The 144,179-nt window shown below is 37.3% G+C and overlaps 1 long non-coding RNA gene across 1 annotated transcript; it reads right to left on the bottom strand.

Moving 5' to 3' along the window:
• Window positions 1-39,529: 39,529 nt before the first annotated feature.
• On the bottom strand, window positions 39,530-138,098 carry LOC139362154 (uncharacterized). The gene is made up of 3 exons (XR_011620496.1): window positions 138,047-138,098; window positions 43,398-43,462; window positions 39,530-39,578 (listed from the first exon to the last, which is right to left on the bottom strand). It is a non-coding gene; the product is annotated as an uncharacterized lncRNA (long non-coding RNA).
• Window positions 138,099-144,179: the final 6,081 nt, after the last annotated feature.

Below are 144,179 nucleotides of genomic sequence, written 5' to 3'. Positions count from 1 at the left end.
TTCAGTGTCCTACCACGAGATAGTTTCTAAGCCATAGCACAGAGAGGGAGATTCCAAAAGGAGTCTAGCAGCCTTGCTCAGCAACTGATAGAATATATCTTCAGAAAACCAGTAAGCATATAGAATACCTGAACAATACTATTAGCGACTTTGACTTAATTTACATATAAAGAACAATCCATAAAACAGCAAATTAGTTTTAGGTATACGTATAGAATAGTGAGGAAAAAGTGGCAGATAGGAGGCAGGACTAAATTGCAGCTCCCACTTGGACAAATAGAGCAGCATGTGGAGACTCACATCATGAACTTTTACTCCAAGAACTGCTGCAGGAACATAACAGAAAAGCTGAGAGAATCCACAGAACCTTTGAAGGAAGCAGATTGCTCCTGCAGTACCCGGGAGCCAGGCAAAAAATTGAGTGCCTGAACTGTGAAAGTGAGAAAAGGTGATCGTTTTCCCCTGAATACATACCCTCACTGGGGAAACTGAAGGTCCAGATCACAGGAGGATTTGACCTGACCTAGAGCTGAAATAATTTAGAGAGGTCAGTGAAATACAGGAGTAGATGAAGCTCTCTCGGTCCCCAGGGAAGCCATTTCTGATTTGTCTCACAGGGGTCCTTGGGGAGGGCTGCCAAAGGAACTGGAAAAAGACCTCGGGAGAAGGGAAACTCTAGCTAAACTTTGTAACAATTCCACTGAACATGAAGTTTTCTGGACAGAACTCAGGGGAGAGGATAAATCCGGAGTGCGGAAGTGGGCAGGCAGGGAGGGACAAAACCTGAAAGTCCTGCTTGCTTTCTAAGTTGGGAGGCTAGTAGCCTGGGGCAGGTTCTCAGTTGTGCTCACCCACTGCCTGGAAACAAACTCAGTGCCGTTGGAGGAAGCATGGTGGGAGTGAGACTGCCCTTTTTGGTTGCATGGGAGCTGGGTGAGGCCTGTATCTGCTGGCTTTCCCCACTTCCCTGGAGACCTGCATGACACAGCAAAGAAAGCCAAAGTCCTTCTGGGAACATAACTCCACTGACCTGGAAACCACACTCCATCCCTCACAGCAGTCACAGCAAGCCCCACCAAAGGAAATTCTGAGCTCAGACATGCCTAATCCTGCCTCCACCTGATGGTCTTAGGTACCAACTCTGGTAGCTGAAGATAAAGGTCACATTCCTTTGGGAGTTCTAAGGCACTGTTCACCACCTGACCCTTCGTATACTTCCATAGCTGATACTCTCTTGGAAGTGCCACCTCCTGGCAGGAGGCCAAAGAACAAAAAAACGAGTGCAATAAACAACAATAGTACAACTGGGAACCCTCATAGAGTCCATGTCACTCCCTTGCCATCTCCACAACAGGTGCTACTATCCATGACTGAGAGACCTGAAGATGGTTCACATCTCAGGACTCTGTGCAGACAACACCCAGTAGCAGCCTGGAACCCAGCAGCCCTAGGTTCCAGGCTAGGTCCAGAAGAGTTCAATAACAATTAGTACAGTTTGGTTCTTATAAAGCCACACCCCTAGGGAAAGAGAGAGAGTACTACATCAAGGGAGGACCCCATGAGACAAAACAAAAATCTGAACAGTAGCTTTTGAGTCCAAGATTTTCCCTCCGACATAGCCTACCTAATGAGAAGGAACCAGAAAAACAGTTCTGGCAATATGACAAAACAACGTTCTTTAACAACCTCAAAAAACCACGCTAGCTCACCAACAATAAACCAAGAAGAAACCCATGATTTGACAAGAAAAAAAAAAAATTAGAAGGTTGATTATTAAGCTAATCAAGGAGGCACCAGAGAAAGGTAAACTCCAAAGTAATGAAATCCAAAAAATGTTAGAAGATATGAGGGGAGAAATATTCAATGAAATAGCATAAATAAAACACAGTTACAACTTCTGAAAATCAAGGATACACATATAGAAATGCAAAATGCACTGGAAAGTCTCAGCAATACAATCAAACAAGCAGAAGAAAGAACTTCAGAGCTCAAAGACAAGGTTTTCAAAATAACCCAAACTAATAAAGACAAAGAAAAAAGGATTTAAAAAATGAACAAAGCCTCCAAGAAGTTTGGGATAATCTTAAATGACCAAACCTAAGAATATTTGGTGCTCTTGAGAAAGAAGAGAAATCTACAAGTTTGGAAAACATATTTGAGGGAATAATTGAGGAAAACTTCCCCAGCCTTGCTAGAGACATAGACATCCAACTACAAGAAACTCAAAGAACACCTGGGAAATTCATCGCAAAAAGATCATTGCCTAGGCACATAGTTATCTAAAGTAAAGACAAGGGAAAGAATACTAAGAGCCATGAAGCAAAAGCATGAGTTAACCTATAAAGGAAAATCTATCAGATTAACAGCAGATTTCTCACCAAAAGCCCTACGGGCTAGAAGGGATTGGGGCTCTATCTTCAACCTCCTTAAACAAAACAATTATCAGCTAAGAATTTTGTGTCCACTGAAACTAAGCTTCATAAATGAAGGAAAGATACAGTCTTTTTCAGACAAATGCTGTGAGAATTCACTACCAAGCCAGCACTACAAGAACTACTAATAGGAGTTCTAAATCTTGAAACAAATCCTGGAGACACAACAAAACTAAAACCTCTTTAAAGCATGAATCTCACAGTATCCATAAAACAAAAATAAAAAAATTTAAAAAAAAGCTACTCAACAACAAATGGCATGAGGAATGGAATGCTACTTCACATCTCAGTACTAACATTGAATGTAAACGGCCTAAATGCTCCACTTAAGAAATACAGAGTTGCAGAATGGATAAGAATTCACCAATCTTATATCTGCTGCCTTCAAGAGACTCACCTATCACGTAAGGACTCACATAAACCTAAGGTAAAAGAGTGGAAAAAGACATTCCATGCAAATGAACACCAACAGTGAGCAGGAGTAGCTATTCTTATATCAGGCAAAACAAACTTTAAAGCAACAGCAGTTAAAAAGGACAAAGAAGAACATTATATAATAATAAAAGTCTTGTCCAATAGGAAAGTATTATAATCCTAAATATATAAGCACCTAACACTGGAGCCCCCAGATTTATAAAACCATTACTACTAGACCTAAGAAATGAGATAGACAGCAACACAATAATAGTGGGGAACTTCAGTATTCCACTGACAGCACTAGACAGGTCATCAAGACAGAAAGTCAATAAAGAAACAATGGATTTAAACCATACTCTGGAACAAATGGAATTAACAGATAGTTACAGAATATCCTACCCAACAACTACAAAATATACATTATATTCATCAGGGCATGGAACATTCTCCAAGAAAGCACATATAATAGGCCACAAAACAAATCTCAATAAATTTAAGAAAACTGAAATTATGTCAAGTACTCTCTCTCACCACAGTGGAATAAAATTGAAAATCAACCTCAAAAACAACCCTGAAAACCATGCAAATACGTGAAAACTAAATAACCTGCTCATGAATGATCATTGAGTCAACAATTAAATCAAGAAGGAAATTTAAAAATTCTGTGAACTGAATGATAATAGTGACACAACCTGTCAAAACTTCTGAGATACAGCAAAGGCAGTGCTAAAAGGAAAGTTCATAGACTTAAATGCCCACATCAAAAAGTCTGAAAGAGCACAAATAGACAATCTAATGTCACATCTCAAAGAACTAGAAAAACAAGAACAAACCATACCCAAATCCAGCAGAAGAAAAGAAATAACCAAGATGAGAGCAGAACTAAATGAAATTGAAACAACAAAAAACAGTACAAAATATATTGAAACAAAAAGCTTGTCCTTTGAAAAGATGAATAAAATTGATAGGCAACTAGAGAGATTAATCAGGAAAAAAGAGGGACGATCCAAACACGCTCAATAAGAAATAAAATGTGAGATATTACAACTGACACCACAGAAGCACAAAAGATCATTCAAGGCCACTATGAACACCTTTATGCACCTAAACTAGAAAACCTAGAGGAGATGGTAAATCCCTAGAAATATACAACCATCCTAGCTTAAACCAGGAAGAATTAGAAACCTGAACAGACAAATAGCAAGCAGCAAGACTGAAATAGTAATTTTAAAAATGCCAACAAAAAAGTCCAAAACCAGATGATTATTAGCTGAATCCCATCAGACATTCAAAGAAGAATTGGTACTAATCCTGTTGGATTCCACAATATAGAGAAATAGGGAATTCTCCCTGAATCATTCTATGAAGCCAGTATCACCCTAATACCAAAACCAGAAAAGGACATAAAAAAAAAAAAAAAAAAGAAAAAAGAAAAAAAGAAAACTGGGGGGCGGAGCAAGATGGCCGAACAGGAACAGCTCCAGTCTCCAACTCCCAGCGCGAGCGACACAGAAGACCAGTGATTTCTGCATTTTCAACTGAGGTACTGGGTTCATCTCACTGGGGAGTGCCGGATGATCGGTGCTGGTCAGCTGCTGCAGCCTGACCAGCGAGAGCTGAAGCAGAGCGAGGCATCGCCTCACCTGGGAAGCGCAAGGGGGAAGGGAAGCCCTTTTCCTAGCCAGGGGAACTGAGACACACAACACCTGGAAAATCGGGTAACTCCCACCCCAATATTGCACTTTAAGCAAACAGGCACACCAGGAGATCATATCCCACACCTGGCCGGGAGGGTCCCACACCCACGGAGCCTCCCTCATTGCTAGCACAGCAGTCTGTGATCTAACCGCAAGGCAGCAGCGAGGCTGGGGGAGGGGCGCCCGCCATTACTGAGGCTTAAGTAGGTAAACAAAGCTGCTGGGAAGCTCGAACTGGGTGGAGCTCACAGCAGCTCAAGGAAACCTGCCTGTCTCTGTAGACTCCACCTCTGGGGACAGGGCACAGTAAACAACAACGAAAACAGCAGAATACTCTGCAGACGCAAACGACTCTGTCTGACAGCTTTGAAGAGAGCAGTGGATCTCCCAACACAGAAGTTGAGATCTGAGAAGGGACAGACTGCCTGCTCAAGTGGGTCCCTGACCCCTGAGTAGCCTAACTGGGAGACATCCCCCACTAGGGGCAGTCTGACACCCCACACCTCACAGGGTGGAGTACACCCCTGAGAGGAAGCTTCCAAAGCAAGAATCAGACAGGTACACTCGCTGTTCAGCAATATTCTATCTTCTGCAGCCTCTGCTGCTGACACCCAGGCAAACAGGGTCTGGAGTGGACCTCAAGCAATCTCCAACAGACCTACAGCTAAGGGCCCTGACTGTTAGAAGGAAAACTATCAAACAGGAAGGACACCTACACCAAAACCCCATCAGTACATCACCATCATCAAAGACCAGAGGCAGATAAAACCACAAAGATGGGGAAAAAGCAGGCAGAAAAGCTGGAAATTCAAAAAATAAGAGCGCATCTCCCCCGGCAAAGGAGCGCAGCTCATCGCCAGCAACGGATCAAAGCTGGACGGAGAATGACTTTGACGAGATGAGAGAAGAAGTCTTCAGTCCATCAAACTTCTCAGAGCTAAAGGAGGAATTACGTACCCAGCACAAAGAAACTAAAAATCTTGAAAAAAAAAGTGGAAGAATTGATGACTAGAGTAATTAATGCAGAGAAGATCATAAACGAAATGAAAGAGATGAAAACCATGACACGAGAAATACGTGACAAATGCACAAGCTTCAGTAACCGACTCGATCAACTGGAAGAAAGAGTATCAGCGATTGAGGATCAAATGAATGAAATGAAGCGAGAAGAGAAACCAAAAGAAAAAAGAAGAAAAAGAAATGAACAAAGCCTGCAAGAAGTATGGGATTATGTAAAAAGACCAAATCTACGTCTGATTGGGGTGCCTAAAAGTGAGGGGGAAAATGGAACCAAGTTGGAAAACACTCTTCAGGATATCATCCAGGAGAACTTCCCCAACCAAGTAGGGCAGGCCAACATTCAAATCCAGGAAATACAGAGAACGCCACAAAGATACTCCTCGAGAAGACCTACTCCAAGACACATAATTGCCAGATTCACCAAAGTTGAAATGAAGGAAAAAATCTTAAGGGCAGCCAGAGAGAAAGGTCGGGTTACCCACAAAGGGAAGCCCATCAGACTAACAGCAGATCTCTCGGCAGAAACTCTACAAGCCAGAAGAGAGTGGGGACCAATATTCAACATTCTTAAAGAAAAGAATTTTAAACCCAGAATTTCATATCCAGCCAAACTAAGTTTCATAAGTGAAGGAGAAATAAAATCCTTTACAGATAAGCAAATGCTTAGAGATTTTGTCACCACTAGGCCTGCCTTACAAGAGACCCTGAAGGAAGCACTCAACATGGAAAGGAACAACCAGTACCAGCCATTGCAAAAACATGCCAAAATGTAAAGACCATCGAGGCTAGGAAGAAACTGCATCAACTAACAAGCAAAATAACCAGTTAATATCATAATGGCAGGATCAAGTTCACACATAACAATCTTAACCTTAAATGTAAATGGACTAAATGCTCCAATTAAAAGACACAGACTGGCAAACTGGATAAAGAGTCAAGACCCATCAGTCTGCTGTATTCAGGAGACCCATCTCACACGCAGAGACATACATAGGCTCAAAATAAAGGGATGGAGGAAGATTTACCAAGCAAATGGAGAACAAAAAAAAGCAGGGGTTGCAATACTAGTCTCTGATAAAACAGACTTTAAACCATCAAAGATCAAAAGAGACAAAGAAGGCCATTACATAATGGTAAAGGGATCAATTCAACAGGAAGAGCTAACTATCCTAAATATATATGCACCCAATACAGGAGCACCCAGATTCATAAAGCAAGTCCTTAGAGACTTACAAAGAGACTTAGACTCCCATACAATAATAATGGGAGACTTCAACACTCCACTGTCAACATTAGACAGATCAACGAGACAGAAAGTTAACAAGGATATCCAGGAATTGAACTCATCTCCGCAGCAAGCAGACCTAATAGACATCTATAGAACTCTCCACCCCAAATCAACAGAATATACATTCTTCTCAGCACCACATCGTACTTACTCCAAAATTGACCACGTAATTGGAAGTAAAGCACTCCTCAGCAAATGTACAAGAACAGAAATTATAACAAACTGTCTCTCAGACCACAGTGCAATCAAACTAGAACTCAGGACTAAGAAACTCAATCAAAACCACTCAACTACATGGAAACTGAACAACCTGCTCCTGAATGACTACTGGGTACATAACGAAATGAAGGCAGAAATAAAGATGTTCTTTGAAACCAATGAGAACAAAGATACAACATACCAGAATCTCTGGGACACATTTAAAGCAGTGTGTAGAGGGAAATTTATAGCAGTAAATGCCCACAAGAGAAAGCAGGAAAGATCTAAAATTGACACTCTAACATCACAATTAAAAGAACTAGAGAAGCAAGAGCAAACACATTCGAAAGCTAGCAGAAGGCAAGAAATAACTAAGATCAGAGCAGAACTGAAGGAGATAGAGACACAAAAAACCCTCCAAAAAATCAATGAATCCAGGAGTTGGTTTTTTGAAAAGATCAACAAAATTGACAGACCACTAGCAAGACTAATAAAGAAGAAAAGAGAGAAGAATCAAATTGACGCAATTAAAAATGATAAAGGAGATATCACCACTGACCCCACAGAAATACAAACTACCATCAGAGAATACTATAAACACCTCTACGCAAATAAACTGGAAAATCTAGAAGAAATGGATAATTTCCTGGACACTTACACTCTTCCAAGACTAAACCAGGAAGAAGTTGAATCCCTGAATAGACCAATAGCAGGCTCTGAAATTGAGGCAATAATTAATAGCCTACCAACCAAAAAAAGTCCAGGACCAGATGGATTCACAGCTGAATTCTACCAGAGGTACAAGGAGGAGTTGGTACCATTCCTTCTGAAACTATTCCAATCAATAGAAAAAGAGGGAATCCTCCCTAACTCATTTTATGAGGCCAACATCATCCTGATACCAAAGCCTGGCAGAGACACAACAAAAAAAGAGAATTTTAGACCAATATCCCTGATGAACATCGATGCAAAAATCCTCAATAAAATACTGGCAAACCGGATTCAGCAACACATCAAAAAGCTTATCCACCATGATCAAGTGGGCTTCATCCCTGGGATGCAAGGCTGGTTCAACATTTGCAAATCAATAAACATAATCCAGCATATAAACAGAACCAAAGACAAGAACCACATGATTATCTCAATAGATGCAGAAAAGGCTTTTGACAAAATTCAACAGCCCTTCATGCTAAAAATGCTCAATAAATTCGGTATTGATGGAATGTACCTCAAAATAATAAGAGCTATTTATGACAAACCCACAGCCAATATCATACTGAATGGGCAAAAACTGGAAAAATTCCCTTTGAAAACTGGCACAAGACAGGGATGCCCTCTCTCACCACTCCTATTCAACATAGTGTTGGAAGTTCTGGCTAGGGCAATCAGGCAAGAGAAAGAAATCAAGGGTATTCAGTTAGGAAAAGAAGAAGTCAAATTGTCCCTCTTTGCAGATGACATGATTGTATATTTAGAAAACCCCATTGTGTCAGCCCAAAATCTCCTTAAGCTGATAAGCAACTTCAGCAAAGTCTCAGGATACAAAATTAATGTGCAAAAATCACAAGCATTCTTATACACCAGTAACAGACAAACAGAGAGCCAAATCAGGAATGAACTTCCATTCACAATTGCTTCAAAGAGAATCAAATACCTAGGAATCCAACTTACAAGGGATGTAAAGGACCTCTTCAAGGAGAACTACAAACCACTGCTCAGTGAAATAAAAGAGGACACAAACAAATGGAAGAACATACCATGCTCATGGATAGGAAGAATCAATATCGTGAAAATGGCCATACTGCCAAAGGTAATTTATAGATTCAATGCCATCCCCATCAAGCTACCAATGAGTTTCTTCACAGAATTGGAAAAAACTGCTTTAAAGTTCATATGGAACCAAAAAAGAGCCCGCATCTCCAAGACAATCCTAAGTCAAAAGAACAAAGCTGGAGGCATCACGCTACCTGACTTCAAACTATACTACAAGGCTACAGTAACCAAAACAGCATGGTACTGGTACCAAAACAGAGATATAGACCAATGGAACAGAACAGAGTCCTCAGAAATAATACCACATATCTACAGCCATCTGATCTTTGACAAACCTGAGAGAAACAAGAAATGGGGAAAGGATTCCCTATTTAATAAATGGTGCTGGGAAAATTGGCTAGCCATAAGTAGAAAGCTGAAACTGGACCCTTTCCTTACTCCTTATACGAAAATTAATTCAAGATGGATTAGAGAGTTAAATGTTAGACCTAATACCATAAAAATCCTAGAGGAAAACCTAGGTAGTACCATTCAGGACATAGGCATGGGCAAAGACTTCATGTCTAAAACACCAAAAGCAATGGCAGCAAAAGCCAAAATTGACAAATGGGATCTCATTAAACTAAAGAGCTTCTGCACAGCAAAAGAAACTACCATCAGAGTGAACAGGCAACCTACAGAATGGGAGAAAATTTTTGCAATCTACTCATCTGACAAAGGGCTAATATCCAGAACCTACAAAGAACTCAAACAAATTTACAAGAAAAAAACAAACAACCCCATCAAAAAGTGGGCAAAGGATATGAACAGACATTTCTCAAAAGAAGACATTCATACAGCCAACAGACACATGAAAAAATGCTCATCATCACTGGCCATCAGAGAAATGCAAATCAAAACCACAATGAGATACCATCTCACACCCGTTAGAATGGCGATCATTAAAAAGTCAGGAAACAACAGGTGCTGGAGAGGATGTGGAGAAATAGGAACACTTTTCCACTGTTGGTGGGATTGTAAACTAGTTCAACCATTATGGAAAACAGTATGGCGATTCCTCAAGGATCTAGAACTAGATGTACCATATGACCCAGCCATCCCATTACTGGGTATATACCCAAAGGATTATAAATTATGCTGCTATAAAGACACATGCACACGTATGTTTATTGCAGCACTATTCACAATAGCAAAGACTTGGAATCAACCCAAATGTCCATCAGTGACAGATTGGATTAAGAAAATGTGGCACATATACACCATGGAATACTATGCAGCCATAAAAAGGATGAGTTTGTGTCCTTTGTAGGGACATGGATGCAGCTGGAAACCATCATTCTTAGCAAACTATCACAAGAACAGAAAACCAAACACTGCATGTTCTCACTCATAGGTGGGAACTGAACAATGAGATCACTTGGACTCGGGAAGGGGAACATCACACACCGGGGCCTATCATGGGGAGGGGGGAGGGGGGAGGGATTGCGCTGGGAGTTATACCTGATGTAAATGACAAGTTGATGGGTGCAGCACACCAACATGGCACAAGTATACATATGTAACAAACCTGCACGTTATGCACATGTACCCTACAACTTAAAGTATAATAATAATAAATAAATTTTAAAAAAAAGAAAACTATAAACCAATATCCCTGATGAATATAGATGCGAAAATCCTTAACAAAATACTAGCTAACTGAATCCAACAGCATATCAAAGAGATAATCCACCATGACCAAGTGGGTCTCATGCTAGGGATGCAGGGATGGTTTAATATATGCAAGTCAATAAATGTGATACACCACATAAACAGAATTAAAAACAAAAATCACAGGATAATTTCAATAGATGCAGAAAAAGCATTTACCAAAATCTGGCATTCCTTTATGATTAAACACTCAGCAAAGTCAGCATACAAGAGACAGGCCTTAATGTAATAAAAGCCATCTATGACAATCCACAGCCACCATAATACTGAAAAGGCAGCAGTTGAAAGCATTCCCTCTGAGAACTGGAACAATACAAGGATGCCCACCCTCAACACCTCTATTCAACATAGTCCTGGAATTCCCAGCCAGAAAAACCAGACAAGAGAAATAAATGGAAGGCATCCAAATTGATAAAGAGGAAGTCAAACTGTTACTGTTTGATGATGATATGATCGTATACCTAGAAAACCCTAAAGACTCCAAAAAGCTACTAGAACTGATAAATGAATTCATCAAAGTTTCAGAATACAAAGTTAATGTATACAAATCAGTAGCTCTGCTATACACCAATAGCGACCAAGCTGCGAATCAGATCATGAACTCTATCCCTTTTATGACAGTCGCAAAATAAATAAATAAATAAAACATTTAGGAATATACCTAACCACAAGGTAGAAGATCTATACAGGGAAAACTACAAGACACTGCTTAAAGAAATCATAGAAGACACAAACAAATGAAAACACATTCCATGTTCATGGATGGATAGAATCAATATTGTGAAAATGACCAAACGGCCAAAAGCAATCTACAATTGCACTGCAGTTCCCATCAAAATACCATAGTCATTCTTCACAGAACTAGAAAAGACAATCCTAAAATTCATATGGAATCAAAAAAGAGCTTGCATAGCCAAAGCATGACTAAGCAAAAAGAACAAATCTAGAGGCATCACATTACCAGATTTCAAACAAATTAAAAAGAAAAAAAAAAAATCCTACCCAAAAATGGGATAAAGGCATGACTAGACAATTCTCAAAAGAGGATATACAAATAGCCAATAAACATATGAAAAAAAAAAAAGTTCAACATCACTAATGATCAGGGAAATGCAAATCCAAACCACAATGTGATACCGCCTTACTCCTGCAAGAATGGCCATAATCAAAAAATCAAAAAATAATAACTGTGATGGGATTGCAGTGAAAAGGGAACACTTTTACACTGTTGGTGGAAAAGTAAACTAGTGCAACTGTGGAATACAGTGTGGATATTCCTTAAAGAACTGAAAGTACAACTATCATTTGATCCAGCAGTCCCACCACTGCATATCTACCCGGAGGAAAAGAAGTCATTATACTAAGAAGATAGTTGCACACATATGTTTATAGCAGCACAATTTTCAATTGCAAAATTATGGAACCAGCCCATATGTCCATCAATCAGTGGGTGGATAAAGAAACTACATACCATGGAATACTACTCAGCCATGAAAAGGAACAAAATAATGGCATTTGCAGCAACCTGGATGGAATTGGAGACAGTATGTTTAGCTGACTTTAACTTCTCAACGTTATTTTTGATGCAGAAATAGATGTTGATGGATGTGGCTGCAGTTTGCTCATTCTCATTGCATTTTACTGTCTGGATGTACCACAATTTATCTATTCTATTTTTAATGGGATTTTGAATGCTTTCCTCCATTTTAGTCTCTTAGGAACCATCATTCTGCATGACTCTTGCTATATATATATAAATACTTTGCCAGGAAGAAATGAAACATTTGGATTTCACAAAATGAGTTGGAAAATGATAATCCTCTTTCACCTTTCATCTGTTATCTGAAGGGTGATTGGGTAATACTTGTATTGTTTCTCCTCAAATGTTTTATAGAAGTCATGGATAAAGCCATCTGGTCCTAGAAATTCTTTTCATAAGAAGCCTTTAAATTATGAATTTAGTTTATGTGATGCTTCTTGCATTATTTTTTACCAAGGTATAAAATACATAAATAAAAGAACAGATTTCCTGTGTATGCTAGGATGAAACCAGTAGGGACATGAAAGGAATTTGAATTTTATTCTAAATATGATAGGTAGGTAATATAGTCTTGAACAAGTCCAATAATCTCTCTGAGTTTTCATTTTTACCACTGAAGTATTTACCTGCCTTAGTAGGCTGTGGTGGGTTTATGAATGTAATGATCACAGTACCTACTAAATGGTAATTATTATTTATTTCCTCTGTCTTAGGTGTAGATGACAATTGGTGAATATCATGCTTGTTTGAAATACAAATAATTTCTTCTGAAGTTAAAATTAATATGATTACTTCATTTAGCATTCTATATTTTTAGCACCACTAATAGTGCTTGACATTTTGCATTACTTCTTTTCACCTTCCCCACAAACAAAGTAAACAAACACTTTCACAAAGATAGACTTTTATTTTGTGCTCTTGAAGAGGTAATTTCTTGAATGGAGTAAAAACAAGTTGAACAAAAACTGTGGAATGTCTAAGAAAAAACATTTCCATATTAAATACTCTCATAAATTTCTAAAAATTTCATGACCTATTGAAACAGAGAAATTCTTGGTGATTGGCAAAAATGAGTACAAGGAGGACTAGAAGAGGCATCTGTAGTAAGAGTGTGTATATATGGAATGAGGTAGTTATAGAGTTGAGACCTTAGATAAGTAAATTTGCAAAATACACACACACACACACACACACACACACACTTAGAAGAAGCCGGAGTAAACGGTATGATCACAGAAATCAACAGCAAGAGACATTTTTGCTGTGTGGGAACTTCATGATATGAAGCCCAAGATTAGCTTTAATATAAAATATAAAATTGGTTATTGCTGTGAGGTTTGAAAGGCAAGTAGCAGAAGTAGCAATTTGACACAGAAACAGTTTAGAAATAAAATCCTTGAGGTTTTTAATGAGTATGTATCCAATACACAAAATTTAGAAAGCACTGGATATATTTATCCTATGAGCATGCAGCATCACGTTGGAATCTTATAGTTTCTCCTACAGTTATTTAAACCTTATAATTATTTAATGATTACTTTATTCATTTGAGTTATTTTATCTCTACAATTCTGATTTCAAGATGTGAGAAATAAGAAGCCTTATCCAATGAAAGTAATAAGCTTCATTCTCAGGAAACTGCTTGTACACTCCAACAGATAAAAGAAATACTTCACACTTTATGAAATGATGAATTTCATTTATTTCTGAAATTGAAGGACAACTTTCATTCTCGTCTTTTAAAATATCAAATCAAATTAAATTGAAGAGGATTCTATTCCCTCTAGGTTAGATTTAATTCATTCAGTAGGCCAATAAATATCCAGGATTTCTATACTCTTCATAGAAACAGAAAATGAAACGACCCTACTCATCCAAAGAAAATGGAAGGGCATATATGCTGCATTATATATTTTAATTAGAATTAGTGGTAACCAGCCCCATCTTGGCTTATTTTTTAATAATTTTTTTACTTATAAAAATTGTTCTTGTCTCTTTACCCTGACAGCTTTCCATTTGTATGAAACGTTAAAATGCAACTTTTAGCATGGCATTTCTCCTGCCAGTCCCACCTTGGATTTCTGCCACACCTGTGCTGACCTTCCACATAAGCGTTTATTGGCTTCAAGTAAGTACAGCTTTACCGGTTTGGGCTTGGGTACTGTTTCAATAGCAGTTGTTTCCTGGATGCAGGCACTTGTTTGACTGTGGAAAACCTCTCTGCGCTCCGCGTATACAGTTGTGTCGGGGAGTTACCTCATGGAGAACCCTGAGCCAATGGACGACAGGAGATGATGAATAAAAATTTTCTCCTTTTTTCCTACAGGCAGTTGGTTCACAGAAATATTTCACACAGCTCCTTAGAAGGCCGTACAGGAGTAAGGGAGCACCCAAGATGGCCGAATAGGAACAGCTCCAGCCTCCAGCTCCCAGCGCGAGCGACACAGAAGATGGGTGATTTCTGCATTTTCAACTGAGGTACCGGGTTCATCTCACTGGGTCGTGTCAGACAATTGGTGCTGGACTGCGGGTACAGCCCAACCAGTGAGAGCTGAAGCAGGACAAGGCATCCCCTCACCTGGTAAGTACAAGGGGGAAGGGAATCCCTTTTCCTAGTCAAAGGAAATTGAGACACACAACACCTGGAAAATCGGGTAACTCCCACCCTAATACTGCGCTTTACCAAGGGTCTTAGCAAATGGCACACCAGGAGATTATATCCCACAACTGGCCCAGAGGGTCCCACGCCCATGGAACCTCCCTCATTGCTGGTACAGCAGTCTGAGATCTAACTGCCAAGTGGCAGTGAGGCTGGGGGAGGGGTCCCCGCTATTGCTGAGGCTTAAGTAGGTAAACAAAGCCACCAGAAGCTCGAAATGGGTGGAGCCCACCACAGCTCAAGGAGGCTGGCCTGCCTCTGTAGACTCCTTCTCTGGGGACAAGGCATAGCTAAACAAAAAGCAGCAGAAACCTCAGCAGTGGTAAATGCCCCTGTCTGACAGCTTTGAAGAGAGCAGTGGATCTCCCAGCATGGAGGTAGAGATCTGAGAATGGACAGAATATCTGCTCAAGTGGGTCCCTGACCCCTGATTAACCTAACTGGGAGACATCCATCACTAGGTGCAGACCAACACCTCACACCTCACACCTCACACAGCGGGGTACAACCCTGAGACGAAGCTTCCAGAACAAGAATCAGACAGCAACACTCACTGTTCAGCAATATTCTACCTTCTGCAGCCTCCGCTGCTGATACCCAGGCAAACAGGGTCTGGAGTGGACCTCAAGCAAACTCCAACAGACCTACAGCTGAGGGTCCTGATTGATAGAAGGAAAACTAACAAACAAAAAGGACACCCACACCAAAACCCCATCAGTACGTCACCATCATCAAACACCAAAGGCAGATAAAACCACAAAGATGGTGAAAAAGCAGTACAGGAAAGCTGGAAATTCAAAAAATAAGAGCACATCTCCTGCTCCAAAGGAACACAGCTCTTCACCAGCACCGGAACAAAGCTGGACAGAGAATGACTTTGATGAGTCGAGAGAAGAAGGCTTCAGTTGATCAAACTTCTCAGAACTAAAGGAGGAACTACGTAACCAGCACAAAGAAACTAAAAATCTTGAAAAGAGATTTGATGAATGGCTAACTAGAATAACCAATGTAGAGAAGTCCTTAAAAGAACTGATAGAGATGAAAACCATAACAAAAGAACTACATGACAAATGCACAAACTTCAGTAACTGACTCGATCATCTAGAAGAAAGAGTATCAGCGATTGAAGACCAAATGAATGAAATGAAGGGAGAAGAGAAGTGTAGAGAAAAAAAGGGTAAAAAGAAATGAACAAAACCTCCAAGAAATATGGGATTATGTGAAAAGACCAAATCTACGTCTGATGGGTGTGCCTGAAAATGACGGGAAAAATGGAACCAAGTTGGAAAACACTTTGCAGGATATTATCCAGGAAAACTCCCCCAACCTAGTAAGGCAGGCCAACATTCAAATTCAGGAAATACAGAGAACGCCACAAAGATACTCCTCGAGAAGACCTACTCCAAGACACATAATTGTCAGATTCACCAAAGTTGAAATGAAGGAAAAATGTTAAGGGCAGCCAGAGAGAAAGATCGGGTTACACACAAAGGGAAGCCCATCAGACTTAACAGCAGATTTCTCGGCAAAAACTTTACAAGCCAGAAGAGAGTGGGGGCCAACATTCAACATTCTTAAAGAAAAGAATTTTCAACCCAGAATTTCATATCCAGTCAAACTAAGTTTCATAAGTGAAGGAGAAACAAAATCCTTTACAGACAAGCAAATGCTTACAGATTTTGTCACCACCAGGTCTGCCCTACAAGAGATCCTGAAGGAAGCACTAAACATGGAAAGGATCAACAGGTACCTGCCATTGCAAAAACATGTCAAAATGTAAAGTCCATTGATGCTAGGAAGAAATTGCATCAGCTAGCGAGCAAAATAACCAGGTAATATCATAATGACAGGATCAAGTTCACACATACCAATATTAACCTTAAATGTAAATGGACTAAATGGTCCAATTAAATGACACAGACTGGCAAATTGGATAAAGAGTCAAGACCCATCAGTTTGCTGTTTTCAGGAGACCCATCTCACATGCAGAGACACACATAGGCTCAAAATAAAGGGATGGAGGAAGATCTACCACGCATGGAAAACAAAAAAAAAAAAAAGCAGGGGTTGCAATCCTAGTCTCTGATAAAACAAACTTTAAAACATCAAAGATCAAAAGAGACAAAGAAGGCCATTACACAATGGTAAGGGATCAATTCATCAGGAAGAGCTAACTATCCTAAATATATATGCACCCAATACAGGAGCAACCAGATTCATAAAGCATGTCCTTAGAGACTTACAAAGAGACTTAGACTCTCATACAATAATAATGGGAGACTTTAACACCCCACTGTCAACATTAGACAGATCAACGAGACAGAAAGTCAACAAGGATATCCAGGAATTGAACTCAACTCTGCAGCAAGCAGACCTAATAGACATCTACAGAACTCTCCACCCCAAAGCAACAGCATATACATTCTTCTCAGCACCACATCACACTTATTCCAAAATTGACCACATAGTTGGAAGTAAAGCACTCCTCAGCAAATGTACAAGAACAGAAATTATAACAAACTGTCTCTCAGACCACAGTGCAATCAAACTAGAACTCAGGACTAAGAAACTCAATCAAAACCACTCAACTACATGGAAACTGAACAACCTGCTCCTGAATGACTACTGGGTATATAATGAAATGAAGGCAGAATTAAAGGTGTTCTTTGAAACCAATGAGAACAAACATAAAACATACCAGAATCTCTGGGACACATTGAAAGCAGTGTGTAGAGGGAAATTTATAGCACTAAATGCCCACAAGAGAAAGCAGGAAAGATCTAAAATTGACACACTAGCATCACAATTAAAAGAACTAGAGAAGCAACAGCAAACACATTCAAAAGCCAGCAGAAGGCAAGAAATAACTAAGATCAGAGCAGAACTGAAGGAGATAGAGACGTAAAAAACCCTCCAAAAAAATCAGTGAATCCAGGAGTTGGTTTTTTTAAAAGATCAACAAAATTGATAGTCCGCTAGCAAGACTAATAAAGAAGAAAAGAGAGAAGAATCAAATAGATGCAATAAAAATGATAAAGGGGATATCACCAATGACCACACAGAAATACCAACTAACATCAGAGAATACTATAAACACCTCCACGCAAATAAACGAGAAAACCTAGAAAAAAATAGATAATTTCCTGGACGCTTACACTCTCCCAAGACTAAACCAGGAAGAAGTTGAATCCCTCAGTATACAAATAGCAGGCTTTGAAATTGAGGCAATAATTAATAGCCTACCAACCAAAAAAAGTCAAGGACCAGACTGATTCACAGCCAAATTCTACCAGGGGTACAAGGAGGAGCTGGTACCATTCCTTCTGAAACTATTCCAATCAATAGAAAAAGAGGAAATCCTCCCTAACTCATTTTATGAGGCCAACATCATCCTGATACCAAAGCCTGGCAGAGACACAACAAAAAAAGAAAATTTTAGATCAATATCCCTGATGAACATCAATGCAAAAATCCTCAATAAAATACTGGCAAGCCAAATCCAGCAGCACATCAAAAAGCTTATCCACCATGATCAAGTGGGCTTCATCCCTGGGATGCAAGGCTGGTTCAACATATGCAAGTCAATAAACATAATGCAGCATATAAACAGAATCAAAGACAAAAACTACATGATTATCTCAATAGATGCAGAAAAGGCCTTTGACAAAATTCAACAGCCCTTCATGCTAAAAACTCAATAAATTCGGTATTGATGGAATGTATCTCAAAATAATAGGAGCTATTTATGACAAACCCACAGCCAATATCATACTGAATGGGCAAAAACTGGAAGCATTCCCTTTGAAAACTGGCACAAGACAGGGATGCCCTCTCTCACCACTCCTATTCAACATAGTGTTGGAAGTTCTGGCTAGGGCAATCAGGCAAGAGAAAGAAATCAAGGGTATTCAGTTAGGAAAAGAAGAAATCAAATTGTCCCTGTTTGCAGATGACATGATTGTATATTTAGAAAACCCCATCATCTCAGCCCACAATCTCCTTAAGCTGATAAGCAACTTCAGCAAAGTCTCAGGATACAAAATCAATGTGCAAAACTCACAAGCATTCTTATACACCAGTAACAGACAAACAGAGAGCCAAATCATGAATGAACTTCCATTCACAATTGCTTCAAAGAGAATAAAATACCTAGGAATCCAACTTACAAGGGATGTAAAGGACCTCTTCAAGGAGAACTACAAACCACTGCTCAGTGAAATAAAAGAGGACACAAACAAATGGAAGAACATACCATGCTCATGGATAGGAAGAATCAATATCGTGAAAATGGCCATACTGCCCAAGGTAATTTATAGATTCAATGCCATCCCCATTAAGCTACAAATGACTTTCTTCACAGAATTGGAAAAATCTGCTTTAAAGTTCATATGGAACCAAAAAGACCCCGCATCTCCAAGACAATCCTAAGCCAAAAGAACAAGGCTGGAGGCATCACGCTATCTGACTTCAAACTATACTATAAGGCTACAGTAACCAAAACAGCATGGTACTGGTACCAAAACAAAGATATAGACCAATGGAACAGAACAGAGCCCTCAGAAATAACACTACACATCTACAGCCATCTGATCTTTGACAAATCTGACAAAAACAAGAAATGGGAAAAGGATTCCCTATTTAATAAATGGTGCTGGGAAAATTGGCTAGCCATAAGTAGAAAGCTGAAACTGGATACTTTCCTTACTCCTTATATGAAACTTAATTCAAGATGGATTAGAGACTTAAATGTTAGACCTAAAACCATAAAAACCCTAGAAGAAAACCTAGGTAATACCTGTTTGATGACTGCTTGTAACCTTTGACCCCCTAAAATGTATAAAATCAAACTGTAACCCAACCATCTTGAGCACATGTTCTCAGGACCTCCTGGGTCTGTGTCACAGGCATTGGTCACCATATTTGGCTTCTGAAAATATTTAAAGCTCTTTAAATATTTTACAGAGTTTGGCTCTTTTTATGACGTGTATTTATTTCTCAGAAAGATCCCCAACCTTATTTTTTGCCTTAATTAGAGGGCTGAGGTGGAATGGGTGGAGAGCTTGCCTGGGGTGTGGAATTTGGGATCATATTGTAATGTTCAGTGATTAATACCATTTGGAAGAACAATTTTTGAAAGAAAAATTATTTGCAAAAGTTGATGATAAACAAAATACAAAACAGTTAAACAAAAGTAAAAATCAATTAACAGTGCTTTGTGAAGCAAAATTAAAAACTGAGGCAAAATAATAATAATCAATAATATTTGCCTATTATTATTTGGAATTTGGATGGTTTGTTCCTCATGGATTTTTCTCTTTTTGGGCAACAATTTAGTGTATTAAATATTGCAAAGAAATGGTGCATGGAAATATTCAAAAAAAAAAAAAAAGAAGAAAACCTAGGTAATACCATTCAGGACAGAGGCATGGACAAGGACTTCATGTCTAAAACACCAGAAGCAATGGCAACAAAAGCCAAAATTGACAAATGGGATCTAATTAAGCTAAAGAGCTTCTGCACAGCAAAAGAAACTACCATCAGAGTGAACAGGCAACCTACAGAATGGGAGAAAAAATTTGCAATCTACTCATCTGACAAAGGGCTAATATCCAGAACCTACAAAGAACTCAAACAAATTTACAAGAAAAAAAAACAACCCCATCAAAAAGTGGGCAAAGGATATGAACAGACACTTTTCAAAAGAAGACATTCATACAGCCAACAGACACATGAAAAAATGCTCATCATCACTCACCATCAGAGAAATGCAAATCAAAACCACAATGAGATAACATCTCACACCAGTTAGAATGGCAGTCATTAAAAGGTCAGGAAACAACAGGTGCTGGAGAGGATGTGGAGAAATAGGAACACTTTTGCACTGTTGGTGGGACTGTAAACTAGTTCAACCATTGTGGAAGACAATGTGGCAATTCCTCAAGGATCTAGAACTAGAAATACCATATGACCCAGCCATCCCATTACTGGGTATATACCCAAAGGATTATAAGTCATGCTGCTATAAAGACACATGCACACGCATGTTTATGGTGGCACTATTCACAATAGCAAAGACTTGGAATCAACTCAAATGTCCATCAGTGACAGACTGGATTAAGAAAATGTGGCACATATATACCATGGAATACTATGCAGCCATAAAAAGGATGAGTTCATTTCCTTTGTAGGGACATGGATGCAGCTGGAAACCATCATTCTCAGCAAACTATTGCAAGAACAGAAAACCAAATACCGCATGTTCTCACTCATAGGCGGGAATTGAACAATGAGATCACTTGGACACAGGAAGGGGATCATCACACACCGGGTCCTATTGTGGGGAGGGTGGAGGAGGGAGGGATAGCATTAGGAGATATACCTAATGTAAATGATGAGTTAATGGGTACAGCACACCAACATGGCACATGTATACATATGTAACAAACATGCACGTTGTGCACATGTACCCTAGAACTTAAAGTATAATAAAAAAAAAAAAAAAAAAAAAAGAAGAAGAAGAAGGCCCTACAGGAGCAAATGCTAGTTGCCTTTAGGGTGGATAACTTAATTATACATCTTTATGTGACTTTTCCTTTTCCCCTGTTTACACCACCTGTTCCTCAAACCTACTCCCTGGGAGCATATTTGTAAATAAGCTAGCTGAACACAAGCCTTTAATTCAGACTCTGCTTTTAAAAAAAGCCAGGCATTTTAATACTTAGTAGGATCAAAACGGGTACAACAAACCGGCTCACTTTAGACGGTAATCCTCTATGACAGCTTGTAGGCTACCTGACCAAACTTGCTTCACCAGTTACTTTAATAACTTTAGTAAAACAGCATTTTCAATTTGTCCACCTTTCATGCTTTGTTTAGGTTTGCCAGTTTCTGCTTCCCACACACACTTGAAAACAACACTCTTCCACTCTACCTGACTTGAATTACATTATGCTTACCAGGCTGTTTCTGCTTCCTAAATGATATCCCATGCTAGGGGCAAACCATGACCTAGTTTTGTCAAAAGTATAACAAGAACAAGACCAAAGTATATTCTGCTTGGTATTTTACTCTCGTCTACTCACAATTTTGAGATATCCAATAAAAATGTAGTTAATATAGCTGCATTTAATTTGAATATTTGACCTCCTGGGTCCCTTCTTAACCTTGTCACATCTGCCATCTGGTAACTGAGATCTCAAGATTTTACCAGGAAAAAAAATTAAATATTTAACACATCTGTAGCAATTGTGATATGCAGAACTCTTTTGCATGTATAATTTTATTTGATCCTCCAAACACCATAGTCATAAGAGAGATGGTACACACAATAAAACTCTGTTTTACAAATGAATACATCAGGGTTTGAGAAAAGAATCGTGTTTGGCCAAGGTCACTGTTTTGGTCATTACTAGAGCCAGAATATGAACTCAAGTTTTCTGACTTTCCAGTCAAATGTTCTTTTCACGTGCAAAACAGATCAGTGTTCAACTGGTGTCATCCAATGCTATAGTAGTGTATGTAATCAAAATTTGCTTCTCCTTCTAAGAAAACATGGAAAGAAAAAAGAGAAATCTATCAGTCATTTTCCTCCTGAACGAAGGGGAACATGAGAGAGAAATATGTTTGATTTGGAGAACAATGTTGTCATCTTTGTTGATGGATAAAGGCAGCATTTTGGAATAATCAGAAGTCTATTTTCATCCTCCAAGAGCTTTGTTTATTGGCAAGTTTCTATGCTATCCTGGAAGTACAACAGATGCCTGGAGTGTCTGTAATGAACTTTGCATACATTAGTATGCTTGGCAATTAGAATTGCTTGCAGGTCCTCATGGATGACTTCTGTTCTCCTTTTTCTTGATATGTTTTACTTTCACAGTGAAATCGTTAATAGTGGCACCCCTACCTGGTGCAGGGTCATCGGGATCCAGTGTGGCATGGTGGGACAAGCAAATTATAATCTGATAGTAGTTACCCAGGACCCCACTTTCCTCACCAAGGAGAATGGGAAAGGAATTCAGAGACTGCCAAACAATCTTATTTGGTTGGAATGTACAGAAATTAATTATTTCCTATAGCATTATTGAATAATAGTCTCACAAATACTAGTGAAAATAATTTTTAAATCAAGAATTTATTTGCGTATAATTCTCTAGTTAAAGGAATAATCCAAAATGAAATTCCCAAAGTCAATCTGAAATAATTCATAATATATTCTCTCACTTTCTAAAACCTAAATGTGCTCTTAAACCTGTTTGGGGTTGGGTCAGTTTTATTGCCTAGGTTGCAAACTGAAAGTCATCTTTAATTTACATATTTTAGTAAGAAATTGATTTATTCTTCAAACTGCCTCAAGTCTTTTCTTTTCTTGCTACCCTCAGAGACTGCATTTTAATTTACTACTAATAGCTGACTAGAATAATGCTACAGAGAAGACAAACATTTTTTAAAGAAATCCTGAACTAACTTAGATATTGTATATTTAAAAATACCTGTATATGGTAAGAAAAATTGCCAATGGCAAGAAAAAAAACTTACAGAAAATATGGTTTCAGAGGATTAAAAATTATCCATATTAAATACAATTGAGAAACAGAAGAAGGTAAAGTTCTAGAAGGCATTGGTTTCCAATGCAAATTATACAAATTATATTTATCAGTTTTATCACCCTGCTCCGGTAGATAGCTTTCACGTATTAAATCACCTTCTGTAATTCTTCAGGTCAGCTGCTTCTAAGTGACATGGGATATGGTGGAAGCATTAGACCCTGTAGTCATGCATACATTGTTGCATCTTCTGTTGCCAGCTGGTCCCTTGATCAGAGGTGATATTAGTGAGATCTATCTGTAAATCAGGTGTTCTTAAGTTCTTGGATACGGATGTTGTCTGTGCCTCTGAAACAAGGAAAAGGGAAGGTAAGTCCATAGCTAGATTATACCTCAACAGAACTAGCTTCATAATTTGTGGAACCCAGTACAAATTGAGAATGCAGGGTCCTTTGATCAAAAACAATTAAGAATTTCACAATGGATTATACCAGAGCATTAAAACTAAGCATGTCATCCATCTAAGTCTGGGGTCTGTGCAGCTTCGCAGGTGGCAAACCCACGAAGGCAGCCCTGTGTATCGGTTCGGACAAGGATGAATTTCTGCCCTCTCCAGTGTGAAGGGGTCTGAGATCATGAACTTACTGTCAAAGGTTAGTTGGTGTCCTTGAGAAATGGTACCACATTGAAGGTCTCCGGGTTGGTCTCTGCTATTGGCAGATCAGGCATCCAGTTGAGGCAGAAGTTACATCAGACTTTTGAGAGGAGCAAAGCCTTTCAGTGACCACTGTGGCCACTACATTCATAATCCCATTGTACAAGCACCAGAGGGTCCAAAAGGCAGGCTGGTGACATTTTGGCTGCTGATTTTTCCTTTCTGCAGTGGACGCTTTCTGGTGGGCATTAATGTGAAAACTGCACATTTTATGCTTCCTCCCAAAGGCCCATTCATAAGCCTGTTCCAAGACTTTCTTATCTTTTTACTACCAATATTGTTCTTTGCTGAGATAATAAATGTTGTTTTCATCTACTAAGTTTGGGAGTAATTAGTTATTCAACAACAGATAACTAATGCAGGGAGTAAAGAGAGTCCCTCTTAAGATCTTCAATCCCCTTACCTAACCCAATGTAAGACCAACACATCTATGGTCAGTGACTGGTAGCAGAAAAAGTCCCTGCTCTCATGCAGGGAGACATGAATTAAACAAATGGTAATGTAAAATGTAAATTTATTTTGTTCACTAATTTCATTGAGCTCATAAATGAATATAATTTTCTAACTTTTCCCATTGAAATGCTTGAAATGTTGTTGACGGCATCAATTCTGCTTTCAGTAAATTGGATCGCCTTAGTCAAAACAGTTTTTGGAGAGATAATCCACCCTCAAATGCAAGACATAAAGAAATGTAGAAAATAGGACATGTTCTACATACTGTCCAATTTTAACATAGCTTATGAATGGCAGAGGATAGAATCAAGTCTGAAATTAAGAAGAGGGAACTGGACGCAGTGGCTCACGCCTGTAATCCCAGCACTTTAGGAGGCAGAGGCGAGCGGATGACCTGAAGTCAAGGTTCGAGACCAGCCTGGCCAACATGGTGAAATGCCATCTCTAATAAAAACACAAAAATTAGCTGGGTATGGTGGCGCATGCCTGTAATCCCAGCTACTCGGGAGGCTGAGACAGGAGAATTGCTTGAACCCGGGAGGCAGAGGTTGCAGTGAGCTGAGACCATGCCACTACACTCTAGCCTGGGAGAAAGAGCAAGACTCCATCTCAAAAAAAAAAAAAAGAAAGAAAGAAAAAGGAAGAAATTTAGAAGAGGGAAAGGGGAAATTGCCACTGTTCTTTATCACATTTCCAAGAATCTGGGGTATTCTCATCACATTTTCAGATTTGACCTGAGTGAGAAAAGAGACTCTTAAAAGCCTTTTCCCATTTCTCATGCCTATAGAAACACCAATTAAACTTTGGAAAACAATTACCACAGGAAAATAACAAAGTCTTTTCTACATTGCTATTGAAGAATAAAGAGGGAAGTTTACCTACTTGTTATTTATTGAAGATAATTTTTTAAAGGATATGTCTCTTGGCTCCTTTCCTTCAGAGCTGATCATTCTCTCAAGGACAAGAAGGACTATTCCTGTTGTAGTAAGTTAGAGGTTTCTTGGAGGAGTCTTCAGGGGGAAATGTAGAGTACATGAGCATTTTATGGAAATGGATTAAACATAAAAAAATGCTAAGCACATGGCAGAAAAATATTTTATTCAAAGAGTTATATTAGGCTTCAAAGAAATCCCATAGCAAATTAAAATACTAATGTTAAGAACTACATTCAGCAATCATCTGTGACAATACATGAACCAGTGACATTCAGAAATGGACAACACAGAGCCAGAGAACAGAGCCAAACCAGATGTGTAATATTTACAAATTCACATTCAAGTATGGATTTGTAATTAAAGGCTTTCCACAAGTATTCTCCGATTATATTCTTATAACAAATACCATGACGTAGAAAAAGCTGCTATTATTTTCTTACAGACAAGAAAAAGTGAGCTACTTTGAGACTAGGCAACTTATCCTAGAAAGAATAAATAAGATTTCCTACTGTGCGTCCTTTATTAGATGTTGTCTACATTATTTACTAGGACATAAACTTCTATTGAGGCCCGGGCCAGTGGCTTACTCTTGTAATCCCAGCACTTTGGGAGGCCAAGGCAGGTGGATCACCAGGTCAGGAAATCGAGATCATCCTGACTAACACGGTGAAATCCCGTCTCTACTAAAAATCCAAAAAATTAGCCTGGCATGGTGGCCGGCGCCTGTAGTCCCAGCTACTCGGGAGGCTGAGGCAGGAGAATGGCGTGAACCCAGGAGGTGGAGCTTGCAGTGAGCTGAGATCACAACACTGCACTCCAGCCTGGGCGACAGAACGAGAAGCTGTCTCAAAAAATAAAAATAATAATAAAATAAAAATAAAAACTACTATTTAAGAGTGTCATGGAATTAGGTCATTTCTTTTTTTTTCCCCAACTATTTTTTTTTTATTTTTTATCATTATACTTTAAGTTCTAGGGTACATGTGCATAACGTGCAGGCTTGTTACATATGTGTACTTGTGCCATGTTGGTGTGCTGCACCCAACAACTCGTCAGCACCCATCAACTCTTCATTTACATCAGGTATAACTCCCAATGCAATCCCTCCCCCCTCCCCCTTACCCCCTCCCCGTGATAGGGCCCAGTGTGTGATGTTCCCCTTCCCGACTCTAAGTGATCTCATTGTTCAGTTCCCACCTATGAGTGAGAACATGTGGTGTTTGGTTTTCTGTTCTTGCGATAGTTTGCTGAGAATGATGGTTTCCAGCTGCATCCATGTCCCTACAAAGGACACAAACTCATCCTTTTTGATGGCTGCGTAGTATTCCATGGTGTATATGTGCCACATTTTCTTAATCCAGTCTGTCACTGATGGACATTTGAGTTGATTCCAAGTCTTTGCTATTGTGAATAGTGCCACCATAAACATGCGTGTGCATGTGTCTTTATAGCAGCATGATTTATAATCCTTTGGGTATATACCCAGTAATGGGATGGCTGGGTCATATGGCACTTCTAGTTCTAGATCCTTGAGGAATCGCCATACTGTTTTCCATAATGGTTGAACTAGCTTACAGTCCCACCAACAGTGTAAAAGTGTTCCTATTTCTCCACATCCTCTCCAGCACCTGTTGTTTCCTGACTTTTTAATGATTGCCATTCTAACTGGTGTGAGATGTTATCTCATTGTGGTTTTGATTTGCATTTCTCTGATGACCAGTGATGATGAGCATTTTTTCATGTGTCTGTTGGCTGTATGAATGTCTTCTTTTGAGAAATGTCTGTTCATATCCTTTGCCCACTTTTTGATGGGTTTTTTTTTTTCTTGTAAATTTGTTTGAGTTCTTTGTAGGTTCTGGATATTAGCCCTTTGTCTGATGAGTAGATTGCAAAAATTTTCTCCCATTCTGTAGGTTGCCTGTTCACTCTGATAGTAGTTTCTTTTGCTGTGCAGAAACTACAGAACTCTCCACCCCAAATCAACAGAATATACATTCTTCTCAGCACCACATCACACTTATTCCAAAATTGACCACATAATTGGAAGTAAAGCACTCCTCAGCAAATGTACAAGAACAGAAATTATAACAAACTGTCTCTCAGACCACAGTGCAATCAAACTAGAACTCAGGACTAAGAAACTCAATCAAAACCGCTCAACTACATGGAAACTGAACAACCTGCTCCTGAATGACTACTGGGTACACAATGAAATGAAGGCAGAAATAAAGATGTTCTTTGAAACCAATGAGAACAAACATACAACATACCAGAATCTCTGGGACACATTGAAAGCAGTGTGTAGAGGGAAATTTATAGCACTAAATGCCCACAAGAGAAAGCTGGAAAGATCTAAAACTGACACTCTAACATCACAATTAAAAGAACTAGAGAAGCAAGAGCAAACACATTCAAAAGCTAGCAGAAGGCAAGAAATAACTAAGATCAGAGCAGAATTGAAGGAGACAGAGACACAAAAAACCCTCCAAAAAATCAATGAATCCAGGAGTTGGTTTTCTGAAAAGATCAACAAAATTGATAGACCGCTAGCAAGACTAATAAAGAAGAAAAGAGAGAAGAATCAAATAGACGCAATAAAAAATGATAAAAGGGATATCACCAACGACCCCACAGAAATACAAACTACCATCAGAGAATACTATAAACACCTCTACGGAATTAGGTCATTTCTTTATGACTTTCCTTTCACAGGTGGAATTTAGAGAAGCGTCTGTCTTCAATTCTTATTTCAGAGACATTAGGGCTATTCTGCAAAGCTTTGCATCACTTCAGGAAGTAAAAAGTGGGTTTTCAGTGACCCCCTTTAGAACAAGATGATTGCTTCTAAAGAGGTAAGCCTCCCACCAAACTCTTCATCTTTTCCTGAATATCTTCTCTACTTTACCAGTTTTTTAAAAGGCTGAAAATGCAGAAGAAAGGTTTCAGAAAAACAAACAAAAAACTTCAACATTAATCCATCTCAAAACATCTCAAAAGAGTGTGACCAAATTATATATAGATATTTTCCAAAGAACATTCTACAAAATGTTAGTCTTTTTTTATTAGAATCTTTCTCCTACTAATGGACTCATTATTCAGATTACAAATGTACTTTATAATAGAGTGAATGTATTTATAGTATGCAAATACAGGTAGGTTGAATCATAGCACAATTTAGTTATTTCTAATAGATTTCTATGGCTATGCATGATCCAGGAGAAAAAGTATATAGGTTTCAGATTCAGAATATATTCAAATATTGATCCTACTTCTGTGCAGTAATTACTAGTAAAGGCCTTTCAACATTTTTAAAGAAAATCTCTCCTTCTTAAGATCATTATCTAAAACCTACTCTAAACTGATAGTTTGCCATTCTTAGATTTTTTTACATAATGCTTTCCTCATGTTTATATGCTTAAATTTCACCATTATTAGCTTTCCTCTCAGATTTATTCAGTATTTTTTCATATATTTAATTTTTTAAGCAGCATTACATTTTTTAACCACCCTGTTGTAAATGGGTATATATGTCACTCAACCAAGAAATTAGTGCACAAGTGTTAATCTTATCATGACAAACTGTGTGCATAAAATTTCATAGTAATCTTTTAATCAAATAAAATAAGGTTCTGGGCCTATCTCCCCAACACTGGAAGGGAATTCAGTCTCAGTTCTGAAAGTCATCCTTTTGCCCATTCACCTCCAAAGGATTGAGCAAATGGCCTATTTTTTGAATTTTGAAACAAAAAATAAAGATGTATAAAACACAAACTGTTTATAAAAATTTATGTGCCATAATAGCATTCTCTAAACCTACCTTTTCATTTAATATGGCTCAGTCTATTTGTTTCACGATTCTGGAAACAGAGACAAGTTCAGTTTACCTCAGGTAATGGGGTTTATTCTCAGAATGAGTAGCAAAATAGACTGTACTTAAATTTAAAAGGAAAAAGAAAACAGTAAGAAAAAAAAAAAATAGATTCACCCTCCAGTTTTCCAGGATCTTGCAATGTGAAATCTTATGCAAACCTATTCTCCACAAGCAGTTGTGAGATTTAACATTCCCACTTTTACCTTCCTACTGACTGAAATTTACATGTTGGCAGTCCTCTTACCGAGGCATTCACCTTTACTAACCAACCAAAAATCTAGATTTAATATAGGATTAATTGGTCATTGTAGCTTAATGGGTTTATATCCTTGTTTTCAATTTATTTTAAGGAATTTGATGACTTATTCTGAACAAAAACTTTAGACACCATGATGAAGTGGGAAGATGATATTATTTGATTGGGATGGTCTCCATTACCATTCCAACAAAATATTAGGTTGGTGCAAAAGTAATTGTGGTTTTGCCATTACTTTTAATTAAAAGTAATGAAAGTACAGCATTTTATTTGCACCAACCTAACAATATCACTTGAACTGGTCTTATTACCTTTACAAGTTGTATGGTGATGACAATAATGACAATACCCCACTGATTTTAGTCAGTAGAAAAATATCTGTAATGTAAATATCAAATCATCGAAATTGCTCTATAAATTGCGTACTACCGCTAAATATGGCCATGAGATTTTAGCTCTTTCAAAGACTCCATGCATTACATTTTCCAAATTTATTTCACACAGTAATAAGAAATATGCTAACTTACTTACCACAACTTTTAAGAAATACATTATTATATATAAGAAGATTTAGAATCTAAAGAATCTGAAATTGAAAACAATGAAGTAAATTTACTAAGCTTATAAAGCTAGATTATGATGTTGGGGCTCAGAAAACAATATCTCAAAATATGGCATTTTGTCATGCTGAACTAAAGAAGCAGACTCAAAATCTCTCTGACTTCCCCACTCCTGTCTCTTAATCTCTGTCTCTCCTAAAGCACAGGATGAGGTTGTTCTCTGAAGTTCACTTATCTCTGTAGAAACCAGACAGCCAAAGAGTAACACGATTGCCTTTGATCTCCTCCCTAAAATTTCATTAACTAGAAATTAAAACTCATATCCAAAGAAAAACACTGAAAATCAAACACCACACCTAGAGCTCAGACTAACTTTTCCCCAACTATTGTCTGTTTTCTGGTCCCATTCAATTTCCGAAGAGAATTACTTACTTACCATTGTTTAAACATTGGGCCCATTCATTTCCCTAAAAATCATTTACTATTATTCAAAATGACCATATTTTCTCCATCTCCTCTTCCCCTATGAAGAAGGATATACAAATATCTGGACCTCATTGGGTTATTGGCTAATCATTCTCCTGTTATTCACTTGTGCTTATGCACCTTAAATAAATTTGCACCAACCTAATAATATTACTTGTCATTTTCTCCTGTTAATCCACCTATTGTCACTTCATTTTTAGCAAACCTTAAAAGGGTGAAAAGAAAGTTTTTGTCTTCACTCCTACAATAAAACACCTAGAAGAAGATCCCATATCTCTAAGAAATTGGCTACAGCATTTTTTCTGCTATGCCATGTTGCATTTCATTATCACAATGATGTTATTTATTAATATTTCATAACCCCCTAATATATTAGAGAATAGTCCTAAATTGTTTACTAATACTCCTAAGTCCTTGAATACTGTTTTCAATGTTAAGCAAAAATCACTGCTTTCAAAACTTATAATTTAATTAATAGTTTTCATCTGTAACATAGTTAAATTAAGGCTTTCAAAATGTTTTATGAAAACATATATCAGCAATTAAGCACTTCTCTTTATTTTAATCTAGTTTAGTATGACCCTGTGGACTTGCTCTTTGTGGTGCATAAATTTTAGAAAAACCTGGCCAGGAGCACTGGCTCATGCCTGCAGTGGCTCACGTTCTTTGTGTTGCATAAATTTTATAGAAGCCTGGCCCCAGCACTTTGGGAAGTCTAGGCCGGTGGATCACCTGAGGTCAGGAGTTCGAGACCAGCTTGGCCGTCATGGTGAAACCTCATCTCTGCTAAAAATACAAAAATTAGCTAGGCGTTGTGGTGCAAGCCAATAATTCCAGCTACTTGAAAGGCTGAGGCAGGAGAATCACTTGAACCCAGGAGGCAGAGGTGGTTGCAGTGAGCTGAGATCATACCATTGTACTCCTGCCTGGGCAACAGAGCAAGACTCCATCTCAAAAAAAAATAAATAAAATAAATATATATATACACACACACACATATATATATATAAAAGACCAAACTGTTTAGAAATAGCTTGATATTTGAGGTTAGTTCAGTGCATAGATCAGTGACCTTCTTTTTACTTGTGTGTCATGACATATAAACAAAAGTTAAAGAAAATAAAAACAGGAAAAGTGGGAGAAAATGGAGAATGAAAAGTAATTACATGTCATTCAGTCATGTAATAAATATTTATTGAGAATGTACTATGTACAACACAAGGTGCTAAATGTAGTGGGTATAAAAACAAATAAGAATTCATGTATATCAATAATTATAACACTGTTATTAAAAATTCATGGTAGAAAAGTACATTTGTAATTTAAAAAAATGAATCCCATGAGGCTTAGTCAGGGCAGTTATATCCTTTAAACATTTCTTTCAAAAAAGCAGTCTGGTTTCACAAAATATTTAAAAGCAATTCAACACTTTATTTGAATCTCTCTAATGGCATCAAAGAGGATCCAACACAAGGGCCCACAAGCAACATTTATTGAAACCTGTTCCCATTACTCAAATCTGTTATACCACATCATCCAACTCCATATGCTGAATTTCCAGCTACAATTCTCTAACACTCTACCAACTTTGGCTTTTTTTTTTTTTTTTTTTTTTTTTTTTTGGCTAATTCCCTTTCTTTCTGTCACTATTCTATTTATCTGCCTTCTTAATAAATACCAACATTTCCAGATTGGAATATAATTTTAAAAACTTCTTTAGTACTGCCTGTCTTTACTGTTTTTCCTCTATTCTGTGTCAAAAAAGTCCAGAAACCAAGTTAGAACAGAAAGAATTATCCTTAGAGAAAGCTAAAGGACAAGCAGTTTCAACTTAGTGAGTAGAGATGACAAAACTCTACAAACACACATAATTTATGTGTTTATCATGAACATCATAACATGGTGACATGGATAAGAGCCACTGAACCAAACTTGGAGAAATGACACGTAGGTTTCATGGAGAAAAAGACACCCAAGCTGCAATATAAAGAATGAAAAAGAGGAATCCAAAAAAAAAAAAAAAAATGCGGACAAAGAGGAAGACATTCAAGAGAAAGGGAAACATGAGCCCAAGTACTGAGTAAAAAACAAACAAACAACAACAACAAAAAAAACAAACAAAAGCGGTGTAATTTGTGGGTCAAACTACAAATAGTTTAGTTTTACTGAATCAAAAATTTAAGGGACAGAATAGTACGTGATGAGTCTACCAAAGCCAGCCATGAATAAAGTCACAAGAGCTTCTTAGGACATGTTAATATCTTTGAATTCTTTTTGGTCAACAGAAATTTGCTAAGATATTCTTTAAATGGAATTATAGATTACAATATTCCTCCTAAAGATATTAGCCAAACATTAAATTGGATTAGCTAATACAGGAATGAATGAGGAGAATAGTGCTGGAAAGAAAAAGGAGGAAAAGGAATTTGTGTTTTCACTTCTGATATATGAAAAGCTAAGAGGTCAGCACTCATGTCTTTATGAAAAAAAAAGTTTGACGAAAATAAAAATAAATCAGTTTCACAAGAGAAATTTTTAAAATATTTTTAACTAAATGGAAATACAACTTAGCAAAATTTGTGAAACACAGTGAAAGCTGTACTTGAAAATTTATAGTGTATAAATGCACATATTAGAAGATAAGAAAGATCTAAAATAAAAAATCTGAGCTCTCACCACAGGATATTAGAGAAAGAAGAGCAATTTTAGCCTAAATTGGAGAAAGGGAAAAGAAAGTTGAGTAGAACCAAGTTGAAAACAGAAAAAGATTGAATAATGAAATCAAAAGCTGATTCTTTAAAAAGATCAATAAAATTGGCAAACCTCTACCTAGGCTAACATGAAAGAAAAGAGAAGATACAAATTACCAGTGTCAAAAATGAAAGAGAGAGCATCCTCGCTGATCCCATAGGCATTAAAAAGAAAATAACAAAATACAACAAACACCTGCATGTCCATAAATTTTATAACTTAGGTGAAAAGGCCAAATTATTTGAAAGCCACAAAGTTCCAAAACTTACGTAAAAGAAATAGCTCCTTACCTATTAAAGAAATTTGACCAATAATTTTTAAACCTTCCAAAAAATGTAAGTCTCAGATATTTTTACTGATGAATTCTACCAAACAGTTAAGAAAGAAATGGTACAAATTCTTCACAATTTTCTTTTAGAAAGTAGAAACGAGGAAGACTTTTTAACTTTGTGTGTGAACTGCATTAAACTAATGCCACAATCAGATAAATAAATTCTAAGTGTAGGAGAAAGAAAATATTTTTTTCTTCAGCACTCATAGGTTCTTAGTTGGAACAGAACCCTATAACAACAGACAGATTAACAAGAGGAAAAAATAACAAAATGTTATTAACATGTTTATTTCACATATACATGGAAGACACCAGGCAATGAGTAGTTCTCAAAGAGGTGGCTTTGAATTCTAGCTTATAGAGCATCTTCAACAAAGAAACAGTAACTTTTTAAAGAAGTGATGATACAAAGGAAAAGGGCTTTGAGTTTCTCGGGACAGCAACTTGTGGGAAGGCAAGTAAATGGTATATAAAAGCTAACTAGTTATTTCAGTCCATTTTGTGCTGCTATTAAAAAAAAAACTCTAGACTTTACAAAGAAAAGAGGTTTATTTGGCTCATAGTTCTGTAGGCTACACAAGAAGCAGGGAACCATCATCTGACTGGTTTCTGATGAGGGCTTTGGGGCTACATGAAAACATGGTGGAGGCCAGGCACAGAAGCTCATGCCTGTAATCCCAGCACTTTGAGAGACTGAGGCAGGCAGATCACCTGAGGTCAGGAGTTCGAGATCAGCCTGGCCAACATGGCAAAACCCCATCTCCACTAAAAATACAAAAAGTAGCCGAGTGTGGTGGCTGGTGCCTGTAGTCAGCTACTTGGGAGGCTGAGGAAGGAGAATCGCTTGAACCCAGGAGGTGGAGGTTGCAGTAGCCAAGATAGTGCCACTGCACTCCAGCCCTGGACTGACATAAAGGAGAAGCAGGTATGTGCAAAGAGGAGCCAGATCTGAGGAGTGTCTTTGCTTTATAACAATCCACTCTTATGGGAACTAAATCCTTCCCCCAAGAACCAATTCAGTCTCAAAACAGAGCAAGAACTCACTCACTACCATGAGGACAACACCAAGCCCTTCATGAGGGACCCGTCATCATGATCCAAACATCTCCCACTGGGCCCCACCTCCAAGCACCACCACACTGAAGATTAAATTTCAACATGAGAGTTGGAGGAGACAAACAAAACATATCCAGCCGTAACGTAAAGCTTGTTTGTGCAGATTCCTCTGGTACTATCTCCAGGTAAAAGGGGTCTAAAGTTGTCTCCAACAGTTAAACTTCGTTCTCCTTGGTAGAAGGGAGCAGGATAGATTTTGTCTTTGGTAAATCTATGTCCTGCTATTAGACCAATAGAGAGAGGGCCGAGAGCTTTCCAGCACCTTCTTGTTCTCTGCAGAACAATCTATATCTTGAGACAGCATTCTGGTCTCCCATATGATAAAAGGAAACTGTAGACCAACATCTTTCATGAACATAGACCTAAAAATTTTTTAACAAAATTCATTTTGGTGTATGTGATGAAAAAACTCCTTGCCAAATGGAGAATCACCCTCCATAAGCAGAGGGCAAACTCAGACCAAAGAAAGAAACAGGTTGGTAGGTAGTCAAAGACTCATTCAGGGGAAACTGACACCACCAGGCACTTGAATGTCACTTTCAAGGCCAGCAAGACAAAGTAGACCTTCCTGCTTGTGATGCATGCCTGACCTGTCTCTTATGTCATGTAAAGAAAAAGGAGACCCAGCACGGTGGCCTACTCCTGTAATCCCAGCATTTTGGGAGGCCAAGGCAGGTGGATCACCTGAGGTCAGGAGTTCGAGACTAGCCTGACCAACATGGAGAGACCCCGTTTCTACCAAAAATACAAAAAATTAGCCAGGCGTGGTGGCACATGCCTGTAATCCCAGCTACTGGGGAGGCTGAGGCAGGAGAATCACTTGAACCCGGGAGGCAGTGGTTACAGTGAGCCGAGATCGTACCACTTCACTCCTGCCTGGGCAATAAGAGTGAAACTCCATCTCAAAAAAAAAAGAGAGAAAGAGAGAGGAAGGAAGGAAGGAGGGAGGGAGGGAGGGAGGGAGGGAGGGAGGGAGGGAGGGACAGAAGGAAGGAAGGAAGGAAGGAAGGAAAGAAGGAAGGAAGGAAGGAAGGAAGGAAGGAAGGAAGGAAGGAAGGAAGGAAGGAAGGAAGGAAGGAAGGAAGGAAGGAAAGAAGGAAGGAAGGAAGGAAAGAAGGAAGGAAGGGGAACGTGGAAAAAAAGAGAAGTCACTAGTTATGTGTTAACCCATGTGGCTGCTTTCTTAATCTATTTACTTTCTTCTTAAAGGGATGCTTTGGGTTTCCTGCAATCTGATCAACATTCCTAAGGAAGGAGAAGGTGTTCTGGGCAGCAGTGGTTATTTTGGTCTTCAACTCTGCATCCTACAACTCACTTCTTGGTCATATAGCCAGAACACATTTTCACAACACTAAGATTCTGGTTAGTGAAGGCTACAGGAAACTCTCTTGAGATTTTAGAGGGTAAAAGTTTGGCAGCAGCCATTTTGTAGCATATACTAGTTGCTGATCTGCTGGCTTACCTCATTGACTGACATAAAGGAGTGGCTAAACCAAACATGTTTGTGTAGCTTTGCGACAAAAGGCTCCAGCTTCTGCAGCATATTCTTGTCATCAAGACCAGAGGCAACAAAAATGCACATGAGGCCAGGCTTGGTGGAACTTTGGGAGTCCGAGGCAGGCAGATCTCTTGAGGTCAGGGGTTCAAGACCAACCTGGCCAACATGGTGAAAACCTATCTCTACCAAAAATATAAAAAATCAGCTGGGTGTGGTGGCACACACCTGTAAGCCCAACTACTTAGGAGGCTGATGCAGGAGAATTGCTTGAACCTGGGAGATGGAGGTTGAAGTGTGCCAAAATCATGCCACTGCACTCCAGCCTGGGAGACAGAACGAGACTCCTCCATTTCAAAAAAGAAAAACAAAACAAAACAAAAAAAGCACATGAGTTTCTACCTATCCTGTGGGTTTAAGTGTGTTCTCATGAGGTGCTAGCCAGCTTCTCATCTTCCCTTCCTGACTGCCTGCCCTGTGAAATTCAGGCTCCAGCATCAATCACAAGCAGACATAGTCTTGTTGTAGAAACTGTTTAACCAGCCCCCAAATGACATAAGCCAATTCCTTGTGGTAAATCTCTATCTATCTCTCTCTCTCTCTCTATCTACCTACCTGCCTATGATTTATCTATTTATTGACAATATTCTACTGTTTCTGATCCTATAGTCGATATTAGCAGTGACTCTAGTATGACTTCTAATGAAATGCCAAGGTTAAAGAGAAAATCAAAGTAAGAAATTATTTTAAAATGCTAATTTACAAAAGTATGTAGAGAACCAGATCATTTCGTTTTGGAAGGCAAGGAAAAAAAGACATTAAATATCAACAATGTCAAATACACCATATGGCTCTACTAAAGTAAAGGCTTGATGTTATCTCTTGGATTTAGCAGTTATACAATCACTCTATACCTTAGTTAAGGAAGTTCTTATAGATCTATAAGTGTAGAAGGCAGTTTGTAGTTGACTTGAGAAATGTATAAGAGGTGAGAATTTAGAGTTAGTGATTATAGCAACCTCTTTCCAGAAAAATGAGAAAATTTAAATAATAACTACAAGAAAGTTAAGAATTACTTTCTGCATTAAGAAATGGAGAGACTTGGGCATATGTAAACTGCATAGGATAAAATCACATAAGCAATTTTAAATATTCATGAGAAAATATTTTTGATGGATAGAGCAATATCTCAGTGAAAGCAGTAGAAAATGAAATCTGGGGATTCATGGAGATGTTGGCCTTCTACACAACTCATTCTCTGATATTTTCCTAATAGGGTAGAATATTTATGGCAAAATATTTTCCTAATAGGGTAGAAGAAAAAAAGGAAAGAAACATAAAGAGTCCATATAGTCTTCCAGCAAAAGTACTTTTGATGCATAGATAGGATTCAAGGTTGGTGTCAGAACTTACTTCAACATGATCATAAGTGACTGTAGGGTATCTCACACAATTTTCACACGTGGGAAATCAAATCACATCAAATACCTGTGTCAACTTAGAAGGGAGAAAAAAGTTACAATAGGGTAATTACTGTGAAGGCAAGAGTCAGTCCTACCTATTATTCATAAACAGGATTGATTATTATTATAAACAAAAGATCTTCAGGTTGTCTCCTTCTCCTACTCCTTATCACCAGGCAGGAGGGAAAATTACCTTCTATAACCTTGTCCTTGTCTCTAACTTAATCAGCTAAGTTTGTTATTCAAAAGATGTGAGAGTCTGTTAAAAGAAATGGATTCATGCTTTGCACTTAAGATGTACAAAGTTTCCTGGAATATGCCAACCCAAAGAAATGCCATAATTCAGGTGTTTAGATCCCAGTGAAGGAACTCTGAATATAGAAGCAGGACCCAGGAACATTCAATAATACATATTGCTGTACCCTCCTGGTGCCCAACACACACATATACACGAAAACTCTCATATCTTTACTAAAACATTTGTAAAAACATAATCGTTAGCCAGGTCATAATTGTTACCTGGTGATGCTATGAAAATGTCACATGTTCTTATAAAAACCTGTGCTTTTGTTCATTTCTGCTACTGGTGCTAAGTAACTACTTGCTCCTGGGTAATAGTCAATTCATTTACTCTCAGATTTACAACATCTGGATTTGTAATATAGGGTTTAATTTTATACATAAACTAGAGCTCAGGCTTTCCATTGATGGACACACCCAGGAAGTATAATATGCTCTGTGTAAAGCTTTAGTTTATGTTTATTAAACTAAAAAAAGGTTGAGAGGAGGTCTGGCAAAATTAGTGACTGCATGAAAAAGTTGGTGCTTTCTTAAGGGTAAGATCAGGTAGATTATATAAAACTTTTCCAGAAAAAGTAGATTATAATTAACCCTACTCAAAACAAGAAAGATATTTCTACTGCACGAGCAAACAAAAAAGATAAAACTGAAATAAAAAGTTTAACTTAAATTAGTATCTTAACAAAATAGCAAAAATCCCAGACAGATAAACATTGTTTTTTGCTGTTATTTTCATTGTTAATTAATGTTTTGTTTGTTTGGTTTTTCTTATTTTGGGTCCTGTTTCTTGTCGGTCATATATGTGGACCCTTTTGACTCATTTTGTCAGGAAGACATGGACAACAGTAATTTATTATTTATTTGATAATATTTTTGAGCCCCTACAATAATTCCGACATCAAGAATTCAGAAATAATTTTGACCCAGAACTCATTGCCTAAAGGCAATACCAGAGACATACTAGTAATTCAAGCATTGTGCAATGTAATTTATTATTTTCTCATTATTGCCCACATGGCTCTCTCGTTGGCCACATAGTTCCCTCTTATGGCACTAGAATATTTTTACATTCCTGTCTCTCCATATTATGATCACTTTTGAAAGGAAGGACAGTATATTTGAATACTATGCTTAGTGCCTAGTACAGTAACTGGTACATAGCAATACTTACTAAATAGATATTGAATTAATTGAATTCTGAAATTTGTGCTGCTGAAGAGTTTCACGAATTATCTTTTTAGGGGAGAAAAGATTTCTTTTCTCGTCTGATATGATTTGGATCTGTGTCTCTGCTCAAATCTCATGTTGAATTGTAGTCCCCAGTGTTGAAGGTGGGGCCTGGTAGGAGGTGATTGGATCATGTGGTTGGATTTCTCCTTTGGTACTGTCCTTGCTATAGAGAGTTCTCATGAGATCTGGTTGTTTAAAAGTGTGAGGCATCTTCTCCTTCTGTCTTCTTCCTGCTCCTGCCATTTGAAGTGCTGGCTTCCCCTTTGCCTTCTGCCACAATTGTATGTTTCCTGAGGCCTCCCCGGAAGCTGAGCAGCTGCCACCATGCTCCTGTACAACCTGCAGAATCATCAGCCAATGAAATCTCCTTTTCTTTACAAATTACCCAGTCTCAGATATTTCTTTATAGCAGTGTGAGAATGGCCTAATACATCACCCATCACTAGGTTCACAATGGAGAGTCTTATAACAAAAAACTAGATTAACAAGAGAAAAGTATACATTTATTTAATATAAATTCTGTATCACACAAGAGCCTTCAGTAATGAAGACAATAAATAAAGAGATAAACTTGAGTATTTTTAGACTTAGGTTTAATAAAGAGTGGACAGTCATGGAGAAGTGTGATTGGACAAAGAGAGTATAACCTAATAGTAATGAACAGGGGTGGGGGCTTAGCATGGCCTGTTTACTCAGATTCTTCACTGTGCCCCTGCACTTCAAACGTAAAGATGTTCCTTTCCTCTGGGTATAAGGAGGGCTGTTCTCAAGTGGGGGTCTTATGACCCACTTCAGAGGAGAAAGGTGGGAGTGGTCACAGAGTGACCTTCCTAGGTATTGATTGATACCAGCTTCAGGGGAAAAGGATCAGGGGAAGGTGAGAATGGCCTTCTTGAGTCTACTGTTTTCTCAAATGCCAAGGTACCGTATTTTGGGGTAGTGGGCCCTAAACCCCATCATCATGAAGGCAGAAAAAGGAGGAAATTACATGTTCAAAACTACAGTAGACTGAAAGTTTGAGAACTATATGAGAAACCAAGTAATCCAGCATGGCTAGATGAAAGGCTAACTTGGAATAAATGACAGCCAGTTAAGCTAAGAAGAATGATTCTATTCAAATGATAAATGTCCTGGTGTCTCATGCCAGAGTCAGAACTTTCCTCTGTAGACAAAGGAGAGTCAATAAAGATTTTTGAACATGAGAGCAATGACTATATAATTAAATCAAATTATCTGTGTTTATGATTGCACTACGGGAAAATGGCCAGTACAGTTTTACCAAATTTGGGGGATATAGTTGAGATCAACTATGTGCCACACTCAAAATTATGAAAGCAGGTCATTTTGGAGGATTCCTCAAATAAAATAGTTAAAATAGTTTCAAACTGAATTAGAACAAGAGCAATATTGTACTCCAGTCTGGGGTAATATTACATACATACCAAGATATGATGAACAGGGAGGAAACAATGGCTTTATATATAAGCCCTAAATTGAAAATCATAAAGGCATAATACTTTAACAGATAGGTGAGGCCTTAGTCTTTTAACAGCTAGTTTTTAAAGTTAACTTCAGGATGAGATGTTAAAATAAGATCTCAAATACCATAATATTGAAGATATGATGGGTTAACGCAAGAAACAAATTGATTTGGCTATAGATATTGTAGGGAAGGAAAAATGTCTTTTTTTCCTACATATTTTAAGTTTTCCAAATAGGGCACTGTAAATTAAACTCCTCAAAGATAGATATGAAATTAAATAATTCACACTTAAAGCTGTTGGAATTTTAAGTTATCCTGGGCCTTCAAGGAATGTAGCTATGCAACCTGAGTTACATAGCATGCAGCTGCAACGTCTGCCTTTTTTTCTGAAAATAATTAATACCAGATGGTGCCAGAGATAAGACCCTCCCATTAGATCACTACCCCTCCTCAAGGAGTAATAAAATAATCTTGCTTGGAATGTAGCAACCAGTAACCAAACAAATCACTATGGCATATGTTCCTGGTCTTGTATGGAAAATGTTATAATTCTACTAGAACTTTTCTGTCTCTGCTTATATAAGTAAAACCCTAACTCTTCCACTTTGGAAACACTGACCCCATTTGTTTGCAGTCAGTGTTTTCCCAGATGGCCATCCTGAAGCTTTGCACTCGAATAAACTGTATGTAATCATGTTTTCTGAATCTCATCATTTAAGGTTGCTATCGTGGCAACCACAAAGGGATAAAAACAGATCTCTAATAATCTCTGTCACTTTTCTGACAGCCAGAGCCATGGTACCAACATGAACAGTTTTCATTCATCTGACTTCACCAGTCAATGGGATCTCTGGTAAGGCTGTCTTGGTCTGAATCGTCCTAGATTTGCTTGAGCGGCACACATTTCTAACTCAACAGGGTTGGAATTGAAGCTCTGCTGTAAGGTAGTTTTATGTGTTACTCTCTAGAGATTCTGCTAATTGTAGCTTTGTGGTTTTCACTTTTCTCTGAGCTTAAGGTTTTGTTTGAGATTACTCATTATAGTTATGAGAACCTTTTCTCATGTTCAAAATTTTGGAGGGGGACAACACTTTCTGAAAGGAGGAAGTGAATCTTTATGGCTTATACAAAAATAAAAGCAAAAAATTTCCTGTAAAACTAGCCAGATTCTGAAACTCCGTTCAATTAATAAATCTAAACTTTCTCCATGAATAACCAGAATTATAAACGGCTCTATGTAAATAAGTCCTGAAAAAGGAGATGCCTCTTCCTCCCAGCCCCAGGCACCTTAAGCAGCTAAGTTCTTTTAGGAGTGTTGAAGTTTATTGCTCATGATTTGAAACAGGAATTCCTTGTGAACATACAAGGAATCTTCCTTAATCCCGTGAGCACACATAAAGGTGTATCACCTGATGCCTTAAGCACCCAAGTTTCTTGGGATCACTGAGACACATAGAGTGAAGAAATGACTCAAGGTGACACCTTGAGAAGCTATTCCCATAAGCAATACATCTGATCCCAAACACTTTCCACTAGGTTTTCAATCATTCAGAAAAAAAAAATGTAAATTATAGACAATCGTATCTCTAAAACTGAGTCTTCCTCCTTGAGGAGAGATCCACCGTTAGAAATACCAGCTGTAGCAAACCTCCATATGTTGTTGATTGCCTTCCCAACTGAAGGTGAGTTCTTTACTGTAATAGACCAATGCCATCAATTTTTTAGCATTCCTGTGGATAAAGATAGTTTATTTCTCTTCACCTTCCCCTGGTAAGACAGACAATGCACATGGACAATCATTTCTTAAGGATATACTCAAAAAACAACTTCTTTTTCACAAATATTCAGATGTTAATTTCCCTAGGAAAACCACCTTTATATAGTATGTAGATAACTGACTTCTCTGCTCAGAGTATAAGCAAGCCTCCATACAGGATGGAATTTCTTTATTATACAATTAACTTCAAAGGAATACAAGGCCTCAAAAGAAAAACTTCAGTTTTGTCAGAAACAAGTAAGATATTTCAGTCATCTAATATCAAAGGAGGACCTTTTTATCAATCTGGATAGAATGAAAGGATTACTAGTCTTCCCTACCCCCAAAACTAAGAAACAATGGAGAGGATTTGGGGGATTAGCAGGATACTACAGAAATTGGATTCCAACCTTTTTCTTTAAAACTCAACCTTTATATCTTCTTTTAAAATAAGGTAAGCCAGACCTCCTGGAATAGACAGAGGAAAATCAGTTACCAATGTAAGAAATTTAAAAGATTGTTACAGATGCCCCAGCATTAGGAATCCAAATTACAATATCCCCTTTTCATCGTTTGTTCGTGAAAATCTGGGAAACACCGTACGTGTTCAAACTCAAATCCATAAGATCAAAATAGAACTGTAGGATACTGTAGTTAATAGTTGGATTCTGTGGCTGAAGGATTTCCATTTGCATAAGAACAGTAGCTTTTATAGCACTGTTAATAAGAGCAACTGAAGAAATAATGAGATCTCTCCTCATTGTTTTTGTCACATTCTGTGGGAGTGCTTCTAAATTCACAACACACTCAACAGTATTTGGTTAGTAGAATGACTTTTTATGAAGTTCTTTCTCTCTCTGCTCCCCATATTACAATTTCCAGATGTAATAATCTAAATCCTGCCACTCTTCTGCCCTACCTTCAGATGGCATGCTGCATGATTGCATAATCTTAACTGACCAGCTTCTTTCTCCTGGAACAGACCTGAAAAAAAAAAAAAACCCTTACACTAATGGTATTTGGTTTACAAATGAGTCTTACTTAAAGGATGAATCTGGAATTTATAATGCAAGTAATGCCATAGCATCTTTGGCTTAAAAATTTGAAAGTGCACATCTTCCAGGAGCAATCTCAGCCCAACAAGCAGAGTGAATAACATTAATTAGAGCCAAACAGTTGGTAAAAGGAGTGAATGTTAATATTTACACAGATAGCAGATATGCTTTCATAGTAGTTAAAGACTTCTAAAATGCTATGGAAACAAAGTTTTTAACCTCTTCCAGTCAGTCCATAAAAAACAGATGCCTTGTTTTAAATTTATTGGAAATCATGCTATTATCAAAATCATTACTGTTATCAAGAGTCTAGGCCATTAAACTCAGACACTCCAGCAAGCATATAAAATCAGCTAGCAGATAGTATAGCAAAAAAAGGCTACCCTAGAGATATCTGAATTAAAAAATTGGCCCAATTTAGGTTTAAGGAAGTACCTAATTTTGATATAGAATTATCGCAATGCAAAGCCCCAAAAACAGAAGAAGAGACTTAGGAAACAAAGGCGGAAGTGTACTCCTCCAAGACTAGGCTGTGATATGGTCCAAATGGTCTACCCTCACTTCCAACCAAAATACAGTCATCTTTCTTAACTTATGTACAGGACTTAACTCCTGAGAGCCTCAATAAAAAGATTGCTTGGGGAAAATAGTATACTGAAAACATTCTTCAACTGTTGCTTATAAGGTATACAATGACTGCAAAAGCTGCCCAAAACAGACCTTTACATAGTTCTCAAGGTCATATTTCTTTACCAAAAGGCCCTTTTGAGGCATGGCAACTACATTTTATTCAGCTACCACAATCACATTCTAGTTTTCTCTTTGGATAGAAACATTTCCATACAGAAGAGCAACAGCCTTAGCAGTAAGTAATATTCTCTTAGAGAAAATTGTTTCAATTTAAGAGTTCCTTTAGAACTTCATAATGACAAAGTTATTCATTTTACTGATACATAATTTAGTCAGTAAGAAAAGTCTGGCCCTTTCTCCAACATTTTTACTGTGCCTCTCACCTTTGTCATTTATGTTAGTGAAACATACAAATGGAATAATTAAAACTCAATTTACAAAATTAACTGAGGTTTTTTAAGTTCCTTGGCCAAAAGCTCTCCATTGGTTTTGCTTAACCTAATATCGATCCCTTTTGGTAAATACCAGAGGTCTCCATTTGAAGGTATAACAGTCACACCTATGAAATTGTCTCCAGGAAATTGTAAATGTATGATATTAAAAGGGGATATGCTGTATTATTGCAGTGGCCTTATAAGACAGCTAACTAAAAACTGTAATTTAGTAAAAGACTCTTTCCATAGTAGGCTCCTGGGAGATAAAACACTCAAAGATCACAGACTTTAACCAGGAAATTTCGTCTATTGGAAACAGTATCTTTCAAAGGACAAAGGTGAAACGGATTGTCTTAGGTGCTCCTAGCCAACCCTTGTGCCACTGAGCTGAAGGAATTTAATCCTGGATCTATGTCACCCATTTAAGGAAAGCAGCTTTGCTAATTTGAACTTTATCTCAAACAACTGATAAAAAATTAAAATTCTTCAGAACCAACAAGGAGGAAAATATGGCATCTGAGGTAATCAGCTTTCCCAACACACCAGCCCAGGCCTGTATCTAAATAAACACAACATTGATCATTGTTAGTAGATAGGGAAGTTCCTACCAAATTTCTTTCTTTTTGTTGCTATCTCTTACTTTTGTTGTTATTATCACCAGCTGTTGCCCATGAAATGAACCTCTCAAGACAATGCCAACATATTACAGAAATACTTGTTGAGTATGCAACCTCATGTACGTCTCTGCTGGTTCTGGCCTACTACGGTGGGTATATCCTTTCGAAGAACAAGATTGGATAGAACATTCGAAATAGATCCATGTTTCTCAAAAACAGTCATCAGTGCTTAACGCCAGTATGACTAAGAAGGAGGTACATCACTGGCCTATTAAACACTTTACAAAACAAAGGACATGGGAAGAACTTTTATGTATAAGAGACCAATTTGTTAGCTTTCACACTCATGCTGCCCCAGTTGAAAGATAAGATAACTGGATTTCAAAATAATGCAACACAGATTTGGAACAGTTTGATCAGGCTTACCCACTGTTTTGGTCAACTTAGCTTGCCCTTTTATATTGGGAACAAAAGAATCACACCAAATATACATGGCCCAATAATGCTAAAAACATGAAATAGATGCCTAAAAAACATTGTGTCCACATCATTCGATTACAAATTACTGTTTGACATACCACTGAATGGGCACAGTGACCAGGCAATTTTTCGCTAACTCCAAACAAAATATCTTGGCTGGGCAGAGCCAGTCCATGGCCACAGTTACCACTAGGATGCTTAGGATGATGTTCTTTAGGTTATGCTTCAGCACAAGGTCGAATACACTTTCAAAGCCCACAGTCTTTCTCATTTACCATCTTGTTGGGTTCATTCTACATTCCACTGCCATTAATTATTGAGGTATTAATATAATCATTTAGCTTCCATCTTTGTGTCACAACTGGGTATTGAGTATGTAATATCATGTAGAAGCCCTAATCAGCTGTACAAAAAAAAGGCCCCAAATAACAGCCACATAAGCATTTCATTTTTAAACAATGAACTAACTTTTATGGGAAAGGCTGTGTTATAAAACTATATGACTTTAAATATGCTCACTGGAGCCCAAGGAAGAACCTCCACTACCGTAAAAACTGAGAGTTGTGTCTATATCCCAAATAAATTAGATAAAATCACTCAATTAAGTGTTGATAGGAAAACCTAAATAACTAAACTTTCAGACCCAACACCTTTTCTGAATGATTGGCTAAAGAGCTGGTTTGGATCTCAGGAAACCTGGTGGCTTATTACTTATTCTAGGAATTATAGTCATTTGTTTTGTTTTGTCATGTTTTTGTCTTCACTGCTGCTACTGCATTTGTTTTCCATGAAGTCAATATACAGCTTAAAAAACTAAAATAATGGCCATTCAAAAAATTGCATTAATTAAAGATGCAGCCATATAGCCTGACTCAGGTCACAAATTCACTTCTCTCTTGTTGCTTTAAATTTGGCCTATATTCCACCAGCTTTGTAGCCTGAAAAGTTGCCCCTGCTGTAGAACATGGTACTCTCTGAATGAACCTTCCTAGAGATGCAGGACTAAGCTCCATAACATAAAAAACGCTAAATCCTTTGAGTTTATCTATAATAATTTCTTCTAAAGATCTTGGTGGAAATGTAAAATTAAATAATTTCAACTAAAAATAATTACAACTTGAAACTTCTGAAACTTTAAATTATCCTTAGCCTTGAAGGGATGCAGCTTTGCAACCTAAGTCACACAACTTCTGCCTTTTTTTTTTCTGTATATAATTAAGACCAAATGGCACCAGAGAAAAGACTCCCCTCCAGATCATTATCCCTCCTCATGGATATATAAAGTATAAATAACCTTCTTTGGAATGTACAATCTATAACCAACCAAATCACTGTGGTGTACACACCTGGATTTGTATGGAAAATTGCTAGCAGTGGTGGGTATCCAGGTTACTGGTGGCGAATCCATAAAGATCTTCAGCAACCTCAATTCTTGCCTCCTCAGAAGAAAGAATTTGACTGAGGAGCATAAGGCAGAAGAAGAGATCGAGGCAAGTTTTAGACCAGGAGTAAAAGTTTATTAAAAAGCTTCAGAGCAGGAATGAAAAGAAAGTAAATTACACTTGGAATAGGGACCAGTGAGCAAGTTGGAGGACAAGTGCCCCATCTGACATTTGACCTTGGACTTAGGGTTTTATATGCTGGCATACTTCCAGTATCTTGCATCCCTTTTCCCTTGATTCTTCCCTTGGGGGTGAGCTGCCTGCATGTGTGGTGGTATGCCAGCACTTGGGAGGTGAGCCTGCACAGTGTGTTTACAGTAGCTGTACGCATGCTCACCCAAAGCATTCTTCCTTTTCTGGTAGAATGCCCCCAGAAGGTTATATACCGGTTAAACTCTGCCATTTTGCTTCTTAATGTGCATGCTTGAGCCCACTCACCAACTCCTGAGATCTTACTGGGAAGCTGGTGATCATCAGTTTCAGGGTTTTCCTGTCTATGGGAGACTGCCTTTCCCTGGAACCGCTGAGACCAATTATTATTTTAGAGAAATAGTTAACCACCACCTGACCACCACCTGATGGTTGACTGACACTCCTGGTTGGAGTAGGGGTCCTCTCCTCCCCTTCTCATGTTTGCCTGACTATCCACTGTAACAAAATGTTGTAATCATACCAAAATGTTTCCATCTATGCCTATAAAGTGAAACTTTAACTCCCCCACTTTGGAAATGCTGACCCCATTTGTTCAGTCAGTGTTTCCCAGGTTTGTAGTCAAGTAAACTCTATACCTAATCATACTAAGCTTTGCAGTAAAATAAGCTGTATACCTAATCATACGTTTAAAATCTCATTATTAAAGGTTGACACAAATTAACGAGAGAAAAGCAAACAGTAGTCTATTATTATGTGTATTGAGCGTGTACAAATGGAAGTGCCCAGCAATGACAACCCAAAGGATGATTAAAACATAGGCTTGAATACCACCTTAAGCTAAACCAAGGAAAAGGAGTTTTTCAGCTTCTAGGTGGTGGAGGCAAGTTATGGGAAGGTGACCAGGAAAAAATATGGAAAACAAAGGCTGTTGACTAAGCTTTGTTATGCAGAGTTAAGTCAGTGCCATCACTATTGAAAACAAAAATTGTTAAGAGTTCGCTTCCTGGTACAAGTGAGATTTATTTTACAAATGGAAATTTCCTTTATAAATGTAATTTTCCTTTACAGAAGAAAAAACTCTACTCTGTTTTTAGAGTTTTGTCTGCATCTGCTGGTTTTTAAATGGGCTTTACTTTAAAATAACCCAAATGTCAAGTAGGCATGTTTTGGGGTGGCATATTCTAGTACTCTTCAGTCAAACACTCCACAGGAAGTTAGAGCTCCTTGAACACACTGCCTTAAGTCAAGCCTCAGACTGATCAAATTCTGTGGATATGCCACTTAGGGGCCCTCCAGGTATATCATCTTTTATTAAACATGAGAACTAAGCACTTGTATACAATAAAATGTTGTTTGTATGCTGTTCTGTTTTATTACATGCCATGGAAGAACAGGAAAAAAATGTCCACTGTAATTTTATTTTATTTTATTATTAAATATTTCAGCAAACAATAGAAAGTAAAAGAATGACAGAATAAGCACTCATACTTTTATTCTTTAAACAATCTATTGCGTTTCTACTTTCCAGCTATGTTCATCATTTCTAAAATGTATATTTTATTTCCAGACTTTCAGATCTATCTTTTTTTTTTAATGTATGAGTTCATTTATTTATTCTTTCATCAAACACTTACTCATTCACATTTAAGAGTCTGAAAATATATTCCATTTAAGTTGTAATATACTATATATATATTCCAATTTTGTGGGTGAAATATGTAATGCAATATAATATTTTATAGTAGTTACATATCACATATTATATTTAATTCAATATAATGTTTTATACTTTATTAAAAATCATATCACATTATATACTCTGCCTAGGTTATATATCCAATATTTATATTAATGTTACATACAAACATTAAAGTTAGAAAGTTGTAGGGGATTTTTTCTTTTGTATTTTTTGGTTCTCCTAAATTTTCTATAATAAATGTATATTATGTACTTAGAACTTTAACAATTTTTTTTTTCAAGAACATAACCTGATAACTAAACTATCCTACTTTCCCATTTCACAAATGAAAAAGCCCAGGCTTTCCTGTCTGATAGCATCAGCTCTGTTAAAGAAATATTCAGCCTCTATGAACTTGTTACAAACCTTTGTCTTCGGAATTCTGGATCACCACCTATTAAGTACTTTCTAAGCAGGCGGGGAAAGGACTGCGGGCTCACACGCACATACACGCTCACTCACACTGGAGAATAAGGAGAACGCAGGTTATCACCCTGAGTGGCGCAGTTTGACAGCTGCAACTTCTCAGTGCTGGCTGTGAAACTGTGGCCTCTGAAAACCTGAGGAGTTGTGATATGCCTGCACCCACCTGAGCATTCATCATCCCCTTTATATAAATGGAAGCAGCAGCAGCCAGTCCCATCAGCCCTATAGAGAGACATTGAACATGTCGGTCTAACTACAAATGTAATTGAGCACATATTGCCCTTACATGGCAAAGGAAGTTCTCCCCCAAATCTTAATCTAGAAGGGAATGGGTACTAGTTTCAGCAGAATGGGATCATCAGACGTAGCTGCCATGGAAGAAGGGACTGGGAAGAGATTGCTAACAGGGCAGTGTGTTTTCTAAAGGCAAACACTGGACAAAATCTCTCCCTGTGATCACGAGACTCACAAAGACACGACAGCTGGGTGAGTCAGCTGGCTTCTCCCCAGAATGAGCATCAAGACACTTGCCACCCTAAATACGTATCAGGTTTGAGATACACATGCCAGCTTCTGGCACAAGCAGGGTTTCCCTCAACTCTGCCATTGTATTGGTTCCTCTTGTTAAAATAGTTAGAAAATTAAGACTCTTTTTTTTTTTTTTTTTTAGTTAAACCTACTTTATTGCTAAAAAATGTTAAGGATTATCTAAGCCTTCAGTGAGTTGTAATCTCTTCGCTGGTGGAGGGTCCACAATGTTGATGGCCTATCTTATCCTTTTTGACAACCTTTCAAAACTTGACCATACTTTTAAAATTACTTTTTATTTCTTCAAATGCATTCAGATACTGAATATAAAATATTCAGATCATTAAAGGATTTCCAGCATTTCTTAGTTTTTTTTTGTTGTTTCTATTGATCTTTTTCATAGTTTTTTTAATGAGTTTTATCTTTTAAAAATTTATTTCAATCATCTGAAGTTTATTTGGAAGAACTCTTTAATGCCCAAGTTTAAGTTTTTTAGGAGATTTGGTATATGCAACAGCCAGGTGCTATACAAAAGATTTATGTTTTACATTAATTTTTTTTTTCTTTTCAGTTTCGGGGCAGCTACAGAGGTAATATATACAGTCTGACCTCAAACCTATATAATAACAGATTTGGGTTAGAAAACTAAAGAGAGGCGACACATCTCCTCCCTCCATACCTGAAACCCAAGGCTGCGATGGTTGCCTTTCTGTCTCTCTGTGGGGAGAGTTGGTCTGGATGATCCTTTTTTGGTCTCCACTTGATTGTGAGTGCTCTTCAGTGTTCCTATCCCTGTGTGGGGGTCTTGGCTGGATTTCCTACTTGAGTAGGTCCTGTGCTTTGCTTTCTTTCCCTAGGTCAAGTCCATTAAAACAAAGGCCTGGGAGCCATCAGGGTTGACGGATACCCCAGGATAGCTGTTGGCTTTAAGACTTTTGCCACTTCTCTGAAGTCTAGATTTTTCATTGTTTTTGTCCTCTTTGAGAGTTCTCTATCCCTTTTTGTTTGTGTGTAGGATGTCTAAAAAATGTTTGTTTCCAAGCGCTTTAACATATTTTTTTGAAGTATTGTTCACTGTGTCTGCTTCATGAAATGTCTCTCTCAAATAAAAATGTAAAGGCGAGACACTTTCTCACCATACTTTTAAGTTCTATCTTTTACTTTCTCTAAATTTTCAAACATCTTGAAAGTGTCGCCTTTAATCATTATTTCAATTTTCTTACTGTCTAGTCTTAAGACACCTTGCCTATAGTAAGGCCGTCGTTTACTTTTCTTCAAAGTGAGCTATGTATCAAGTAGTAGATACTCAGAAATCTGCACAAAGTCCGTTTATTCCAAAGTGCTCTTACGATGAACATCTGCAGAAGGGAGAGAATAGAAGCCCAACGGAGCAGAGGAGCAGAGGAGACTGCAATGCAGTCTCAATGGAAGCCTCAGCTGACGCTAGTGCGAGTTTTGAAGATGAGATGAAACTTCAGAGCTGTCTGTGGTGGGGGCAAAAGAGCCGGGACTTTATACCCGTATCAGTCAGTCATTGGATGTAGGCGGTCACAGGAATGGGGATGTGAACTTGAGTTAAGTGGCTTTCCACAGCTGAGGCAAATCCCAAAGAGGGTTGGTCGTTGAGGACCGTGTGCTGGCAGCCCTGGCAGCAGCTAGAGTAATAAGTTATTTATCTCTGAACAGGGATCTGAGAGCTGCATCCTGGAATCCACCACGCGTGCTTATCACTACGCCATCATCAATTTTTCTTCCATCCCTATCACTCTGGCTGTGGTCACTAATGACTTCCATGTCTCTGAAGCTAAAGCAGATTTTTCTGTTTAGTAGGTTCTTTTTTATCTTTTCTTTTCTTTCTTTCTTTCTTTTTTTTTTTTAATAGGCATGCAGTTCTACTTACCATTTCCTCTTCTTCAAAAGCCCTCTTGTCCCACTTCTGTGCCGTGGCTTTCTCCTCTATTTCTCCCTCCTCCCTTGCTGTGCTGTGGTGCTCTCCCTTCCTGGGTCATCCTTCCCTACACTGAACCCGGGCTACGTCTCAGACTCTCTCCTCTCCCTCTTCTATGCGCTCTCTTTAAGTGATCTAACTTACATCTCTGGTGATAACTAGTTTTTGAAGGTTATGAATATTTAACTAAAATCTCTGTATTGCCAAAATGTTTTTCAAAGAAAAATGTATCCATTACAACATCAGTAGCAGTACATGTGTATATCCGTAATGATTTATATATTAATATGAAATAGTTTGAAAACAAAAAAGAATAAGCACCCATATATTTACCACCCAGGTTAAGAAATAAAATATTACAAATACATTTGAGGCAGTTAATATACTCCTCCCTGACAATAACAACATTCCTTTCTGTGAACCCTATGTTAACCACAACACTAAATTTGGTATTATTGTTTACCCACAGATAATTGCAAAGCTCCCTAGACCTATCACCATGACCTTCTTTGAATAAAGACCGTCTTACCATTTTTACCAAGTATCAGGGATATTTTTTTCTTAATAAACTTTATATATGTAATCAGTTTCAGAATGAATTCATTCAGATACAAGAAAAAATAACCTTTTTCTTTCTCATAACTGCCTTGACACCCACTCTTTAATCATTCCTCTCCAGCTCCAAGGAAAATCTTGGCAAATTTTATAACTTTTCCAGGACTTCTTTGATATTCATGAATAGGCTAAATGTTAGGTATTAGAGTTACATCAAAGTTAATGTTAGACCTGGTTTAGTGGCTCACACCTGTAATGCCAGTACTGTGGGAGGCTGAGGCAGGTGGATCAATTGAGGTAAGAAGCTCGAGACCAGCCTGGCCAACATGGTGAAACCCCGTCTCTACTAAAAATACAAAAATTAACTGGACATGGTTGAGGGAACCTGCAATCCCGGCTACTTGGGACGCTGAGGCAGGAGAATCACTTGAATCTGGGAGGCGGAGGTTGCAGTGAGCCGAGATTGTGCTACTGCACTCCAGCCTGGGAGACAAGAGTGAGACTCCATCTCAAAAAATAATAATAATAATTAATGTTAGACTTTCCATTTTTTTGTTCAGTTTAAAGATTTCTCCTGTCTTTAGTTCAAATCTGATTGAGCCTCAGAAGCTTCCAAATATTAAAAGACTCAAGGTTGAATTATTTAATAATTTTCCATCTCACTGCTATACTCCTTTTCCACACCAACCTTTTCTTTATCATTATTGGGGTAGAGTTAAGAGGAAAGATAGGAAGGAGATAGATAAGAAAAGAATAGTGCTTTCTTGACTGGTGGAGCCTGACTGGCATTAATGCCATGCAAGAGTAGTTCATGTTCAAATGCTGGCTCTACCTCTCAGTCTAGGGATGCTTAAATGGAGGCTTTCCATTTAAGTAATGGCCCTCTGCCTGTTGATATTCAATTTTTTGCCGATGGTCGGAATTGCCCCCTGCCCCTACACACACTTTGACACACATGCACACACCTACACACAATCTGCTGATTCAGCTGAATACTCTGAAGAAAGGCCCTTTTTAATATGACCCAAGCTCGATACATAAAAATGAGTCTGAAAGTTTTCTTTCTTTGTGGAAGCTGGTTTGGGTAAACTATATATTTGGCTATAATAACCTCATCTATATAATCTTTGTTTTCAAATGTATTTGTACAGAGCTAAGTAAACTGGTTTCTTCTTTTAATTTCTTTGGCTTCCCTACTTAGTTTCTTTTACTTCTGCATCAGAGGGGAAAAATATACCTAGAAAGTAAAGACTGAGATATGTCTGTGAAGTTATTGGACATTAAATAAGATTTTTAGCATATGAGAAAAACCTAAACATTATTTATATGGAGAAAAATTTACACTGGCTTCAGATATCTCAACAATATTGAACACCATAGACAATACTGCAACACATGCAAGATCCTCAAGGAAGTGTAACCAATGTACAAAAATGAAGAAACTGATACTTGTAAATATTTAAGAACTCAATTGTTGTTTCCGTGAGTTTATCTTTAGGAAACTATTAAATATGTATTCCAACCTGCCAAAACAATAACACAATTTAGGGGAAATAAATGATGGTCAATTTTTAATATATTTAACTGCAAAACTAAAAATATTTTTAATGTGAGGATTAGGGTGATGAAATATTATGTTACTTTAGAGTATAGAAATACTACCTTTTTGAAATTGATAGAGGAAATCAGCTGATTGACTCATCAGCTGGAATTTAAAGTATAACTTAGAGCTGTTAAATAAGGCATTAAAATATGACAATATTTACAAAAAGATAAACACAAAGAATGATAATATTATTCACTTAAATTGGAGAATTGAGTAAAAGAGAGGAGAGTTGATATTTGTCAACTTTTATCACTGTTCATATTAGGAATATAATAGATGCTATCTAAAGAAAACACATAACTACTCAATCGTTGGTTGAAAATAGATAATACTCAAGGGTCTTTTATACTAACAAAATAATAAAGATAAACACCAGAAAAACATATAAATTGTAATCTAATTATAAACAGTAGATCCATACACAAAACAAAAAACACAAAGAAATAAAACCTTGTAATAAAAGACTTAAGAAAGAATTACAACAGAAAATATAAGAAAGTAATATCACTAAACCAAGACTAAAATTTTTGCCATTATGATAAATATGAGTTTATTTATATAAAATGTTATTATTACATCACAATAAAAATCCACCTAATGCTGTGAAATGCACCTGAAGCAAGGTGATTCAGAAAGCTTTCTTAAAAATAATATGCAACTATAACACAAGTACCTATCAATAAAAAGTAAGAAGTAAAGATCATAGTATCAGATAATATGCATTTATTTAATAATAGTATGCAGTCTAAAAGGATGGTTAATAATATTAACAAAAACAGTTCCATAAAGAGGATATAACAGCAATAATTCATGAAGCTACTATTAATAATTAGGAAGAGACACTCTAGACATAGGAGAATTTAAATTTCTTAGTCCTTAAAATATTAAATAAACAAAATCTATACGATTATACAGAAAACCTAAATAATACAACTAGTAACTAGTAAGGTAGATATTTACATGTATTTTATGTGTGTATACATATGCACAATATATAATATATACATATATATAATATGTACATATAATATGGTAAAGGAAAGTATATATAATATATAATATATGCACACATTATATATAATATATGAATATATACATAAGTGTTATATATATTAATATATATACATATATATGGGAAATTTTTCCTGAAAGTATTTATCTTTGAAGTTTCCACTAGTTATTATTTTCCAAGCACTTAAAGAAATATACAGCCTAATATAAACCCAGCATACTTTATTATTTCCAAAATGCATGAACATACTTAATTTCCTTTTTAGGTGCAATAATACCAAAAGAGACTTTATATACTTAATTTTTCTAGTCTCACATATTGTTCTCTATAACTCTGAAATTCTCTCAGTAAAAAAATAATGCCATCACTAACATTTACTACATCTCCCACATGAAGGGGAGTGCATTCTCAGTGATATTAGCAATATGATTCTTACAAGTATGTATACACAAAAATTGATTTGTTCTTTTTGTTAAATAGGTGATTCAGTCAAAGGATTTTTAAATACAAATAAGTTAATGTTCTGTCTAAACAATAACGAGTAATGAGCTCGTAAAGATTAATTATGTGAATCAAAAATTTAACTAGCTGACTTGAATGCATAAGTAAGATATGTAGAATTGTGTCCATTGTGCCTGGTCTAAAAACATTACTAACATGCAGAATTGCTATTAAAACTCTACGCTACTCTTTCAGCCAATGAAGATTTCTAAAAACAAAATAATGAACAATAAAATGTTTTGAGTGAAAATCTGGCACTTTTTTTTTAGCAAGCTGTATCATATATAATAAGTGATCTTGATAAAATAGCAATAATGTGAATGGTAAAAATTGTATAAAGATAGAATAAGGATAGATTCAAAAAAGTTATGGTAAAGGTAGGTAAGTTTTCATAGGTAAAAATTACAATACAGGCAGACCATTTTAAAATGCCCAGAGAGAAATTTTTTCAAGATTTGTTAGTTATTTGCTAGTGATTCAGATGAAGATGGGAAGTACATAAATAATATGGTCATACAAGGAAGAAATCAGAAATAAAGGATCATAAACAAAAGATGGGAAAAGGAAAACAGAAACAAAGATAGTGCCATAAATGAGTATAGATCTAAAGGGATAGCATTTTTAATGACTTAAGCTAAGACTGAAATGTGACATGGAAAGAAAGCGTTAAAAACAATTTTTATTTATATTCAAAGCATGAATAACAATTGTCAAGAGATAGAACAGTTCTGATCAAACCATGGTACATTGACTTAAATGAAACACAATTACCCAAATTTCAGTATGCTACCACTCTTGTCAATAAAATTCTCTATAAACCTACAAATGGCACATCAATATTGAAAATGGAAATTGAAGTCTCAGAGAAGTAAATCACCTGACCACTCTAATTGGAACATTTTATGTAAAACTGTGTGTGCACAAGATAGACATTAAATGAATGGAGATCAAATGAAATTTAAAAGATTTCAGCAAAACAAAAATTATCTAATAATTGTATATTGGCTTGTTATTGAATTGCTTTATTTTACCATGATTTATTCCAAGGTGCGAATGGTCCAGTAGAAGCTGAATGACAACTTGGAAATGAAGCTCCAGGAGGAAGACATGTGCCTAGCTCCGAAACTCTGTAATTCTTTTAGACTGCATAATGTAAATTGCAAAGATTTTTCTTAATCAGTAATTAAGATTATGGGGCTAACATATATATCAATAAAAGCATTTATCATGGCATATTTGCTTTTTAATTTATTTGTTCATTCATTCATTTATCTAACATTATGAAGTTAAATTAGCTAGATACTTAAAAAATATTAAATTTTCTCTACCATGTGAAGTATATAATACAATGTAATACAGTTGGATATTTGTCCCCACCCCTCATGTTGAAATGTAATCCCCTATGTTGGAGGTGGGGCCTGTTGGAAGGTGATTGGGTCACGGTGGTGTGTCCCTCACAAATAGCTTACTGCTGTCCTTGAGATAGTGAGTTCTCATGAGATCCAGTCATTTAAAAGTATGTGGCACCTCCCTACCTTTTTTCGCCCCTGCTTCCACCACATGATGTGTAGGCTCCCCCTTCATCTTCTACCATTACTGAAAGCTCTCTTAGGCTTCACCAGAAGCTGAGCAGGTACCAGCACCATGCTTCCTACAAATATGGCAGAACTGTGAGCCAACTAAATCTCTTTTATTTATAAATTAGCCAGTTTCAGGTCGTTCTTTATAGCAGTGCCAGAATGGCCTAGTACAGAAAATTAATACTAAGTGGGACATTGCTATTAAGCTATCTGAAACTGGGAAATAGGCAGAGAATGGAAGAGTTAGGAGGGCTCAGAAGAAGACAGGAAGATAAGGGAAGATTTTGAACTTCTTAGAGACTGATTAAATAATTGTGACCAAAATGCCGATAATTATATGAATAGTGAATGCCAGGCTGAAGTCTCAGATGGAAATGAGGAACTTATTGGAAACTGAAGCAAAAGTCATACATGTTATGCCTTAGCAAAGAACTTGGGTGCATTGTGCTTCTGCCCTAAGGATCTGTGGAAGTTTAAACTTCTAAGTTATGATTGAGGGTACCTGGAGGAAGAAATTTCTTTTTCTCTTTCTTTTTTTATTTTGAGACTAGGTCTTGCTCTATCATCCAGGCTGGAGTGCAGTGGCATGATCTTGGCTCATTTCAATCTCCACCTCCCGGGTTCAAGCAATTCTCATGCCTCAGCCTCCTGAGTAGCTGGGATTACAGGTGTGAGCCACTGCACCTAGCCTGGAGGAAGAAATTCCTAAGTAGCGAAACATTCAAGTTGTGACCTGGCTGCTTCTGACAACCTATGCTCAGATGTGGGAGCAAAATAAATGACTTAAAGTTGAATTTGTGTTTAAATAGGAAGCAGAACACAAAAGTTTGGAAAATTTGCAGCCTGGCCATGTGGTAGAAAACAAAAGCGAATTTGCAGGGAAAAAAATCTAAGCAGGCTGTAAAGCAACCACTTGCTAAAGACATTTCCATAATTAAAAGGAAGCCAGTCCCCATGGGGACTCTGCATGGGGCCTCCAATCCCACATTTCCCCTCTAAGTTACCCTAACAGAGGTTCTCTGTGAGGGCTCCACCTCTGTAGCAGGCTTCTACCTGGACACCTAGGCTTTTCCATATATCCTCTGAAATCTAAGTGGAGGTTTCCAAGAATCTACCACATTTACATTCTGTGCATCTGCAGGCTTAATATCACATGGAAGCCATCAAGGCTTATGGCTTGCATTATCCAAGTCTTTCAGACTCTAGAATGGTAGATCCACCAGCAGCTTGCTCTCTGTACCTGGAAAAGTGGCAGGCACTCAACAACTTGTGAGAACAGTCATGCAGGTGAATCCTGGAAAGCCACAGGGGTGGAGCTTCCCAAGGTCTTGGAAGTCCACCCCTTGCACCAGTGTGCCATGGATGTGAGACACAGAGTCAAAGAAGATTATTTTGGAGCTTTAAGATTTAATTATTGCCCTACTGGGTTTTAGACTTGTGTGGGACCCGAAACTCCTTTCTTTTGGCTGATTTCTTTCTTCTGGAACATGAATGTTTACCCAATGCCTGCACTCCCATTGTATCTTGGAAAGAAATAACTCATTTTGATTTTACAGGCTTATAGTTAGAAGGAGATGAGTCTAAAATGAGACTTTGAAGTTAAACCTAGGACTTTTGATTTAATGCTGGAATAAGTTAAGACTTTGGGGAACTACCAAGAAGGCATGATCGTATTTTGCAATATGAGAAGGACATGAGATTTGAAGGCAAGGGCAGGGATGGAATGTTATAGTTGGGTATTTGTCCTGCCCAAATCTCATGTTGAAATGTAATCCCCAATGTGGAAGGTGAGTCCTGGTGGGAGGTGATTGGGTCATGGATGCAGATCCCTTTTGCTTATGGCAAAAAAATCTTGATACTAAAATACCAATTCAGATAGAAAGAATAAACTACAACCAAGACCATAAATTATTCTTTTGCTTATGGCCAAAAAACTTGATATTAAAATACCAAGCAAATTATTAATAATTATTAAAAGTGGGTAGTAGTCATTAACATTTATTGAGAGAGCTTTTTATATGCCAAGCAGAGTGCATTTGACTATGTTCTCATTTTCACTCACAACACTACGAGGTAGGCACTGTAATTCCTCTTTCATAGATGCACTAGAGGCAAGGTCTTTGCCCCTCCCACACAGATTTCTGAAAAGTTACCGTACGTGTGTCTCTCATTCTACCTCCTCAACCTCTTGTGCCACTGCCACTCCTGAGACAGCAAGAACAACCCTACTCCTCCTCCTCTTCCTCCTCCTCAGCCTACTGAACCCATAAAGGATAAAAACCTTTATGATATCCACTTCCATTTAATGAATAGCAAATGTATGTTCTCTTCCTATGATTTTCTTAATAACTTTCTTTTCTCTAGCTTACTTTATGGTAAGATACAGTATATAATACATACAACATACAAAATTTGTGTTAATTGTGTATGTTATTAGTAAGGCTTCTGGTCAATAGTAGGCTACTAGTAGTAGTTAAGTTTCAGGGAAATCAAATTATCTGCAGATCTTTGTCTGCTCAGGTCTGTGCCTCTAACCCCCATGTTGTTCAAGGATCGACTGTACATAGAAAGAATATAATCTTGGTGCCTTCACTAAGAATCTGTCCCGGGACAGAGCATATTATCTAAAGTTTTGTAGTCTATCCCCTCCCAGTAAAAAGAGTTCATGGAAAAGAAGGTTAAGTAGAAATTTGCAAGCAATTGTTTTTCTCCTGGAGCATAAGAGCAAATGGAAGTACATAATTTATGTAAGAAATCTGTAACAAATATAGCATCATTAAGCCCTCTTGTCCAGTCCTTTATTTCTCCTAAGCCAGATAACAGTTTTTTATGTAAGAAAATAAAATAATAAAAGAAAACATTGTGACAGAACTCTCACAATCCTCTACCCCTATTTTGACACATAGACACTACACACACACACACACACGCACACACACACGCACACACACACGCACACATGCACGCACACACACACGCACACACGCGCGCGCACATACACGCGCACACACACACATGCGCAGAGAGACAGAGAGACATTCACTTATGCCCATGTTATTGGCATTGTAGTGTCTTCTTAAAAGCTCATGAATATACCTAAAATCCGTAGAATCTAAAATAAAAACTGTCATATTTCAATAACCATTGAGGACTTTGACTAGATAGCAATATAATAATGTTAAATAAACTTTGTGTTTTGTCAACATACATGTAAAAAATGTTAATACATGCCGATTTTACAAAATGTATAGAATTTTCAAAGTTCTAGTAGACAAGAACCTTGGTGTTTTAATATTGCATTTCCTTCGGCTGGGCGCAGTGGCTCACTCCTGTAATCCTAGCACTTCGGGAGGCCAAGGCAGGTAGATCACTTGAGGTCAGGAATTCGAGACCAGCCTGGCCAACATGGTGAAACTTCGTCCCTACTAAAAATACAAAAGTTAGCCAGTCATGGTGGGTGCACCTGTGGTCCCAGCTACTCAGGAGGCTGACGCAGGAGAATCACTTGAACCCCGGAGGCAGAGGTTGCAGTGAGCCTAGATCACGCCATTGCACTCCAGCCTGGGAGACAGAGCAAGACTCTGTCTCAACAACAACAACAAAAACATCATTTCCTTAATTTTCCTTTTCTTTTCAAAATAAGGACAACAATTCGCTGAAAGGCCATGAGTGTAATCCTGATGAACCAAGCAATCTTGCCTTCAGATACAAGGAATGAATTACAAGCAAGTGTATAAATTATTCTTTTGCTTATGGCAAAAAAATCTTGATACTAAAATACCAATTCAGATAGAAAGAATAAACTACAACCAAGACCATAAATTATTCTTTTGCTTATGGCCAAAAAACTTGATATTAAAATACCAAGCAAATTATTAATAATTATTAAAAGTGGGTAGTAGTCATTAACATTTATTGAGAGAGCTTTTTATATGCCAAGCAGAGTGCATTTGACTATGTTCTCATTTTCACTCACAACACTACGAGGTAGGCACTGTAATTCCTCTTTCATAGATGCACTAGAGGCAAGGTCTTTGCCCCTCCCACACAGATTGTAACAAAGCCAAGATTCAAACCCAGAGGGTCTAACTCCAGAGCGCTCAGTATTGCCTCTCAATGGCATTGAATCCTTATATACAAACATACAGAATATATTTTAGAAAATATATACAAGGGTAAGGTTTAGAGAGTTTAAGAAAATGTATTCTGACAGTAAAAGTCAATGTAACTTTTGCATACCAGAAAAAATAGTTTGATATCAGCAGTTAATTGGCATGGACACTGGGTTCACAGACATGGATTTAAAATGGTCCTGCCATTTTCTAACTATGTGTGGAGAAAGAAAGATACGGATACTGAAGGGCAAATGGTAACCAAGTTTGTTAAACAGTTCAGCAAACACATTTATTCTTCCTACCACAGACTAAGACTGCATTTCCCAGCATCCACAGAGATTGAGTTTGGCCATGTGAAAATGCCTATACAACAGAATGTGAACAGAAGAGAGGTGTGCCATGCTTTGGTTAAGATGTTTAAAGAGTTAGTTTAAAAGTAGTTATGCCTTCTCCACTGTCTTTAACTCATTCCTCCAGCTTGCTATAGTAAGCATAGAAACCTTAGAAGCCACAGTGTAAAGATAGCCGAAGAATAAAACAGAATAAGCCTGACACAATCACTGTTTGGAAAAGAGATGCCTATAATTCAGCTGCACTTGTTACAGACTTTATATAAGCAAGAAATAACCATTATATCATTTTTAAGCCATTATACATATTTTGTTTGTTTGCTACAGCAGGTAACATTATCCCAGCTGACCGTACCTTATTTCCGTCTTTTTGTAGCCCTGTTAAACAGTAAAATTTGATAGAGAGCAAGGATTTTGATAGAGAGCAATGATTTTGTAGCTGATCTGCTGAGGTTTAAATCCGATCTCTACCACTTACTCACTGTTTGTGATCTCAGATGACTCAGATACATTCATATGGCCTAAATTTCTTCATTTTTAAAAAATGGAGATTATAGTAGCAATGCCTAGAAAAATTGTATAAAAATTAAGTGAGAGGTTCCGATTCAAGATGGCTGGCTAGAGGTAGCTCGTGCACGGCTGTCTCATGAAGAGGGGTCAACATAGCAAGTCACTATAACACTTCCTGCAAATCATCTAAGAGAGCACACAGAGAGTCATCAGAGAAGTGACAGGACCCATGGAAAGCAGAGAAGACAGAAGCCAGGCAGCCACCAAGCTGGGACCCGCGTGAAGCCGGGAGAGGCATCCTAACGCAGGGAAAAGGTGAATGAGTGAGAGATTTCTGGAGGTCCACACCTCCATCATGGACCTTTACAATCCTAGACATAGGAAAGCCTCCTTGGCCCCCCCCCGCCCCCTGGACCTCTAGAGAGAGAGCCTCCAGCTACAGAGTGTGCAGAGGCACCACTCAAACTTACATGGAACCCCAAGGCTTCTGATCCCTGAGCAGTCCCGTACCAGCTACCACCACTTCACAAAGGAAGAAGGCCAGGCACTTTCATGTGTCCCCAGGATACAACTTTGATGGCTGGAAAGCAGCTAGGGGCAGTGACTAACTTGTAAGACGACAGTGTTGAAAGCTGAAAAGCAACCCATTAGTACCATGGAACTCTGAACAGGATTAGTACCTCTGAAGTAGAACAACTAAAAATAAGAGAAAGGATTAAGACTCCAGAGCTTTTAGACCCCTAGGTAGTCTTACTTTATGCATCTGAAGAAATTCCTCCGTTCCCTACGGAGGAAGAAGCCTGAAAAGTTATTTTCTAAAACGGTTTTAATAGAGGATCTCAACATTGGCAATTATTAGACATAGCTGAGCAAGAACACAGCACTGAAGACAAAAGGATTAAATGAAAGATTACCAAGGAAATGTAGACAGCTCCAACTTTATTATTGTTGGGGAGAAAAAAAAAATTCCTCTTCTTTGTTAAATTCTGCATGTGGTGGCAAGTGAATTAAAGTGACAAAAGACAATAAGAGGGGAAGAGGTTCATTCATATGCATACGGAAGCCCACAAAAAAAGTAGGGAGCTCAGGAAATAGTTAAAATTAGAGGCTTATAGACTTTTTTGAAAATAACAAATAGATTTATTTAGGAAAGATATATAGGTTTTTATGACAGCAAATGAAGACAAGAAGTTTTTATTATATTTGTTTATATGACTGCAGCGGTTTCTCTACCTTCATCATGGTCGTAACATCCTCCTGGATAGGGCATTTATGGAAGCTTGATTTCTCAGAAGCTGCTGTTTTTCGTCAGATAAGGGAAGTTCCAAATAGATTTTATTATGCATCTGTTGAATCTCAAATATCTTCAGTTAAAAATAATTTTCGTACCAACTCTGAGGTTCTGAGCTGGTCCCCATATTATCACACTAGATACCAAGAACTCAGACCACCAATCTTGTACCACCCTCCACAGTGAGTTAGACATCAACATTTTTTTTTCTTTATTATACTTTAAGTTCTAGGGTACATGTGCACAACATGCAGGTTTGTTACATATGTATACTTGTGCCATGTTGTTGTGCTGCACCCATCAACTCGTCAGCACCCATCAACTCGTCATTTACATCAGGTATAACTCCCAATGCCATCCCTCCCCCTTCCCCCCTCTCCATAATAGGCCCCGGTGTGTGATGTTCCCCTTCCTGAGTCCAAGTGATCTCATTGTTCAGTTCCCACCTATGAGTGAGGACATGTGGTGTTTGGTTTTCTGTTCTTGCGATAGTTTGCTGAGAATGATGGTTTCCAGCTGCATCCATGTCCCTATAAAGGACACAAACTCATCCTTTTTTATGGCTGCATAGCATTCCATGGTGTATATGTGCCATATTTTCTTAATCCAGTCTGTCACTGATGCACATTTGGGTTGATTCCAAGTCTTTGCTATTGTGAATAGTGCTGCAATAAACATACGAGTGCATGTGTCTGTATAGCAGCATGATTTATAACCCTTTGGGTATATACCCAGTAATGGGATGGCTGGGTCATATGGTATTTCCGGTTCTAGATCCTTGAGGAATCGCCATACTGTTTTCCACAATGGTTGAACTAGTTTACAATCCCACCAACAGTGTAAAAGTGTTCCTGTTTCTCCACATCCTCTCCAGCACCTGTTGTTTCCTGACTTTTTAATGATTGCCATTCTAAGTGGTATGAGATGGTATCTCACTGTGGTTTTGATTTGCATTTCTCTGATGGCCAGTGATGACAAGCATCTTTTCATGTGTCTGTTAGCTGTATGCATGTCTTCTTTTGAGAAATGTCTGTTCATATCCTTTGCCCACTTTTTGATGGGGTTGTTTGTTTGTTTCTTGTAAATTTGTTGGAGTTCTTTGGAGGTTCTGGATATTAGCCCTTTGTCAGATGAGTAGATTGCAAAAATTTTCTCCCATTCTGTAGGTTGCCTGTTCACTCTGATGGTAGTTTCTTTTGCTGTGCAGAAGCTCTTTAGTTTAATTAGATCCCATTTGTCAATTTTGGATTTTGTTGTCGTTGCTTTTGGTTGAATCCCTGAATAGACCAATAGTAGGCTCTGAAATTGAGGCAATAATTAATAGCCTACCAACCAAAAAATGTCCAGGACAAGACAGATTCACAGCCGAATTCTACCAGAGGTACAAAGCGGAGCTGGTACCATTCCTTCTGAAACTATTCCAATCAATAGAAAAAGAGGGAATCCTCCCTAACTCATTTTATGAGGCCAACATCATCCTGATACCAAAGCCTGGCAGAGACACAACAAAAAAAGAGAATTTTAGACCAATATCCCTGATGAACATCGATGCAAAAATCCTCAATAAAATACTGGCAAACCAAATCCAGCAGCACATCAAAAAGCTTATCCACCATGATCAAGTGGGCTTCATCCCTGGGATGCAAGGCTGGTTCAACGTACGCAAATCAATAAACGTAATCCAGCACACAAACAGAACCAAAGACAAAAACCACATGATTATCTCGATAGATGCAGAAAAGGCCTTTGACAAAATTCAACAGCCCTTCATGCTAAAAACTCTCAATAAATTCGGTATTGATGTAATATATCTCAAAATAATAGGAGCTATTTATGACAAACCCACAGCCAATATCATACTGAATGGGCAAAAACTGGAAGCATTCCCTTTGAAAACTGGTGCAAGACAGGGATGCCCTCTCTTACCACTCCTATTCAACATAGTGTTGGAAGTTCTGGCTAGGGCAATCAGGCAAGAGAAAGAAATCAAGGGTATTCAGTTAGGAAAAGAAGAAGTCAAATTATCCCTGTTTGCAGATGACATGATTATATATTTAGAAAACCCCATCATCTCAACCCAAAATCTCCTTAAGCTGATAAGCAACTTCAGCAATGTCTCAGGATACAAAATTAATGTACAAAAATCACAAACATTCTTATACACCAGTAACAGACAGACAGACAAATCATGAATGAACTTCCATTCACAATTGCTTCAAAGAGAATAAAATACCTAGGAATCCAACTTACAAGAGATGTAAAGAACCTCTTCAAGGAGAACTACAAACCACTGCTCAATGAAATAAAAGAGGACACAAACAAATGGAAGAACATACCATGCTCATGGATAGGATGAATCAATATCGTGAAAATGGCCATACTGCCCAAGGTAATTTATAGATTCAATGCCATCCCCATCAAGCTACCAATGACTTTCTTCACAGAATTGGAAAAATCTGCTTTAAAGTTCATATGGAACCAAAAAAGAGCTCGCATTGCCAAGACAATCCTAAGTCAAAAGAACAAAGCTGGAGGGATCATGCTACCTTACTTCAAACTATACTACAAGGCTATAGTAACCAAAACAGCATGGTACTGGTACCAAAACAGAGATATAGACCAATGGAACAGAACAGAGTCCTCAGAAATAATACCACACATCTACAGCCATCTGATCTTTGAAAAACCTGAGAGAAACAAGAAATGGGGAAAGGATTCACTATTTAATAAATAGTGCTGGGAAAATTGGCTAGCCATCAGTAGAAAGTTGAAACTGGATCCTTTCCTTACTCCTTATAGGAAAATTAATTCAAGATGGATTAGAGACTTAAATGTTAGACCTAATACCATATAAACCCTAGAAGAAAACCTACGTAATACCATTCAAGACATAGGCATGGACAAGGACTTCATGTCTAAGATGTGAACATTTGACCACATCTTGATGAGACAGCCACGTGAAAAGGGCTCCCTGGAGAACCCCCAACTGGCCTGCCCACTGGGAGTACAGGGTGGAGCCACAGGAAGTTTGCAGCCATTTGCAAGAGAAGGAGTCTGGCCTCTCCTGCTCTGGGCTGGTAACCTAGGATTCAATTTGTGGATGGGAGCCTGTTAACAGGAACCCCTCTCGCTTTGTTATGTTGTTTTCCTTTTCACCCAATAAATTCCATAACCCCTCACCCTTCAAAGTAGTTGTGTGCCTAATCTTTCCTTGTCATGTGACAAGAACCCAAATTTTCCTACAACAAAGATAACCCCTCAGCCTTCAAAGTGTCTGCGTGCCTAATCTTTCCTGGTCATGTGATAAGAACTTGGATTTTCCTACAACAAAGATAGCAGAATCTAAACATAATGAAATGTTGAGGGATAGCCAAAGAACCATCCAGCCTGATTACCTTTCATGGATACCCAGTCAGCATGCATACAGGTCTTCCAAACAAGCTTTTTACTGTTCCACTCTTAAATATAAACCAAAAATAAAAAATTACCCAATATTTGGAAAAAAATAAAAAACCTATCACATAAAATATAGAGTATATTAAAAAATAAAAGAAATAATTGGAGAAGCATAAACAAAAAAAGAAGAGAAAAAATTCTTTTAGAAAACCATATATAGTTAATATCTTCAGGAGATGAGAAAAGTTATTGCAGCTACTAAATACGAAAAGGATGTGATTTTAAAAAAAAAAAAAAAGAGCATTCAAAGTACAAGAAAATAGTGCCAGCTATTAAATATGTAATAGCCAAAAAGGAAAATAATTTTTAAAAACTAAAAAAAAATTCAGAAAATTAAGCTGAGGAAATCTCCCAGAACTATAATAAAAAATACATAAAAAAAAAATTAAGGCAGTTTCTTGTAAAAATTGAAGAACATTCTAGGGGCAACCAAAACAAAAGTTCTAAACTAGGATAACAGCAACAATGGAAGAAAGTTAATAATAAAATAATGCAAGAAACATTTTCAGGACTACTTGAATATGTAGATAGAAAGGGCCCACTTATGGCCCTGCAAATAGATAAATATAAAACCAAACTAATAAGTACCTTTGCAAATTTTTTAAATATTAGGGCAAAAAGAAGTTCTTGAAAATCTCCACAGGAAAATTTCAGTTTCAGAACAAGACTAAAATTAATAATAGCATTAAATTTGTTAAGAACAGCAATAAAAACTAGGAAAGAATGGAGTGGTGCATTCAAACTCTAAGAAAAAATTTCTCAAATTAGAATTTTATACTAAGTCACATTATCAATTTAAGGTGAAAGCAGAATAAAAGCGTTGGCAGACATGAAAAAATCTCAACAACAAAAATTCCTTGCATGCAGCCTTTCTCGGGAAGCTCTAGGAGAAAACGTTCCATTAAACTGGAATAAAATAAGACAGAAAAATGCCTTAAATCCAGGAAACAAAGGAGTCAAGATAAGATAAAGCTAGAGATCGCCTAGCACAGTGCTAAAGGGAAGCCTAAAATAATACATATGCTTTAAATCAACTATTCCTGATAACATGGTTAAAGGAAGTAGGGCAATGCAACTATTAAATTATGTGTGAAAGACGGGATGCCTAGAAGAAATTCATATCACAAATATTACAGAAAGATAAGTAAACAGGGATTTAATATTCATGGATTTTTCTCCTATTTTATTTAAAATGTCAGACCTGTCTTAATGAGATTCTACTGACATTTATTCTTTTTAAATTTTTCTTAGATCTTAAGAACCAGAAATTGGCATTAGAAGTTCCATTTCCAAATCTAAACAATACTAAATCATTCAACCTATCCATCTTTTTCTTGTCAGCACATTTCATTGGCAAACAATTCTAATTATTAAAAATCTCTTTTTGTAATGGAGTTAAAACTGCTTTCCTGTGAAGAAAATTAAAATATTTTATCGCAAAATGTATTTTTTTGACATATTGTGAAATGGCTGTCACTTGGCCACCCTGACAGAAGCGGTCTTGCAAAGCTGTCTTAAGTGGGGAAAATCTGCCATATGTAGAGAATCTCCATTAATGCAGCCTTCCTCCCCTTCTATACCTTTCACCTGGATCCAGAAAAGATTGAGTCTGACACCTTTTGAAGTCTAGAAAGCAACCTTTTGTATCTATTCTCTCTGAGGGAGGCTTTCTCTACATGATAAGCCCATCTTTACTGACCAAGTTTCTTCCTTTCTTGTCACTAACGTGGTGATTTACTTGCTTTGGCCATGCTGAGTCTGCATTCTTCACTGGGGCCTCAAGATGGTATGTAAGTTTCTACATCGTATTGGGAAGTAGGGTCTTCATTCTGAAAGCTCACATGTATACATGTTAAATAAATTAGTATCCCTTTTCTCTTATTAAACAATATGCCTCATTTCACTGACTTTTAGTGAACCTTTAGGGGGTCAAGAGCCTATGGACGCCACACCTCTAACTTCAAGCATCTAGTCTTTTTTTCTGTGATCTACAGCAGGGATCCCCAACCGCTGGGCTGTGGACCAGTACTGGTTCATAACCTGTTAGGAACTGGGTTGTACAGCAGGAGGTGAGCGGCACCCAAGAGAGCATAACTGCCCTAGCTTTACCTCTATCAGATCAGCTGCAGCATTAGATTCTCATAGGAGTGTGAACCCTACTGTGAACTGTGCATGTGAGGTTGTATACTTCTTATGAGAATCTAATGCCTGATGATCTGAGGTGGAACAGTTTTGTCTTGAAACCATGCCCTCCCATCCCCATCTATGGAAACAGTGTCTTCCATGAAACTGGTTCCTAGTGGCAAAAAGGTTGGAAACTGCTGATCTAAAGCATAATGTCTCATATACGGCAATTTTTCAAAACGTGGCTGACTTCAAATGCATCACTGCCTCTCTTAGTTTATTACTGGATGCCTGAGGATCACAATTATTGTCTTAATAGAAAATAATATATTTCAATGAATGCTAACTTAATTTTGATATTATACAAAAACTTTTCTCCAATATACTTCTGTTCCCTCCTCCACCCTTTGTGCTATTATATGTTTCTACATTATAAGCATATAAACACAGTTTTATAATTATTGCCTTATAAATTGTCTTTTAAATCATGTAGGGGAAGAAAAGAGTTACAAAAAAAGTTAATATTACTTTTTATATTTACCTATATAGTTACCTTTATTAGTTCCCTTTATTTCTTCATGTGGATTCAAGTTACCATTTAATGTCCTTTTATTTCAGCCTAAAGAACTCTTTTTAGCATTTGCTGTAGGGCATGTCTGGTAGCAGTGAGTTCTACCAGATCTTGTTTTATCTGAAAAATACTTTTATTTCTTCTCATAGGAAAGTTTTGCTGAATATACAAATCTTAGTTGCAGGGTTTTTGTTTATTTCCTTCAACACTTTTGAGATGTCATCACTGCGTCTTCTGGCTCTTATGAGAAGTTATCTGTTGAGTGTATTGAAGATTCTTCATATGTGATAAGCTATTTTACTGTTGCTGCTCTCAAGATTTTCTTATTGTCTTTGACTTTTGTCAATTTGACTATGATATCTCTGGTTATAGATCTTTTTTAGTTTATTCTACTTGGAGTTCATTGAGCTTCTTGGATGTGTAGATTCACATTTTTCATTACATTTGGGAAGTTTTGGGTCATTATTACTTTATATAATATTTTTCCCCTTTTCTTTCCTTTGAGAACACCCAGTATGTCTATGTTGGTGTGCTTGATAATATCTCACCATTTTCTCTGTTTATCTCGCAAACCAAAAGTAAAATTTGAAGCCCCATGTTCCCCACTCCCCCACTCTCCACCAGCCATCTTGACCAAGAGCATTCCAAAATTAACCTGAAAAATTAGTTCAGGCCATGACCGAATGGGGGAGTGGGTATGTCTCATTTTACCCTCTTACCTTTTGGAATTCAGGAAAAGTCTACCGGCAATAACATCAACACAGACCTTAAGTCCGATAAGAGACATTTATGATATATTCTCTCTGAAGTCTGCTAACCTGGAGGCCTCATTTACATAGTAAAACTTTGGTCTCCACAACCTCTTATCATCATGACCCCAACATTCCTTTCTATCGATTTCAAGTCTTTGGGTAATTACTTAACCCTCAACGAACTGTCAATCAGAAAATTTTTAAATCTGCCTATAACCTGGAAGCCCTCCGTTCAGGTTGCCCTGCCTTTCCAGATTGAACCAATGTACATCTTACTGGTATTGATTGATGCATTATGTCTCCCTAAAAACACAAAAAAGCTGTACCCCACAATCTTGGTCACATGTCATCAAGACCTCCTGAGGCTGTGTCATGGACATGTGCTTAACCCTGGCAAAATAAACATTCTAAGTGTATTGATACCTGTCACAGATACTTTTGGGCTCACAATCTTTCTTAATATTTTTCTGTTCCTCAGACTAGAAAATCTCTACTGACATATATTAAAGTTAAATAATTGTTTTTTTCTGCCACCTCACATCTGTTGCTAATATTTTCTGGTGAATTTTCCATTTGAATTATTATGTTTTCAACTCCACAGTTTCAAATAAAATTTAAAATTTATTTTCAAATATAATTGGATTTTTTATTATTTCTATCTATTGATATTCTGTATTTGGTGCAACATTATTGTTATACTTTAATTCTTTAGTCATGGCATCTCTTAGTTCTTTGAGCATATTTATAATAACTTCTTTAAAGTCCTTATTTACTAAGTACAATATCTGAGCATCCTCAGAGATATTTCTGTTGGCTGCCTTTTTTCCTACGTATATGGCATATTTTCCTATCTCATAATTTTTGATAATTGGATATTTTAGATATTACATTGTAACAGTTTTATCATATCTTTTCCCTACCCTGAGGGTTTGTTGTTGTTGCTGTTATAGTTGCTATTGCTTTTCTTGTTGCTGCTTATCTTTTTGATGATTTTCCTGAACTAATTCTGTCAATTCTGTATTTCCTGCAGCATGTGGCCACTGAGTTCCCTGCTAGCATTTTTTAAGTTCTTGTTTTATTTTTAAGCCTGGTTTCCTCAGGTTCATATCTAGGTCATTATAATTTAGTAGTTAGCCATTGATCACTCAAAAAAGTTTCTTAAGTTTGTCTGAATGTCTACCAACCCTTTCCAAGGGAAACTGTATGAGAAGGCATGTCTTCAAATTTTAGGCAGCCTACAAAAGAGTCATATTTTTTTACTTGCTATTTGCACAGGGCCTCAAGTTTAGACAGGGTTGAGTAAAGGAGACCTCTTCCCTTCCCAGGTCTTTCTTGATCATGCGCAAAGCCCTTCATGTGAGTGTAGCCATCCTGTTCCCAGGACTATTATATTGAACTTTTTCCAAGTTTCCCTATGGTCATTCAATTCTTTAAGACTTTCTTTTAAATTTTGTATGAGGCTCTTGTTTCTCCAACTGAAATCACAGTCTTAGGCAGCTTGGATATTTCCAACAAACTGATGTTATTTTCAGATTACTATTCTCAAGGGATAGTGTTTTTGCACTGTGCTATAAGCTGTAAGTCAAATCAAATAGCCACAATACTCTGGGAATGGAGATTTTCCAAGAAGTTGCTGGTACATACTGACTGTGCTTCGGGGATGGAAATTTTAACATAACAGTAAAAGAGATCGTTCCTCACTTTAGGCTGCAAGACTATTGGGTTTTCATAAGCTACCACACCACTGAACTAGAGATGGAGGATTGATAGAACTTGAACCACATTTTAAAATATCACAGGCCCTGCTTTCTTATGAAAGTTCAGTACTTTCTCACAGATAAATGATCTTGTTTGTTTAATGGTTTTGGTTAATTTTCAAAGTTGTGAAGTGGTGGATTTTAGTTGTTTTATCATTTTTTTTTTGCGTTGTTTTTATGGGAGAAGAAGCTCATCAAATTCTTCACAGCATCATTCCAGAAGTCCTCCCTTCCTTATACAACTATATATTCTCTAGTCTAAGTACCTCCAGTCGCCTGTAAAATTTACCACTATAAGAATAAACGTTCAGTTTGATCACAATTGTATCATCAGCAACTAGCACAGTCTCTTTCCTTCTATGTGAAGGAAACAAAATCTCAACAAACAGAGATTTAGGTAGGAGGGTAGGTAGATGTATAGATTGGTAGACAGAGAAAGAGAGAGAGAGAGGACATGTGTGTATATGTACAGACATCCCCATGTATAATTTACATAAGAATATACAAGAAACTAAGTAGCAATTACATCTAGAAAATGGCAAGCTAGTGGAGGAGGATACATTTGCTTTCAATTTTTGTTTTTCTACTGCTTTAACTTTTAGAAAAGCATGAATTATATCAATATAGACAGATTGATAGTTGGAGGAATAGGATTAAATTATCCTCAAAGAATATTTCTAGGCCTTTTACTCTCATGATTGTTCTCTGTACAAATTCTTTTTTGTCAGTGCTTCTATAAAAATATGGCTTTCACAATCCAATAAAAATAAAAGATAAAAGAGAATTGGACTAACACACCAAGTTTAGTGTGATGAATTTTCCTTGCTCAAGATGCAATAGTTTTATCAATGTTCTTTATGGTTGCATTTGCTTAAATAGCAGCTACTTCTCCTAGCGCATCAAAGTAACATTATCAAAAAGATATTCCTTTGGAGGAAAAATGAGAATGTTTAGTTCAAAGACTTTATTTTGCAATTCAACAAAATATGGGGGCCTCTACATTTAAAATATTTACCTAAAGACATATTACCAGATCAAGTTGTCCAACTTGGTTTGTCTTAATCATGAAGTCCTTTGGAAATATTAGTAACTAAACATCTAAAAGGGTCCCAAGAGATGTGTTCTATAGAAAGAGTTATATTTTATGGTGCCAGTTAAATTCAAAAAGAGTTCAGGACAGATGGGAGTGATTTTTACTTAGACCTTAACATTCTAGGGTGATGAGAGATGTTAAGCTCCAATGTATGCTTTTCTAGAACAGCATTTATTAATGTGTAGTCTCAGTAGTCCCCAGATCCTTGTAGAGTGTCAGTGGTGAAAGTTATTTTTGTAATAATAAGACTTTTTTGCTGTTTTGCTCTCATATCCTCTACAAGAGTAATGTGGACTTTTCCAAAGGCTATGCGTTGTGCTATCATGACGGTGTGAATGCAGAAGCAGATGTGAGGATCCAAATGTCTTCTATTAAGGCAGATATTTAAGGGATTTATGAAAACGTAAAATAATACCACTCTTCTCACACATTTTTGACCCATAAATTATTATTTTACATAACAATATATTATGTATACATTAAAGTATAATGGGCTTATTATTTAGGAAATATTTTATATTTTTTCAGTTTTAATTTATAAAATTATTAATATTTATTTTCTTAACTGTAAAAAAGGGTCATGAAACCAAAAATATTGAGAGTCACAGCACTAGATTAGCTAGCTAAAAAAGCAGTATGAATGAAAAGATGTTGTGATTATTGGTAGAACTGAATTACTTGAATCTTTTATCAAATATGAAAGACAGAAATAAACTACTATACATTTCTTATGACATAATCTTCAATTTTGTGAAATAGTACAAAACCAAGTAATGCCATAGCAAAAAATCAAAACTATATTAGTAAAAATGAGACTAAAATCTAGAATGCTAACTCACAAAACACTTCAATTTTCTAACTTGTATGTCTCTAAAAATATTATAACAACTACTTTGGATGAAGAATAAGAATGAGCAATATTAAAAAGAAAACATTTTCAAAATTAATATTTACAAATCTTAGACATTTTCCTTTCTTGAAAGTTTGTGTTTATTTGTAGTTTATCCAGCACAGAAAAATTTTTAAAGATCACAAAAAATAAAATTACATCTGCTCATAAATTGAAAAATATCATAATATAATGAGGTTTATCTCCTTGGCTGAGGAAATTAAAACCTAAATAATTAGAGAGAGAGAGAGAGAGACCATATAAAGATAACTTTTACTCAAATCTAAGATGTGAGTTTTTTGTTTATAAACACACACACAAAGTCAGACAGCTGCATTTTCTCTAACTGGTTTAAAAACAAAAGACAATGCTGAGTTTGTATGGAGCCTTCTAATCAATCCCATTCTGGGAATCCTGATTATCTTAGTAGGGTTAGGAGGAGATTTCGCTACCTTTTTATTTTGGAAGTAATTATTTTTCTTGGTACAGAGGCAAATGTATTCAAATAGTCACCTGAATAGTGATTATTAATTAATGTAATTTTCACCAAGAAAGGATAATCCATACGTGAAGAACTACATTGAGATGTTTAAAAGATGCTTTGGATGTATTAAACTGTGTTAAGTCTGGGGTTGTAATCTTGTCACCATCAGTGATTCTTAAACTGTAATGTAGAGAAGCCCGCGTGGATCCTCCTAAAAACATGGTTTCAAAGGAATGACACCTTTAACAGAGTCTAATTATATGTATCTTGAGGTGGAAGCCCAGGAATCTACATTTTAGCAGTATCCAAGGTGATTCTGACAAATGTGAGATAAGTTACACACTTTGAGAAAATGTTCCAGCACAATCTAAGTAAAGTCCTTCTGAGGTTTTACGAGTTTCCATTTAAATTTGGATTTAAGTTTATTAATCTAACTGAATTTATTAAAGTCATTTATATTTAAATGCGATCATTTTAAGAGACTTGAGATAAGGTACCGAATGTGTGGTTAAAACCATTTCATCACATGAATCATGATATAGTTGCCCAACTTCATAAATGTGCACAGTGTACATAAATGTGAAGTTAAAATTAATTTAAACACACTGGTCATAATAAAATTTTTATCACTTTGAAAAATAATTACATTAATGGCTCTAGTTTAAAAATTTTTCGAAGAACTTTTATTAAATTAACATCTCCTTGTCTCTAAAGATTAAAATCACACAAAATTGCATGTATGTTCTTTACTCTAGTAGCTGTATTAGTTCTATCTTTAGGTAGATTTTTGGATAGCATATTTCTGTGAATAAAATATTTAATATATTTTTTGATGGTCATACTGTCTATGAGGATACATAAAAGGAAATGTGTATTAGGTAAGCTATGAACAACCACATAAAGTTTCAGTAGACTCTATCAGAATATTATATAACCTGAATGACTAATATAATATTAATAATTCTTTAACATATATTGAAGTATTTCCTTTTGGAGCAGTAATTAATTTTTCCTACAAACGTACTTATTTTTTAAACAAAATCCCACAATTGATATAACTGAGACATTGGCAATAAGTTGATCATTCTGACTGTAGTTTGTATCAAGTTAGTATAGTTACCCAACATTTTATTGAAGACCTACTATGTGCAAGATGTTGGCTATGCACAGAGATACTATTGTTAGGTATTTCAGAATCTAACCTACATGCATAAATCAAACTGTATAATAGAGTGAGTATAGCAAATGTTTTAATGGAGGTATAAAGATAATGGGAATAGAGGAAGTAAAATAATTATGTCTGGGAGAAGGCACGGAGAGAAGAGTTGGAAATATTTGTAGAAGATTACACAAAGAAAAGTAAATTTGACTTGGACTCTGAAGACTGGGATTTCAGTCAACTGAAAAATATGAAGAACAGAGAGAATAACAGGAGCAAACGCATGGAGTCTTGAAATTGTGTCCTATGTTTCAGGCGACATGTGATATGTAAGTGACGTGGAAGCAGAAGATCAGACTGCCCATATCAGTCAAGGTCAGAATAAGTATTAAACATATGTTGTGGAGTTATAACGATGCTCTAGAAAATCTGAAGCCATGAAATAGTTTTAAATGCAAGCTTGGTATTGTGTGACAACCTAAATAACAGAAAGAAATTCTGCAAAGATATTGAGTTTATTTGGGAATGTGCAGGTGATTTGCAAATCCAGGATATGCAAGCTTTGGGGACCATAGACATGGCTAAAGAAGTTGAGGCAAAGGGAAGCTTTTAAAGGCAAAAGGGAAAATTATACATATTTTGTTTGGAAACAAAGCAAACATTGGTATAGAGGCTGATCACAGGAGTTGACGCCATTCATTAGTGGTGACAGTGTCAGGCAAGTGTTCTTGCGCATTGAGCTAACTGCACTTTTAAAAATCACTGCCAGAAGTTCTTGTTATAAGACATACGTGTGTAAGAGCCCTTTAGAGAGTCTTTGTAATAGGTCTTATCATTGGCATGTGTATGAGGGCCCTCCACTCCTAACCTCCTGGGGTTTTATTCATTTTTGTTAGGGTTTGACACAAGTGACTCAGTTTTAATTCTGACACCTTTCATAAGTGATATGTATGCCTTGTTATATTTCTCTGGAGGCAGTTTTCAAAGAGGGAAAAACTCGAGGCAAGGAGATCATTAGAAGAAAAATGCATTAATAGATCCCTGAATTCTCATAGTAGTGGTGAGCAACAATAGAAAGGGAGGGAGAGGAAGAAAGGGAAGAATGAAGGAAGAAGAAAGGAAGGAAGAGAGGGAAGAAGAAAGGACGGAAGAGAGGGAAGAAGAAAACCACAAAAAATTGGCAGATGAAATTAGGATTAAATTAGTGAGGAATTGGAAAAGTTAAAGAGGAATCAAATATGACCCTAAAGTTTGACTTAAAAGCTCTAGCTTAAACTTTAAGGCTAATTTTCATGCTGTAACCACTGGTTGAATTCATTTTGTTTTCTTTTTAAAATATTTATGACTTTCAGATTTTACTTCCTTCTATTTCTCTACCTGTTAAGATGTAAATGTACTTATTTACTTATTAAAACTTATGAAAACAACAAATTCCTATTTGATTAGTTCCTGGCTACTTATTAGATTTTATTACTTTGTTTCATTTCCAAATTTTCTTTTAGATGTATTGCCATTTCACTTCATTACCCATTTCAAATTTCTTTTCAGCATTACTTAAAAAGTAATTTAGGTTTATTGTAATTAGAACATTTTTGGAACCCCAATTTTTAAATGACAGCATCTCATATGACTCAATAGCTGAAAAATTACTAGCACTTTGTATTGCATTTGTTTCTATTACCTAGTGGCCCATTATCCCTTCTGAGAGAAGCTGCCCATCACATGATCCTCACTACAGAGGCAGATAAGGCTGACTATAGGCAGACATATTTTCTATTACGTGACTCACCTGTGCCCACTTCCTTCTGCCATGGCTGATCACTATCCACAGCCTGACTTAAAAACCTTAACGGAGCCTCCCAGCACTTTGGGAGGCCAACGCGGGTGGATCACAAGATCAGGAGTTCGAAACCAGCCTGGCCAACATGGTGAAACCCTGTCTCTACTAAAAACACAAAAATTAGCTGGGCATGGGGGCACACGCCTGCAATTCCAGATACTCAGAAGGCTGAGGCAGGAGAATCCTTTGAACCCAGGAGGCTGATGTTGCAGTGAGCCGAGATCATGCCATTGCACTCCACCCTGGGCCACAGGGCAAGACTCCATTAAAAAACAAAAACAAAACAAAACAAAAAAAGCCTTAACGGAGCCACACTTTTTCCGCTGGAATGTGAATTAAGTGATTCCAAGACAATCAATTTGGTTACTAAAGAAAACTGGAGCTGGAAGGGACTGGAAGGGTAAGTCCCAAATCAAAGTTATAAGCACAAACACCGCATGTCACCCCTAGGAAGACAATCAGAAGGGAGAGAAAAATGGAGCTGACAATAGAGAGGAAATAGCTTGGAAAAAGAATGAGCTTGTGACATATGAGAATAAGAGCTTTCATCAAGACTGACATCTTTCCAACTCATTTCTGTCTTTGAAATACTCCCTTTTCAGAAGTAAACTACATGTGTGTTTGGTTTCTTATCAAACTAGCTTATCTCAAGTTTTCTACAAATCTTTTCCAACTCTTCATTTCTGGAAACGAAAATATGCCTGAACCCCATTCTCAGAGGTGTATCGGAATGAGCAGACACACTTTGATAGACGGAAACAGGATAACTAAGCCTCTCTTGTAAAATAAGTATTCTTAAGTTATAGATAATACTTGTATCTCCTCTCATCCTTGCAACATAAAATTAGTTCAGAATCTCCATCTCCTTTTCTAAAAGACATGCGGTCTTCCCACGATCTATACATTCTTGTTAACACTTGAAACAGTTTAGCCATTTATTTATTGAACAAAAAGACAAAGAAGTTTTCAAAAAACAGAAAAACATATCTTGTAGACACAGCAGCAGTATTTTTGTACTTCACAATAAAATCAGGAAATATCATTAATCCTATCAGCCTGAGAAAACTAGTCAACATCTCCAGGTGGACGGCCAGCTGCTTGCAGTTGCCTTTACATCACGAATCGCCATAGGAAATTATGGACCTCCCTCAGGGAGTTCCAAGAACATTTCTTCGAGGGCAATTTTGACTTGACTGAATCAGCAAACTGAGACTCTCTATGAGGGAAAAAACTATCATCAGAGGAGGCATTTTAGGAGACTAATTCTGATTCTACTAGTTGTAAAATATATTCTTGTGACAGGAGATCTTTTCGTTAGAACACAAGAGATGGAAATTAAATGTCAGCAGACCATAACTAATTTTCTCTGACACTTCTGACTTTTAAAAAGGAATATACCCTAAATTAACTGCTTCAAATCCCATTTGAAAATTGGTGTGGTAAATACGTAAACAAGGAAACCACAAGGTGAAAATCCAATAAATATTTGAAGTATACACATTGTAAGCATTTAGTCCTGTGACTGCCATTAATCACGACACATTTGAACGACCATTTATACTTGCTTTGAGCAATTTTCCAGCCATATAATAAAGTGAAACTAACTGTGTTTATCCACACCTTATTTTTTAACCCCACATTGTATTACCTAGCTTGAAAGTTGTGCCAGCCTTCATCTAAAAATGACTTTTCACATTTTCCAAAAGAAATCAGTTCTACTCTCAAAAAATGAAGATTAAGACTTCTATTTTTTAAAGTGCTACAAATTCTGAAAGTATTAATTCCAAAAGAAGTTGCAAAAATATTTTATCTAACAAGTTTCCCTAGGAGACTACTCTAAAAGGGATAATTCGCATGGGAACATAAAAGTCAATATAGTTATTTTTTTCTTTAGAAAATTAGCCACACTAAAGAAAAAGCTACTAGGAAAATAAATAGAAAAGAATTTTTAAATTGTTACTGCTATTTTTATTCCTGTTACATTTTTGTGTTGACATAGCCCAATACCCAGGCTTCTCCAAACCTCCTCCCACACACACTTAATTATATTAACAAATATTTTTGAACCCTATTCTGTGATAGGCACAGTTCCAAGCAGGTCTTGTCTAACCGTTGTTCACCATGTGTACTATCTAATTAAATTTGAATATGCTTTACTTGCTATATTTATAGTGTAAGTAAAACAACATTTTTCATTTACTGAGCATCATATGTATCCACCATAGTTTACTTCCTAGTATGTAGGAATGCTAACATGTATTCCTCCCTAAAGTCCTGATAATCAAGTTAGAAAAATAAATTATGTCCAAAAATGTCTATGGTATAAAGTGCAAGAATAAAACTCTTATAGGAGAGATACCAAGAAAGATAAGGAAGGATAAAAATTAGTTTTACTTTGTCATTTCCTGTGGGGATCATCACCCTTTAGTAAGGGGCAATTGAAGCATCCTTCCACAAGAATTAATTGACATTTACACTGTTGATGGAAGTGCTTAAGCAATGTTTAGGTTTATCAAAAACTCTCCCTCTTTAGTTTATGTACATATTAACAAAACAAGCAATATCATACATAGTCACCCATTGCTTAATGATGGAGATGCATTCAGAGAAATGCACTTCAGGTAATTTTGTCATTGTTTCTAACATCACAGAGTGTACTTACACAAACCTAGAGGGTGGTATAGCCCACTACACATGTGGATTATATGGTAGAGCCTATTGCTCCTAGACTACAAACCTGTGCAGCCTGTTACTGTACTGAATTCTGTAGGCAATTGTAACAACATGGTATTTGTGTATCTAAACATAGAAAAGGTAATGCTTTGTGCTACAACTTTATGACTGCTACAAGATCACTAAGGGTTAGGAATTTTTCAGCTCCATTATAGTCTCGTGGGATCAGCATTGTATCAGTGGTTTATTGTTGACCAGAACTACCTTATGTGATGCATGAGACTATCTAGCTCTAAATAATAGTATAGCACATATGTACTACCTACAATTACTCTTGTATAGTCAGCTCTTTTTTTTTCTTTTCTTTTCTTTTTTTGGTTAACCAAAATTTTATTCATGAGTTTTAATGTAATTAAGTTCTCTGAAACCTTGAATGTTTAGATAGATAGTCAATCCAAATTTATTTTCCTAAATATACAAATGTTGAAAAAAACGTAAGTCTTTTTGCATGAATTATCTAGAACATCTAAATTCATTTACCCATATCACAAATATATACTTTATTTGGCACCATTTTACCCTATATAAAGAGGATATTATTTAAAGTGTGTTTTTATATAGAAAACACTTGTGCCAAGTGTTGAGGAAAAAAACATAGAGTATTTGGGACAACTATGAGGAAAAAATAATTGTCAGTGTGTTTCCAACAAACCTATTTCTAGAAAATAAAATCTAATCTAAAATATCAGCCCAGAATTATGCTATTCATTTATTTTCACATCTAAAGAGAGGACCAAATACATGCTGCTATTATGTGAGTTAATGTGTGGGGTATGGGGTAGGGAAGAATGTGAAAGAATACAAATATGAGAAAAAAAATCATATTTGCCTTATTTTTAGATATATTTTAATTGCAAATATAAAACCCACCTTAGTCAACTCAGTTTCCTGCAAAGGATTCACTAGCACATGTAACCTAACTTTGTCAAAGTCAGAATGCAGCTGGGCCACAAGGTGACTGAATCAAAGGACTTGCCAGGATGCAGTCCTTTCAGTTCTTGCCCTTGGTTTTCTGTGGGCATCCTCTTTATCTAATTAATCTGGTTTCTCCCACTGGCTTAGAAATAAGAATACTAATGGTCTTATTAATATTGCTAATGTTCACTTCCAAAGAACTGAAATGCTCTTTGCCCGATGTTAAATTCTAAAAATTCCCAGGAAGTATTGTAATTGGTCCAAATTGAATACGCTGTCCATCTTTGGACAAATAATAGTAGTCAGCAGCATTGGGCATCATAATGGGGACAACTTGGGTCAGGTACTGCATCCTAGGTCAATCACTGTAGCCATGGAAGCCTCTACCATATCCAAGAATGAAGGAGAAGTCTGAACAGAAAATCAGTAGGTGTCCACTATACTGTCCTTGGAAGTTAAAATAATTAGGTTGCCACATGACAGAACATGCTGTTAACTTTTAGATAGAACATCTTAATAGTTTTACAATATGAAATATGATTAGTTTTCCAATATGAAATTAGTTTTCCAATATTAAATTTATTTTAAACACAACTAAGTACGTAATATTTCCGGAATGGGAATAAAGTGAATTATGTGGAGGGTGTAGAGATGAACTGAAACTATGCCATTAGAGAGTCTTCTAAGTGCTGAATTGTTTGTATTCAATAAAATAATTGCCATTTTCTCAAGACACCTAATTTGACAGTTCACAAAGCTCCACAGCACCTACTGTTTGTGATCCTGATTATAAGAGCACAACACAAAACCACCATGAACAAAAAGCACATCAGACTATCTCAAAGAACAGACTAACAAAATGAAAGATTCTCACACGATAAATATGAAATGCTTATATATTAAGAAGACCAAAGTTGTGATATCTAAAATGGAACAATAATTTTTCCAGAATTATGTTCTAAAAAATAACACTTAAAAAGAAATGTAGCATTGCCTGCAGAGTTTGAAATTGCTGCCTCTGACAGAGTTACTTCCTGTTGATACCAATTTTCCTGAGGGGCGAGACATTTAACTAGCAATCCTTCTCCAACCGATAACCATCAGTGTCTGTTTATAACCAAGTCTTTGCTGATTTGGGGTCCAGGCCTTGTTCTATAGTCCGGGGGCTGCATTTTGTTGGCAGCAAATGGCCTAGTCACTGAATGAGCAAGCCTCCAACACTGTGCTCTTATTCCTCGGCTGATAATGTTTGTACTACTTCCAACTGCTTCAATATTCCTCACATGAGCCACCTTGCTGAATACTTAAAGCAGGAGTTAGCAATCTCCAAAGGTCATAATTCATGATCATGGACTTCTTACACCAGCTACTGGTTTTAGCCATACTCATAGACCCTCAAGAAAATCACAAACATTCTTGTCTTATGTTTTCTGGGTACTTGAATGATGCCATACTATCTACTAGAGAAAAATCCCCAGAGGATAGTACATGTGAATTAGTCATTTTTTTCATCTTGTAAGTTCAACACCTATGGGATAGTAAGCACCTGATAAAAGTTTGTCGATTAAATGACTAAGTGAATGACACTTCCAACTAGGAAGAAATAATTCCATTAGAAATGCAGAGGATGGACTTCCACAATAGTGCCAATTGTCTTCATGCTTAGGCTTCAATGTTTATTATATTAAAACATAATAATGGCCGGGCGCGGTGGCACACACCTGTAATCCCAGCACTTTGGGAGACTGAGGTGGGCAGATCACCTAAGGTTGGGAGTTCAAGACCAGCCTGACCAGCATGGAGAAACCCTGTCTCTACTAAAAATACAAAATTAGCCAGGGTGGTGGCACCTGCCTGTAATCCCAGCTACTTGGAAGGCTGAGACAGGAGAATCACTTGAACCTGGGAGGCGGAGGTTGCAGTGAGCTGAGATCACACCATTGCACTCCAGCCTGGGCAATGAAAGTGAAACTCCGTCTCAAAAAAAAAAAAAAAAACGAAAAAAAATCTGTAATAATGATAGCACCTATGTATCATTTATTCTTTAATTAGCTTGACCATTAATAGAAAAAAGAAGCAAAGGGCTATCTCAGGAGTGCTGTAAGAGATAACAATAGTTTTCATGTTAAGTGGTAGCCCTTGAAGTGAGAAGAGGGCAAATTCTGAATATATATTGACTGTACAAACAACAAGATGTGTGATGAACTAGACATGTGGCATGAGAGAAAACAGAAAAGTATACATACAGACAGACACAGAGAGACAGAAACAGAGAGAGTGAGAGAGAGGGACATATACAGACACACAGAGACATAGAGACTAACAGAGTTTGGGAGAGAACAGAGACAGAAAGAGAAAGACAGAGAGAGATCAGGACATGAAATAAGGAAGCAATTAACATGTGAACTCTACTGAAGTCATGAGCCCACAAGGGTAGATAGAGGAGAGAAACATCCAATGACGACGACTTAAAAGTTAGGACATTCAAAGAGGTGACTGGAAAGGAGGTACCAGTAAGGCAAAAGGAAAACCAAGTAAAGAAAATGTTTTCATCAGGAGAAAGTAATAATATTTGTTAAACATCACTTATAAATTAAGTTAAATGAAGACTAAAAGTTGTCATTATTCTGGTCAAGATCGAAATCATTGGTGACCTTGTCAAGAGCGCTTCAGAAGAGAAACAAGCAGGATTGTTTGATTACAGGTCTGTTACAGAGAATGGGAGGAAAAAAGAGGAAACAGTGTTTTGAGCAATGCTTATAAAGAGCTTTATTCTAAGAGATTGCAGAACAAGGGGTGAAAGGGTTGTAGGTACTAGCTGGAGCTTATTTTTAAGGGCAGGAAGTTTACAGAATGCTTGAGTAATACAAACAAGAGAAATGGAGTAATGAAAGATGAAGAAGACAGAGTCATTGCAGGACTAAATTTTTACTGAATGCTCACAATATTTAAGATACAGCGTCAAGTGATTTACTTGTGTCTTATTTAATGATTAAAACAAACCCTGGGGTAAATAATGTTACTTTGTTTTACAGATGTGGAAATCACTTAGAGAAGTTTAGGCTGCTTGACTAAAGTCACACAGCTGATAAGAGACAGAGCCAAAAGTTAAACCCAAGACTGCTTCAGATCTCCATTGCTTCAAATCTCCATGAACTTGACCTAATCATTAGTTACAGATAAATTTTGTCAGGCCACTAAAGTACAGCCATTAATTTTTTTTTTTTTTTTTTTTTTTTTTTTTTTTTTTTTTTTTTTTGAGACAGAGTCTGGCTCAGTCTCACAGGCTGGAGTGCAGTGGCACGATCTCGGCTCATTGCAAGCTCCGCCTCCCGGGTTCACGCCATTCTCCTGCCTCAGTCTCCCGAGTAGCTGCGACTACAGGCGCCCGCCACCGCACCCGGCTAATTTTTTTGTATTTTTAGTAGAGACGGGGTTTCACAATGTTAGCCAGGATAGTCTGGATCTCCTGACCTCATAAACCGCCCGTCTCGGCCTCCCAAAGCGCTGGGATTACAGGCGTAAGCCACCGTACCTGGCCCAGCCATTAATCTTATCTGAACCCAGGCCTGTAAAATTATTTGTGCAGCCTTCTAAGTACCCAAGAATTTTCTTCAGCACTAAGACAACCTCAAATAATGGTTTCTACAAATCTCAGCTACATAATTTTCCATGGTTGAACAACATAAAATATATATACATGCATATATGTTTCTATCAAGCTAAATATGTTGTTTACATATAAATCTCACGTTCAGTTGTTCGGCAAAAAACAGTAAATTGCTCAGAAAAACATACACCATAGACCTAGAGAGAAATTTAGATATTTGTTTCTCGGGTCCCATTTTATGATTGTGTACACCAAGGCAAGGAAAGGTTAAATCACTTACCATTGACAGAGATGGAATTAGAACCAGAGAAAAAAAAGTGAAACCTCATGGAGAAATTAAAATAAATACATTCACTTTTCTGTTCTTTCTCAGTATTTTACATACCCTTACTTTGAGATGTATAACTAAAGAGATTGAAATTATACCCTAAGTCAAATAAAGAGGTAAAAGGCTGCAGAATTGAAACTTAGGGAAACTGTAAATTACAGAAGTTTGTTTTGGCTGTTACAAATAAAAAAAGAAAATCTTAACCTACACTCAGATATATTTTTCATTTCTGTAGTAGAATGTGAGTGATTTTGTGTAATCCCTGGAGATGAGCAGGCCGAGTTCTAAATTTTCAGTGAGTGACTTTGGATATTTTGCCTCCCTAAGACTCAACGTCTTCACTTGAGAAGCAAGGTTAATGACAATGCCTACCTCAAAGAGTTGTGAGGATTATATGAGATAATTTTGATGGCGCATACTGCCTAGCCCATGCTGTATATACTACATCAGGTTCATTATTTTTATTTACTTTCCTATTTGGTATAAATATTTCTTTTTCTTGAAAGCCACTGAAGTTTAAAATGGATTCCTATAACAATATTTTAAATCCATGTCCTTAGAAATAAAGACTCTTAGCAAACATGCTAGACTTATCTTCATGAGATTTGCAGTTATTTTAAGAATTCTACAGTGGTTAAAAAAAAAAAAGCACATTAAAATAAAAGCCCTACCTCAATGCATTCTCACCACCGAAGATGCTTTTGTATTGTCTTGTTTCAATATTATATTATATATATATATGTGTGTGTGTGTGTGCATATTAAGTACCTTCTCTATTCTAAACACCATGCTTAAAATAATTACTCCTAGTCCCATATTAAATTTTAAAAACCTGAATCCCCAAAAATCTTCATCTGAGAATTTTTTTCTTTCTTTCTTTTCTTTTCTGTTCTTTTTTTTTTCTTTTTGAGACTGACTCTTGCTATGTTGCTCCAGCTAGCAAAGAACTCCTGATCTCAAGCAATCCTCCCACCTCAGCTGCTCCAGGACTGGGACTACAAGTGCATGCCAACATGCCTGGCCTGAAGAACATGTTTAATACCACTTTCCCTGTATTTTTGAGGAGAAAGAATACCTTCAACTACCAGATATAAAAATATGAGTTTCAAATCCCTGAGAAGAAAGTATTCCACAACCACATTATTAGAAATCTAGTAAAGGTTGTTTAATTTTGTGTTTCATTTAATGAAAAAAATTTAAATTTTCTCTCTTGTGTCTCCTTGAAATTCATCAGGATGTTGTAGCTCACGGTGCTATGTTACTATCACACAGCCTAAATTGCTAGTATTTCACAAGTGTTGCATATTATATGCTTGTACAGCTTACATCCAAATCACTATTAATATTTAACATTGTCTAGTGACTGAAAAATAAAAACAAAGCTAAGCTGGATGGGCTATTATTAAAAAAACTATGAAAAAAAAAATCTTAAGGAAATAAATTTTTACCCAACTAGCTTCCCTATCTTTTCCTTGACTTAGAAAGTTTTTCTGCTTTGCCTCCTAACCCCTAATTCGGTTGATCTAAATTGTTTTCTTCAAAATTATGCTTGACATTAATTTACTGTATCTGTTGAGAATTAATTTCTCACATCTTTCTAGGATTTTGTGTTCCCAGTAGAGCTTATTTGTCATGCAGTCTAAATTATCTCTAATCCAGCCAAAGAAACTCAATTTTCATACCACTTCTCATTCTAGTAATATAGCGTTTGGCTTGGAAGTGTCTCATAATTCAAATAGGTTTCTGGTTAGAATGTGATCAACAGCTGTGCTTGTTCATGTTTCTGTATTTGTATATGATACGTAAACTCAGGGGTCTACAGGAAAAAAGTACTTTTCCACACTACAGTACTAATCCCAGCAGAGATTTTAAGAATTTATTTATGAAAAGTTTTCTCAGATAACCTCCTATTCTGCCATCTGGTTTACCAAAATCAAACCTCCTATTCTGCCATCTGGTTTACCATAATCAATCTGCTATCTGGCTTCATATAGTTATTTCATGACCTAAATATAAAGAAGAGAAAATTGTCTCTTTGTTATGTAAAATTCAGTCTAAGGAATTAAAATTAGCAATGTTACAGTTTTTAATGCTCTTCATTTCAATAGTCCTTGGAGGCTGAGAAAATAGATTTCTATATTCCAGATGATTTAGGGAGGTTTATTATTAATAAACATACTTTGTAAATATCATCCCTACCTTTTCTATGCCTTATTTTAAATCTGAAGCCCTAATCCAATAGATATTGTGGCTATGTTTAACCCTTGCCATGTGACTGAGCGTAGCAGTGTCATATTGGAATGCAAAGGGTTTCAGCACTCTTCTGCTTTAAGGCCAGCTCAATATGACACATGAAAAAACAAACAAGAAACTGTCTTCTCAGGACAGCTTTCCACAGATGCACTGATAGCTATTCTGTCAGTTATTTGGTGCTGAATGTGTGAACTGAGGAATACTGAGCTCCAAACATTGAATATCCTGATTTTTATTGACTAATTTCCATTCACTTCAGAAAGTGTTCACTGAAAAATCTATGAGGTCTAGCTGTCCTGAGACACTAAGAAGAATAAAAATGTGTGAAACATGATCAGAGTTTTTGAAAACTTGGCAAAAGAAGAACCATATTCCCAGTGAAGGAAATATTACCACAAAATGATGAATATGAAAAGACCATGTGCAGCAGAAGGTAACAAGAGAAGATGGTAAATAAAGGTCCTGCTGGAGATTAGTGTGACGTACACTGGATTAGGTAAAGTGGGCCAGACTGTAAAGGCCTTTTAAATAAGTGAGACAAGACAATTTGTTAAGATATAAAAGCATATGCTGTTTACACTATTGTGAGCAGGGTTTTTGATGTTGTTGTTGTTGTTTTGCCAATGAATATCAGTGAAAGAAAGCCACACTTTTGTGTAATGAAAATTAAGACAACCACCATGGGGTAAGTCACTACCACCTTAGCTCCTCTTACTCCAACTTCTGGTACCAAAGAAAAACTTGAATTTTTTATTAATCTGGTAGGTGAGGAAAGGAGGTCTCACTGAGGAAGAATATTAAATATTTAACCAGCCACAAGTGTGAGCTCAGATCAGAACACAGACTTACTGGAATGTAATAATTCTGTTGTTTGATTGCTATGAAGCAAATTTCATATCCACTAGACAAGATGGAAATTGTTTCTTGAGTAAACTTCACTCTCATTTTGGGAGTGATTCAAACAGTAATTCAGTTCAGTAATGTAATCAAATACAATATTTACACAAAAAAACAATAATTTTCCAATCCCTAGCAATAATTAACTTTTAAATATAATAGAAAAAAAATCAGTCACAATTTCAACAGAACTATTAATAAAATCAATTCCAAAAAATCTACAAGAAGAAACTATATATTTTAAAATGCTGAAATATATAACAAACAGAATAGACACCACAAAAGTAAATGTAAATACACTTTTTACTCCAATTAGTTTACTTCTAAGCATGTATCATCCAAATAGATTGCAGCTATGTTCATAGCAAAAAACCTGGAAACATAAATGTGCATCACTGAGAAAATGGTGAATTGTATAGTAAATTCATACTATAGAATGTAAGAAAATATGTTTTAAATTTCCAAGATACATTATTGCATTAAAATAATTGCAGAATAATATGTGCATTATATAATACTATTTGTGTTAAACATAATAAATCAGCATCATGCAAAAACTGTGTGTGTGTGTGTGTGTGTGTGTGTGTGTGTACTCTGGCAAGAAAAATTAAAGAAAACCAAAATAAATAGGTTTCTATGGATCCAAGTAAAATCAGAGCAGCCTACTTGGCCTTTAGGTGATCAGGAAACAAATTGCAGTTTTGTTTTTGTTTTTTTTTTTTTTTGAGACGGAGTCTCACGCTGTTGCCCAGGCTGGAGTGCAGTGGCGCGATCTCGGCTCACTGCAAGCTCCGCCTCCCGGGTTCCCGCCATTCTCCTGCCTCAGCCTCCTGAGTAGCTGGGACTACAGGCGCCCGCCACCGCGCCCGGCTAATTTTTTGTATTTTTAGTAGAGACGGGGTTTCACTGTGGTCTCGATCTCCTGACCTTGTGATCCGCCCGCCTCGGCCTCCCAAAGTGCTGGGATTACAGGTTTGAGCCACCGCGCCCGGCCGCAGTTTTGTTTAAGTTAATGCTATGCAGAATTTTCTGTCACTTTCAGACAAACTAAAATGACCCATAGAATAGGTTTATTGGGATGATCCCAGGAATATCATCAATATCAACTGAATATGTCTATTCATAATGAATATGAAAGCCTCAAATTTCCATCCTTTCTCCTTGTATGTCAGGTGGTTTTACCAAAACCTTTCCAATATGCTTAGGTTGGGAAATTGCCTCAGCCCCAGTATCTGTGACTCATAATTTGCAAAGCCCTTCAAAGAGATAGACGGTCTCCTTCCGTTAATCTTCTAAGTACCAGAATGGATGCTAAAACTAGTTTCTTCGTTATAGCCTTTTATATTGTATCACAGCATGATTTCTGATGAGAGATTTTTGAATTCACATTCACTAATGTTCTCAGTATGAAATTGAAGAGGATATTTTTGTCCTTGTTTGTGTCAGATTCAATTCTTCCTAAACTAGTACACATAAGATGCACACTTTTTCCAGGATCATTTTTAGGTATTATTTTGTGGAAAAATAATATCTAAAATGTGGTATTTTTAAAAATGTGGATTTAAAAAAAATCCAGGTCACCTATCAATCTCCATGCTACAACAAAATCATTTTTTTGGTTATAGTTTTGGGGCTCATTCCAAGAAGGATGGGCATGATTGGACCAATTTTCAGGGATATACAGTGCATTTTTGAATATATATTATATATTTCTTCAAATAAAATAAGCATATGTTTTGATTAAGCATAGTTTAGGACTAGTGATTGCTGGCACTACAGAAAAATCAGGAAATTATGTAAACAAGTTGGGAACTTCAATTGGTAGTTTAGTTCCGAGTCTGATTCTTTTGTTAAAAACACAAGAAACTTAATAGGAAAGTGTGTTTGTTCCAGTAACAACCACTGGGCAACAAAACTTAAGTACTAACCCTGATACTTTCAGTTGGGTTTTCTTACAGATATTCTAGTTGGAGTTTCTGGATTACCATTTTAAAGTTCATGAATTTTTTTTGTATTGGAGGTGAAAGGTTTCCTGGATGGTGATAGTTTGTCATGTCCAACCATTAAGCATCAAGATATGCAAATAATAAATGAGCCAGATTAGTCTCAAGAACTTCTCTTCGTGTAAAATAATTTAGTTAATTAATAGATAAAACTTTGGTGATCTCCAGATCATCTGGGACATAAGTTAGTCTTTTTCTTCTGTCATATGCTGATGACATTTCCCTCAGAATCCCAGGCTGATCATACCAAAGGGTGAAAGTAGGCAGTTTACACTTACATTGAGTACCCTGGAAAATGATCATATTTGGGTCTTTGAAAATCCCAATTTCCAAAACGTGGCTGCCCCTTGAGTTCTAACGAGGAATCGACCCACTTGAAACTCCTTCACCATGAAAATTCCAATTTAAATATCACATTTTATATAACCCTAGCTAAAGTAATGGGTCAAATAATAAGGATCTGATCAACACCGGAAAATTCCAGAATCTTACCTTCCTGGTCACAATGACTGACTGTGTGCATGTGCAATATGCTTGGCCAGTCACGAACCCCTCACTGAAACCTTTAGAATAAAAAATAAATAGAATAAAGAGAGGCAAAGTGATAATATGCAAACTTGAAGTTACCAATGCCATGTTGCCTGAAATGTGGAAACAGTCATTCAAGTCTCTGGTTCCAGTAGGTTCCTAGAATTGTTTCTGTATGACCTCAGTGTTTTAGTTAGTGTGTAGGCTAAACTGCTGTAACAAAGAGGAACAAAAACGCCATTGCTCAAACCAGATAGTAGTTTATTTCTCTCTAATGAAATAACCTAGCTGTAGGCAAACAATGGGGAGGGGAAAGAAGATTCTGCTCTTCTAAGTTATACATAAAACAGTATTTCCTCTAACATTTGCTCTGCATCCCCTGGAAAAATACCCTTGTATGAGGGGTAAAATCTGGTGCATAACATATTGTCTCCATAATAGAATTTAGCCAAATATCTGCAGCTAGGCAAGGAGGAAAGGTGAGGAGGAAAAGTGGGGTGATGGCTGAGAAATATAGTCTCCAACTGGACATGTCTATGTATACAGTTTAAAATGGGGTTGTTTTAAGAGAAGAAAAGGAGAATAAATATTTGCAACATTTGTCAGTTTCCACCTGACAGGACATATTTCTTCGATTCTTTCTTGAATTCTGCAAGCTACCCCAAATTTTGCCTAAGCTACTTTGAGTAGCTTTCTGCAATTTGATAATCCAGAGAGGTAATAAGTCACTTGGATTTTTAACAAAAAAATTCTATTTCCAGAATAAAACATATCCATGAAATTTTGAAACTTCAACTGCCCCAGGCCTTGGTGAAAATTAGGCATTTAGTTAAAGAATATTGAACAGTTCAAAATCCAGATTTGAAGGATTTAATGTCAAGTTCTAGAATGATTAACTTTTCCTGCTTTCCCTGGGAATTTCTTGATTTTATCACTAAAAGTCCTGTGTTTCAGGAAGTCCTCTCGTTCCAGGAAAACTGAGATGGTTAGTAATCCTAAACTCTAACCTTATATTCAGGCTCTTATTTGCTGTTTTCATCCCAGTTCCATTGGCCAGCCTTCACCCCGATGACCTCATTACTTTCAGGTTCTCTAATCATCTTCAAATTAAGTAATCTCAAAATTTCTCTCACACATTCTCATGAGTATAATGATCTTATAAAACCCCAGGGCCCTGGTTGTAACTGCATTCTGGTTCTTGTTGGTAAAAATTGGGTCATCCCATTTGAAATACACACTAGGAAAATATCTTCTGGACTTGATTTCCAAGAACCTACCACAATCACTGGCATATAAATATACCAAAAACAAAATAACAATTTTATAAATAAATGAGTGAGTCTTTACAGGTCTCCTCTTCTTATACTCCCAATCCCCTTGGTTTATACCCCTACTCAGATCTCTTCCCTCCACCTTTGGGTGAGTGTCCTAATTATTAGGGTCCTGCTAGTCTGTTGTTACTTGGTAATACAAAATGTCTCTTTGCTTAAGCTACCATTCATCGTATTTAGTAGGCTTAGTTTCCAGATATCTGTATCACCCCTGTGGGTGTGATTAATATGAAATCCCACTAAGTTATTCTCTGGAAGATTTATCTATCGTTAAAATTCATTGCAAATTTTTTGGTACTTGTGGACTAAATAGCTTAATTCTTTCAAGGAGCTGGGCAATGGATATTTTCTATCACAAACAAGGTTTAATACTCTATTTCCTCACAATTCAGCCTTGTTTTTCTTCGCAATTTGAGCATTGCTAATCCAGAGAGTTGATGGTACTGAGTCACTTGGATTTTTGACCAAAAATTCTATTTCCAGATTAAAAAAACAAAAGAAATTTCGAGAATAAAATAAAAAGAAAAGCCTTTCTCACAATTTGCCTAAATCTAGCTTACTCCAAAATTTCCTCGAAATCTTCAGTGAGCCAAGTGCATAGGTTTCAAGTGAATCCTTTTAATTACTGCTGGGTTCACTAAAGAATATTTCCACCTTCACGAAAGAGCCACTACCAGTATTTCCAATACTACCTGGTCCCATCACACCTTCACCTCTACATTTCAACTACACAGCTGTTTTCTATCTCCCATATGGCTGACTGTGCCCTAGCTAGGGCTTTCATATAGTCATGTGCCACATAAGGACATTTTGGTCAACATAGAACTGCATATATGACGGCGGTCCCATAATTAAAAATTTTTTTATCACCTAGTGACATCATAGCCATAAAAAAGTCATAGTGCAGTGCATTACTCTTGTCTTTGTGGTGATGATGATGTAAACGAACCTACTGCACTACCAGCTCTATGAAAGTACATCACATAAAACTATGTACAGTACATAATACTCAACAATGAGAGCAAATGGCTATGTTACTGGTTTATGAGTTTACTCCACTATACTTTTTAATGTTAAAGTGTATTCCCTCTGCTTTAAAAATAAAAATGTGCATTGTAAAACCGTGTGCCATGTTAAGCCAGCAGCAGCCTCAAACATCTTGCATTGACTGTGTCTCATTATTGCATCATGTTCCCTTGTGATTGATTTAATCTCAGGTTGTTTTGTCCATTGCCATACCTAAACATACAAAATCCACTGCTAATGTTGCCAGTAAGAGGTCCCCTCCAGTGATTGACCTGGAAACTAAATTAGAAGTTATTACAGACTCCAAAGGTGGAAAATCAGTGGTTATTGCTTGCCCGACAGGCATATCCCGTCCTACCATTGCTATGATCAACAACAAGAACAAAATAACAGAAAGATGTTAGAGAATATGCTACTTAGAGACAGTAAGGCTAACAAAATTCAAGAATGGCTTATATCAGATAAGGAGAAACTTCTAGTAACCTGAAATTAAGATCAGACACACAAGTGTATCTCTCAGCACAATGATAATCACAGCCAAAGCAAAAGTTTGTTTGCAATGTTGAAAGAAAAAATTTATACCCAACTACATATTGAATTTATTGCTATTTCTGGGTGGTTTAATTAATAAAGAATGATTATTCATTACATAATGTGAAAGTCAGTAATGAGTCTGTGAGTGGTGATGTGAAAGCAACTGAAGAATTTTTGGAAACTTTGAATAAGATAGACCGGATATGAAGAAAAATTATGCATCAAAGCAAATCTTCAATATGAAAACAAAAACAAAAACACCTTATTCTGGAAATGGAGGCCTGAAAAAAACTTTCAACCATAAGGAGGCCAGTTCAATGCCATGTTTTAAGGCTTTTAAGGAAAGGATAACAATCTTGCTTGGAGGCAGTATTGCAGGCTCCAAATGGAACCCCAGGGCCTTTAAGCATATTAATAAGCACACACTGCTTATTATAGCACTATAAGGCTATAAGTGCACTCTAGGGCTCACTAGAAGTCGTGGATGACCCAGCTCTTCTTTGAAGATGCCCTCCAGAATTGCTATGCCAGTAAAAAGGAGAAGTGTTGTTGGAGAATAATGTATCTTTCAAGATTTGCTTGTTGCTGATAATGCTCCTTCACATTCTTCTTTCATTAATAACCTTCATCCCAATATTAAAGTGGTGCTTCTCCCTCTAAATACCAACTCTTGGATCCAACAAATGGATCAAGGAGTTATAGCAGCTTTTAAAGCCTGTTACCTAAGGAGGACCAATGCCTAGGCTATTTCTGCAACTGAGAAACACCCTGAGAAGACATGGATGCAATTCGGGAAAAAAAATTCCAACATCTGCAATTTTTGAAAAACCTTGCTTGGTATCGGGGTGATGTCACCACGGAGTGTATGGATGGCATCTGGAAGACAACACTGAAGAATTTATCCATGACTGGAAACGCTTTGCCAACAATGAGGAGGTTGAAAAATTCAACAAGGCTATAGTTGAGATATTAAACAACTTTAACCTAAATGTGGATGAGAATGACACTGAGGAACTTTTAGAGGTGATTCCTGAGAAATTGACTAATGAGAAGTTGTTGGAACCAGAACAGAAATGCATAGCTGAAGAAGAGGCAAGAGAAAAGGAAACTGCAGGAGAAGAAAAAGAAGATCCCTCAAGAAAATGTACATTAAAAGTTCTAGCAGAAGCTTTCACAAATCTCAACAAGCTCCTGAAAAACTGAAAACATGGACCCCAATACTGGAAGGTTTTTATCAATAGAGAGGAATATTTGTGGTGCCTTATCTTCTTACAAGCAAATCCATGAAGAAACAAAACAGAAATCAATAAAGCAAATTACCGTGGACATATTTCTGAAAAGAGTGGCACTTCCTCAAGAAAGCTTAAGCAAGTCTTTCATGGGTTATTCCATTAGAAGGCATTGTTATCAGAAGAGATGTAAGCTCCACGCATGTTGTCTCTGTAGACCTTCCAGCCAGACAAGACATGGAGGTAGAAGACAGTGATATTGACGGTACTGATCCATGTAGGGCTAGGCTAACACATGTGTTTGTGTCTCAGGTTTTAATGAAAAAGTTTAGAATGTAAAAAAAAACAAAAAATATTTTCTCCCATTCTGTAGGTTGCCTGTTCACTCTGATGGTAGTTTCTTTTGCTGTGCAGAAGCTTTTTAGTTTAATTAGATCCCATTTGTCAATTTTGCTTTTGCTGCCGTTGCTTTTGGTGTTTTAGACATGAAGTCTTTGCCCATGCCTATGTCCTGAATGGTACTACCTAGGTTTTCCTCTAGGGTTTTTATGGTATTAGGTATAACATTTAAGTCTCTAATCCATCTTGAATTAATTTTTGTATAAGGAGTAAGGAAAGGATCCAGTTTCAGCTTTCTACTGATGGCTAGTCAATTTTCCCAGCACCATTTATTAAATAGGGAATCCTTTCCCCATTTCTTGTTTCTCTCAGGCTTGTCAAAGATCAGATGGCTTTAGATGTGTGGTAGTATTTCTGAGGACTCTGTTCTGTTCCATTGGTCTATATCTCTGTTTTGGTACCAGTACCATGCTGTTTTGGTTACTATAGCCTTGTCGTATAGTTTGAAGTCAGGTAGCATGATGCCTCCAGCTTTGTTCTTTTGACTTAGGATTGTCTTGGAGATGCAGGCTCTTTTTTGGTTCCATGTGAACTTTAAAGCAGTTTTTTCCAATTCTGTGAAGAAAGTCATTGGTAGCTTGATGGGGATGGCATTGAATCTATAAATAACCTTGGGCAGTATGGCCATTTTCACGATATTGATTCTTCCTATCCATGAGCATGGTATGTTCTTCCATTTGTTTGTGTCCTCTTTTATTTCACTGAGCAGTGGTTTGTAGTTCTCCTTGAAGAGGTCCTTTACATCCCTTGTAAGTTGGATTCCTAGGTATTTGATTCTCTTTGAAGCAATTGTGAATGGAAGTTCATTCCTGATTTGGCTCTCTGTTGGTCTGTTACTGGTGTATAAGAATGCTTGTGATTTTTGCACATTAATTTTGTATCCTGAGACTTTGCTGAAGTTGCTTATCAGCTTAAGGAGATTATGGGCTGAGACAATGGGGTTTTCTAAATATACAATCATGTCATCTGCAAACAGGGATAATTTGACTTCTTCTTTTCCTAACTGAATACCCTTGATTTCTTTCTCTTGCCTGATTGCCCTAGCCAGAACTTCCAACACTATGTTGAATAGGAGCGGTGAGAGAGGGCATCCCTGTCTTGTGCCAGTTTTCAAAGGGAATTTTTCCAGTTTTTGCCCATTCAGTATGATATTGGCTGTGGGTTTGTCATAAATAGCTCTTATTATTTTGAGGTATGTTCCATCAATACCGAATTTATTGAGCGTTTTTAGCATGAAGGGCTGTTGAATTTTGTCAAAAGCCTTTTCTGCATCTATTGAGATAATCATATGGTTCTTGTCTTTGGTTCTGTTTATATGCTGGATTATGTTTATTGATTTGTGAATGTTGAACCAGCCTTGCATCCCAGGGATGAAGCCCACTTGATCATGGTGGATAAGCTTTTTGATGTGTTGTTGAATCCGGTTTGCCAGTATTTTATTGAGGATTTTTACATCGATGTTCATCAGGGATATTGGTCTAAAATTCTCTTTTTTTATTGTGTCTCTGCCAGGCTTTGGTATCAGGATACTACCATCAGAGTGAACAGGCAACCTACAGAATGGGAGAAAATTTTTGCAATCTGCTCATCTGACAAAGGGCTAATATCCAGAACCTACAAAGAACTCAAACAAATTTACAATAAAAAAACAAACAACCCCATCAAAAAGTGGGCAAAGGATATGAACAGACATTTCTCAAAAGAAGACATTCATACAGCCAACAGACACATGAAAAAATGCTCATCATCACTGGCCATCAGAGAAATGCAAATCAAAACCACAATGAGATACCATCTCACACCAGTTAGAATGGCGATCATTCAAAAGTCAGGAAACAACAGGTGCTGGAGAGGATGTGGAGAAATAGGAACACTTTTACACTGTTGGTGGGATTGTAAACTAGTTCAACCATTATGGAAAACAGTATGGCGATTCCTCAAGGATCTAGAACTAGAAGTACCATATGACCCACCCATCCCATTACTGGGTATATACCCAAAGGATTATAAATCATGCTGCTATAAAGACACATGCACACGTATGTTTATTGCGGCACTATTCACAATAGCAAAGACTTGGAATCAACCCAAATGTCCATCAGTGACAGATTGGATTAAGAAAATGTGGCACATATACACCATGGAATACTATGCAGCCATCAAAAAGGATGAGTTTGTGTCCTTTGTAGGGACATGGATGCAGCTGGAAACCATCATTCTTAACAAACTATCACAAGAACAGAAAACCAAACACCGCATGTTCTCACTCATAGGTGGGAACTCAACAATGAGATCACTTGGACTCGGGCAGGGAGACATCACACACCAGGGCCTATCATGGGGAGGGGGTATGGGGGAGGGATTGCATTGGGAGTTATACCTGCTGTAAATGACGAGTTGATGGGTGCTGACGAGTTGATGGGTGCAGCACAGCAACATGGCACAAGTATACATATGTAACAAACCTGCACGTTATGCACATGTACCCTAGAACTTAAAGTATAATAATAATAAAAAATAAATAAAAAAAATTAAAAAAAAACAAAAAACAAAAAATAATTTTTTAAAAGGGAAAAAGTTTACAGAATAAGAATATAAAGAAAGAAAAGATTTTATACAGCTGTACAATATGTTTATGTTTTAAGCTAAGTGTTGTTACATGAGTCAAATAATTTAAAAAATTAGAAGTTTATAAGGTAAAAAAATTATAGTAAGCTAAAGTTAGTTTATTATTTATAAAAGAAAAATATCTATAAACATTTAGTGTAGCCTAAGTGTAGAGTGTTTATAAAATCAATAGGCCGGGCACAGTGGCTCACTCCTATAATCCTAGCACTTTGGGAGGCCGAGCCAATTGGATCACTTGAGGTCGAGAATTTGAGACCAGCCTGACCAACGTGGAGAAACCCTGTCTCTACTAAGAATACAAAATCAGCCGATTGTGGTGGTGCATGCCCATAATCCCAGCTACTCAGGAGGCTGAGGTAGGAGAATCGCTTGAACCCAGGAAGTGGAGGTTGCGGTGAGCCAAGATCACACCTTTGCACTCCAGTCTGGGCAACAAGAGGGAAACTCTGTCTCAATAAATATATAAATAAGTAAAATAAAGTTTATAATAGTGTACAGTAAAGTCTTACACTTTTGCATTTACTCACCATTCACTCACTGACTCACCTCAAGCAACTTACAGTCTTACAAACTCCATTCATGAGAAATGCTCTATAGAGGTGTACTATTTTTATCTTTTATACCATATTTTTACTTTACTTATCTATACTTAGATATGTTTAGATACACACATACTTACAACTGTGTTACAAATACCTACAGTATTCAGTATGGTAACATGCTATACAGGTTTGTAGTTCGGGAGCAAGAGGCTAGACCATACAGCCCAGGTGTATAGTAAGTCGTGCCACCTATATTTATGTAAGTATACTCTGTGATGTTCACACAATGATGAAATTGACAAATGACACATTTCAATTCCCAGTCATTAAGTAACACATGACAATCTGTTCATCTTCTTCTTTTTGCCTATGATAACCTCTCCTTTCTTTTTTACCTGGCTAACTTTCACTCGTTCTTTATGTTTCAAATTTAAACCCTCCTTCACTAGAGAATTTTCATGACACCTCCATCCCTTACCTGGTGTGTGTGTATATATATATTCTTCTTATGCACCCTCATATTACCTTGTATTTTACCTACTGTGGTGTCCATTATTTTTGCATGTTAAATTGTCTTTATTCTATGCTGGAGTATAAATGCTGTAATAGAAATCAGTATATCTATTTCGATCTAAATCAAATGCATAATGCAAACATAGTGCCTAGCGTAACAGATTTGTATTGGGAGTAGGAAGAGAAAAAGGCACGGATGGAGGAAAGGAAGGATGAATGAGTGATCTGAATGTGCCTCTTCACACCATGGACTAAGCTGACTGTGCCAACAACACCTGATCTGCTTTTGTTTCCTGACATTTCAAATCTTTTTCTTCCATTGGCTGGTTGTACTTTTCCCCCTTTTAATCAGACTAGTGCATCTTTTACTTCAAGGCTTAGAGAAAATACATACTGCAGCAGAATATTGTTTATGCCCACCTATCTCAAGTGACCTCCCCTACTTGTACTCTATGTCATCACACATTTTAATTCTGTTTATAGAATCATCACAATTAATAGCCATTTTCCTTGTGTATTACATTCTTATCGTTTGTCAGTTCCCTTAGCATGTAAGCTGCATGAAGGCAAGGACTTTGTATATTCAGCACGGAATTTGCTGATCCTAAATGAGTACCTGGCACATAATATTCTCCCTCTCTCTCTTTCTCTCTTTCACCTAAGTAAATAAATATATTTATTAAATAAAAATGTATCATTTTTACCCTGTCAAATTTTTTCTTTATGTTTATACAGAACTGTACTTCTTATAAACCCAATAATTAATTACATTAAGTTACATTTCCTATCAACATAAAAAGAAATTGACATATTTCCTGAATATACGTATAATAAATTTTAAAATATATCAACTAAAAATGTATTGATATTGTTAATGTGTTGTGAATATGCTCCTATTAGGATTTCCAACTACGTATCTAGAGCTTTGAAATCCTATGATAGGTATTGCAGCATTTAAAGAGAAAATTAATAAGAGAATTAAAGCAATAACAACCAAAAGAGCATTAAAGGTCCTGATTGAAAATGGAAATTAAATAGAAAACTAAAAAATAGTGAAGAAAATGTTTGCTCACAATACTGAAAGGAATTATTTTTGTAAGCTTTAGTTTATCATGAATAAACATAACTGGTTAACTGGATATTTTCTATAGTATTATAGAAAAAGGACTAAATTCCCTTTGATGACCTTGAGGCACTAGGTGATAAAAAAATTCTATTCAGGATTCTTTAAGTAGTCTAATTTTTTGAAACATTGTAAACCATTTGTGACTTGTCTCACTTTCTATGCCTTACGCTGTAAGTTGTAGAAAACATCCCCCAAGTTTTTATAAACAAGAAAATGTATTATTTCATAACAAGAATAACAAAGCAAAAGAATACCAGAGTGCTTAATTTAGGAGTTTAGAATCTTCTCGTCTATTTTGCCACCTTCTTTGCATTGGCTTATTCTTTGGGATTGGCTCTTCGCATACTCTAAAGACGGTTGCCACAGTTTTAGGGATCACATGCAGATAACATTCTTCAGGGCAAAAAGGATCGTATTCCCTCTCATGCATAACTATGTAGCATCACGAACAGCCTTTGGTAGAAACCTTCAAACATATTTCCCGACTATCTAGTTGGTCAGAATAATGTCACATGGAATTACTATGGTTGCCTTTACCAATCAGGGTTTATACACCACAGCAAAATTAAGCTTGTTCCATTGCTTTACGCATCAAGCCAGTCTGTCTTCCTGATTTTTAGTTTTTACTTCTCGTGGCATCTTAATTACAATACCTCAAGTCTGAAACGTACATAGCCATAATTTCATTTGCCTCAGGACACATTCTTTTGTGAAGTTCTCTTTCTCACAAATATCCTTTTAAGGGCATGGCCCTTGATGGCCTTATCAGGACCACATGATTCTACCCTATTAGGCACAGATGATTAGACCAAGAGTGGACACACAAAACAATAGGAATCTATTCATATTATTTGTTTAGCCATTCAGATTTTTCCATAATTTTCCACAAAAATGTGAACTACATGTCCCAAAGCTTGAATAAGTCTGGTGATTTCAGACACTGAAGTCATAAATTTATGTGGATTTGGGCCAAAATTGGTACTGAGGCAAGCCAGAGTCATGAAAGTCAGATTTACAGAAAATCAAAAGGGTAATCATGGTAAAACAAATCCTAGCCTACAAGTATAAAATCAAACAGATGGAATTAGAAAGTACGTTATGGCCAAGAGAAAAATAGACTGTGACAGAGACAGAGAGAGAGAGAGACAAAGAAACAAAGAAATTTGCACATTGACTTTTTGCAGTTGCAGTAACACATAGTTGCATTTCCAACAGTGGGCTGGGTGAGATGCCCCTGTATCCTGATTATCAACACTCTTCTTTCTGGAAACCTGTCGAATGTCCTGTTTGTTAAAACTAAATGATCTATGTCCTAAAAATTGGTCTTTCTGTTTTTGCCCTTTAATAACCCAACCACAAGTATTAAGCTGAGGTTCTGAGCACCTAAATGTAGTGTTTCCTGTAAACATCATACTGTTGTCCTTTATCTTTAGAGATTAGAACAAGAGAATGCTAGCACTGTACAGGAGCTTTCTTTTAGTTACTTCCCTCTTTTTATTTTATTGCATTTCATTTATTTTACTTTTTCTTGAAACAGAGTTTTGCTCTTGTTGCCCAGGCTGGAGTGTAATGGAGCGATCTCAGCTCACTGCAACCTCTACCTCCTGGGTTCAAGCAATTCTCCTGCCTCAGCCTCCCCGGTAGCTGGGACTGCAGGCGTGCGCCACTACACTCAGCTAATTTTTTGTATTTTTAGTAGAAACAGGTTTCGCCATGTTAGCCAGGCTGCTCTCAAACTCCTGACCTCAGGTGATCCACCCGCCTTGGCCTCCCTAAGTGCTGAGATTACAGGCATGAGTCACTGCACTTGGCCCACTCCTTGCATGTTATAAATGAGTGAACTGAGACCCATATAGCTGAAGTGACGCAATGTCAGTGAGAGATGACAGTGTCACAAATAAACATTTTGATCCTTTAGATTTCTAGCCCAGAACTGTCTTACTCTACCAACCCTGCGATTATGTATATTTGAATTTTTCTGTAAAGTTAGAGTACGCAGGACAATCCCCTCTTTATAATTCTTTTGCCATTAGCAGGAGCATGGAGCATGTGGTCACACACCTGCTGTTTGTGATGCTACGCCTGTGTCTGAGTCAGCTCAGTGAGTCGGAATCTCCCAGAGAGCTGTCATCCTATTTGTGATGCTTATGGCTATCACTTACAAGCCCACTCAGCTTTACTTTGTGCTGTTTTTGAAGTATTATTTCTGTTTGTTCTATTCTGCTTGTTTCCTGTGTAGTTGATGGCTCTATCCCAGCTCACAGCTTCTGCTTTGGTATGCACCATTGTCCTCCCTGTGACCAGCCTGGGGAAGATGAAACATATCAGTTCGTCTGATCTTATCTTTAATGCTCCTACACGATCAGTTAGCAGTACTGGACTTTGTTATTTAAGATCATTTGTTGAGATTTGTGACTGCAGTGTCTACGTATCTTTAGGTAATACCAACGGTACCATAATGCAAAATGAATGCCTGTTAAATTGTCTTGTTTTTCCTTCTATTCATTTTTTCCCACCAAATACATACATAGTTGTGCATGAACATAAGCGCATACCTGCACAAATGTGAATATACACACACACTCTTCCTCATGCAAAATCTGTACTGAATGTATTTTGAATCAGCAAACACATAAGTTATCTATTCCCACTTTCAAGTTTGAGGGAGAAAATGATTCCATGATGAAAAAAATGTTTGAAAGGGCACAAGTTCAATAGCTTAAGATAAATCGTTTGTGAGTTATACATACACACCACACTATACCACACACACACAGCCATTATACATAAAGGAGAAAATATGTTATGCCCTTGATTTTATATTACAGAATAAAACCCAATAAAATTTTAAGTAATACAGTAATGTTATGTGAACCCCAAAAGTCTGAGACAAGTCTCAGTTAATTTAGAAAGTTTATTTTGCCAAGGTTGAGAACACACGGCCACAACACAGCCTCAGGAAGTCCTGATGACGTGTGCCCAAGGTGGTCGGGGCACAGGATGGTTTTACACATTTTAGGGAGACATGAGACATCCATCAATACATGTTAAGAAGCACATTGATTCCATCCAGAAAGACAGAGACAACTCGAAACAGGGAGGGAGCTTCCAGGTCACAGGTAGGTGAAAGACAAATAGTTTCATTATGTTACATTTCTGAGAAGCTTTTTCACAAGAGACAATCAGATGTGTATCTATCTCACTGAGCAGAGAGATGACTGTGAATAGATTGGGTGGCAGGTTTGCCCTGAGCAGTTCCCAACTTGACCTTTTCCTTCAGCTGAGTAATGTTAGGGCCCCAAGATTTTCCTTTCACAGTTAATACACTTACCTTGACTGTGTGTTTCAGGATATCCAAATAGCGCAACTCCTAAGACATCACTCACAAATTACATCACCAATGTAGTTACAAAAAAATCATATCGTAATGGTGAGGTTCAGTTTTGCATGCTTCTGCTTAACAAAAAAGTATAGATAATATTGCTTAAACCACAACATATCCACATTTTAAAATCTAGATACAGGAAATTTTCAGACCAAAATCCATTGTAGGATCAACCCGACTAACCATGGCAAAATAATTGGCAATGATTAATGTAATCTGTATTTCACAAGAAATATAGCACCAATTGGAAATAGGTTCTAAGTGGTAATTAATACCCAGAGACCAGAGCATCCCATTCCCCATGCCCCACCCCCCTCATTATCCAATGGATTGAGACATAGGGCCGGATAGATGGATTCTGAGCCGAGGTTTTGATAGGATGCCAGTGACTGGAGGAACACCAGGGTCCTTGGTCTCACGCAGGTCTAGTTAAAATGACACAGACACACATGGAGTCATTTTAAGGAGCAAAATTTTAATAGCCAAGAAAGAAGGAAAGAAGGAAAGAGAAAACAGCTCCCTCTGACAGAGACAGAGGCAGGGGGATTCAAACAAAGAGAAAACCCTGTGTGTGTCGGAAAAGTGGCTACTTATACTGGGATGCCAGAGGAGGTGGTGTCTGGTTTGCATAGGGCCCAGGGGATTGGTTTGACCAGGTGTGTCATTTACATAGCCTGTGGAAAACCTGCCCTTCCCAAGACCTTAGCTCTTTAATATGCAAATGCAGGTCACCATAATGTTCTGAACACATGCTGTTATCTGGAGGTGGCCATGACACTAGGTATGCCTGGTGACAAGGAAAAGAAGCCAAAATCCCTATATTGAGTGAACCTAGTTTCTAATAGCTGGCATTTGCATATCAAAACTTGCTGACCTGGCCCTTCAAGCTGTCTTTTCTGTTAGAAAAGGATCATTTGGGGTTGTTTCTTATTAAAGGATGATTTCCACCAAGAACCTTTACCCTTACTATCTGCCTAAAATAATTTCTTAATAACTCCTGTATCAGTTTGCTTACAGTGGTGGTCACTGCCCAGGTCCCTGAACATATCACTGTGCCACTCCCACATAGGGCATTTGACTTGCAAGGTAAAGGTATATTTTAGTGAGGAAGACTGAGTGCAAGCCACAGAAATAATCCCTCACCTTGCCTTCTTGGAAAATGCATATCTACTTCCAGTTATTACCAACCTTAAGGAATTTAAGAGCTAAAGGATGCTAGAATGGTGGTCCCCATCATGTCTTAAATTAAGTTAGCAGTCTGTCCCCTAAAAGGAAAAAAACAAGAAAATGAATCTTGAGAAATGACTGCAGAGTATGACAGACTCAACTGAATAGCAGCTTAATTGCAGCTGTTTTCCCAGATGTGACATTGTTCTAGAGTAGATTCATCTGTCTTCAGGTGCTGGCACATTGATTTGACAAATATGTTATTTTCTAGTCAGATCAAACAGATGAGAGAAACGGTTTGTATTCACATGGAATGGGAAAAATTAGATATGTCTACTTTTCCCTCAGGGTTTTGCTAACTTACACTTCCCCTATCAGAATATAGTTTTAAGAGATCTAAACTGCCTTGACATCCTACAGAATATCACATTGATTCACCACATTTATAACATTATGTGAATTATGGAAATTAAGTTGCTGAGCAAGAATTGACTCACAAACCAGAAGCTTGATCAGACCTATATCCCAGAGAGAGATAAATCCCCCTACAAAGAGTAAGGGGTCAACTCAACACAGCAGTATAATTACTAGCAGTCCAATATTCAGGCACTGCAAGTGTATTGCCTCTAAGTTAAAGGATAAATTATCACCCTTTGCATCTCCTACTACAAAGAAGGAAGCAGAGAGGCTGGTAGACCTCTTTGTGTTTTCGAAAGAACATAGCCCATACCTGGGAGACAAGGAAACTTGGCAGCTTTGAGTGGGTCCCCATTCAAAGAAGGACGGGCTTCTGCAGAGAAAGAAAGACTTCTGCAGCAGATGCTTGCTTCAGATAAAGCGATTCTGCTGCTTAAGCCATAGAACCAAGAAGCTTTCTGGTGTTGGAACTACCAGTAGTGACCAACTCTGCCATATGGCACTCTACAAAAGAGGATCACAACACAAGCATATGGGGTTCTGGAGTAAGACTCTGGTATCTACAGTGAAAAATCATATATCCTGGGAAAACAATCGCTGGCATGATAGAGTGTCTGACAATGGATGTCATGCATCTGACACCTTCTATCTGATTTTGCCACACCCACCAAGTCATAAAATCAGGTAAGTCCAGGAATAACCCATTATTAAGAGGAAATGGTATATCCAAAATCAAGCAGGACCCAGATAAGAATGCACAAGCAGGCCACCTGAGCAGGTAAACCAGACCCACATCTCCCAATGTTGTGTCAGTTCCCTTTGTCTCATATCTATTGCCACATGAGAGATCTAGTGTGACCAGCTGGCAGAAGATACAAAATCTTGCCCTTGGTTTACAAATGGGTCTACCTGATATGTGGGTATAAATTGAAAATGGCAGCAACCACACAGCAGCCTCACTCAGGATAGTCCTCAAAAGACAGTAGGGACTGAGAAAAATATCCACAGACTTGGCAGAGCTTCAGACGGTAAACCTGACCATGCACTCTGTGTACCCAGAGGTTGGGATGTGTGATGGTTAACACTGAGTGTCAACTTGATTTGATTGAAGGATACGAAGTATTCATCCTGGGTGTGTCTGTGAGGGTGTTCCCAAAAGAGATTAATATTTGAGTCAGTGGGCTGGGGAAGGCAGATCCACCCTCAATCTGGTGGGCAAAATCTAATCAGCTGCCAGCGAATATAAGGCAGGCAGGAAAACGTGAAAAGGAGAGAGACTGGCCTAGCCTCACAGCCTACATCTTTCTCTGGATGCTTCCTGCCCTCGAACATCAGACTCCGGGTTCTTCAGTTTTGGGACTCAGACTGGCTCTCCTTATGCCTCAGCTTGCAGACAGCCTATTGTGGGACCTTGTGATCATGTAAATTAATACTTAATAAACTGTATATAGTTTATGTATTAGTTCTGTCCCTCTAGAGAACCCTGACTAATACAGGATGCATACAGAGCTCTAGGAAGTGCTGAATGAAAGGTTGGAAAACTTCAGATTAGACACCCACAATATGTATCTTTTCCTGTTAAAGCAAGTTTTCATCCTTTCCAGGTTAAAAGGGGCCCAATGTAGTCAATTCAATATTAAATAGCTGGCTGATCTCCTTGATTAAAAATGCAGTTTAGGATTCCAGAATTGATCTCTGGGTGTACAGACACAGGAACACATGGAGATAAGCACAAAGTATGAATATCTTTGTATTATCTATTATCATTCACAAGTGAGTACCCACCAAGGAGCAAGTATATTTTGAGAACTTGACTTCAACCAATTTATGTCATTGGCCCTGCCAGCATGGGCTTAGTGGGCACATAAATCTAATTAATGCAGTGGCCACAGTGAAAACAATGAAGGTTAAGAAATCTAATTAATGCAGTGGCCACAGTGAAAACAATGAAGGTTAAGCATGGGCCCAACAACATGGGCGTCTACTTACCAAAGCTACTGCTACAAGTGAATGTTCAACCTGCCAGCAAGAGAGATCAATTCTGGGATCTTAAACGGAATTTTTCATCAAAGAGACCAACCAGATATTTGATGACTACATTGGGCCCCTTTCAAGCTGGAAAGCATGATGAAAACTTGCTTTAACAGGAATAGATACATATGTGGGAGAGATTTTACTCTTTCTGCCAACAAGACATTACTAGAACAACTATCTAAGGATAAATGAAGCGCTTAATTCTCCAGGAGAAGATCCCACATAGCACTAGTCAGGTGAGAGGTCCTTCTTTATAGCAAAAAAAGGTGCGGAAGTGGGTCCATGATAATGTGACACACTGGTTGTGACACATATGCACCAATAGAAGCTGTTGATCTGAAAGAGCACTGGAAAGTACAGTTAAGAATTAACTCAAGAGATAGTGTTGTGAACACAGAGATATACCACTGCCCAGATTCTACTTCAAGAATATAATTGAAGTTGTCTCAGCATCTGGGAATGTCAGTCTTTTCAGAATTTTCCTTGGCTGCAGACAGCTGTATAGCCCAAGGGCATGATCTTCTTGGCTGGCTCACATCCAGTGACTGATAATGACAGTGTCTTACAGGCCTGGCCATTTCCCGTTACTGTGAGATACCAACTTGCCACACACAATGCACAGTTCACAACCTCCCCACCATGGGAGTAGCTGAGGTTTTGTTGTACCCGCACCTGTTTGGCTTCTCTCTCTGCCCCATTGTGTTTCCTCCGTGTCTACCATAACTATGGAGGCCCTTATGTAGTGTTTCCATTTCCAATGTCTATTTTCCACATTTCTAATTATACTCTTTAGCACTTCCTCTTTTTATCACCATTTTATATGCAAAAGCCCGAAATTGTCATTGAGCAAAATCTGAGTATCAAAATTTGAGTCTCTCTTTCTTAGCCCAAGGTTGATGATATGATATAATCTGTGACTTATTTAAAAAACAAAAGGTAAAATAAATTGAGCACCCTCTACTGAAAAAAAAAAAAATGTGATCAAGCCAATTGATGGAAAATCTAATTATTTTCTTCTTGAAATCAGTTTCTTATTTTTAAAATCAGGAAAAAAATACAGTATGTTTCTGGTAGAGATTTTAATTTTCCAGAGAAATATATTTCACTTCTAGTAAATTCAAGACATTATTCAAAGGTAGCTAGAGTGTGATTACCCTCCTGAGAAATCACAAGTCTGACAACAATAGTATTTCTCAAATGGCTGCACTTAATTCTTCACATATATCTGTTGTTTTCCTCTTTCTGCTAGCATGATAACGCACATGTATATTTTGTTTCATGATTAATTTTAGTTTCCAGGAGAATTGATTGATGTATTTATTCTGTTTTAACAGAACATACTGAACGTTTACTTAGGTATCAGACCCTTGACTAGTTGTTAAGAGTGTAAACTTAAATAAGATATGGTAATTTCCTTTTTAAAATTATTTCCCAATAAATGAAGTGCAAATTGTTTTTTAAGTGGGCTTTATTTCTCTGCCATCTTAGTCTGTAAATTTTTCAGAGATCCCTTCTTTGCTAATTGACCAATAATTTACTCTGATAAATCACGATGATTTGGCGTCATTTTACTTCTAAGAATATTCTCTTTTTAAAGACAATTTCTAGCCCCAATAATATTTTTGATGTGTAGTCCTCTTTATCACTTCTCTCCACCACAGGGTGCAGAGCAGCAGTAGGGAGACAAGCCGACACGTTCCTTCATTTATTCTTCTTCCACCTTCCTCCTCTACTTGCTCTGATTCTTCCTGCTTATTGTGGACTGGGAGCAGAAGAATGTGGAATGAAACAAGGACAAAATGTCACATTCTCTTCCTATGTCATCCCTGTGGTTGGAGCACTTTCTCCTGGTCCTGTGATGGGTAGCATTGCTGGGTTCCTCAGAGAAACTGAGAGACACCCTTCCCCCGAGAACCTCCCACTTCCCTGTCACTGACACTGACAGCACACTTTCTGCCTGACCCCTTTTCCTGCAACTTTTCCTCCCCAGTCAGGCATTTCCTCTTGGATGGAGGTGTTTCAAGAGGATCTGGTTTCAACATATTCTATAGGGTCACTCCTCTCAGGCCAACACATACATCCTGAATCCACTAATGTGTGTAAGCACATGGGACCCTCAGCTCCCTCTGTCTGTCTGTCTCTCCTCCCTCTGTTGTCCGTCTGTCTCTCATGGGCAACTCCAGGCAACAACTGCCTTCTTCAGAGCTCACCAGGAGAGAAGCAGGCATGAGGCTGTCTGCTCACGTGTGCCTCCAACCTCTGGGAAAACATGTCAGGATCTTTCTACCAAGAACCCCTTTTAATGCCAGCTGCAGCCCTAGGCAGGACTCCCTGGCTCTGCTACCCACCAAGCCTCACCCAATAAGTGAGATGCAAGCCAGTCTTTCATTACCCAGAACACTAGTCTTACGTGTCCCCACCCCTTCCTTGCATGACTTCAACTGGGTAAGGTAAAGTCATTCCCTCTTTCTCTCCGTAGAAAAGAGAAAATCACCACCATAGCGTTTCTACTCAAATGAATTTTCTTTTTCTTCCTTCTTCTTCTTCTTTTTTTTTTTTTAAGGGATGGAGTCTTGCTCTGTTGTTCAGGCTGGAGTTGAGTGGTATGATCATAGCTCACTATAGCCTCCAACTCTTGGGCCCAAGTGATCCTCCTGCCTCAGCCTCCCCAGTAGCCATTAGTACAGGTGCTATTTTGGCTGCTTTTTGGCAAGATCTGCATAGATACGTCCAGCACTTCCCTTCAGACTGTGGATGTCGTTAGCCCTTCTCACCCAACATCGTTTTCAACCTGTAGGTCTTAGCCAAAATTCTAAGACAGGATGAAAAGTCCCATTTCACATCCTGCTATAAAACAAGATACCATTATATATTATTCTAATATAAAACTTAGTTCTACTTATAAGTATAATAATTTATAAGGGAAAATTGAACTTTGTCGACAACTTGGAAGGAGTGAATGATGAAAAATGAACATATTGAGTTTACAATAATTTCTATGTACCAAAATCTTTCTTTAAAAAAATCAGCAGCTAACATATCAAAGCAATTCTATATAGAACTGTAAATCCTTGTCAAGTAGGCATCTCAGAAACTTTTGTTATTATTTCCTTTATGTCACACCTCAAGAGCTCTCCCACTCTTCTTCAAAACTTAAAGCAATTGCTTTTCTTCCTTCCCCCAATGCTCAGCTTTAGCAGGAATTTTGTCTCCCCAAAGCCCTCCATTCTTGTTCCTGCTGAACACAAGCCCACTGTTCAGTTGTGTCTTAAGAGAACTTTGCTAATCACTATGGGGAATAAGAAAATGGTTCAGTTACAATGGTTACAGATAGAATCCTAAGCTCTTCTGACAGCACAAATCTTAATGTAATAAAGTATTTGAACCAGTCCTTAGAACTCTAGCCTGTCTTTATCCCGAAAATGGACCTCATGCAAAATAGCAATGACAAAACAAACAAGAAAAGCAAAGCAAACAATAGAAAGACTTCCTTTTTATCCTAAATTATAGCATAGTCCATGTGCAGCCTTCAGTGAACTTGGCAGAGTGCAAAGGAATAGCTCAAACTTCAGAATGGGACAGCTCTGTTAATTCCTGATTAGGTAAACTTGGGAAAATTGTCTAACCATCTGAGTCCCTGGCTTCCTTGATCATGAAAATGAGAAGGACATTTATCTCTCAGGTTGTTGTGAGAATTAAATCAGATAAAAAGTAGAGGTCCTCGATCATAGCATGTTTTGTTTACTGACAAAACTTCCAACAAAAATTAGACGGTCTTCACTTTAAGGTATGACAAAGATGCCTACTCACAATGTCCATTTCTGAGCACCTCCAGACTAATCATCCCCTAGTTTCCTGTCAGGAAGAACCCTCTTCACATTCCAAGCACGGAGGAGAGAATCTTGGGTCTGTTCCTGAGGCAGTGGGGGTGGATTTGTAGAGGTGAACCAGAGATATTAAAGCAGAGATCTGATTTCGAGTCCCGTCTCTGCTGCTTCCCAACATTATGTGGGAAAGTAAGTTGATTCAGCGATTCCCGGTACGCAAGAGTGCTCACAGCAATGTTGATCATCGAAACAAAAAAATGGAAAAAGCCCACAGTCTATCAACACTGAAATAAACAAATTTTGTTATATTCATATAATGGAGTGTGTGACAACAGGGAAATGAAAGAACTAGATCTCTATTATTTAATTTTGTAAATAAACTATTGAATGAAAGAGGCAAGAAAAAAACTACCCAATTGATTCCCTTTAGTAGGTAATATCAAACAGTTTTCATAAAGGGACTGCACAAATTTAAACTCCCTTGAGCAGTGGATAAGGAATATCATTGCTTCACAGCCTCAAAAGCTACTTTGTAATATTTGGGACACCAATCATTGTCAGTTGTATATAAAGCAAATATCTTCTACTTTGAAGTTTGTCATTTCACTCCCTTTGTGGTGTCTTTCTGATGTACAAAAGTTATTGGGTTTAATGAGCTCATTTATTAATCCTAGCCTTTATGGTTTGTACTTTTGCTCACAAAGAATAGTGGATTTTTCTTTGTTATTTAACACAAAATAATTACTGTCATTATTCTTTTCTGGCACTCAAATTATCAACTTTGTCAAGTGGGAGCCCTGCCCAGCAAGGTCTTGTGTTTTTTTCTTGTTTGTTTGCCAGTCTTACAGTGAAAAATGGTATCTGTGTAGTTTTAATTTGTGTACTTTTTTTATTCAGAGTGAGGCTGAAATTTTTTCATGTTTAAGGGCCATTTGTATATTTTTTTATCATCTGTCTGGTTATGTTTTCTTCCCATTTATTGCTTGGTTTAGACTTTTCATTCTTGATTTTTAAAAATAATACATTACAGAGATTAACCCTCTGTCTGTGATGTAAGTTTTAAATTGCAACAACAACAAAAATTCCCATTTTGTCATTTGCTTTTATTTTGCCTATGGTTTTGTTTTACTTTGGTTAGTTGTTGCTGCTAAACAACTTGTTGTTTAGATGTTGTTTTTTATAGTTGCATTTAGCAACCTTTTACATATTGCCTCTAGCTTTTGAGTTGTTGTTTGAAAGATACTCCATATATCTAGGTTATTACAAAGTTTATTTTGTATGTGGTATGAGTTATGGGTCCAATTTTCACCTCTTCTCCAAATGGCTACCAATTATATTAACAATTTATTTAAAAGTCTATTTCCTGAGGGATTTGAGGTACTTCCTTTATCATGAACTTAGTATCCATGAGTACCTATATTGACTTCCGCTTTCCTATTGATCGCTCTATCCATTTATTTTCATTATACAGTGCTTTATTTGTAAAAGCTTTCAGTGTATTTTCATAACTGGCCTTAGGTATTCTTGCATGTATGATTTTCCACATTAACTTTAGAATAAAGTTTACTAACTTTAGGGGAAAAAGTAACTTCGGTTATATATACACACACATCCATATACATATATATACGCACACACACACACACACATATATATATATACACATCTGTCTGTATTCTACAGATACCTGTCTATATGTATGCACATGCATATGTACTTTTATGTGGATATCTTTACATCTTTCAAACCTACTTTTATGTCTTTCACATCTGTTTTAAAGTACTCCTTCCACAGGATTTGCCACTGTTGAGTTTATGTCTAAGTATTTTGTTTTGTTGTTATTGTAAATACAGCATACTTTTCCACTGTGTATTTTAACTGGTTACTATTAATAAATATGAAAGCTATTATAAATTTTGGATGTTAATTTCATATCTTGCTCCTTTACTATATTATTTTATTGTTTATGTAAGCTTTAACATTGATCCTGTTTAGCTTTTCAGATTTTCTTGATTGGGTTAACTTGTGGTTTGTCCAACTTGTTAAATTTTTTTCAAAGAACCAATCAGCATTTTTACTCTTTTTGTTTTTACTATTTCGTGTTTCCTTTTTGATAATTTTCACATTAATCTTTGATAGTTCCTTTGTTCTGTTCCATGTTAATTTACTCTTTTTTTTCTAAATTTTTGTTTGGTATTTTGTTCACTTTTTCACCTTAATCACATTGATATAAATATTTAAGACTATAACATTTTCTCAGATTACTGCATTAGTTATATCCACTCACATGTTTAATATATAAATTCTGCAATTTCAATTGGCATCTACTCCTTCTTTTCAAAAGCTGTTAAGTAATTGGTTTGTTTTGTTTTCAATTCCCAAATGTTATGTGAAATAACATTTCGGGAATTATTTCTTATTTTGTAGTAAATTTACAATTTTATTTTAATTATTGAGTGTTATAATATGCTACCTCTACTTGGAATTTAACAATTCAGTTTTATTTGTAAACTAATGTTGAATTAAGTTTCACAAATGTCCTATGGGTATTTGAATGGAAGGTGTATTATATAAGTTAATATAAAAATTAACTTACAGGATTTATCTTAGTGATTATTTGCCTTACTCTTAAATAATATAGTTACAACCAATTATAACTTTACTTACTTCTTATCCACTTGACCTGACTTGGATTAAGAATGTATTGTTGAAATCTAATATTAATGTGTTTCTGTTTATTTCTCTTGTGTTTCTAGTATTTGTGTATTAAGAAGGCAATCTTCAGTGTTGTTCAGTGTATAGATATTCCTTTTATATATTCATTATTAATTATGACCTTTAACATGATGAGTGCCCTTCCTCATCTTACTTTGTTTTTAGGCCTAAATTCAACTAAGTCCATATTAACATTGCAACAGTTGGTTTCTTATTGTTTGCCTTTGCCTGATAAATTTTTGTCTTTCCCTTTGTATTTAGTTCTTCTGATTCACTTTGTCTAAGAATGTCTTTTATATACTTCAACAGTAGGATTTGCAATGTGAGCCAACATAAAAATAATTTCATTTAACATGTGAGATAAACATATATGTAAAACAGTCGATATAAATGATGTTTTATTCTCAACTGTTTCATTTATATTATAATGTGTCTTATTCCCACTATAAAATATGTTTCCTCAGGTCTTTCTTTTTTTTTTTTTTTTTTTTTTTTTTTGAGACGGAGTCTCCTTCTGTCGCCCAGGCTGGAGTGCAGAGGCGTGATGTTGGTTCACTGCAACCTCTGCTGCTGGGATTCAAGTGATTCTCCTGCCTCAGCCTCCTGAGTAGCTGGGATTGCAGACACCTACCACCGTGCCCGCCTAAATTTTGTAGTTTTTTTGTTTTGTTTTGTTTTTTTAAGTAGAGACAGGGTTTCACCATGTTCATCAGGCTGGTCTCTAACTCCTGACTTCGTAACTCGCTCACCTTGACCTCCCGAAGTGCTGGGATTACAGGCGTGAGCCACTGCTCCCGGCCAGGTCTTTTCATTTTTAATCTATTTTGTTATTGAGGAAGATTTATATTTTTTGTTCTAGGGATAACATTGATGCAAATAACTTTGTATAATGTTAATAATCCTTTTTTTATTTTATTAGGCTTCTGATATTCTTTGATTCTCAACTATTCTCTCTGCACAGACATTAATGAGTAGATTTTACTCTCCTCTTTCTCTCGTTTTTCCTTGTTAAAAGAACAACAATTTTTTGATGTTTTTTGCCACTCTGTCTTAGTCCATAACCTTTATTTTCCTATGTATAATCCTACCATTTTTTAAATCTTAGATCTTCTATTAAGTATATTCAGTTTGCCATGTCCAATTTTCCTAATCATTTCTTGGACTGGTGAAGTTTGTCCTTTAATAGAGTCCTTTCAAAGGGCTAGTAATTACAACAATCTTTAGTTTTGTTTAGATGTTTGCCTGCTTACTGTTATCCTTGTATAGTCTTGAAAAGAGCACTTGGACAGATTTAAAATCCTTGACTCACACTTACTTTCTTTGGATTTCCAGAATATTTTCTTTCCTTTTGTCTTCCTTTGTTACTAATGAGAAGTTTGAGTGAAACTGAGTTTTCCTTTCTCTGGAGGAAATTTTTTTTCCTTTGGTACTCTGAAAATATTTTATTTATACCTGAAGTCCAAAAGTTCCTCTAGTCTACATTTGAAAGCTGACTTTTCCGGTCGATTGTTCATGAGTGTGTGGTGGTAAAATACAGACTTGTATCTTGTTTATTTCTACATACTTTTCTTGGAGTATAGCTTTAAACACTAGTGTCCCTTTTTCTTTTCTTCTTTTTTCTTATGTAAAAAACAAGTTTGTTAGGAAAATAAAGGAATAAAGAATGGTTACTGCAGGCAGAGCAGCATCTTTTTTTCCTGAAAAACTCTAATTGTAGGTATTTTTAATCTTTCTTGATAATCTTCTACATCAATCATACTATTACTAGTAATTTTTATCTTTTAAAAGAGTTTTTTTTGTTCTTACCTATGTTAATTCCCTCTTCAATAGCCCTTATCATACTTGTGGTCAAATATATTCTTACCTTATACTTAGATACTCACTTCTGAAATGATTTTTTTAATTGTGTTTATTCTTAGGCTTATTAAATTTTTATTATATTTTTGAATATCTGAAATTGCATATTTTCAGGATATTTCATTCATATTGGTACCGTGTGTTACAGGTTTCATCTGTATTTTGGTTGATTTTGTGAATAGTATTTTATCAACTGAAAATACTCTATTTTTGCCATTAGAAATTTTAGGTGAAGAAATACCTATATTGATACTTTATTATTATATTTTAAGTTCTGGGATACATGTGCAGAAGGTGCAGGTTTATTACATAGGTATACACGGGCCATGGTGGTTTGCTTCACCCATCAACCCATCATCTACATTAGGTGATTCTAATGCTATCCCTCCCCTAGTCCCCCATCCCCCAACTGGCCCCAGTATGTGATGTTCCTCTCCCTGTGTCCATGTGTTCTCATTGTGCAACTCCAACTTATGAGTTAGAACATGTGGTCTTTGGTTTCCTCTTCCTGTCTGTGTTTGCTGAGAATGACGGTTTCCAGCTTCATCCATGTCCCTGCAAAGGACATGAACTCTTCCTTTTTCATGGCTGCATAGTATTCCATGGTATATTTGTGCCACATTTTCTTTATCCAGTCTATAATTGATAGGCATTTGGGTTCCAAATCTTTGCTATTGTGACTAGTGCTACAATCAACATGTGTGTGCATGCGTCTTTAGAGTAGAATGATTTACTAAAGTCTTTGCTATTGTGACTAGTGCTACAATCCGAGTCTTTGCTATTGTGACTAGTGCTACAATCAACATGTGTGTGCATGTGTCTTTAGAGTAGAATGATTTATAATCCTTTGGGTATATATCCAGTAATGGGATTGCTGGGTCAAATGGTATTTCTGGTTCTAGAGCCTTGAGGTATCACCACACTGTCTTCCACAATGGTCGAAATAATTTGCACTCCCACCAACAGTGTAAAAGCATTATTATTCCTCCACATCCTCTCCAGCATCTGTTGTTTCCTGACTTTAATGATCGCCATTCTAATTGGGGTACGATGGTATCTCATTGGGGGGTTGATTTGCATTTCTCTAATGACCTGTGATGATGAGCTTTTTTTCATATATGTTTGTTGACCGCATAAATGTTTTCTTTTGAGAAGTGTCTGTTCATATCTTTCATCCACTTTTTGGTGGGGTTGTTTGCTTTTTTATTGTAAATTTGTTTAAGTTCCTTGTAGATTCTGGATATTAGCCTTTTGTCAGCCTATCTATTTTGATAATCTTTTCAATAAACCAGTTCCTGGATTCATTGATTTTTTTTTAAAGAGTTTTTCATGTCTCTGTCTCTTCAGCTCTGCTCTGATCTTAGTTTTTCTTGTCTTCTGCTAGCCTTTGAATTTATTTGCTCTTGCTTCTCTAGTTCTTTTAATTGTGATGTTAGGGTGTCAATTTTAGATGTTTCCCATTTTCTCCTATGGGCATTTAGTGATATAAGTTTCTCTCAAAACAATGTTTTAGCAGGTGTCCTAGAGATTCTGGCATGTTGTGTACTTATTCTCATTGGTTTCAAATAACTTACTTATTTCTGCCTTAATTTCATTATGTACCCAGTAGTCATTCAGGAACACGTTGTTCAGTTTCCATGTAGTTGCGCAGTTTTTAGTGAGTTTCTTAATCCTAAGTTCTAATTTGATTGCACTGTGGTCTGAGACACTGTTTGTTATGATTTCTGTTTTTTTTTTTTTTTTTCATTTTCTGAGGAGTGTTTTACTTCCAATTATGTAGTCAATTTAGAATAAGTGCAATGTAGTGCTGAGAAGAACATATATTCTGTTGATTTGGGGTGGAGAGTTCTGTAGATGTCTATTAGGTCTGCTTGGCCCAGAGCTGAGTTCAAGTCCTGAATATCTTTGTTAATTCTCTGTCTCATTGATCTGTCTAATATTGACAGTGGGGTGTTAAAGTTTCTCACTATTACTGTGGGAGAGTTTAAGTCTTTTTGTAGGTTTCTAAGAATTACTTGCTTTTTGAATCTGGGTGCTCCTGTATTGAGTGCATACATATTTAGGATAGTTAGCTCTTCTTCTTGCATTGATCCCTTTACTGTTATGGGATACTGTACCCTTCTTTGTCTTTTTTGATCTTCATTGGTTTAAAGTCTGTTTTATCAGAGACTAGGATTGCAACCCGTGCTTTTTTTTGTTTTTGTTTTTGTTTTTTGCTTTCTATTTGCTTAGTAAATCTTCCTCCATCCCTTTATTTTGAGCCTATGTGTGTCTTTGCATGTGAGATGGGTCTTCTGAATATAGCACACGGATGGGTCTTGACTGTTTATTCAATTTTCCAGTCTGTGCCTTTCAACTGGGGCATTTAGCTTATTTGTGTTTAAGCTTAATATTGTTATATGTGAATTTGATTCTATCATTATGATGCTAGCTGGTTATTTTGCCCATTAGTTGATGCAGTTTCTTCATAGTGTCAATGGTCTTCGCAATTTGGTGTGTTTTTGCAGTGGTTGGCACCAGTTTTTCCTTTCCATATTTAGTGCTGCTTTCAGGAGCTCTTGTAAGGCAGGCTTGGAGGTGACAAAATCTATCAGAATTTATTTGTCTGTAAGGGATTTGATTTCTCCTTTGCTTATGAAGCTTAGTTGGGCTAGATATGAAATTCTAGGTTCAAAATTGTTTTCTTCAAGAATGTTGAATATTGGCCCCCACTCTCTTCTGGCTTGTAGGGTTTCTGCAGAGAGATCTGTTAGTTTGATGCGTTTTCTTTTGTAGGTAATCCTACCTTTCTCTCTGGCTGCCCTTAACATTTTTTCCTTTATTTCAACCTTGGTGAATCTGAGAATTATGTGTCCTAGGGTTACGCTTCTCAAGGAGTAACTTTGTGGTGTTCTCTGTATTTCCAGAATTTGAATGTTGGCCTGTCTTGCTAGTCTGGGGAAGTTCTCCTGGATAATATTTTGAAGAGTGTTTTCCAGCTTGGTTCCATTCTCCCCGTCACTTTCAGGTACAACAATCAAACATACATTTGGTCTTTCCACATAGCCCCATATTTCATGGAGACTTTGTTTCTTTTCGTTCTTTTTCTCTAATTTTGTCTTCACGCTTCATTTCATTAAGTCGATCTTCAATCTCTGATATCCTCGATCTTCAGTCTCTGATATCCTCTCTTCTGCTTGATCAATTCGGCTATTGATACTTGTGTATGCCTCATGAAGTTCTCATGCTGTGTTCTTCAGCTCCATCAGGTAATTTATGTTCTTCTCTAAACTGGTTATTCTATTGAGCAATTTCTCTAATCTTTGTTCAAGGTTCTTAGCTTCTTTGCATTGGATTAGAACATGCCCCTTTAGCTCGGGGGAATTTGTTATTACCCACCTTCTGAAGCCTCCTTCTGTCAATTCGTCAAACTCATTCACTGTCCAGTTTTGTTCCCTTGCTGGTGAGAAGTTATGATCCTTTGGAGAAGAAGAGGTGCTCTGGTTTTTGGAATTTTCAGCCTTTTTGTGCTGGTTTTCCCTCATCTTTGGGTGTTTATCTATGTTTGGTCTGCGGCGTTGGTGACATTTAGATGGAGTTTTTGTGTTGTTGCCCTTTTTGTTGATGTTAACGCTATTGCTTTCTGTTTGTTGGTTTTCCTTCTAACACTCAGGTCCCTCTGCTGCAGGTCTGCTGGAGTTGGCAGGGTGTCCACTCCAGACCCTGTTTGCCTGGATATCACCAGCAGAGGCTGCTGAACCGCAAAGATTGCTGCCTGCTCCTTCCTTTGGAAGCTTTGTCCCAGACAGGCACCCACCAGGTGCCACCTGGAACTCTCTTGTATGAGGTATCTGTCAACCCCTGCTGGGAGGTGATGCCCCATCAGGAGGCATGGGGGTCAGAGACCCCCTTTACGAGGCTGTCTGTCCCTAAGCAGAGCTCCAACGCTGTGCTGGGAGATGCGCTGCTCTCTTCAGAGCTGGAAGGCAGGAACATTTAAGTCTGCTGAAGCTGCGCCCGTAGCCACCCTCTCCCCCATGTGCTCTGTCCTATGGAAGTTTTATCTATAAGCCCCTGACTGGAGCTGCTGCCTTTCTTTCAGAGATGGCCTGCCCTGAGAGGAGGAATCTAGAGAGGTAGTCTGGCTACAGCGGCTTTGCTGAGCTGTGGTGGGCTCTGCCCAGTCCCAACTTCCTGGTGGCTTTGTTTACACTGTGAGGGGAGGACCTCCTAATCAAGCCTCAGTAATGGTGGACGCCCTTCCCCCCACCAAGCTGGAGTGTCCCATGTCAACTTCAGACTGCTGTGCCAGCAGCAAGAATTTCTAGAATTTAAAGCCAGTTGATCTTAGCTTACTGGGCTTTGTAGGAGTGGGATCTGCTGAGCTACACCACTTGGCTCCCTGGCTTCAGCCCCTTTTCCCAGGGAGTGAACGGTTCCGTCTTGCTGACGTTTCAGGTGTCGCTGGGGTATGAAAACAAACTCCTGCAGCTAGTTCTGTGTATGCCCAAATGGCTGCCCAGTTTTGTGCTTGAAATCCAGGGGCCTGGTGGTGTAGGCACCCGAGGGGATCTCCTGGTCTGTGGGTTGCAAAGACCATGGGAAAAGCATAGTATCTGGGCTGGAATGCACCATTCCTCATGGCACAGCCCCTCAGAGCTTTCCTTGGCTAGAGGAGGGAGTTCCCCAACCCCTTGCACTTCCCAGGTGAGCCCGACGGCCCACCCTACGTCTGCTTGCCCTCCATGGGCTGCAGTCACTGTCTAACCAGTCCCAGTGAGATGAGCCGGGTTCCTCAGTTGGAAATGCAGAAATCACCCGCCTTCTGCATTGATCTCTCTGGGAGCTGCAGACCAGAGCTGTTCCTATTCGGCCATCTTGCCAGACACCGATGCTTTTATAACACTTTTAAATTTACATTATTTCTAACACATTAAATGTATTATTATTGTAATTGAGATCAAATTATAATTTACCTTGTGAAAAACTTATTTTCTCTTTTTTTATTTTGTTTTTTAGAAAAGTTTAAAGTAAATTATATCTTATCTGGGTCTTATTTGTAAATGTCAAAGAGAAATTCTGTTTTATTTCTTAGCAAATAATTTTCCATGCATTTCTTTAGATTCTTACAATTTTATTAAATGTGCACGATTTTAAAATAATAGAGAGCCCTAACTCACATTTTCATTTGCATTATTGAGTTTATACATTTTATAATCTTAATATCAGTCTGATATAGCTAATTGTTTAAGTTGGTAACAATTGGTTCCATGGGCTTCTCTACCCTTTAATTACAATCACAATGAAAGCTGCATAGCTTTTACCTCCAAAATGAGTTTTTATCTCATCATAGAGAATTGTCAGGAAGCCATTATGCTTAGAATATAATTATTCTTAAATGAATAAGATTCCAACAGTCAACTATGATTGTGAGGCTTGAAGTAACTATGCTAATGAAACTTTTAGCCTTTTTCAGAAACATAAAAGCTTCCAAGAGATTCATTTGAATTTTTTTCTCTTTTAATTATCTTCATTTATAAATAAAGGACTGACAGAATATAAAAGAAAGTTTGTATTTTTAAAGACAATCAAAATAAAGCACCCTCTCTTCTCACTGAACTAAGTTTTAAAGCAAAATAAGCTATTATCCGGTAATTACCAAAAAAGCAGCAGAAAAATAATAAATCTTGGAATCAGGAAGGTTTTTGAAGCATTTGATTAATTCAAATTCTTTTAGAAAGAGTAAGATAATAGTCCATGAATTTACATGAGTATTACTCTCTTATATGTCATCAGTAGACAAGATGAGAGCTATTTGGAGATATATATATAAAAAATATATATATAATATATATATATATATATATATATATATCTGAATAGGGACAGGTGAGGAGAATATCTGATCTTCACAAAAATAAGAATATAAACCCATTCATGTGAATGTGACTCTAATATGTATTTAAAATCTAATTTAAATTATAATTTTAGAGAGTTTGATAGATAAGTGTGAGTTATCACTCATTAATTTTAGGAAACAGAACTACAGTAGACTTTCTCATTGATCCTGAACTTGCATGTCATTTTAGAGCCATTATGAAAGCTACATAATTAAAATATCTGAAGAATAACTAATACCGTACGTTGATAGCTAATAACCACACATTTTAAAATTCTGTAAGTTTTCTAAGCAATAATATAAAAACACAAATAAAAGAAAAACTGTGACATAAGAATAACTTTCAAAAGGAGAAATTGTAAAACTAGTTAGTTTTAACAAATGTTTTCAAAGGGGTGCTTATATCCCTTTTATTGTTTTTATAATAATGTTTATATAAGTTTTACTGGTTTAACCAAGGCCCAATTAAACAAATGTATTTTTAAAAAGGAAAGGTTTCAAATTATTCTAGATGTCTCTATGTAAATAATCTGAGGCCCATTAGAAGAAAATTATGTATTTAATCTATTTTAGTCATCTTTACACAAAAGAACTTATATGATTGAAATTACCATTTAAAATAATTGCTTGCAGGTTGTTTATTTTAGCATCAAAAACAGGAAACCTGATCTTTTGGAGATCATTAACTATGTTAAGTAGCCCAATATCTCTCCATCTCCAAAATGGGAATTAGTTAATGATGCTGTTTCCACAAACATCCTTTCTAGTAATGAATCAACCATTTCAATAATTTTACTTAAGCATTCTTTCCTATTGCCTACATTTTTACATCAGTTGTTTCAATGTTCTATATTTTTAAAAGGTTTTTATTTAATTGATTTATTCTGGTAGTTACTATATTACTAACATCTTTTTTTATGTGTTGATGAAAATTGTATTTTCAGATAATCTTTTCAAAGTCAAATTATCTAATTTAATAGAAAAAAAAACAAGCAGAAGAAGAAGAAGAGGAAGAGAGACAAAAAAGAAAGTAAATCCTACTTCTTTGAAGTTTATGTTATTCTACTAAACTGATTCATGTCATCCCCTCTACAATTACTCAAGTCATCAAGCAATTGCTTTTGGTGATTACTGTATCCATGCTAATAACTCATTCCACACCTTGACCACTTGGTTTCTGGCCTTTTCATTTCCTCCAATATTTCCTCCACTCCAATACAGCTACCTACTCCCATGACTATATCCTAGACCATATTGTCACAAACAACATTATCACTTCTAAAATCCTTCTGAACATTATATTCTAAAAGCATCTCCTGTATTTCTGGTTCATAGCTCTGCTTTTTCTCCGCTTTAAATCTTTGACCTCATTATGTCAGAGGTGTTTGAACAAGAGCAACTCCATCTTAACTAGGGGCTGGATAAAACAAGGCTGAGACCTACTGAGCTGCATTCCCAGGAGGATAAGGCATTCTTATACGGGTCACAAAGACTTTGCTGATAAAACAGGTGGCTGTAAAGAAGCCAGCCAAAACCCACCAAAAAACCAAGGTAGTAACAAGAGTGACCTCTGGTCCTTACTGCTCATTATATGCTAATTATAATGCATTAGCATGACAAAAGATACTCCCACCAGCACCTTGACAAATTGCAAATGCCATAGAAACATTGGGAAGTTACCATATATAGTCTAAAAAGGGGAGGAACCCTATTGCCCCCCTCTTTTCTGGAAAACTCATGAGTAATCTACCCCTTGTTTAGCATATACTTAAGAAATAACCATAAAAATAGGCAGCCAGCAGCCCTCAGGGCTGCTGTGTCTATGGAGTAGCCATTCTTTTATTCCTTTACTTTCCTAATAAACTTGCTTTCACTTTCACAAATTACAAATGTTGCTCATACTTACCCTATAATCCTACCACACTTCTTTAGTGAGATCAGGTTTTCGTGTTTAAGAATGTTTATTTCATATGGTATTCTCTCTTACTATCAATATCTACTAATGCATTTTCAAACTCGATTACTCCATTTCCTTAGGAAAATGTCATCAAACAAAAGCTCAATTATTTTCCTGCAGCAAATCTATAATGTATCTGTATTTTTATTCGTCTTTTGTATTGTCAAGTTAAAAAAAATCAACTTAGGTAAAGATAAGCTTTATTCAAAAGGGATTATTATGATAAGTGAAGGGAGACTATTGTAATAAGGAAAATGTTCAGGCCATGAGATCTGCAAGAATCTAAAAGGTCAGGCAGAATAGAATTTTACTTTAAACGGGTTAGAAAAAAAGCTTGGAAATAACTAGGTGTGAGGGAGTGGGCATGATTGCAATGAGAGAGTTGATTAAGGAATGTCTTCCCTTTTAGTCAGCTAATTCTCAGGAGTGGCCAATACAGAAGGGTTGTTTTATGGCTCAGGGTGAGGATAGGTCAAAATCAGGATTCTGGGGAAGGAGAAAAGCAAATTTAGTCAAATCAGCTAATTAGCAGTTTATTGTAACTGATCAGGGGAGACAAACAGTTTCACTAATCTTTTATGAGGCAAATAGGAATTCAGATGGTCTGTGTCTGGCCTTATCACAGGTAAACAAGAGGGACATGATGAGTCTCATCTAAGTCATAAGGGGATGGGTTGTTTCTTGCAGTATGCCATCTCCTAAAATGCAAAAGCATGAAGGATTTTTGTAACCAGCATTGTTTTCCAGTAGCACAGGACTCCAGGAAAGTTCAATAGTGTCAGTTATATTTGCATCTATTACTATAGAAGTCTCTTAAACTCATTTGCTTGTGCTCTTATATACATTCTCTTTCTTTCTATGTACTAAATACTCCATTGATTACCCTTTCTCTCCTTCTTCATAAAGATCTCCCTTTCTACTAGATTATTTCTGTAAACTCACAGTCATGCCCACATATATCCAATCTGAAAACAAGTCAAGACAAACAAACAAGCTCCTCATCTCTCTTTGGCTATGTCCATATTTCTCTTCTCCCCTGATGAGCAGGCTACCTGTGTCAACTCATGCTCCATTTTGGACACTCTAAGATACAGAATTCGTCCTTCTCCTTCTCCTGAAACAAACCTCCATATTACCATTTATAATGGATATTTTTATTTCCTCATCTTTCTGTAACTCTCAGCAGGATTGGACACAGGTGACCGCTCCTTTTATCTTGAAATACTGTTTATCTCACTTTCCAGTGTATCATACTTTCATATGTTTTCTCCAGCACCTCACTGGAAGTTCTTTTTCACTTTCCACAGTTAACTCCTTCTCTTCTACACAATTTCCATATACTACAATCTTCAGGAATTTTTCTAGGCCCTTTTTCACTGTCTGATTGCTCCTTCTGTGACCTCATCCATTCCCAAGGCTTTAAATGCCTTCTGTAACCCATTGATTTCAAATTTGTAGTTTCAATCAAGATGTCTTCTGAGAGCTCTAGACTCATAAACACAACTTCCAAATTGGCATCTCTATTTGGATATCAGAGGTTAAAAGAACTTCTTCAACAATGTGACCCAGTTCTGCTGCTTCTGCTAAGAGCTTTCAGATATCTTGACTACCACTGTGCCACCACAGGCTCCAAAGATTGAGAGATTGTTTTCAACATCATGCTAATGCTTAATTTATAAAATATTGTTGATGACCATAGGTGGAAGGTCATCATAGGCATCCCTGATTCTACTCTATTAACCATCAGTTGAGAGAAACATGCTACATACTCTGCTACAGGACACCTGCTGTGTGATTCTATTCATCCAGTCAAGTGGGGTGTCCTAAAAAAAAGAATCTAGTGTGAGTACTAAAAGTTGTCAGAAAATTAATGATTTGTCACTGTCTCCACTAAATTGTAGCAGTACCCAAATTGTTATCACAAATGACACTTTTTCTTTTTCCTAATTACATCATCATAGACATGTCAGTGAGTGTGTTTGTTTGTTTATCTGAGACTAAAGACTTCTAATTTTAAGATTTGTAGGACGGGCGCGGTGGCTCAAGCCTGTAATCCCAGCACTTTGGGAGGCCGAGACGGGCGGATCACAAGGTCAGGAGATCGAGACCATCCTGGCTAACACGGCAAAACCCTGTCTCTACTAAAAACACAAAAAATTAGCCGGGCGAGGTGGCGGCGCCTGTGGTCCCAGCTACTCGGGAGGCTGAGGCAGGAGAATGGCGTGAACCCGGGAGGCGGAGCTTGCAGTGAGCTGAGATCTGGCCACTGCACTCCAGCCTGGGCGACAGAGCGAGACTCCGTCACAAAAAAAAAAAAAAAAAAAAAAAAGATTTATAGATTGTAGACATTGTGAACCCTGAAAATCTGAGACAGGCCTCAGTTAATTCAGAAAGTTTATTTTGCCAAGTTGAGAATGTGTGCCCATGACACAGCCTTAGGTAGTCCTGTCAACATATGTCCAAGGTGGTCAGAGCACAATTTGGTTTTATGTATTCTAGGGAGACATGAGATATCCATTAACATACGCAAGATGAACATTGATTACATCTGGAAAGGCTGGACAACTCGAAGCAAAGGCAGGAAGACTTGAAGCCGGGAGGGGGTTTCCAGGTCATAAGTAGATAAGAGACCAATGGTTCCATTCTTTTGAGTTTTTGATTAGCCTCTCCAAAGGAGGCAATCAGTTACACATTTCTCAGTGAGCAGAGGGGTGACTTCGCATAGAATGGGAGGCAGGTTGGCCCTAAGCAATTCCCAGCTTGACTTTTCCCTTTAGCTTATGGATTTGGTGGCCCCAAGATTTATTTTCCTTTCACAACATGTGCTCCTAGGTGTAATTTTGTTTGATATTATTGTCTAATATCTAATAGACATCACAAGCCTAAATGGGTGTAAAGAAAGAAAACTCTCAATTTCCTATTACAAATACGGTCCCTCTCACAGTTTTCTCAGTCCCAATAATTATTACACCTATCCAATTCATCTACCCAATTAATAAGTATCAATATGTGGAAGTCATTCTCAATAAACTAATTTCTCTTTTCACATCCAGTTCATCAGCAACTCATGTCATCTTTATCTAAAAAATACATCTCTGCCTCTCTTTGTAATTGCTCTCCTGAAAATGATTACCTTAGTGGTCCTGTAAGGGCATCTTTTTAATGTTTTTCATTGTTGTTTTTTTGTTGTTTTCTTTTTTTTTTTCCTTCTGAGACAGAGTCTTGCTCTATCACCCAGGCTGGATTGCAGTGGGGCAGTCTCAGCTCACTGCAACCTCTGCTTCCTGGTTCAAGTGATTCTCCTGCCTCAGCCTCCCAAGTAGCTGGGATTACAGGTGCCCACCACCACACCCAGCTAATTTTTGTACTTTTAGTAGAGACGAGATTTCATCATGTTGGCCAGGCTGGAATCACACTCCTGACCTCAGGTGATCCACCTACCTCGGCCTCCCAAAGTACTGGGATTACAGTCATGAGCCACCATGCCTGGCCCTTTTTGATGTTCAGACAGGCAACTCCTCTTCCTCCATAACATTCCCCACACAACACACGGAGTAATTTTTAAACATAAACTAGATATGTCAAAAATATGCAATTGCCTAGAAAAAAACTCAAATTTATCTATAAGGACCAATCTGGCCTCTGCTTAATATTTCAATTACATCTCGTATCATTCATTTATTTTAATTATGTTCTAATTGTATTTAATTAACAATAATTACTGAGCCCCTGCTTGGTACTAGGAACTGCTCTATCACAGTAAAAAAAAAAATATACTCTATTAACGCTTACATATTACTTCAGAAGATAGTACACAAAATCAGAATTAAATCATAGAAGATATTAGAAAATGATAATTTCTATGACGGGAAAGTAAAGCAGAGAAAAATGACAGAGAATCTGTGGAATGGGGTGGTAAGTTCCAAGTTCACATCACTCTTGTGCCTTTAGGATGGAAAGTTTGTCTATCTTCTTCAACATAGGATCCCCAGTCCCAAAACAGTGACTGACTCATAGGAGCTTCTTCCTAAAAACCTGGTGCTTAATAAGAACTTGTTACAAGAAGAAAATGCCCACGATCACTATAAATTATCGATTCTTGCTGAAACAAAAAAATTAATGGTATAGAATATTCCACTTTTATAAGCAGGTAATATTTTAAATGGCAAGAGGAAAAACATATGAAACACCATAGTGATATTTTGTTTGCTCGTTTGTTTTTTTTTCTGAATGCTTAGAGTTTTAATCACATTTGACCTATTTTTAAGAAAAAAAACAAATCAGGTTAATGACATTTATACTAGAAATCTGAAATACAGTAATGTATTTTGTTCATATATGAAAAATGGAAATGTGTATCTTCAAAATTAAATAACTGATTCTGTTATGAGATTCTTAAATTTTTTATTTTTAAGCCATGTTTCTGTTCTAGTACTAGAAAGGAACATTTTGTGGTCAAATGGGGAAAGAGTAAAGTAAAAATTTGTAATCACATATTATATTGTACTTTAATTTGTCTTTACTTATGAGATTAATAATCTTTAATATGAAAAAAATTAATTTATTGACTGTCATGAACTTTATATTCTCAAGTGTTAAATCTCTGGTGAGGGAAGAGAGAGACCCTCTCATATTTTTTTATATTGTTTTATACTCAGTACCTGTTGTAAGAAAAAACAAGAAATTGAAACCAAAGACAGGCAGCCCGGCGCCAGGCCTAAACGTAATAGTTAAAAATCAACTCATGACTTAGAAACTGATGTTATCCATAGATTCCCGGCATTGTATAAAAGAATATTGTGAAACTCCCTGCTCTGTTCTGTTTCCCTCGACCACCAGTGCATGCAGCCCCTGTCATGTACCCCCTGCTGGCTCAAATCAATCAGGACCCTTTCATGTGAAATCTTTATGATGTGAGCCCTTAAAAGGGACAGAAATTTTGCATTCGGGGAGCTCGGATTTTAAGGCGGTAACTTGCCAATGCTTCCAGCTGAAAAAGCCCTTCCTTCTACAACTCGATGTCTGAGAGTTTTTGTCTGAGTCTCGTCCTACTACATTTCTTGGTTCCCTGACCCGGAAGCGAGGTGACTGACTAACGACCGAGGCACCCCTTAGAGGCGGCTTAGGCCTGCCCTGTGGAGCAACCCTGCGGGGTACTCCGGCCAGCCTGAGTGACGCGATCCAAAGAGCACTCTCAGGGAGGCAATTGCCCTGGTGGAATGCCTCGCCAGAGCAGCATATAGCAGGCCCCCGCTGAGGATTAGCACAGTGGCTGAACACGGGGAAGGAACTGGTACTTGGCACTGGGAGTCCGGACATCCGAAATTCGGTAAGACTAGTCTTTGGAACTTGCCCACTCCATCTGAGTGGAAGCAAGGCCTGAATCACCCACAGCATGCCTTTATTGGCACTTTGGTGTTGGTTTTGGTTTTGACTTGGTTTAAATTGCTAGACAGGACTGGTCTTGGGAACTTGCCTACTCCATTTGAGTTGAAGCGTGGCCTGATCATCCACCGTGTGCCTGTACCAGCACTTTGGTTTTCGTTTATGACTTGACTTAGATTGCTTGATACTCTGGCTTTGGTTTTCACCTGGCTTGGATTTCTGGATAATCTGATTTTGGTTTTGATTTTGGTTTGGTGTAAGCTGCAGAAGTGTGTGTGTGCCCTTTTTACCTGTTTTTTGTTTTGTGGTGTGCGTGTGGTGTGAGCGTGGTGTTTTGTCTTGAAGAAGCATGGGTCAGGCACAAATAAGCCCACCCCACTAGGAACTATGTTAAAAAATTTCAAGAAAGGGAAAAAAGGGGGGAGGCAGAATTTATATAAAAAGAATGTTATATGGTAAATTGTTGTCCTGAAATAAATTAACTGGTTTAAAAAAAAATGTTTGTAATAAGTCAGAAAGTTGAGACATGTCGAAAAATTGTCTATGAAAGTCATAAAAGAAAAAAAAGTTATAAAAAAAATTTATGCAAAAAATGTTGTATAATTTAAAAGTAATAAGGCCTCCTGAGTTCTATTGAAGAAACAGTTTATGTGCAAGGTGTATAACAAAAGTAAAATATGCCTTTGGTAAAAAGATTACAGGGAGGCCTAAGAATGTGGATTTTTACCTACATTAAAAGGTTAAAAAAATTATTGTTTTGAACGTTTAAGCAAGTTTTAAAACGTTAATTGTAAAGAAAATTCAGTGTGTAAACATATTAGTTAAAGTTAAAAAGGTATCATACAGTTTTTCTGCGAACTGGACATTAGAGTAAAAATGCAACATGTTTTTCTTAAAGCATCAACCTGCTCTTTAACAAAAATTATAAAAGGTTAAAAAGAGTCTATAAAATCTTATGGTCAAATATGAAAAATTGGATAAATCTGTCTAAAAGGTTTTATTAAAATTAAATTTAACCTTAATAACACACTAATATAAAGGTAAAATTTAGCTTCTCTGGTATAAAAATCATACAAGAAGCATTATTAAATATAAAATAGTGTTTAGTTTTCTTTGGTCTAAAAACTAATAAAGATAGGTGCTAAGGGAAATACTCATTTTGCTAGAGGATCATAGAAGTTAAAGACTTTAAAACAAACTTTGGCAATTAAGACAGCATACCAAGATGCAAATGCCTGGTTAAAATGGATCAAATATTCCATCTGCATGGTAAACAAAAGCAATTGTTATGCCTGTGCACATGGCAGGCTAGAGGTCCTGATTGTCCCTCTTCCACTAAGGCGGTCCTCCAGTTGACCAGGCATGGGCTGCATAGTAGCTCTTTTCCAGGATTCTACAGCCTGGAGTAATAAGTCATGCCAAGTTCTCTCTGCTATATCCCAAAGTCCCTGTGGGTCAGCCCCCGAGGGTCATCCAGCTTCTGTCTCCCAACACTAAGTTCACTTCGTGTCTCTCACGGCAGGGAGGAAACTTAGCATTCCTTGGAGACCTGAAGGGATGCAGTGAGCTTAAGAATTTTCAAGAGCTTATCCATCAGTCAGCCTTGTTCATCCCGAGTGGATGTGTGGTGGTATTGTGGTGGACCTTTACTGGGTACTCTGCCAAATAACTAGAGTGGCACTTGTGCTTTAGTCCATGTGGCAATCCCTTTCACCCTGGCATTTCATCAACCAGTGGGAAAAAAAAATAATAAGACATCGTAAAGGGAGAGAAGCTCCTTATAGGTCTTTCAACTCTCACATCTATTTAGATGCAATTGGAGCCCTGCAAGGAATACCAGATCAATTTAAAGCTTGAAATCAAATAGTTAGAGGATTTAAGTCAATATTTTAGTAGATGACAGTCAATAAAAGTGTAGATTAGATTAACTACACCTATTACAACCAACAGCAATGAGCTTTTCATGAGTTAAAAAGAAAACTCATGTCGGCCCCAGCCCTGAGGCTACCTGACCTGACAAAACTCTTTACACTCTGTGTGTCAGAAAGAGAAAAAATAGCAGTTGGAGTTTTAACCCAGACTGTAGGGCCCTGGCCAAGGCCAGTGGCCTGTCTCTCAAAACAACTAGACAGGGTTTGCAAAGGCTGGCTCCCATATCCAAGGGCCCTGGCAGCAACGGCTCTGTTAGCACAAGAAACAGATAAGCTAACTCTTAGGCATAAGCTAACTCTTAGGCAAAACCTAAACATAAAGTCCTCCCGTGCTGTGGTAATTTTAATAAATACCAGAGGACATCATTAGCTCATGAGTGCTAGACTAACTAGATTCCAAAACTTGCTCTGTAAAAATCCCCGCATAACCATTGAAGTTTGCAACACCCTAAACCCTGCCACCTTGCTCCTGGTATCAGAGAGCCCAGTTAAATATAACTGTGTAAAATTACTGGACTCAGTTTATTCTAGTGATCCCAACCTCCAAGACCATCCTTAAACATCAGTTGACTGGGAGCTGTATGTGAGTGGGAACAGCTTTGCCAGCCGCTGCAAAGTGACTCTGAAGAAGACGACAAGCCCTGCTCCAGTCATACCCGGAAGCTGACTGGTCCACGCACTGCCGAAACATGAGGCAACTCACTGCGGAATTCATTTTCCTTAAAATTTGGACTTGTACAGTACAGTAAGGACTTCAACTGACCTTCATCAGACTGAGGGCTGTTGCCAGTATATACATCAAGTCACTGAGGTAGGACAAAAGATTGCTACAGTCCTTTTATGGTTATTATAAGTGTACCAGGATTCTAAAAGGAACTTGTTTGTATAATGCTCTTCTATCCAAGGTATATAGCCCAGGAAATAACCAACTTGATGTGTGTTATGACCCATTTTAAGCCTCCCATGATCACAGATTTTAAAATAAATTTAAGGACGGATCCTTTTTGAGGCAACACAAATAAAGTAATAGCTAGGACAGAATAAAGAGGGGTCTCCAAGCATATATACCTAAAATTTAATGCTTGTGCCACTATCAATAGCAATCAGCATAGAATAAGATGCAGTTCTTTAAATTAAAAAGAAAAAAAAGTTTACACAGCAGGAAATAAGTATATCTGCCATTAATTAAGCTCATGTGAAAAGGTGTATAATTACTGGTCTTGTGTCATCTAGACTACTTTAAAAAAGGATGAAAAAGATCCTGTTTAGCTCCAAAAAGGAGAAGGCAGCCCCTCTTGTACGAGTGGAAGCTGCAACCCCTTAAAATTAATAATTACAAATCCCTTAAACCCAAGGCAAAAAAAAAAAAAAAAAAGGAGAAAATGTGTCTCTGGGCATCAATAGAAAAGGACTAGGTCCTAGAGTAAATATCTTAGTAAAAGAGGAGGTTCGTAAACTCTCTCCAGAACCAGTATTTCAGACTTTCTATGATAAACTAAATGTGCCAGTACTGGAGACTCCAGGAAAAACCAGAAATTTGTTTTTGCAATTAGCTGAGCATGTAGTCCAGTCTCTAAATGTCACTTCATGTTATGTTTGTAAAGAAACTATGATAAGAGATCAATGACCATAAGAAGCCTGAGAATTAGTGCCTACAGACCCAGTTCCTGATGAATTCCTGGTCCAAAAGAATCACCCTAATCATCTCTAGGTTCTAAAAGGCTCAATTATTGGACAGTATTGCATAGCTAGAAAAAGGAAAAAAATTCACTCATTCTATAGGATGACTTAGTTGTCTGGGGCAAAAACTGTATAATGGTACTGAACAAAACAGTTACATGGTGGAGTGCCAATTACACAGAAAGGGATCCATTCAGTAAATTTCCAAGGTTACAGACTGTCTGGGCCCACCCAGAATTCCACTGGGACTGGACTGCCCCCACCAGGTTATACTGGATAAGTAGACATGGAGCCTATGCTAAGCTGCCTGACCAGTGGACAGGTAGTTATGTTATTGGCACTATTAAATCATCTTTCTTCCTACTGCCCATAAAAACAGGTGAACTCCTGGGCTTCCCTGTCTATGCTTCCCATGGAAAAGGAAGCATAGCCATAGGTAATTAAAAAGATGATAAATGACCTCCTAAAAAATTATACAATACTATAGGCTTGCCACTTAGACACAAGACGGCTCATGGGGATACTGGATTCCCATTTACATGCTCAACCGAATCATACAGTTGCAAGCTGTTTTTAAAATCATCACTAATAAAACCGCTCGAGCCTTGACTATTCTGGCCCGGCAAGAAACTCAGACAAGAAATGCTATCTATCAAAATAGATTGGCTCTCGACTGCTTGATAGCAGCTGAAAGAGAGGTCTATAAGAAACTTAACCTTACTAATTACTATCTGCACATAGATAATCAAAGGCAAGTAGTTAAACACATAGTTAAAAATATGACAAAACTGACACATGTGCCCATACAAGTGTAGCATGAATTCGACCCTGAAACCATGTTTAAAAATTAGTTCCCAGCGCTAAGAAGATTTAAAACTCTTATAATAACAGTTATAATTGTAATAAGAACCTATTAACTGCTCCCTTGTTTGCTACCTGTACTTCTTCAAATGATAAAAAAGCTTCATCGCTACCTTAGTTCACCAAAATGCTTCAGCACAAGTGTACTATATTAATCACTATCAATCTATTGCACAAAAAGACATAAGTAGCAAAAATAAGAGTGAGAATTCCCACTAATAAAAAGTGAGAGTCTCAAAGGGGGGAAATGAGGGAAGAGAGAGACCCTCTCATATTGTTTTATACTCAGTACCTGTTTTAAGAAAAAACAAGGGAGTGAAACGAAAGACAGGCAGCCTGGCACCAGGCCCAAAGCTGGGCCTGGGCCTGCCTGGCCTAAACCTAGTAGTTAAAAATCAACTCATGACTTTGAAACTGATATTATCCATAGATTCCTGGCATTATATAAAGAACATTGTGAAACTCCCTGCTCTGCTCTGTTTCACTCTGACCACAGGTGCATGCAGCCCCTCTCACGTACCCCCTGCTTGCTCAAATCAATCACGACCCTTTCATGTGAAATATTTAGTGTTGTGAGCCCTTAAAAGGGACAGAAATTGTGCACTCGGGGAGCTCGAATTTTAAGGCAGTAGCTTGCCAATGCTTCCAGCTGAATAAAGCCCTTCCTTCTACAACTCGATGTCTGAGAGGTTTTGTCTGCAGCTCGTCCTGCTACACTGGGAGCTCAAAGTTGTGTCTGTATAAAGATAAATGCAGTCAATTAGGTTGTCAATTCTTATCAAACAATGAATCACTACATTTAAAAAAATCAACTGAACAAGTTGTTAATAAAATATAATGAATCTCTCATTATATGGTTTAATTGTCTGCCTCATTTAGTAAAAAAAAAAAATTAAAATTAGAAGGCATTTGAATTTCTTTTTTTGAAATATCTATATTTAAGTTTTAATGTATTATGAATGATATAACAGTATTCTCAGTAATATCTTCATAATACCATGAATCAGCTGTAGCAATATAGGATGTGTTCTACTCATGGTTGAATTGACTGAGCTGTACCCACATGGCACACAGTCAAAACGAATTCTGACTCAATTTTCAAATGTGTACAAATATATTTTCCTCAGAAAGTATAGCTAAATTAGGAGGGTTTGGGCATGCATTCAACTGACAAAGTTTGCACATAGTTGCAAGCAAAATTTCAAGAAAATGACTGAAGCACCAATCAAAATGCCAAGGTAGAAAACTAGCAATGAAACTCTTTGAGAGTGTTGAATAAGTGAACATGATTTTTTTAAGACAGAAAATGAACAATTTATATTCGTAGCTTAGAAGCTTGGGTTCAGCAAAATCTAGAATTTACACATTTGAAGAATCATCTGTGGTTTTCTTATCATTCAGTGGTGTTGACATTTATATCACTTGCCTTACTTCTCTCTGTTGATTCATTGGTCTAGCCCTCTTACTCCCTCCCAATTTTGTGTAAATTCCTCCCCTTTAGGTTTTACTTTAACAAGCTTGTAACCTTTTTCCTATTTTTAGATAGTAAGGAGTAGCTTCTGAAAACTGATGAAGTTAAATATCACTGCTCACTTTGAAGTCTAGCATCTTATTAGAGCTGTTACGGAGACTATATCAGCTTCCCTGAGGTTTGACAAAGACAATGCCTTGATGGCCACTGCTCTATTGATTACGCAGCTGGATCCATTCATTATCTGCTCTTTCCTTTTCTGAAATTGGTCCCTAGAGAATGTGACTGGAAGACACAGACACAGTAAGTACAAACTATTGGTCTCATTACTGGAACCCGAAGAAAATGTGAAAATCCTTTGGGACTTTTTCAGTCCCAAAACTGACATGAGAAATCCTGACCTCATTGTCCTTAGACATGTTTTACTGTTTACTTATTTATATAGTTTTTCACTGTTTAGAGAGTAAAACTCAAACTCCTTAAGCCAGTACAGAAGGCTCTCTATTTACCAGCCTTTCCTTCCATTTTCTTACATGAACCTTTGATCCTTGTAGGCTGTTGGAACCCTCCCTCCCTTTCATAATCTGCACCTGCTGTTCAATAATTCACAATATCACTTGAAAAGTAGAACATGTTGTTAATGATTTATTGTTCCAGTTCACCCTTTTCGTTATTGCCTGTGGAATACAAATTAGAAATACCCTTTCCTCTGGTATCCCAAACCATGACATCAGAATTTTCATCCTCTAATTAGACAAAACATAAGAAAACAGGAATATTGCTTCTCCTTGCGTTTCTGATTAGCCACAAACATAGACCATGTACTCTAAATTCCATGCATTAATGTCTCTCACATGTCATTACCACAGAGACCTTCATTTTCTTTTTACGGTGCTTATACCTCTGAAGGCAAATATCTATATCCCCTGAAATAGCAAAATAGTTGATACACATAAGAGTTCTGTAAATGCTTGTAGAACAAGTAAATGAACAAAATGAATGCCAGTACTCATTGTTGCAAGTAACTAATGGAAAAAATAGAATTTACTGGAGGGATGCCAAGTAATTTATAGAACCTATGGAAGGAATGAAGCAAGGCCTTAAACTAGAATTGGAACTGAGACTGCTCAGGAAGTCATCTTTTTGCCTAATCTCTACTTATTTCTTCCCATATGCTTCATTTTTCTTTGTCCCTGATTCTTTCTTTCCCTTTCTTCCTCCTCTGGCTCTCCTTCTCCTTCGAACACAGATTTTTTTGCTTATCTTATCGACATGCCCGTAACTCTCTAACTGACCTTTCACAACCTACGTTTACAAATATAGAAACTGATTTGCCCATGTTAGGTCAAGTGTCCATCCCAGAAAAAAACAGCTGTGGTCAAAGATTCAGATGTACATGATACAAATATATTTGTAGTTATGTGGCTAGGGGATGTACACAAAGCTTCCACAGCTCTCTGAGCAGCTACCCTTGCAATATCTTGATGTTTTCACTCAGAAACTCTCCAACCCCACCCTTTAGGGATTTTTATGGATATTCCATTCTACAAGCGAAACTGATTAGATCATTGGCCATTGATGATTATTTCAATCTCCAGCCCCTCTTCCCTCTTCAGAAGTAGGCAGGGGGAGGGAGCGAGGATAGAGTTGAAAGTTCCAACCCTCTAATCACACATTTGGTTCCTCTGGCAACCAGCCCCCATCCTGAAGCTATTTAAGGGCTCACCAAAAGTCACCTTATTAGCATAAACTCAGGTACACGGGTATTAGAAATTCTATGTCAGGAATGAGAACAGAATAAGATAATTATTTAATATTTAATATTTGGTTTATTAAATCAATTGATTTTTTTAATCCAAGAAAAACAGCAGAAAACAGGAGGCTACTCTTGTTTATAAAATTCCTCAAGGAGAAAAGCATCTGCTGAAGCTAGAAGAAAGAAGTGTAGGAGACATATGAAGAAATAAGTTATAAAAATACAATTTACAATGCTAACAAACAGAAGTTAATTGGACACCTACTATGGCCCCATTCCTCTACACACTTCATGAACATAACATCTATTCTTCCCAATGCCAGTATCATGTATTAGAAATCTCCTTAATTTAAGGGGTCGGGGGGAATTGAGGCTCAAGTAACTTCTCTAAGGTCACATAGCCAGTAAGTGAAGAAAATTATATTCAAACATAGATCTGGGTCACACCAAAACCTGTACAGTGTCCAGTACAACAATACATATCACTGGATTGTTGCCTACCCATTGGTGATTTACATATTCATATACGCCCTGTTCTTCAATTTCCTAAGTCATCTATTGTTCTGATTTTCCAGCAAATAATGTGACACTATAAGCACACACAGATACAAAATCTGCCACAATAAACACATATAGATACAAACTGCCCCATTTTTTTAACAATGAGTATATTAGTTTCAAATTGCTACTATAACAAGTAGCCACAAACTTTGTGTCTCCAAACAACAACAAAAAAATCTTACAGTTCTGAAAGTCAGAAGTACAGTTCTGAAGGTCAGAAGTACAGTTCTGAAAGTCAGAAGTTCAAAAATGAGTCTCTCTGAGCTAAAATCAAAGTATCAGCAGAGGACTATGTTCCTTCTGTAGGCTCTCAGGGAGAATTCATTTCTTTGCCTTTTCCAGCATTAGAGGGTGCCCACCTCAGCCTGTGGCTCTGCCTCACTCTGACCTTTCTTTCCTCTTAACATCTCCTTCTATGATTCTGACTCTACTACCTCCCTCTTTCTAATAGAAACCCTTATGATTACCCTGGGTCCACCTGGATAGCCCAGGATAACCTCCCCATCTCAATGTCCTTAACTTAGTCACATCTCCAAAGTCCCTTGTGTCATGGAAAGTAGCATATTCACACAGTCTGAAGATTAGAACATCACTGGTAGACCATTATTCTGCCTGCTGAAATGATATGAGAGCTTTTCATAATTAAAGCAAAAAAGTCATAATAAGCCCTAGTCTTTAAGAGTGTGAGTAATATGCATGATGATGAAGTATAGTTATTTTAGCTTGATAGTAAGAAAGAAATAGAAAAAAAAGACTGTTAAGTAATCTATTATACTTCTACATGGTTTTATAGTGAAAGAAAGTAATTGTTCTTTATCTTATGCTCTTCCTTGTTTATCTCTTTTCAAATTTTTTATGATCATTTTTACTTGAAAATGTTGTCAGTTGAATGTGCCATTTAGTTTTGCCCCCTCCTCTTCAAGATTCAATAAAGATAAAAACATAAATTTTAGTAGCAGTAAAACTGTGGAAAGACAGAGAAAAGTTCTACTTACTAACTCTTTCCCAAGTTGGCCTTTTCCAAACATTCACAAGCATAGCCCCTGAACAAATGGAAATCACCAGTAAAGTAGAAGCAGCACTTCCTCCAATAGACTGACCATGTGGCAGGAGCTGGAACAGCGAAGAGTAAGTATGATTATAGGCAGTCCAGTCCCAGAGGGAAACAATGATCCTGAGCCACACACGCACTTGTTCCTCAACTAAAAAGAGAAAATAGGGGGTAAAATAAGCAGTTCTGTCCCCACTATCCTCAAGAGGATTTGAATGCCTATTTGGGGGATCATCAGAGCCATAAAGAAGGATGAAAAGATTCTCCCTGTAAATAACATCTCTTCTATGTCCTTCTGCCCACATGTGCTTCCACTCTTAAACTGTGATAAAAGAACAGAAAATCAAAACTCTAAAGTAAGAGGCTCACAACTAACTTTGCAAGCATTTGTTGTACACTCTTCTCTGCATTGTGAAATGCACAGAAATATTGGGATAAGTGGTTTGCACCAAGAAGAGTGAACCAAATGGAGCTATAAGAGCACTGTCTTCATCTGTTCTTGTGACTATAACTAAGTACCATAGACCAGGTGGCTTATAAACAATAGGAATTTGTTACTCAGAGTTCTGGAGGCCAGAAGTCTGAGATCAGGGTGCTAACGTGGTTGGGTTCTGGTGAGGTCCCTCTTCCAGAATGCAGACTACTATCTTCTATTTACACATGGCAGAAAGAGAGAGAGAGAAATTGAGTCTCTTTTTATAAGGGCACTAATTCCATTCATGAGGGCTCCATCCTTATGACCTAATCACCTCCCAAAGGCCCCACTTCCTAGTATCATCACAATGGGGAATACGATTTCAATGTAGGAATTGGGGGAGAACACAAACATTCAGTCCATGGCAAGCACCAAGAGTAGCTAGGATATTCAACTTTGTCTGCACTCAGGAAGAGCCCACAAGAATGGTATGCAAAAGGAGGTGAAGAAGATGAGGAGGAATTCAAATAATCTTGCCTTGGGATGCAGAGTCTCTGATTCAGAGAACAGGAGTATAAGAAGGAAATTGAATAAGTGAATGAATGAAAATTACATTAATGAAGAATTTATATTAAAATCAATTCTTTAGACAAAGTTTCCTTAATTTTTTAAACAGATTAAAAATTGCTGATTTACTTTTCTTTCCTGGTAAGTCCAACATCAGGGCTTCCTTAGAGATGATTTTTACTGTTTTTTGTTTTTTTTTTTCTATGTATGGGCCATACTTTCTTATTTCTTTGCATGTTTTTTCATTTTTCTTGAAGATGGGAAATTATAGATAGCATAATGTAACAACGCTGGAGATCATAGTCCTGGGCCTCTGTGGTTTTGTTGTTGTCGTTGCTGTGTGTTGTTGTTGTTGCTTAATTGGTGACTTTTCTGAAGTTAATTCTGTTAAGTCTACAGACTTTGTTGTGTGTGGCTGTGGCTGCTGGAGACCCAAATGTTTAGCTTAGAGGTCATCTAATCATTGAATAGAAAATGTTTTCAAATGCCTGAAACCAATGACTCCTAATCTTTGCTTAAGGATTCTGTGCACATGTTGGGACTTACCTGAACTACTAAGCCACACAGTTGACAACACTCTCTTAACCTTCATTTTCTGCTTGCACAGAGCCTCAGAATTAGCAAAAATTGAGGTGCCGGCACCTTCTCAGGTCTTTCCTGAGAATTCACACCACCCTATCATGCATATAACCCAACCCCTGCCTCTGACCGTCTAGATTTTTTAGAGATTTTTCCTTTTCTATGGACATTTTCTTTCCCAACTTTTAAACCCTTGGTTAGCCTATTTTTTCCCTGTTATTTCACCTTTTCAGTGAATGTGAAGTTATAGAATTGCCTCCAAAGGATTTAACAAATGTCCCCAAGAAAAAGCCTTTTCACACTGGGCAAGCTCCATGTCAGGACAAAAAAACAAACAAAAAAACATGCACAGCTCTGTAAGCGGAGTTTTCCACAGAACCACCAGACAGATACAATACTGACAATTCTCCGAGAATGAGGTTGTGAAGGAGTTCCAACTCTGTTCTGGCCCCTCCAGTAGCTGCTAAGTGGCTAGTTTTTACTGTAATTGTGGGCTATTGGTTTTCAAAGATTAGATTAAGAGAAGATAGACATAGGGCAAGTTAAAACACCACAAATCTCCCTGCTTTTACTGAGATTCAGTCATTTTTGTTGAATAAATACTCCCAGAAACCTTTGGTTAACTTGTAGAATTAAGAGAAAGTTGATTCTGATAAATTATCCAGTTTTCTCATTGTTTAATAATGGGATGAGTTTTTGGAGATTCTTCTCTGCCATTTTCACTGATATCACACCTAGATGTAAGTATTAAAAGACCGAGCTTTGGATGAATTATTAAAGAGAAAAATTGCTATGTATATTTTAAAGACTATTAATTTACACATGAAGCAGTCTACATCAAAAGGAAAAGGACGGAAACAAGTAGTAGGGCAACAGTGGCATAAAAAGACAACTTTGCATGTCATTTCCTTGTTCAGGTGAGAAATGACAGCGGCTCAGTCTAGGATGTTGGTGGTAGTATGCAACAGAAGTGGAACCATTTGAAAAATATTTGGAATCAGAAATTTTGAAGACTTGTGTTGAACATTAGAGAGCGTGCAGAATTTTGGTCCCCATAACCTCAATCCTTGGTGCTACTCTGGTGGTTATGTTACTTTACCTGGCAAAAGGGATTTGCAGATGTAATTAATATGGCTTTGTTACATAACTGCTGAAGTAGCAGGACTGGTTAATGCTTTGATTTTAGTTAGATGACACCTTGAGCAATAAACCCAGCCCTCCACCCTCCGCCTAGCTCTGGCCGGCCTTCGGGTTTGCAGTGGTGCTGTTGTCCCAGGCAGGGCCAGCGGCAGCATGGCCACCCCCAAGCGGTTTCCCACGCTCCTGCAACCACAGCAGCGAGAAGGAATGCCATTTGAGGTGCTCAGTAACCTCACCAGGCGGCCCTACTGCTTCCACTCCGAGTTTCTGAGGAATCCGAAGGCAGTTCACTTTGAGGCTTGGCTGGTGGAAGCGATCTTCGGAAGCCGAGTGTACGTCGCACATCCTGCTTCGAGTGAATCAGTGGGACCCCGAGAGCAAGGCTGAGATCTTGTTATTTGGGAGGCCTTGTTGCCAGAAGGACACATTCAAGATGATCATGAACACTTGATTGACTATCACCACCAGCTCCAGGTGCAAGGCTCGGAAAAGGCCCTCGCCCAGGATGTCGACACTCAGAGGTGGAGACCCAGCAGTTTCCCAAAGCTGACCAGGAGGCCAGGACCCAGCCGTCTCTGGAAACTGCTGGGGAGACCGGGACTCAGCGGTCTTCAATCGCAGTCCGGGACGCCGGAACCCAGCAGCCTCTGGTCGAGGTCAGGGAGGCCAGGACCCAGCAGTCTCTCAAGGCTGCCAGCGAGTGGGGGACTCAACATTCTCCTGAAGCTGCCAGCAAGGCAGGGAGCCAGTGATTTTGCTTGGCCAGTGGCAAGGCTGCCAGGGACCAGGTTACCAAATTATGAAGGCATCTCAGGTCCTGGAGCAGAGTCAGTCGGGTTGAAGTGGAAGCCCTTGGAAGAGCCAGATTCTTCTAAGGTGTATATGATGTGGATTGTTTTTGTTTTTCCCTTCTGCTAAATGTTTGCAAATACAAACTTAAAGTTCTAATAAATAATTGCATTTCAAAAAAAAAAAAAAAAAATCCCGCCACATAGTAACAGACTTCTATCTACAGAACTGTAAGATAATAGTGTTACTTCAAGTCACTAAGTTTGTGGTAATAACGTTATGATTGCAGTAGAAAACTGATACAGATGGTGAAGGAGAGGGAGAAAGCAAGGATGCAATCTTGCTTGTGGTACTTACTGTTGAATGGAAACCGGTCCAATTTTTTGAGATAGAAACCCCAGAGGAGGAATAGGCTGAGGTGTAGCAACAGAGGGGCCAACATCAATGTTGCACCTGTTAAGTTTGGAGTACCTTTGGAAGTTCGAGTAAAAAATAAAAGTTAATAGTTTATTGCCTATAGAGATCTGGAGTTCAGAGAATAAATCAAGGCTAAAAATATAAGTCCATTAGCATGTCGTTGTTAATTGAACCCGAGCAAATGGATTAAATTGCCTAGGGATGGAGTGTAAAATGAGAAGAGACAAATGATCATCTGAAGCTGTGTTGTCTCAGATTGTAACCAAAATGGGGGTTAGTTGCTTGCTGCATGCGGAGTCCAGTTAACAAGAGCAAGGTCTGATACGAGGCAAGTGAATTTATTCCAAAAGCAGCTTGGGAAACAGGCACAATTGTCCTGCCTCACCACTTCACTTTTGAGCAGAAAACAGGCACTTTTGCGGGGGTAAATGAACAAGAGCAGGGCACCCCCTGCTAGGTTGGTGCCTGATCTATGGGCAATTGAGTTGGTGCCTTCCTGGGCATAAGTTGTACAAATGGCCAAGTGGGCATATTTTCCACATGCCCTCCTGAGGCAACACCCTGGAGGTGAGGGGTTTTTGGGGGCGTGCTTTGGTGTGCAAATGAACTGTCGACTCTCAAGGAGAGATTCATCTTGCCCTGTAGGAAATGTTTGGTGAGGGGGAGGTGAAAGGTTGTATTTTCGTTTCTAAATGGCTACGTAGGAAGTGGGGAACTGGGGAAACAAGAAAAGAAGAGAGAGGGGAATAAATTAAACTACCTCTTAGAAAAATGAGGGTCATCAGTTACAAGACTGCCGGATACAGGCTAAAACAGGATTCCCTCAACTAAATCCATATACTTGCTTTGTGTTTTCCAATCCACTTTAATAAATTTGTCTTTCTCAAAGCAATTCAAGGGGCAAGAGGAGCCAGCATATCCCGACATTTTCCCATATCCCGACATTTTCCTAGAATGTCTCTTGAAAAGTTTCTGACAGTTTAAACAGCAGCTTCACTAACCAAGATCAATAACTGCTAATTTACCAGAATGGAATGATGAAAGTGACAGTCTCCCACCTTCCTTTAGCTCAACCAATTCCACATTTTATAATGAAGCTTTGAAATATCCCACTACTAAGTATTTAATGTTTGGTTTTTTCAGGAGTCCTTCATTTGAAAGATATAGAAACTTACTAGCTTAGGCAAAAATGGAAAATATATTGGATGGATTCACTCAATAAACAAATATTTACTATTTTTTAGTAATTAAATATCATAGACACTGTGCTAAGTGTCCTATATTCAGAAATAAACAGTAAGTCTCTGGTTCTCTGCACTTTCAGCTAAAATCTAGTGGGGATATGAAGACGCCAGGGTAACTCATGCAGCAGAAGGAGGAGGAGTTGAATAATCAGGCTGGAAAAGGGCGAGAATACAACTAAGCTTTAGGAACAGCTGAGGTCCCAATATCAAATCATTCCAGAAATAACAACTGCTAAGTGCCTTTATTGTATGTGGCCTGTTTATAGTCACAGCCTTACATCATTTTTACAACAGATATAAAATTTAAATAGTACTGGCTCCATCCTCCAGATAAAAAACTAATGCTCAAAAAGATGAACAAATTATCTAATGTGATCTAGGTAATAAAATCAAATGCTAAAATTTAAATGCCAATGTGAAAACCTCAGTATTCACACTCTTTTTGTTATATCATTTTGCTTCCAAATAAAAATCCAGGAAAATGAGGAAATGACATTTATGTCTAATTTTCTTTAAAAAAGTACAAAATATGTGACAACTTTCTAATTCATTCATGCCAGTGATTGGTAATTCTGTGACTTCTACTTTTCTGTTTCTGACAATTTCTCTCCACAACTGACTCCACAGCTTTGAATATATCTGACATTTGTGTTAATTCATCTGATAGCGTAAGAATAATACATGTTCCATCTGTTAGGATATCAGAACTGAAGTAATCAGTGTTGCTTCACTTTATCAATACAATTAATGAAGGCAGCCACATTGTTAGGTCTGAAAGCAGCAAGAAAATACAAGAAATGTTAATAACTTTTTAAAGGGTAAATTAAAAGTAGAGTATCATATTTAGAGTTAGCATACGACAATGCTGATACAAGTTAAATAAGTGTTATTAGACACAAATACATTAAAATCAGTTCAATCTGACA

The sequence above is a fragment of the Macaca nemestrina genome, chromosome 3 (assembly GCF_043159975.1).
Source record: "Macaca nemestrina isolate mMacNem1 chromosome 3, mMacNem.hap1, whole genome shotgun sequence".
Taxonomy (NCBI): domain Eukaryota; kingdom Metazoa; phylum Chordata; class Mammalia; order Primates; family Cercopithecidae; genus Macaca; species Macaca nemestrina.
Note: the sequence above shows the minus strand (reverse complement) of the source record. Positions and strands in the feature narration are given on the sequence as shown.